At 40.9% G+C, this 144179-nt stretch overlaps 2 protein-coding genes, 1 non-coding gene and 2 pseudogenes across 3 annotated transcripts in view; 3 read left to right on the top strand and 2 right to left on the bottom strand.

The window, feature by feature from the left end:
- Nucleotides 1–35734, bottom strand: part of IL31RA (interleukin 31 receptor A) — a 57584-nt gene extending 21850 nt beyond the window's left edge. Inside the window, exons 1-7 of the mRNA XM_075543022.1 lie at nt 35680–35734; nt 31242–31359; nt 27728–27894; nt 26008–26159; nt 19414–19576; nt 10246–10325; nt 8855–9068 (exon numbers count right to left, since the gene is read on the bottom strand). Of these exons, the coding sequence (XP_075399137.1) occupies nt 8855–9068; nt 10246–10325; nt 19414–19576; nt 26008–26159; nt 27728–27894; nt 31242–31359; nt 35680–35734 (949 nt within the window). The remainder of the gene's footprint in view (nt 1–8854; nt 9069–10245; nt 10326–19413; nt 19577–26007; nt 26160–27727; nt 27895–31241; nt 31360–35679) is intronic.
- On the top strand, nt 17680–18678 carry LOC142438779 (serine-threonine kinase receptor-associated protein pseudogene; annotated as a pseudogene).
- An 8511-nt stretch (nt 35735–44245) lies between the features above and the next one.
- On the top strand, nt 44246–45214 carry LOC142438988 (small ribosomal subunit protein uS2 pseudogene; annotated as a pseudogene).
- A 12-nt stretch (nt 45215–45226) lies between these two features.
- On the top strand, nt 45227–45398 carry LOC142441727 (U1 spliceosomal RNA). The gene has a single exon (XR_012783078.1). It is a non-coding gene; the product is annotated as a U1 spliceosomal RNA (small nuclear RNA).
- Nucleotides 45399–74650: 29252 nt separating this feature from the next.
- DDX4 (DEAD-box helicase 4) lies at nt 74651–130139 on the bottom strand. Its single transcript, XM_075543021.1, has 22 exons — nt 129850–130139; nt 128412–128504; nt 118376–118436; nt 109405–109479; nt 104516–104593; nt 103396–103446; nt 100341–100397; nt 98658–98750; nt 97669–97749; nt 97146–97193; nt 96289–96336; nt 96148–96192; nt 95797–95939; nt 95107–95259; nt 88352–88506; nt 85458–85587; nt 84049–84215; nt 82030–82175; nt 78951–79050; nt 77901–78171; nt 76321–76431; nt 74651–75273 (listed from the first exon to the last, which is right to left on the bottom strand). The coding sequence occupies exons 2-22, from the start codon at nt 128481–128483 to the stop codon at nt 75187–75189; spliced, it is 2172 nt and encodes a 723-aa protein (XP_075399136.1). The 5' UTR covers nt 128484–128504; nt 129850–130139; the 3' UTR covers nt 74651–75186.
- Nucleotides 130140–144179: the final 14040 nt, after the last annotated feature.

The following is a 144179-nucleotide window of genomic DNA, read 5'->3' as shown; positions in this document are numbered from 1 at the left end:
GCAGGATTCCAAAAGAGGAGACTGTACCCCTCAAATAAGCCAAAAGGTTTGTGAAGCTGGAATGCTGGGCTATGTGTAGGGACTCAGGGAAGGGACTAGGGGTGGTGAGTAGTCCTCTTACTATGCAACAAGCCCCAGCAGGCTGTAAATATGTTTACACCGCTTGATTTTTGTAAACCACACTCTAGCTATCCTTTCCCCAAGCTTTCATGAGACCTTCTTTTTTTAAAAAATCATTTTATTGGGAACTTGCACAACTCTTATCACACTCCATCCATCCATCCATCCATCCATCCATCCACCCATCCATCCATCCATCCATCCATCCATTGTGTCAAGCGCATTGTACATATGTTGCCATCATTGTTTTCAAGGATTTTTTTCTACTTGAGCCCTTGGTATCAGCTCCTCATTTTTCCCCTCTCCCTCCCTCCCTCATGAACCCTTGATAATTTATAAATATTATTATTTTTTATGTCTCGTACTGTCTGATGTCTCCCTTTACCCCCTTGTCTGTTGTCCATCCCCCTGGTCATTGTGGTCAGTTCCTCCTTTCTCCTCCTACCTTCTCTTTATCCTCCTGGTATGGCTACTCTCAATATTGGTCCCAAGGAGTTTATCTGTCCTGTAGTCACTCATCTTAGAAGCAAGGTGTCATGGATTGAACTTTGTCATTTTGACTGGACCCTGATTGTCAGTGGTTTGGCAGTTATGTAACAATATAATCAGCCGCATGTTATGATCTGCTGTGATCAAGCAATCAGGTCTAGGGTTAGAGTGAGTTAAAACAAAATATCCAAACTCACAGTACAGGGTAGGATCTGTGACTTTCCAAGCCAATAACTTTTTACAAGAGTAGAAAGCCCCGTCTTTCTCAAATGGAGCAGCTGGTGGTTTAGAACTGCTGTCTTTCACTTAGAAGCCCAACAAGAAACCCCAACACTTCCAGGGTTCCTGAGGGATCCTTATTCAGATCACAGCCCTGGTCTTATGTAAGGGAGTTTCTCAGGGTATGCCTACATATCCTTTTATCTTGACGAGCTAAAAGGAGAAAGGACTAAGCCAAGATGAGAAGGATGTGAGAACTCCCAAGAAAGAAAAGTCAGAGAAAGATCATGTCCTTTGGACCCAAAGTCCTTGAGCTGAGAATCCCCTAGACCCAGGGAAAGATTGATGCCAACACGCATGGAGATCTCCAAGGGATAACAGGTCCATAGACACTGCAAGGGGACAAGAACCAGAGCCTAGAGCCTGAATTTGGACTACTAGCATCTTAAACTGTGAGAGAATAAATTTGTTGGTAAGGCCCTCCATTTGTAGTGCATCTGCTACAGCAGCACCAACCAGATAACGAAAGCAAGAGCCGAGTAATTTGACATCTGAAAGAAGATTCTATGGAAGGGCAAGTGAGGCATGAAGGAAATGTAGAGCTTAGTAGGAATAGGGACCAGGCACAAGATACCCCTCAAAACCAAACCAAATGGCCATCAAGTCAATTCTAACTCATCACAATCCCATATAGGGGTTCTGAGACTGTATGTCTTTACGGGAGCACACAGTCTCCTCTTACTCTCAACGGATAGCTGGTAGGTTTGAACGACTAACCTTGCAGTTAGCAGCCCAGTGCCTAACCCACAGCACCACCAGAGCTACAAGAGCCAGGACATGAAGCCTAGCTAATCCCTTTTGCTCCTACTTTACCCTCATGCCTGAGACCCCTCCCACCTGCTCAAAGCCTCCAAGAGTTCTCAGTTGCGAATTCAGTCCAGGGTGAAAGGTAGTGGCAGAGCCCTCCGAACTACCTAGCCTCTTGCAGAAGACAACATTGGTGTGCCAGCTGGGTTCTGCCAGAGTCCTTCTTATTGCTTGTTTGCTCGGCTTGGGTTGGCGTAACTTTGGGATGTAACTTAGGCTCCAGAGATCGCTGCAGGCTTAGGCTGCAGCCACCCTCTCCTGACGTACTTCTTCCTCTGCTTCCCAGACTCTTCCCCTCATTCCTTTTCTGGCCCCTCTGGAGGCACGGCCTCAGTAAACCACTAGCACACAAATCCTGACGGGAGACTGGAACCAGTTCAAGTACCTAACTCCCACTCCTCTGACCAATATTGCAACTGGGAGGAATCAGAGAAGTTCAATGTGGCGGGCCAAATGCCCTCCAGGGACTGAGGAAAACGAGTCCAGGCTCTGGCCTTCCCGGGATGTGGAAAAGTTTCCTCACACCATGAGTCATCCTTAAAGGGCTGGGCAACCCTGGTGAGAAAGAAGTTTCCAAAAGATCATTCTACTGAGTACAAACTAATTGCAGAATCTTTCCATCATTCAACAAGAGCCAAGGTGCAGGAGAAAGTACAAAAGGTAAGCAGGTCCTTCCTGGAAGAGGGAAGGTGGGGCGTTGAATGTGAACAGCAGTCGTCTCTTTTGACTTACCAGAAGGGTCTATCAGACACAGTTTGCAGGTGCTGTTGGGTGGTTTGCCTTTGCCAGTTCTCCCAGCCCCGCCCCTACCTCAGCGCACTCCCAAGCGTCTGCTCATTGGCTGTGCTGATCTAAGCCTTCCTTCCAACCCTCCACAGCTGCCTGATGGCTGAAGTCTCATAGAATGCAGAGAACATTCAGGTCAAAAGGATTCTAAGGGATTATCCCTTCCAACTCCTTCTTTTACAGAGAGGAAAATGGAGGCCTGCAGGGTGAAATCAGTAGGTCAGTGTGGAATCTGATAAGACCAAGTCCAAGGTTTTAGGTCAAGTATATTGTGCACGTTGGGAATCAAGGAGACCTGGGTTTGAATCCCACCTGCAAGACTAAGAGCAAACTACTCAGTTTCCTGAATTGCACGTACATCATCTATAAAGGGAATCTAGTAGAATGCACCTCGTTGAGTCAGTTTTAAGGTAAAGCTATGTCTGACCCTTATTAATGAGCAATACGATAGTTATGCTTATAGCTGTTATGACTATCACTACTCTCAAGTTAACATCATTCTATTCAACACATTTCTGTAGACCGTTATTATCTTTTATGTTCTGAACCCAATCAAAATCAAACTCACTGCCATCAAGTTGGTTCTGAAGTGGCCCTCTATAGGGTTTCCAAGACCGTGTAAATATTTACAACAAAAGCAAGCCCCGCCGATCTCTCTCAGAGAGGATGGTTAGTTCGAATTACGTTTTCGTTACTTGATTACTTGACAGCACCATCAGGCCTCCTTCAGGTCTAGAACCCACTGACATTGAGTCAACCCCGACTCATGGTGCCCCTACAGGACAGGGTAGAACTGCCCCTGTGGGTTTCTGAGATGAACTCTTTACAGGAAGAGGACGCCTCAGCTTTCTCCCATGGAGCAGCTGATGGAGGAATTGCCAGCCTCGAGGTTAGGAGCCCAAAGCATAATCACCATTCTACCAGGGTTCTTATGTCTGGAAGAGCTGTTTGCTTAGACATTTTCTGTAAAGGGCCAGATAGTATATACTTTAGGCTTTTGGGACCAGATGATATCTGTCCCAACTACAACTCTCCACTGCTGTGTGAAAGCAGGTACTGACAATCCATAAACAAATTAAATGACTGTGTTTCAATGGCACTTTATCTATACAAGTAGATGTCAAGGCAACTTTTACTCACAGACCACAGTCTACTGACCCCTGGGCTAGCACGGTTATGACTGATGATGGGACTGATACTTGTGACACAAAGCAAGTGCCTTTCTAATTGGAAGGGAAAAATACAACATGAACTTAGTATAACATTTAAAGTATATTATAGCTTAATATTAAAGTTGTTCATCCATTTATATTAGAAATTTAATTAATCATAATTTTATTATAAATAAAAATCATTCACAATGCTCAAAACATTTCCCATACACAATCTCATTTAATACTTCACAAAGTTCTAAGAGGGAGTCACTCACTGCCATCAAGTCAATGCTAACTCAAAGGGACCCTCTAGGGTGGGGTAGAACTACCCTGTGAGTTTCTGAGACTGTAACTGTTTATGGGAGTAGAAAGTCCTGTCTTTCTCCTGCAGAGGGGCTGGTGGTTTCAAACCTTTCAATTTGCAGGCCCACTCGTAACCACGATTCCACCAGGGCTCCTGCTCTGGTTAGGTGCTGCTCAATGTGTTCAGATTCATAGCAACTGTATGCACACAGAATGACACACTGCCTGGTTCTGTGCCATCCTCACAATCCCTGCTATGTTTGAGCCCATATGGCAGCCACTGTGCCAGTCCATCTTGTTAAGGATCTTCCTTTAGTCCCTGCCCGACTGCTGTCTCCCCATCCCACAGGCGTGGGCCTGCTCCCTGCTGCTAGAGACAATGGAGTAATGGTTTCTATCAGTTGAGCCAGGGAACAGGCCAAACCGATTTGTGGCATCCAAGGTTAGGTTGCCATCCTGTACCTAGGATCCACCCATCTTGTCACATGTATACCCCCAATCCCTCCTCTTCCTATTGCATATATTTCCCTAGACCACCCCATCATTACTGTATTACCTATAGCACAACCCCTTCCTGTGACTATGTCCTTACCTGTAATTACGAGGCTTGCATGTCCCCAGAGAAGATAAAAGCCTGGGCTAGCATTAAACTCTCCCCCTCCACGTGGACCACCAAGCGGGGTTGAGGTGAGCATGCTACCGTCAATTGTATCTGACTCCATTTATTTCAATACTTCGCTTCTATCTCTCATGCTCTCTATCACTTTACTATAATCTTTACTTGTCGCTGTACAATTGCGCCTACCGGACCCGTAATGATGTGATAGGAGCTGGTTTCCCCTGACACCCGACCCTCTACTTTACCAAGCATGATACCATTCTCTATGTATTGGTCCCTAATACCATGCCCAAAATAAGAGAGGTAAAGTCTTTCTATTCTCACTGCCAAGGACTATTCTGGCTGCACTTACTCCAAGACAGATTTGTTCGTTCTTCTGGCAGCCCATGGGACTTTCAATGTGCTTCACAAACACCTTAGTTCAAATGAATCACTTCTTTGGAGATCGCCCTTATTCGTTGTTCAGCTTTCACGTGCACATGACATGATTACTATGTCATGCTTGAATCAGAGCCTCACTAGTCTTCAAAGTGACATCACCGCTCTCCAACACTTTACAGTGGTCTGGTGACAGTAGATTTGCCCAGTGCACCAAGGTCCTTGACTTCTTGACTGCTGCTTACCTAGGTGCTGTTTGTGGATCCGAAATAAAATAAAAGCATTAGCAACATTCTGGTTATCATGCTGTTGGTCTACGGGTCCTGTTATGAGGATATTTGTTTTCTTTACATTGAGTTGCAATCCATACTGAAGACTGTCGTCTTTGATGGTCATCAACAAGTGCCTCCAGTCCTATTTGCAAGGGTGTGTGCTCTGCATATTGAAAGTGGATAAGGAGGCCCCCTGCAACCTTGCTGCCACATTGTTCTTCATACGGTCCAGCTTCGTAGGTTACTTGCCCAGCATACAGATTAAGGAACTGTGGAGAGTGGATGCAACCCTGATGCTCACCTTTCTGGATTTTAAGCCATGCAGCACCCCATGTTCTGTCCCACGGCCTGGCCCTTGGTCTGTGCACATGCACGCATGAGTACAATGAAGAGTTTTGGGATTCCCATTCTTTGACATGATAACCATTGTATGATACATACAGTTGAACGCCTTTACATAGTCAATAACACACAAGGAAGCATATTTCTGGTATTTTTGTGTTCAGTCAGGATCCATCTGGCATCAGCAATCATAGTCCTCATTTCGTGTCCTTTTCTAAATCCAGCTTGAATTTTTGTCAGCTCTCTGTTGATAGAGTACTACCGCCATTGTTTAACGACCTTCAGCACAATTTTACTTGCATATAATAATAAGGAGCTTGTTCAACAATTCTTGACTTCTGTTATGTTACCTCTTCTGGGAAAGGGACACATACCAAGCTCCTTTAGAAGATTGGCCAGGTAGCTGTTTTCCAGATTTGTGGGCATAGATGAGTCAGTGTGGTATCAGTTTAATATACTTTCAATTGGCATCTGTTTGTTATACATTCAATTGGCGTTCTGTAATTCCCGGGGTCTTGTTTATTGTTGATGCCTTGTATGCGACTTGGCTCCTCCTCCTTCAATGCCATTGGCTCTTGATCATATTCCGTTTTGAAGTGGTTGAGTATCAACACATTCTTTTTGATACAGTGTGTGTGGTAGTTAGAGATTATGGCCACTGGACACCACTGGCTAGCGGTGAAGTTAAACATGTCAATCAAGTCACAGTCTGATGTTGAGAGACTATGTATAGGAAAAATGCGAACAGAGACAACCTCTTTCTCTACCCCTTCAGCTTCCTCCTCACTGGGACTGCACTGGGACTCTGCCTGCCTCAAGGGGTAGCCCCATGCGAACTACCTGATGCTAAGACATATCCGGACCCACCATGTTTCCACAAAACTTGGACCCATGTAACTCTGCACCCACCAGGCTATGACTTTTTCTGCTTCCTGGATCATTCCTACACCAATGGCATGTGACTATATGAGCAGGAAGAGAAGCTTGGGGACTAGCATTGGACTAATGGACTTGTGGTGGATTAGCTGGGATGACTTCTTGATATATAAGTTCTTCTTTATATAAGGCGCTTTCTTTTTATTTTGGTAGATAGAGTTCTCATAGATTTATTTCTGTGTCATGTTATATATAGATATATGTATATATGCTTTTTTGTTTTTGTTTTATTTATTTTTTTAATACAACCTATTATCCCCTTTTCTTCCCCACCAAACTTACACAAAGAATCCGAAACCCTTGCAGGACTATTATCAGGCTTTCCAAGATAGCCAGGGCCAAGAAAGACCCACGTCTCCTCTCAAAGAACACCACCCTCTTCTTGGGCTCTGGGACATTGAAGCAGCAGCACTCCCAGGGCCCAGGGGGAGGGGAGAGGGCAGGGAACGCTTGTAGTGTGGAAGAATTCTAGGAGGACCATGTCCAAGGCCTCCTTGGCTGGCAGACTGGCCCCCAGCACTCTCGTGGTGAGACTACAGGTGAGGACCCTATGGCTCTTCAGATGCCGCCCCAACAGGCCAGGTGGGAGGAGGAACTGGGAAGCAGGCATGCAAGGAGAGGGCGGTAGGAGCAGCACACCTGCAGGTTATCCACTCAGGGCTACCACCTCCGAGGCAGGTGGGACAGACAGGGATGGAGGTTCTGCTCACAGAGGGAAGGGAATGGATAAGGCGCTTTCTTATACATGTATGTCACTGGAGTTTTTTGATGCTTCCTGTATCATCCAAAATTTTTCCCATAGAATCCTACCATTTTTTAACTCAATAATTTAATTTTTTTCAGTTATTTTTTGTTTATTTTGTTTTTGTTTTTTCTTCAGTTCCTTTAGAGATACACTGAGCATGTTTTTCCTTCTTTGCTTTCTAACTTTAGTTATTTGCACTTTAAAATTCTTTGTCTTCTCAAGTTGCCATTTGAAATTTTCTATTCAGCTTTTTCCCTTCATTTGCTTCTTTCATTACTGTTAGCTACTCTATATCCAAGAGCAAATTTCAGAGTCTCTTTCGACATCCACTTTGACCTTTCACTTCTATCCTATCATTTTAATCACTTTAAAACTTTTTAAATTAATCATTTTATTGGGAGCATTTACAGATATCATAACATTCCATTGTTTGATCACAACAAGCAGTATTGTACAATTGCTACCACAATCAGTTTCAAAACATTTTCTTTCTTCTTGAACTCCTTGACATCAGTTCCCCTCTATCCTCTCCTCCTCCACCCTACCCCCAAGGAACCCTCATTTATTCATCTATATATTTATCTATCTATCTATTTATTTATTTTTGCCATATCTTACACTATCCAATATATCCATTCACATACAATTCTGCTGTTTGATCCCACTGAGTAAGGTTATGCAGTCATCAATGCTGTCAGCTCCCTATTCCGCAGCCCCCTTCCTCCCCTCTCTTCAATACCCCTGTTACTATTACTCCTGTTACTGCCAGACCTTTCTCCCAGAGTGGGCTAACCCAGTGGCTTTTGGGTTAACAGCTGGGCACTGTACCACAGCATCATCACAGCAGACAGAGACACGTTGTTGACTGGACAATGTGTTCCCTAATGACAGTTAACTACAACAAATAGTTATTGAGGACTTGTTCTTTGCCAACTGCCTTCTGATAGTTCTGGGCATTTGAGATTAAATAAGTGAAATTGATGAAATCCCCTGTCCTCGTGGGACCTGTATCTTAATGAAGGCAAGATAGTGTGTAAAATGAGTTTGTGTGGGAACAGTAAAAATGTTAACAGTGACTTAGTCATAAGTAGAAGGAGCTTCTTTATTGACAAATATAGACATCAGAGTTTTTCTAATGTGGTAGGTGGGGGTAGAAATAGAAAAGGGGAAGAATCAGAAGGCTGAGCATTGAGTCAAGGTTGGCGATGTAGGAGAAGTTCCCAAAGAAAGACTGCAGCCACTACAGACAAGTTTGACAGCTCTAACTACTCTTTACACATATGGCACATTCAAGAAGACCAGAACAAACAGAAGCTGCACAAAGCACCTCTGAGCGTAAGACTTTGTGTTACGTGATTTACAGGGTCTCTGATTGCTGATACAGGTTTTATTCCAAAATAATTTTATCTCAAGGGGCTCAGTTGTTACCAACACTGGCCTTCAAGACCAACTGATTCTGTTCCCCCCTGCCTCCTCTCCCCCTGCCCATATCCTCACTGCAAAAGTACCCATTCCATTGCCATTTCAACCCAAGAGAAGCAGATACCCTTGAAGAAGTAAGGGCTGTTTATTCTCCAACTGGATGGGGTCAGGTATCTAAGTAAGAAGTTAAATGTCTACTTACATTTTTCATGAATAGCAGGAATCTTCAGGATGGCCTTTGGAGACTCCCCAATAGAATTGTAAGATACTGCACACACCCAATAGGTGTTGTTTCCCAGAAACACTTCAAGGTCCTGATTAGTTGTGTTTGTTGTCGTTGTGAGGTTTGTGCTGTTTTCTGGAAAGTACCTTATATTGTAGCCAAGTGTTTTCCCCAAGACTGGACCTCTTCTTGCCTCCAAAGGAAACACAGTTTATTGCCAACAATAAAAGAAAAAACATCGAGACAGAAATAAGTGCTGGTCGTGGTGCTGATGGCAGTGGTTATAGGTGGAGGTGATTAATACTAACTACCAAGAGTTAAACAACAATCAGGAAATTAGCCTCCATGGGTGGAAAATGTACCTTGTTAATACCCCAATTAAATGTCTCAGGTAAATAGAAGGGATTTATTAAATTATCCCTTGGTATCAACCTTTAACAAAAGTCCATATGTGGCCAAACTAGGGAATGATCCAAGGTAAACTAAGCAAATAACCCCCATTTCTTTTGGGATGTGCCTCTTCTCACCTGGCTCTTTTCCTCCTCTATCAGTATTTGAGGGTGCCCTAGTGGTGTAGTGGTTATGAGTTGGGCTGCTAACCTCAAGGTCAGCAGTTCAAGTTCACCAGCTGCTCCACAAGAGGAAGATGAGGCTTTCTACTCCTATAAACAATTACAGTCTCGGAAACCTACAGGGGCAGCTCTACCCTGTCCTATTTGGTCTGCCTGAGTCTGAATCAACTTGATTGCAGTGAGTTTGATTTTGACCAATACTTGCCCTTTCATTGCTTATTTATTACGTCTTACGCTTCCTGTTCCCTGTAATCTTCCTTATCTTCTTTTATCTCCTTTTCCCCCTGTTCTCCTTTGAGAACAAGGACCCACCTACCTTATTCTTTGTTCTTCATTCCAAGGCAATTGCCTTAGAAAGGAATATTGGGGTCTTCTTCTGCCTTTGCAATCTATATTGCTATGCTTGAACTCAGCAGACATTACACTGAAGACACACCAGCCAGCTGGCCCCAAGTCCAAGCTCTCCTCAGACTTGGGGTTGGAAGCTATGGAATTTTACATTGCCTCCTAGTGGACGCTAGCCAGATTGCCACAAGAAGGTAAAGGTGCTTCCTTCATCCTCTGTTGATGTTCCAGCCCAAAGTAGAAGCAGGCCGAGTTCTGTGATGCAAGGTTGGGGCTTCTGCAAGATGCCTGTGTGGCTATTTTAGGCTGGGCAATCTTTCAAAGGTTTGGGGCATTTTAATGGACCAAAAGAAATGAAATTCAAGTGGTGAACACTCAATTTCCTGGAAGTGTAAGAAATGAAAGGTTTTTCAAACCATATGAATGAATGAATAAAACTCAGAGAGAGGTCACCTTCCACAACAACTGCACTGGCCTTCCTCCATTTGCTTCCGGGGGTCCCAGGACTCTCCACAGATCCAGGCCAAGGGGAGCTGTAAGAAACAAGAATGAGATGCTCAACTTAGACATAGGGGCGTTGCAGTGGGAGATGGGGAAAGTTAGCTTGGCTGCCTTTAGGAAATGCAGATGGGAAGCAACTCAGTAGGGATAATATTGAAAATGAAAACCAGATTCACTATCATGCATTAAATGTCAACTCAGAGCGACCCCCTTGTGGGTTTCTGAGACTGTAACTGTTTGCGGGAACACTAAGTCCTGTGTTTTTCCCAAGGAGCAGCTAGCTGGCGGTTTCGAACTGCCGACCTTGTAGACTGGATCGCAATCCAATGCCTACCATCTACACCACCAGGGCTTGTCTAGCAATGTGGGAAGTGGGGGGGATAATCAAAGGACTAGGATCAACTAAACTGATTGTCATCAAGTTGATTCTGACTCATAGTGACCCTATAAGGCAGGGTAGAACTTCCCGTGTGTGCTTCAAGTAACTCTTTATTATTATTTATTAATTGAGAGTTAATGCATATATCATACTATAGTTCAATCACATCAAGCAGAATTGTACAATTGTTACCACAGTCAGTTTCCAAACATTCTTCTTCTTCCTGGACTCCTCGACATTATCTCCCTTTTACAGCCTCCCTCCCCCCCCACCCCCCCCCCGCCTCAATGTGTCACCGCGCCCACCCTCCACCCACCCACCCCAGCCCAAAGCCCGTATTCTACTTGCTGTCCATGGGTTCTTTAATCCTCTGTTTCATATACCAGAACACCAAAAAACATATAATGTAACTTCAAGGGGGTGATCTCCAGTGACATAACACCCTGAGATCCACCTTGATATGAGCAAACAAACATATGGAAAATGTTTAAAACCAAATCAGGTACAGCACACATCACTCTTTACAAGAGTAAAAAATCCCCGCCTTTATCCTGAGGGTTGGCTGTTGGTTTCAAACTGTTGACCTTGCAGCTAGCAGCCTACCTTGTAACCATGACACCTCCAGGGCTCTCTGGAATCAACCAAAGGTAAAAAGATGTTTTTTCTAGTGTGCTGCTATGCTACAAAAGGGAATAGTAGACCTTATTATAATATAATTTATCATATCAATCTAAATTTAAGTCGGACCCTTGCATGTCCTCTCATATAGATAGATGATAGATAGATAAATAGATAGATAGATAGATTAGATTAGATAGATAATAGATAGAGATTGTGTCCCCTGTGGTCACAATCATCCAGGAGAATGGGTTTTCTTTGTGATGCCAAGAGACCAGATCAGTACAGGGAGTACAAAAAGAGCATATTAGGCACAGAAGGAAGCAAGCAGAGCTGAAGAGAGATGACTCACCACACAAAGATCCCCAGAGCAGCAGAAGCTAACAAGAGAAAAGGATGTTCCCCAAGAACAGACAGAGCCTCCCCTAGAAGTGGATCCTGATTTCACACTTCGAGCTCTGAAACTGTGAAAAGCAAACCTTTGTCTGTAAAGCCACACACCTACGGTATTTCGGTTACAGCAGCTTGAAATAACTATGACACTTAAAACACACCCAACCATATGAGGGGACTTTTTTAAAACTTTGTGAAAAATGAATGGAAAATGATGGAATTTTCCCACAAACGTCATAAAGCCCCCCTCGTATGTTGTTGTCAGGTGGCTTCCAGTCGAGTCTGACTCATCGTGACGCTACGTACAGCAGAGTGAACTTCCACCACGTCCCGTGCCAGCCTCCTCATGTTGCAGGCACAGTGCCGATCGTTTCCTTGGGGTCTTCCGCTTTCTCAATGGCCCTCTACTTCACCAGGCATGCTGGACTGCTCCAGGGCTGGTTGCTCTGGATAACAGGTCCACAACACAAGGCAAAGTCTTGTGCTTCTTCCGAGGCAAATTTGTTCGTTCTTCTGGTTATCCACAGGATAGGTGATATCCTTCACCAGAATAGCATTCCAGGGAACCAATGGAGAGGTCTGAGGGGCCGGCCCCAATCCCAACTCCTTGGACACCTGCCACTCCCCCAGAAGAATGTGCTTCAGAGGACAGCACTGAAGCTGCAGCTCTGGGAGAGGGACATCTGTAGTCAGAGCACACGGGAGCAAATGAAGGAGGGAGAGAGAGTAGAGCACATCCTGGTCCACCAAGCCCTGAGGACAATATTCCCTCTCAGAGCAGCCAATCCACAGAGAAGACCACATGACTGGCCCCACTTCGAGACACGACATCCCTAACTAACCCACAGCCCTACAGGGGACAACACTGGAGACACAGTGTGGGAATTCCACCCGATCTGATCACACCACACCGGTGCAAAACACTAAGGGTGTGCCACAGAACAGCAAGGGGAACAGAGCAACGAAGTCACCAAAAATAGACTTTAGGGTCAGGGCTTGGTGTCCCAACAGACTCGACTGGAAAACATTCCTAAAGGCCAACAAACAGTCCTGGAACTAACCACAAGCTTTTCTTTCTTATGTTTTGTTTTGCTTTTGGGGCATTGGTTTGTTGTTGTTGTTTTGTTTTATTTTGTTGCTTGGTTTTGCTCTGTCTTGTTTTTGTGCATATTATTATCTCTCCAGGTCTGTCTAAATAAGATAGGCTGGATGAACAATATGGAGGAGAAAACAATGGGACCAACAGTTCTGAGGGGACATGGGAGAGAGGAAAGTGGGGAGAAAGGTAGTGGTGTTAACAAACCCAGGGACAAGGGAAGAGCAAGTGATCCAAATTGGTGGTGAGGAGGGTCTAGGAGGCCTGCTAGGACATGATCAAGAGCAATGTAACCAAGGGGAATTACTGAAACCCAAATGAAAACTGAACATGATAGTGGAACAAGAGGAAAGCCAAAGGAAATAGAGGAAAGAGCTAGGATGCAAAGGGCATTTATAGAGGTCTAAATAATGCATGTACATATGCAAATATATTTATATATGAAGATGGGGGAATAGATCTATGTACATATATTTATAGGTTTAGTTTTAAAGTAGCAGAAGGACCTTGGGCCTCCACTCAAGTACTCTCTTAATGCAAGAATACTTTGTTGTCAATTACACTGGCATTCTATGTTGCTCACCTTCCTGACACAATCGCTAAAGACAAAGCAAGTGAATAAGCAAATGTGGTGAAGAAATCTGATAGTGCCAGCTATCAAAAGACATAGCATCTGGGGTCTTAAAGACTTGAAGTAAACAAGCGGCCATCTAGCTGAGAAGCAACAAAGCCCACATGGAAGAAGCACACCAGCCTGTGTGATCAGGAAGTGCTGAAGGGATCAGTTATTAGGCATCAAAGAATGAAAAATCATATTATTGTGTGCTCACCTCCCTGATATGAATGCTGAAGACAAATGGGTGCATAAGCAAAAGTGGCAAAGAAAGCTAATGGTGCCTTGCTATCAAAAGATATAGCGTCTTGAGTCTTAAAGGCGTGAAGGTAAACAAGCAGCCATCTAATTCAGAAGCAACAAAGTCCACATGGAAGAAGCACACCAGCCTGTGTGATCATGAGGTGTCAAAGGGATCAGGTATCAGGCATCATCAGAACAAAAAATCATATCATTGTGAATGAGGGGGAGTGTGGAGTGGAGACCCAAAGTCCATTTGTAGGTAATTGGACATCCCCTTACGGAAGGGTCGCAGGGAGGAGATGAGCCAGTCAGGGTGCAATGTAGCAATAATGAAACATATAACTTTACTCTAGTTCCTAAATGCTTCCTCCCACCACCCACCACCACCCAATATCATGATCCCAATTCTACTTTACAAATTTGGCTAGACCAGAGGATGGACACTGGTACAGATAGGACATGGAAACACAGGGAATCCAGGGCAGATGATCCCTTCAGGACCAGTGGTGTGAGTGGCGATACCAGGAGGGTAGAAGGAGGGTGGGTTAGAAAGGGGGAACCGATTACAAGGATCGACATATAACCTCCTCCCTGAAGGAAGGACAACAGAAAAGTGGGCGAAGGGAGATGTCAAACAGTGTAAGATATGACAAAATAATAATTTATAAATTATCAAGGGTTCATGAGGGAGGGGGGTGCAGGGAGGGAGGGGAAAATGAGAAGCTGATGCCAGGGCTTAGATGGAGAGCAAATGTTTTGAGAATGATGAGCGCAACGAATGTACAAATGTGCTTTACACAATTGATTTATGTATGGATTGTGATAAAAGTTGTCTGATCCCCCAATAAAATGATTTTTTTAAGAATATAATTCAAAGGCATCAATTTTTGTTGTTTCCTTGTCCAGCTTTCCTATGCATATGGGGCCACAAATGCACCAAAGTCTTCAGAGTGAAATCTGTACTTTCTAACTTTCTTTTTCTTTAAAAAAAAAATCATCTTATTGGGGGCTTGTACAGCTCTTATCACAATACATACACACATTTTGTGTCAAGCACATTTGTACATTTTTTGCCATCATCATTTCAAAGCATTTTCTTTCTACTTGAGCTTTCTAACATTTTAAGGGGATCTTTGCCGCAGATTGTCCCCATGCAATACATTATTTGACTTCTTCGTCTATGTGTATTGACTGTGGATCCGAGTGAAATGAAATCCTTGACAAGGTCAATCTTTGGTCTGTTTATCATAGTCTTGCTTCTGGGTCCAGTGGTGAGCTTTTTTGTTTTCTTTACATCAAGGTGTTACCCAGATAGTCTTTGATGTTCCTCAGTAAGTGTTTCAAGGCTTTGCTTTCAAGTAATGTATGTCATCTGCATATTGTCTGTTGTTAATGACGCTCCCTCAATTCCTGCTGCTTTCTTCTTCAGACTGCATGGCATAGCACAGAACCTCAGGATGAGAAGGACACCAAGTAGTGCACCCCCCCCCCCCCCAATTCCTGGCCTTTTGAATGGATGCCTCTTTTGTAACCATGCCAATCAAGAAGTGATCAGACTAAACACAAACATCTCCAACCAAGAGGTTCAGGCAAGTCCCTGGAAATTCCTAAGGCAATGGACCATGCGAGACATCTTACTCCCATCAGTCAATACACCACAGCTCTCTTGATCATGCGCTGGTCTCCCAGAACACTCAACCAAGATCCAGAGAAATACCCTATGGCCACATGGACCAGGAATCCCAGCAGATGACCTCTACTATTACCTGAGGAGAACTTGACTGAGTGAATGAATAAGAAGGGCCTGAATCTTAATGAATTCGTGGTCTAAAATCCATTTCTCTTACAAACACTGTGAAAGCTGGAGAGGAAGGTCAGAAGGGTCAGCATTTTACTACTTTACTTACACATTTCAGAGGTTGTGTGAACATCACCAAGCATTCACTAATCAATCATTCATTCATCCATCATGTTAGGTTGAATGATGGCCCCAAAGACATCCGGGTCCTGATTTCTACAACCTCTGAAGGTTACTTTACATGACAAAGGGAACTTTAACAATGTGGCTAAGTGAAGGAACTTGAGTTGGCAAGAATACCTAGTGTTATCTGGGTGGACTCTAAAGGTATCCATAAGTCCTTAAAAGGGCAAGCCGGCGGGGTGGGGCGGGGGGGGGGGGGGGAGGCAGGCGGGGGAGGGATTTGACACTGAAGAGAAGAGGATGATGTGATAATGGAGGGAAAATTGGAGTAATGTGCTTTCAAGATAGAGGGAAACCAAGACTCACTGCTAGAGGGTCAATTTTGACACATAGGGGCCCTCCAGGACAGGGCAGAACTGCCCCTGTGGGTTCCTGAGACTGTAATTCATGGGAGTAGAAAACCCTATCTTTCTCCTTAGGAGCAGCTAGTAGTTTCGAACAGCTGGCCTTGCAGTTAGCAGCACAATTTGTAACTCACTATGCCACCAGGCCTCCCTGAAGATGGAGGAAGAGGCCACAACTCAAGGACTAGAAATCATTAGAAGAGCAAAAGGGTATGGAAGCAGGTGTCCCCTGAGAAATCTCTGAGGTAAACTGCCTTGCTGACACCTTTGACTTTAGGCCAATGAAATGAGGTTCAGATATCTGAGCTACAGACCTGTCAGGAAATAATTCTATGTTGCTTTAAACCACTCCGTTTTTGGTAATTCATGACAGCAGCCTTGGGGAATTAAGGCATTCATCAAACACACATTGATTGTCCACTGGGATCAGGCACTGGGTGAGGTTACAGGGAATGTGTCTGCCCACCTGGATGCCCTACCAACCAGGAGCCGCGCAGCATCCCTGGTGAGATGGCAAAGGCACAGATCTGATGCTGGTTAAGCTGGGGTTGAAATCAAAGAAATCTATGCCATCTATCACTAAGTAGCCCGGGGCCTATTTATTTAATATCTCTGAAAGGTATCTCTGAGTGGAGGGCTGTCATTTTACATATTTCATGGGGCTTTGGGGAGGGTTAATAATAACAAAAGTGCTGTGGAATTTATGGAATATTTACTATGGAGTGAACACTTAATTTTATTTAATCCTTACATTAATACCAAAAAAGTATGGATTACTGTGGACCCTATTGTACAAATAATTGTATTCCAGTGTGAGAAGGAAGAACAAATAGGAAATTAAGACTTAGAAATCTTGCCTTTCCATCTTACCTGAAATTGCTCAAGTCAGGTTGGGAATTACGCAAGTCCGCGTACTGTTCCTAATTATGACACAGTCATTCTTTTCTGCCCTTGCAGTCATTGCATAAATCTTTGGCCTCTAAGAGGCCCAGGTTTAGGTGGGCCTGGGCTGTTAATACACGAGCCTCAGTGGCAGAGTGGTTACAGTTAGGCTGAAAACTACAAGGTCAGCAGTTTGAAGCCACCAGCAACTTCTCAGGAGAAAGACGACCCTCTACTCCCATAAAGAGTTGCAGTCTCTGAAACCCACAGAGGTGGTCTACCCTGTCCTCTAGGGTCACTCTGAGTCAGAGTCCACTCAATGGACGTGAGCTTGGTGTTTTTATGGTTTGGGGAAGCTAACAGAACTAACTCTATCAGAAGTAGGGAGGTTTACACCCTGGGGGATAAAGTAGAGAGAGACCAAATAGACTCTCTAGGGATTCCATGATTTCTGAGTCTGACACTCAAAAAGCCCATAAAGGTTATGCCTAGGCACCCCCTACCCAGAGCTGGCAGAAAGTAATGTCAGACCATCACTTCCCAGTGTGGCCAGTGCGACTCGTGGCCAGGTCCACACTCCAAATTTCCCCCTCGCCTTTTCTCCTCCCTCCCTCCCTCCCTCCCTCCCTCCCTCCCTCCCTCCCTCCCTTTCCTTCCCTCCTCCCTGGCACCTCCTTAGTCCCCTTCTGACCTCAGTACCTTGGGTTTCGTCTTCTTTGTCAAGTTTCCAGCCCAGTCCCAGTGCCTGGGCGGTGCCGTCAAAGGGCCAGAGGCGCCACAGCGGAGCACAGACCATGACCCTCGGCTTCCCATCTGGATGGCTCCTCACCTGCCCACATGTTGCCCGTGGTGGATTTGACCTTCAGTGGCATCACGCCTTATGGCTATTTCTTAATCAGCGCCTGAAATGATCGCAAGCCTAGGCTATGCCGGGGAGATGCGGGCTACTGGATTGGAACCTTTTGGGTTCCTAAGGGAGCTGTCTGGGGAAGCAACATTGGCTACGGATGCCATCGAAACTGCGACAGCAGCTGCAGATTTCACAGCCAACGCGCGGGATGCTGTCTTAGGAGATGCACTGATGACCCTGATCCATCAGCACAGGGTCGAGGGGGTGGATTTTACTCGGCACAGTAGCTATGACTTGAACAAACAGAACCTAAGGAAAGCCTGGTCACACTTCCGGTCTTTAAAAGGCTCAGTGGCGCAGCGAGGATCAGCTGCTGATAAAATGGCTCGCCTTCGGGACTGCGCTGCTGTGACAGACGTAATGTCTCTAAACTCTAATGTGTCTGTTAGCAAGATGGACGGAGAGCTCCTGAGGGCGAGCTCTTGGTAATAACGTATGGATCATCTACGGCTTGGCTTTGCTTCTTTCAAATCCAGGTTATCTCCTGAGTCATTTCACTAAGTCCTACAATCCTTATAAGGAAAAATGAGCCTGGCTGATTATTTGAATGGGTCTAAAACTTAAGTTAAAATATTGAATCTGAGGGAACCATCTAAGCAACATTATCCTGAGACCCCAATTTTCCTTTCAATTCATTGATGCCAACTCGTAGCAACCCTATCGGACAGGGTAGAACTGCCCTTCTGAGTTTCCGAGACTGTAACTCTTTTTTGGTTTCAATTGCTTTTCATTGTGCAGTAAGTTTGGATCCAATGGACTCCTTTGGAGCTCCTGTAACCAACAATTCTACATCTCTGCGTCCTACGAAGGAATGCGTCGCTGCATGTGGGGAAGATGGTAGACTTTGTCAGTATGACTATTCTAGAGGAGAAGATTCTGAAGCCTGCAAAGGGCGCCTTGGTTCACTGGGTGAGATTTCGTGCTGATGGCGAGGCTCCCAAGATGGAACATTGCACTGTGACCACCATAAACTGTTGACCGCTGGAAAAGCAGATGGTCCTTGGAAGCGTGAGCTTCCTGAGGAAGCCGAAAATCAGCTTTCCAGAGACACAGAAGGGGGGCTAGAGGAAATAACTTCAGAGAATTCAGATTCCACCACCCAGATTTCAACCCTGAACTGAAAGCCTGACCTCAGACTTACATCATAGATAGGGAACACCCTATGGACCACGACAAGCCAGCAGAGAAAGGCCTCCGCTTTGCAGGGCTCCTTTCTGTGGAAGGCAGACATGCACAGAAAATCCAGGGGAATCTGAAGGAGCTCCAGCACTGGCGTGAACGTGGGGGTTCTTGTAAGTGAAACCCTGAGAGTCTCAAAAGGCTGGTGGGGTCACTCCTTCAGAACAAGGGAGCCTACTCTCCCTCCTCAGACTGTAATTGGATGTCTTGTAGCTGTTTATGTCATGATGGAGAAAAACACATATCATGGCCTGTTTCTCTGCCTTTTCCCTTAAAGCAGATACCCCTTTCATTTCAGTTGTAAAGAAGAGGGAAAGCATTATAATGTTTTTCTTATCATTTCGATTTCTCTGCTTTGTACACCGTTTGATTTCCTTTCCTTGAACACTGCTTCTGAACGTCATTGAATTATTTTTAGCTCTCTAAAGAAAATGTCTCTAAAACCAACAACACTGAAAAAGTATTTCAAAGGACCAGCCTGCCTTGTTCCCCGGTGGTTCCCTTTGCTTCTTGGCTCCAGTCACTCCAGAACCTTGACTCCTGGGCCGCACAGCGCAGAGCTAAGACATACTCCGTAAAGGCCTGCAGCCTCGTGAGGTTGTATATCTTCTCTGATAAGGGTTTCCTGGTGAAGTTGACTTCCTCCTGGAAAGCATAGACAACCCTGAGCTGAACCGGAGGTCACGTATGCTTTTGTTCCATTTCCCCTTCACCCTCCACCCCACTCTTACCTTGTAGGAAACAATAGAACTGTACCTCAAACTTAGCAAGATACTATTTTCTTTCTTTTTTTAAAAATTATTTTATTGGGGGCTCTTACAGCTCTTATCACAATCCATACATACATCTATTGTGTCAAGCACATTTGTACATTTGTTGCCATTATCATTTTCAAAATGTCTTATTTCTACTTGAGCCCTTGGTATCAGCTCATTTTCCCCTCCCCACCCTCTCTCATGAACCCTTGATAATTTATAAATTTTTTCCTGTCTTACACCAACCACTATATCCCTTCACCCTCTTTTCTGTTGTTGGTCCCCCCCGGGAGGGGGTTATATGTAGATCATTGTGATGAGTTCCCCTCCTGCCCCCACCCCTACACCTTTCCTTACCCTCCTGGTATCGCTACTCTCATTATTAGTCCTGAGGGGTTTATCAGTCCTGGATTCCCTGTGTTTCAAGCTCTTAACTGCACCCATGTACATGCTCCTGTCTAGCCAGATTTGTATTGTAGAATTGGGGTCATATTGATACTGGGTCTCCACTCTGCGCTCCCCCTCATTCACATCGATATGATTTTTTGTTCTGGGTCTTTGATGCGCAAGATACCATTTTCACAAATAAACCTCCAAGCATCCCTGAGGACAATTTACACCTAAATAGATGTGACTCGGACGTGGACTGGTACTTTCACTTCTCATTTCTTGTCTCTTAAGCATGGGCGGTGGGATCCAGGCCTCTGTCGGGGAGGGGGCTACATGAGCAGATCCTGCTGCTGGCTGTTCTGGGATTCAGGCCTCTGTTGGGGAGGGGGCTACATGAGCAGATCCTGCTGCTGGCTGTTCTGGAAGATATGAAGGGGATCCCTGTGACCTGAAGTAACCCTGGCTCAGATTTAAACACTGGAGGTGAGTCCCACATCTAGAAAAACAGCCTTATGGAGCAGTAGGTGACCAAGATCTTAATGGCATCCAGTCCAAACTTCATGTCCCCAAGGAATATAAAAGAATCAAGTGTCTGGAGACAACCTCGGCTTTTGTTAATGACAGAACTAGCAACAGAGCACACATGTCCTCGTTCCTGGACTCTGCACCTTTACCCAAGCCTGCCCTCTCCAACGTCTGGCCTTTGGGTGGCCATGGAAGCTGCTAAATGACTTGGGAGCCTGGAAGAATATATGCACTCCGACACTCTCTTGAGGACGAGGTGACAAGCACAGCACTTCTCTGTAGACCTGCATTTCCTCATTAGTCAAATGAGGATCTTGCACCAAGGGACCTCCAAAGTCCCTTCTGTATTCAGACCCCCAAGAAAAGTCCAAGCTTCAGCCAGTCCTGTCCAAGCATGGGTGCAGTTGCTGCACTATCAAGTTTAGGCCGTTGGTTTATATAAACAAGCTGAATTAATTAGTAAAATAAACTGCAGCCACAGGTATATGAATATATTTCTCCGTATAAACAAGGCAGCATTTCCTGGAACCCGGAAAGGGAAGTCCGGCTCTTTCTTATGTGTAGGGGCTATGCGCTCCAGGCAGAGCGGGACGACTGACCTCACTTAAAGATGGATGGCCTCAGAGACCCTGGGTCACTGTGTGTCAGAATCAACTGGATGGCAGTGGGTATATATATATATATATATATATATATATATATATATATATATATATATATATATATATATCTGTAAATAAGTTCATCATTATAGGTTTGGGGCTTCAAGGAAGTTGGGTCAACGAAGGAAGCATGTCTCTGGAAGAAGCTGAGCATCCCATCTGCAGAAGGACATGTCCAGTCTCTCAACCTAGTGAGAGGCCTCAGAGAAGGAGGTAGGATCCGCAGGCGATGGCAGAGGCACATTTAATCCTAGCACTTTCTTCCAAATGGCCCCTGGATATACTGTAGCCCCAGATGTGGGTTTAGGAGAGAGTGACTTGGGGCAATCCATGATTTCTAGGGCAGCATCCTCTGCAAGTTCCTTTGCTTAAAAGGGTCCAACTGGGATGGAATTAAGCCCTCTAGGAGAGGCTAACCCTCTGGTGACTTCTATAGGTGATTCAAAATAAAACAATACGAATGCGTGAAGATGTGTCTAGAAGTCGAAAAAGGTTGATTTCACTTCATATGCTTTTTTTCTTTTTAAAATCATGTTCTTTGTAAAACGTTTCTAATGTTTCCTCCTGCTGTGCTGGCACTCTCGGCCCATGCTCAGCCTCTCTGAGGGGGGGCTCAGAAAAGTCTGCCTAATGTCAACATTTAAGGCCATTCTTCCGAGTCCCAATCTTGGACGAAACAAAAATCTGCTTGCTATTTTAAACAATGTGCCTCTAACACCCAAACCAAACCTGTTCCTCTTGAGTCCGTTCCAACTTCGAGCCCCCCTCTCAGGACAGAGTGGAACTGCTACGTGGGCTTTCCAAGGAAGCAGAAAGCCACGCCTTGCCCCCCACGAGTGGCTGCTCCACTTTCAGTCGGCTGTCAAGTGCTGAACCAAGTGCGGCACAAGCACGCCTTTAAGGCTCCTTTGTCTTGGCTTTTTGCCCAGGCGGGTGCCTTTGGCCAAGGAGCCCTGGTGGCAGGGTGGGTTACAGCTGCTAACCACGTGGTCAGAAATTCCAGGTCACCAGTCACTGGGAGGAAAGACAAGACTTTCTGCTCCCAGAAAGATCCACAGCCTCGGAAAGCCACAGGGGACGATTCCACTAGGTCCTATAGGATCACCATGAACCAAATCCACTTGATGCCGTAGTTCTGTTCGTGTATTTGTTTGGGTAGCCACTTCGAGCCCTCACAGAGCCCAGGAACAATTGCCTTTCTGTACACGCAGCCATTGCCAATTCCACACAGACTGGGGAATCCTAACCGAACGTGTCTGCTTCATCCTGTTCCTTTAGGCGGAATCCTACCTCACCCAAAGCCTTTGAAGAAATGAGCCAGAAGTGTTGGTGTAAAGCCAACACAGACCCGTCAAAGCCTCGAGATCCCTGTTGTAGAACAGTCACGTGGCTCCCTGACATGCAGCTTTCTTTACGGGAAGGCTGCAGGAAGCCAGGCGCGCCTCGATTCCCTAAGTAACACGCCCGCTTTGCAACATTCTACAGAGGGCTGGAGCCGCCGATTTACCTCATTCACGATGTCTTTGATCCTTCGATGGCTGCTTCCAGGAGCATTGATTGTGAACCCAAGCAAGACAACATCCTCAACAACTTCAACCTTTTCTCTGTGTTTCATGAAAAGCTGTGGGGCTTTTGGTCTTCCTTCCATTGAGTTGAAATCCATCCTGAAGGCTATGACCTTTCTCTTCATCAGTAAGTACTTGAAGTCCTCCTCATTTTCAGCAAGCGAGGTTGTATCATCTGAGTGCTGCAGGTTGTTAATAAACCTCGCTCTACTCCTGCGGCCTCATTCTGCTTCATGTAATCCAGCTTCTCTGATTATTTGTTCAGCATATGGATATAACATGTATGAGCAGGGGTCGTCAAACTGCGGCCCACGGGCCACATGTGGCCCGCCGAGGACATTTATCCGACCCACTGGGTGTTTTTGCCCCATTTGGGTTTTTTACTTCAAAAAATGATATGTGCGTTGTGCATAGGAATTTGTTCATAGTTGTTTGTTTTTTTAGACCGTAGTTCGGCTCTCCAATGGTCTGAGGGACAGTGAACTGGCCGCCTGTTTAAAAAGTTTGAGGACCACTGAAGTATGGTGAAAGAAGACAATCCTAACTCATACCTCTCCTGACTTGAAGTCACGCAGTACGCCCTTGTTCTGTTTGCACACCTGCTTCTTGATCCATGAACACAATGAAGTGGTCTGGAATTCCCATTCTTCTCGAAGTTATCCATACAGTATTCCCCACAGTCGAATGCCTTTGCATAGTCAACGAAATACAAGTAAACACCTTTCTGGTCTACTTTACTTTGAGGCCCACATCCATCTGACATCAGCACTGATATCCCTTGTTCCATGTCCTCTTCTGAATTCAGCCTGAAACTGGCGGTTTCTTGTCAAGGTGCTGCTAATGACCATTGTTGTATGATCTTAAGTAAAATTTTATGTGAGTGTGATATCAATGATATCTTTCCATTTTTGAGCATTCTATTAGGTCAACTTTCTTTGGGATGGGCATAAATATGGATCTCTTCTAATCAGATGGCCAGGTAGCTGTCTTCCAAATTTCCTGGCATAGATGAGTGAGTGCTTCCAGGACTTCTTCAATTTTCTAAAACATTTCAGGGGGTACTCTGTCCATTCCTGGAGCCTTGTTTTTCACTAATGCATAAGCTTTTACCATGAAAATCAGGACAATCGTTTGCTGTAAGGGGAAGAGGAACTTATAATCAAGAAGGGATGCAGGCAGAAGGGATGAAAAATCCAGAGTGTGGTATAGCACTGATGAACCACATAACTACCCTCCAGTTCTTTACATCTCCTTCCCTTACTACTATAGTTTTTATTTGTTTTATCTCATTAATCATGTTAGATTTTCATATGTTCATTTATATGCTTAAGATCATGCAGTACATGAAAGCCAAGATAGATAACCTATCAGAAACAGTAACAGGAGTAATGGTTCCCTGGGGGTCCTAGAATAGAGGAGGGGAAGGGGGGAATCAGAAGCTGATAGCACTGATGACTATATAACCCCACTCAATGGGATTGAACAACAGAGTTGTACGTGAATGGATAAATTGGACCATAAGATACGGGGGAGAAAACAACCTATTGTAGGAACAAAAGGGGGGATTCCTGGAGAGTAGGATGGGGGAGCGAGGGGATAAAGGGGTGCTGATATCAAGGAGTTCAAGGAGAAATAAAATGTTTTCAAACTGATTGTGGTAGCAATTGTACAATACTGTTTGATGTGATTGAACTATGGAATGTTATGATATCTGTAAGAGCTCCCAATGAAATGATTAATTAAAATTTTTAATTTTTTCAAACAAAGTAATAGAAAAGGAAAGGCAGTGTAGAGTGTAGGGGCTTTGAGAAACGGGCAACATTCTACATTTTATCTTGGTGGCTGTTACATGCACATTAACTTAAAAATTATTTTTAACCTTAATATTAGCATAATGTTGCATCTCTAAATGTGTGCTCTTATTTAAATATTTCAAAAATTAAGAAGGAAATGATTGTGCCATGGGAGGTCTTCAGAGGTCAATGCAGCGAGAGACAAACTACAGTAAAACACAAAAATTAAAATTGCACTCATTAACATTTCTGTGCTGGAGGAGTGGATGCATGGCGAGAATAACTGAGACAAGGGGTTGTCGGGTGGGGTGGATGATGGGAGAGCTAGGGGATTTCCAGAGTGGGTGATGGTGATGATGCTGAGAGAGGGGACCCTAGAATGGACTGTGACTGCATGACTCATCTTGGAGACGATTTAACTATGGGAGGTGATGGTGCAATTCTCCTTATTGTGCCTGAATGGTCGAACTATTGGATAATACAATATATAAATTGCTTGTCAAGAAAACTGTTGGTTCAGGACCAGGGGTGTGGCGTGAGGGGTGATACTGGGAGGGTAGAGGGTGAGTGGGTTGGAAAGGGGGAACCAATTACAAGGAGCTACATGTGACCTCCTCCCTGGGCAACGGACAACAGAAAAGGGGGTGAAGGGAGATGCCAGATAGGGCAAGATATGACAAAATAATACTTTTTAAATTATCAAGGGCTCATGAGGGAGGAGGGATCGGGGAGGGAGGGGAAAAAAGAGGACTTGATGCAAAGGGCTTAAGTGGAGAGCAAATGCTTTGAAAATGATTAGGGCAAAGAATGTACGGATGTGCTTTATACAATTGATGTATGTACATGTATGGATTGTGATAAGAGTTGTATGAGTCCCTAATAAAATGTTTTTTTAAAAAAAGAAAACTGTTAGAAAAAAATATTTCTGTGCTCAGAATTTAAAATGTCTATAGACCCAAACCAACTCCACTCACTGCCAGATAGTCCATTCCAACTGAGTCACCCGTTTGGGGAAATCAAAGTCTCATATTTTTGAGACTGGGGGGCAGGGGGTTGAGTCCCAGTGGCCAGCAGCTCATGCAGAGGCTTCTACAACACCAAGGCTCCTTCAGGTTGTTGTGCCAGTTGAAGGATTTGAACCCACACCCCAAAGGGAGACTGTGGCCAGAACACAGTCCCTTAAACTGCTTGGCCATCTGAACATTGTCATTTGGCAGAATACTTACATATTAGAACAATTGGGGAACATGAGAAGAAACTTGTTCACTACTGTCTATCTGCTATTGTCAATCATCTATCAAAGAAGATGACCCCTCATCAATAAAAGATGTCAACGAGTCTCTTCCTTGGGCATCTTACTGGAAATATTGTAATGACACAACTTACCCACGTGTCACCATTCACTGTCTTGAATCGGAGTGTGTAGTTTAAAGTCGATGAAACAGGTGCCAAAGCAGGCTTTCTCCATTGTACTTGAACCATTTGGGGGACACCCGAAACTGGTTGTACATAGGAAATCTCAGGTGGTTCGGTTTTCACTGAAAATAAAAATCACATAGTTGTCATATTTTCCCACAAATGAGAATACCCTAATAAGATCCACCAATACAGAAAGAAAAAGCAGCTTACATATGAGTCAACAGTGCATCATTTGTGATCTACCACATGCAGATGGTTTTTGGGAGGCAGGGCAGAAAAAGAAATACACAGTGAAGACAAGACATGTTTCTGGTATTTTTCTGCAAACCAGCCTTTTCCTAATTAAATCAGATTCTAAGCTAAGGAGAAGGAAAAGATAGGAAACCACAGATTGCTGTTAGGTGCTATCAAGTTGGTTCCGACCCATAGCGACCCTATACACAACAGAAGAAAACCCTGCATTGTGCTGTGCCATCCTCACAACTGTTCCTGCGACTGAGCCCATTGATGGAGCCACTGTGTCACTCCATCTCGTCAAGGGCCTTCTTTTTAGCTGCCCTGCACTTTACCAAACAGGATGTCCTTCCCAGGAACTGGTCTCTCCTGGCAGTATGTCCAAAGATGTAAAATGAAGTCTTGCCATCCTTGTCTATAGGAAGCACTCTGGCCTTACTTCCAAGACAGATCAGTCTGTAGTCTCACTATTCTTCTCCAGCAACACAATTCAAATGCATCGATTCTTCTGTGGTCTTCTTATTCAATGTCCAACTTTCACATGCATATGATGCAATGGAGTGGAGAATACCAGGACTTGCACCAGGCGCACCTTAGTCCTCAAAATAATCTTCTTGCTCTTCAATACTCTAAAGAAATCTTGCAGCAGAATTACCTAATGCAATATGTCTTTTGAAGATTTGAAGCACTGAACACTAATGATTGAAACCCAATGAGCTGTGAGAGGACATCAAGACCATCATTCATGAAGAAAGCAAAAGGTCGTTAAAAAGACAGGCAAGATATACTTATGTGTGTGAGCTTCAAGTGACCCATCTAGAATATGAACAGAAAATCCACAGAAAGCCATATAGCTGATCAGGAACGTGTATTCAATATATATGACGAGTCCTTAGAATTCAACAATGAAAAGACAAATAGCCCAATTTTTAAATGTGAAAAGGATTTGAATAAATATTTATCCACACAAGACCTGCAAATGGCTAATAAGCACATGCAAAGATCCAAATCACAGAGCAATGAGGTATTAAAGTGTTGGCAAAGATGTTTTCTAAAAAAGGAACCTATTTTGTTGGTGGGAAATGTAAAATGATATAACAGCTTTGGGAAAGTTTGGTCATTTCTCAGCAAGTTAAGTGTAGAGTTGCTGTATGACCTGGCAATCTCACTCCCCGGTATATATCCACGAAATAGAAAGGTCTGTCTACACAATAACTTGTCCACAGTCAGAGACGAGTAAGATGTACTCAGCCTCTCATTCGGCCATTATGCCTTGTCCTCCCTTCCCTTCACTCCTTTCTTCTTTTGCTCGCTCTAAGAGTTTTTTGCTGACTGTCCATAAACACATACACACACATACACGCACACGCACACATCATAGCCTTCAGTTTGGTTTGAATCTACTTTTGTGATTATAAAAGGTAAAAGATTGAGGGTATGACATAATACTTACCTATGTTATCTAAACGCCAAAATGTCTTATCAGAGATCACCATCCCATTTGCATGTTTAGCTTCCACTTCAATGGTGCAATTATCTGGAAAAGTTGCTTCGGGATGGAGAAAAGAACACGAAGCCCGATTCTTACTTGGACAAGTATCACTTGCTTTTCCATAAAGGCTTTGAAGGAAAAAGTGATCCAACGTAAGTTTTGTAGAAAAGTTTTGAAACATGACCATATTCATATTTTAAGCATGCTGTCTGTTAGTTAGAGTTCAGGATTTTGGGCCCTCTCTCCAAATTCCTTCCACATTTCCAAGGAGAGTGGAAGTTTCCTGTTTCTTGCCAATTTGAGATGTTATGAGCCATGGAACCTCCAGTGAGTCTATCAAAGCTGTGCCAGCAAAGGCATTTCCTATCAGCAAGAAACCATGCACAGACCCCAGAGGATCCCAGAATTTATGCTTAAAAGAAAAAAAATCAAAGGGAATTTATGAAATAATTGTGACAAAGACATAAATACAATTTTAAATAATGATTTTTAATGTGTTGATGTTCATTGATATGGAAAGATGCCCATACTCTTTTACTGGTGAAAGAAGCAAGGTCCACATCACCTACCACACAGTCACTTTTCTATAAACTGAAGAAGATATCGATGGAACCAGGATTAGGAGTGGCAAGGTGCTCATCGAAATGTCTTCATCAAAGCTGTTCGCTTTGGTAGTGGAATTTGGGTGATTTTTCACATTCTCTATATCCTTGAGATTGAATTGGTTTTACCAGGAGGAGATATTATTTATGTAGGAAAACAGTATGAATGCATTCATCCAGTAAGTGGATGATAGAAGAGCCTGTGCGATCTGCTCTGAATGATAGGGAAGCAAAGGCAAATGGAAGAAATGATGAAGTCAAAGAACTGAACAGAAAGTGTCAAAGGGCAGCGTGGGAAGGCAAAGTCAAATATTATAACGAAATGTGCAAAGACCTAGAGTTAGCAGACCCCAAAGGAAGAACACACTCAGCATATCTCAAACTGAAAGTACTAAAGCAATAATTCAAGCTCTGAATTGCAATATTAAAATAAAAACATTGATTGATGCAGGAAACATTCAAAGAAGATGAAGAGAATAGTCGCTGTGCCAAAAAGAAGCCACATTCCACCCTTTCAAGAGGCAGCGTATGAGCGAGGGCCACGGCTACTGACGGAAGCTCAAGCCGAAAACCAGGCTCCAGGAATTGACGGGACACCAATGGAAATGTTTCAACAAGCTGATGAAGCACTGGAAGCACTCACTGGTCTATGCCAAGGAATTTGAAAGACAGCTCACAGGAAGAGATCCATATGTCTATCTATTCCAAACAAAAATGACTGAATAGAATGCACAAATAGTAGAATAATGTCACTGATATTGCATGGACGTAAACTTTTGCTGAAGATCATCTTACAAAGATGAAGCTATAAATTGGCAGGGACCTGCCAGAGGTTTAGGTTAGATTCAGAAGAGGACACAGAACAAGGAATCTCATTGCTGATGTCAGGTGGAACTTGGCTAAAAGCAGAGACTATCAGAAAGATGTTTCCTTGTGTTTTATTGACTATAACAACTATAGATAACCTCGAGAAAAAATGAGAATTCCAGAGTACTTCAAAACACTCATGTCGAACTCGTTCATGGGTCAAGAGGCAGTTGTGCAAACAAACAAGAGAATAGGGCGTGGTTTACAATCAGGGAAGGTGTGCATTGCTGTTATTCACCATAGTTATTCAACTGTATGCCGAGCAAATAAATAAAGAAGTTGGATTATATGAAGAAGAATGCAGCATCAGGATGGAAGATTAGCAGATAACACACGTTGGTTTGTTGAAAGTGAGGAGGACTCGAAACACTTGCTGATGAAGGTCAAGGATCGCAGCCTTCGGTGTGGATTGTGACTCAATGCAAAGAAAATACAATCCTCACAACTGGACCAATAAGTAACATCATGGTAAGAGGAGAAAAGATTGAAGTTGTTGAGGATTTTGTCTTGCTTTGATTCACAATCAAGTTCATGGAAGCAGCGGTTGAGGGATCATTGGGTAAATCTGCTGCATACAGCCTCCTTAAAGGGTTGAAAAGCAAGGTACACCTGACCCAAGCCATAGTATTTTCAATAGCCTCATACGCATGTGAAAGTTAAATAAAGAAAACCGAAGAAAAATCTATGCATTTGAACTATGGTGCTAGAGAAGAATATTGAAAGAAGTACGGTCATAGTGCTCCTTAAAGGCAAGTTTGGTGGGACTTTGTCATACACACTTTGGACATGTTGTTAGCAGAGACCAGTCCCTGGAGAAGGACCTCATGCTCGGTAAAGTGGAGGGGCCGTGACAAGAGGCAGGCCCTCAAGGTTGGATGGACACAGTGGCTGCAACAATGGGCTCAAACATAAGAACAACAACTCTTGTCGGGAGCAGAGTCTCTTCTTTCTCCCTGGGGCATCCAGTGGTTGGTTTTAAACTGCTGTCCTTTCTGTGAGCAGGCCAACACACCGCCACCATGTCCCTAGCATTCTCTCTTCTTCCCTAAGGCAATGTAAGTGTTTGTTTATAACACCAACCCACCTTAACATGTTCTCGAGGTTAGCGATGCACAGAGACATCCTATCATTCTCCCTGGAACAGATATTTTAGGTGATATATTCACAAAACTCCCAGCCAGTCCAGGAGGACCGGAAGTCTGGGCTGTCCTGGGGCCATCGAAGGGAGCTGGGTGGAGGGGTCCCAGGGTGTTCCACAAGACTAGCTGGCAATTATAATGACAAATCATAGAAAGAGATGGAGGAGGAAACAGAAAGGTGGCAGTGAACCAATTAATTTTTCAGGAGTTTTTTTCTGCTGCCATTTCTTCTTCACCATTAGACCCCAGACTAACACATCGTACAATGTCTTCCAAAACAGAGCCCTCACTCCTAAGGAACGTGAGGAAAGTGATGGGCTTTGTCAGCGATATTCAGAAGTTCAAAAATATCCCTGCACAAGTTCACTAGGAAACTGAGATTTATGCCAGAATGAAACTAAAAAGGGATCCTTTAGGTGGTGAAATTTTGGAAATCATTGACAAGGGTTACACAGCACAGTAAGGCTGTTTTGCTTCTTGAGACTGGGCATATCCTCCTTATATATTGGGATTGGTAAAGAATAAATTGTGCTGCCGCACATTCTATAAAGAAGAGGACTACAGTTGAATAAAACAAATAAACAGATTCATTCTGCTGTGCTTATAACTGATCACAGCCCATCAGGTACCCCTAAAAGCAGGGCCATAATGTGAGTCCATCTTCCTTCCCTCTGTGACCGCAGATGCTGTCAGGATGGTGACAAATAGCTAAGGTACCACCCTAGCCACCAGGGGAAGCATATAAGCCACCCAGAATATGTCAATGAAAAGACTTTACTTCCTAAGTGACTTGATTCCTGAAAGCACCAGAACCCTCTGCCTCTTCTCCTTACCCCAACTGGAAACACACAAGCTCCCCATACTCACTAAGTTCTCTTAACGGTGTACCAGGTGTCACTGACTTCTTTTTCTGGACTCCAAGTGCAAGTTAAATTGTGCTTATAGTAGAAAATGCAAGAAATGTTCTCAGGCTTATGTGGCAGAGCTATAAAAAAAAGTTACACAAACACAAATTATAGTACATGATAAACACTGTCACCATGAAATATTTTTTATGAAAGTAAGTGAACTGGATGCTAGATTTGTTGTTTACGTGTAAGCTATAGTGTGTGGCTGTTGCTTGGTGCCATTGACACCAAGTCACAATCATACTGGACAGAGTAGAATTACCCTATAGCTTCCTCGGGCTATAATCCTACTATCTTTACAGGAGCAGATTTCCAGATTTTTTTTCTCTCATAGAGCCTGTGATAGTTTGGTTTTTTGTGCCAACATGGCTCCCATAGGAACCATGTGGGCAGAGTTTAGCCTATCACTCAAGTCACAGCAATTGGAGGGCAACTGAGATCAATGACTCGCTGAAGGAGGGCCACTCTCTCTCTGTGCATTCACCTTCTTGTGACAGCTATGCAGAGACTGCACCAGCCCTGGAGATGCTTCTGCCTTCACTGGAGCCACAAGACTTGGTACCACTGGCCTGTGATCTTGCATTTTTGCATAACTGCATGTGCTGTATGAGTCTGAAGAGGGATTTATAGACTAGTGTCAGATTTGTGGGTGAGACAGTTAAGGTTTATTGTGCCAACCTAGCCATGTGGGATTAATTGAAGGGCAGAGATAAATGTCTCAGCGAGCCTCGTCTTTCTAGTTCTCACGACTCTTGTTTTCTGATGGTCGCACCAGGGTGCAGCTGCCTAAGGCAGTTCCCTGCTTCAGCTGGCGAGGCTCACTTCCTGCAAGACATCCCTGGGGAGAAGCCACATGGACCTACCCCGATGCAGCCCTGGGTGCTGGAGCAGCCGTGTGGAGACCCTTGCCAGCGCTGAGATGCTTACATGCTCACTGATTCAGCTTTCTTCCTACAGTTGGTGTCATTGTGTGTGTTCTGTGAGATGGAGGAGGACGTTGTGGATTGGTGTCAGATATATGAGCTAATGTTGGACTTATGGGCTTGGACAGCACTGGGTTGGGATGCTTTCCTTTATATAAAACTCATATGTATATATATATATATATATATATATATATATATATATATATATATATATATGGACTTATGGGCTTGGACAGCACTGGGTTGGGATGCTTTCCTTTATATAAAACTCATATGTATGTATATATATATATATATATATATATATATATATATATATGAGTTTCTGTGGATTTATTTACCTAGTTTACCCAGACTAGCACAATGAGCTAATAACAGACTTGTGGACTTGATCTGGACTGGGCTGGGATGTTTCCTTAATATACAATTACTCTTTGATATAAAGGTCTTTCTTCTTTTTTAAAAATTTTTTGTAAAGGTCTTTCTTACACACATGAGTGACTCTTGGCTTTTTCTCTAGTCATCCTGGTTTAACACAGAGCCATAATGGTTTTGAACCACCGACTTTTTAGTTCACAGCTGAGTTCTTTTCCTTATTCAGGTCTATGGAAGGAATCTAACCCTATTTATTCTTTATTCCCTTTGACAATTTAGGTTCCTACTTAAAAATAAAGTTTCTATATTTTGATTCAAAAGCAATATTTGAGACACCAAAATTAAATTAAATCACCAGGCAACTATAAAGTGTTAGTGAAATACAAAGGAAAGCATCAAATGGTAGAACCACTCTGGATAAATGGGTATTGAATGAAAGGGGAGCAGAGAGAAATACAAAATGCTGAACTATATCAGACTTAAAAACCATTTATTTTTCCCTAAAGGTGTGTATAATAGAAGAGATTTCTGAAACATCTTTAGCGACATCTTCTTACTTTGTAAATTGTATTCCTCTGGTTCTCCATTCAATCCATCTTGCACTTGCTGGTCTATGCCAAGAAATTTGAAAGATATCTGCTGTCAGAGGTCAAAGTATTAGGCTACAGAAATTTATGGAATACCCATTGAAATGTTTCAACAAGCTGATGAAGCACTGGTATTAGAAGAGAGCGTGACCCTGTAACTGTTCGTGTCTTTATGGTACTTCCTGGCATCTGGCAGAAGGAGTGATATTCTCACAAAGGCATTTGACACGGATATTACAGAAATTTGTAGAATGTTCAAAACAAGTACCCATCATTATTTCCAATCCTCATCAATATCGCCTTTTCCTGGACATATATGGAGATCTTATTTCCTTTTCCTTTCTAAAACAGTCTGAGTGGACTAGAGAAACATATCCATAGACGCTCATATTTGTATAAGAAAGAGATTTATATAAAAAAGCAATAATATATTAAGAAAACATCCCAGCCCAGTCCAGATCAACTCCATAAGTCTGATATTAGCCCATATGCTCAATACTAGTGCCTAAGTTCCTCTTTAGACTCACGCAGCTATGCAATGATGCTGAATTCAGGAAGGTCACAGGCCAGTGAGTGGGAAAGTCTTTTAGATCCAGTGGTGGGGTGGAAGCATCTCAGTGCTCGTGTGGGTCTCCACGTGGCTCCTCTGGCTCCACTAGCGTGTCTCCATGTGACGTGTCAACAATGTCTTGCAGGGAGAGAGTGTGTCCCGCTTCAAGAGAGGAAGACAGGAGTTCCCAGAATCCTCAGGAGAAGGCCATGCCCACACAGAGGCCTCATTGGCTCTGACCTGATTGACAGGCTAGACTCCACCCCTTCTCTCAAGTTGACAGTAGATTATGTAACTGCCACAACAGGCATGGCTGGGAGATTTGCCATGGCCATTGGCATGGGAGAGGAAGAAGGTGAATGCCACTGCACAGTCAGAAAACACACGGTGAAATGATGGTGTCTTAGGATGGTGCCACCTCCATCAGCTTGGATCTTGAGGTGATCATGATGAGTGAAGAAGGATAAGAAAGGGTAAGGTGATGGGACCCACAATGCACATATTGAGACATTAATGTGGGAGAAGCAGGAGCTGGGCTGAACAGGAGTGACTAGCTAGGGGCGATGCTGGCCTACCTACCTCTATTGTCTATAAAATGCTTGAGAGGCACAACTGTAACCCCAGGGGTCTGCATGACAAGCCTGCCGGGACTGGCCCTTGATTCACCCTCTTGTAGAAATCTGCAGCTGTGAATTGAAGAATGGGTTAATACTCTGCTTGCTGACCTCAAGGAGGGTGTCAAGCTGGATGGCCCAGACGGAAACAGTAGATTTATAAATTCCCTTAATTCAGGTGCATGTATATGTGCATTTGTGTGTGTATAGGTTTATGTCTGTGCATAGTTAGCAAGTTGGTTTATCATATTTTCCAAAGGTTGAAGAGTAACAGTAAATGCCTCATATAAAACACATACAGAAATACAAAAATATATCATTTTATGCTGTTTGTTCATAAATTCAATGATATAAAGGAGAACGAGGAAACAGCACATTTCTATAAGATCCGACTGAAGTCTATGGGCCTACTGTCTATATCATATCTTGCAGATCTAAGATCCATTATGTGTTAGTCCGGGTTGACTAGAGAAACAAATTCATAGATAGTCATATGTATATAAGAAAGAACTTTATATAAAAGAGCAATTGTATATTCAGAAAACATCCCAGCCCAGTCCAGATCAAGTCCATAAGTCCGATATCAGCCTATATGTCTGATATTAGTCCATAAATTCCTCTTTAGACTCACGCAGCACATGCAATGGTGACAAATGCAGGAACATCACAGGCCAGCGGGTGCAAAGTCTTGTGGATCCAGTGGCAGTGAAAGCATCTCAATGCTGGTGCGGGTCTCCACAAGTCTCCTCCAGTTCTCTGAGTGTCTTTGGAGGAGACTTGTGAAAAGGGGAGGCAGAGAAAATAGGTCTGGCCTGCAGTGAGCTATTTCTCTCCATTATACCTCCAAATGAAGTCATGAAGCTGCGACCTGGTTGACAGGCTAGACTCCACCCCTTTGCTCAAGTTGAAAGGAGATTATGTAACTGCCACACATTGGTTCAAACGCATCATATATCTATATGTATATATACTGATAAGTATATATAGAAGTACCACACACAAACATCTAATCCGCTCTTTTTACTTCATGTTTAATCCACCTTTTCAAAGTGGATACTTCACACTTTACATACTACATACAACTTTTTCTCTGGTATCATTTAAAATACATCTACATATGGACGTACATAGTGATCAAACTAATGGATCTCAGATATGCAAGATGTTGTATACATGCTAAGATGTTGTATACACACTAAGATGTTGTATACACGCTAAGTCCGGGAGTTTTTAGAAATGTGTTGTTGCATCATTTCTCCACGATTCTTTGTTCCAAAGTTAACCATTCTTGTCCAAAGAAGATACTAGGCATCAGGTAACCCATAAAAAACTCAAGCCATCCTACCTGCCAGGCTGAATCCGCAGAGAAGGAGCAGCCCCAGGGCCGAGGTCCACATCATAGCCGAATTACCACGGGCAGGTTGGGCCAAGAGCTGGAAACGTCACCAGTCAAGGGTCAGCTTGCTTCTGGTCACGCTCATGAACTCTATTTCTGGTTACATTAAGCAGCTTCTGGGACTTAGGAGCGGGAAAGGGTTATTGGTTCATTTGGTGTTTTTGATTTGTTCTTTACTTGTGATTTGAGTGAAAGTCTACAGAACAAATTGAAACATATCATATACATTTTGTTTGGTGGCGTCATTCTTGTCTTCTGAGAGTCATCCCTGAGAACATGCTGCTCTTTTGATTTCATGTGGCTGACTTTTCTCAGGAGGGCATCCCTTCCTAATGTTCATGCTATGACCAATTACAATGACCTTTCCTTTCATTCATAAACCACTCCACTCTTTGACTGCCGTCAGATGGATCTCAACTCCCAGGGACCCGATAGGGCAGGGTAGAACTGGCCCTGTGGGTTTCCAATATTCAATTCAAACTTCTGACCTTGCAGTCAACATCTCAGTGCATAACCCGCTACACCCACAGGGTCCTGCACTCCACTCTGCTGCAGAAAAGCACACCATTCGCCAAGAGGGTGATCCAGAAAAAAAGTCCAGTGTATTCTCTGGCCTCCACCGGGGTTCTGGAGCTAGCCAACCAAATGGCACAGTATCATGCTGTTATGTGTCTTGTCTTTGGCCGCTCAGTTCTCTCTGCCTAGAATGCCCTGTCCCACCTTTTCCTGGTAAATTAACTCATCCTTCCAGATGCATACCGAGCTTGCCCTTCTCTGAGAGGATAACGTCAACCAGTCAGTCCCTTCTTTGGGGCTGCCACAACTACACATCAGCTGTGCTCCCACTGCTGTCTCTGCCATCCGCGATGGCATCTCGCCACATACAGGGACGCCCTTCAAAGTGGCGCCTCTCGTCGATCTCTTGGAAGTCTGAGTTCTTAAGACATTTCCTGGCACATGGTTGTCAATTCGGACACAACAACCCCATAGGACAGAATGAATGACTCCATGGTGTATCACTTGGAAAACTTATCTGCCAGTAGCCATGGATTGCAGAGCCAAGTATAAACATGCTGTGCTTGAAAGAAACCCTTGCATGTATGAACTGTAACCCTCCTAGCAAGAGACCATGAAACCAAACTGACTGCCCTGGATCAATGCTGACCCACAGTGACCCCAGGGTAGAACTGTCCTGTATGTTTCCAGGACACTAACTAGTCATGGGAATATAAAGCCTCATCTTTCTGCTGAGAAGCAGCTGGTGGTTTCCAACTGCCAACCTTTCTGCTAGCAGCCCAATGTGTAACCACTACACCACCAGGGCTCCTGAAGCAATACTTTTTTAAAAATTACCTTTGTATAGAATTGTTTTTTTTTATAGGCTTGATAAAGAAGGAAGCATTACATCCTAGGACCAGCATTCTGGGCACCATGCTAAAGCTGGTGGAGGGGGAATTAAGCAGAAAGATGCCCAGCCTCCCTTGGTCACTCAGAATTTCTCACAGACCAGCAGCTGTGGATTGTCGTGTTACTTTTATTCGTCTGTGCTGATTCTCTTCTTAACATACATAGACTTGTAACCTACAGTGAGAATAACAGTAATAGTAATATAATTATGTCATGAGTTGGACTGCAATCCACAAGGTTTTCAATTCGAAACCACTAGCAGCTCCGAGAGAGAAAGAAAGGGCTTTCTACTCCCGCACAGTGTTACAGTCTCGGAAACTCAGAAGGGCAGTTCTACCGAGTCCCAGAGGGTGGCGCTATGAGTCAGCATCAACTTCATGCCGGTGAGCTGTTGGTTTTGTGGGGAGACTGTTTTCAAAGCATTTTCACATATTACCTCATTTGATACTTGTCACTTTTGGGGCAGTTATTTTAGGTCGAATTATAGGAAATTGCTACTCTCGTAAGTAAAAATAGTTATTTTCTGCCTAATAAACTAATAGGATCCTTCTCTCCTTTTTGGATGAGAAAAGCAAGAATCTTGCCCAAGATGAAGTGAAGAGTTGTCAGATCATTACAGTCTATTTCAAAGTCCATAAATCCGTTTGGGTGTGGCCTGCTTCCATACACAGAACATTCTGAAACGGCCAGCGGCAAGACTGGCACAAACAGCAACTGAGCAGGAGTAACCTGTTGTAAGCGACTCAATTCCAACCCTTAACATTCCTGCAGGATCCAGTAGAACTGCCCCTTAGGGATCCAAGGCTGTAAAATTTTTTTTTATAAATCATTTTATTGGGGCTCATACAACTCTTATCACAATCCATACATACATCAACTGAGTAAAAGCACCCTTATACATTCGTTGCCCTCATCATTCTCAAAATTCGCCTTCCACTTGGGTTCCTGGAATCAGCTCATTTTCCTTTTGTCCCTCCCCCTTCCTCCCCTCTCCCCCCTCCCTCACGAACTCTTAATAACTTATAAATTATTACTCTATCCTATCTTACACTGGACTGCATCTCCCCTCACCCACTTTCCTGTTGCCCATCCCAGAGGAGGTTACATGTAGATCCCCCGAGATGGTTCCCCGTTTCTACACCCCCTTCCCTCCCGGTGTCGCCACTCTCACCGCTGGTGTTGAGGGGTTCATCCGTCCTAGATTCCCTGTGTTTCCAGATCCCTACTGCACCGCTGTGCATCCTCTGGTCTAACCAGGATCCTCAAGGTAGAATTGGGATCATGATAATTGGCGGGGAGGAAGCTTCCAGTGTAGCAACAATGAAACTCAAGGCTGTAATCTTTACAAAAGCAGACGGTCTCAGCTTTCCCTTAGGAAGCAGCCCTAAGGGAACTGCCAACCACCTGGTTTACAGCCAAGCATTTAACCACTACATCGCCAGAGCCTCTTCCTGAGAGCTAGATATGAAAATTAACACTCGAGAGACAACACTAGCCAGCACACACTTTGGTGCCTTAACTGTTAGATGTGCTTCAGGGTCGGATTGACCTGCTGATTCCAAATATGCTACCAGTTTTCCCTCACCAGCTCTAATTTTTGAGATACATAAAATATGCTGTAAACCTCTCCACTCTGCTGGCACATCAAAAGTTAGCTATTTCAATGTAGTGTTCGCGAGGGTGAGCTGGAGGAAGTATATACGGACTTTACTTAAAGCAGTCTGTGTTGTACTAAATCTTTAGGGCAGGTTTTAATTCACATAGTGTCCTTGGATCCAAAGATCTATTTGAACAGCACAAATCACATAAACTTGGAATTTTACCCCAGTATCACTTCACCTTGATCAGGAACTGAATAGCAGGCAGTTCCAAGTTGTTATCTTTAAAGGGGGCCAGAAATAAGTTATTGTACAATAAATTAGAAACCCTGATGGCATGGTGGAATATGTGTTTGACTACTAACCACAAGGTCAGCTGTTCGAGCCCACCAATGCTCTGCAAGAGAAAGATGATCCATTCTGCTCCCATAAAGATCGGCAGCCTAAAAAACACACAGGAGAAGTTCTCTCTATCCTATAGGGTTAGTATGTCATAATCAACTGGCTAGTAGTGAGTTTGGTACAATAAATACAGATTAAAATGTTCTGAAGCCCAAAATGGGTCTGTCAGGATGCAAAGTCCTTGATTAAAATTTAAATGTTCCAGACTGCCTTTAAAATGGCACAACTTTTCCACCTGTGCACAAACTCTTAAAAGTTAAAATTTTTTCTAAAGAAGCTTACAGTCAACCTCATCTCTGAAACATTTAACATGATTGCCCATTGACTTCTCTATATTAAAATGTGTTCTGAAATATTTACTGCATATTTTGCAGTAAAGATTAAAGAAAAAATTAGATCTTCAAAATATATTTTTTAATTGCTATGAAGTCTAATTTTTTTGGATCTCTACATTGACCTAAGGAGCCCTGGTGGCGTGGTGATTACTCCTTGAGTTTTGATTGGCAGGCTCAGTCGTTCCAACCATCAGCCCACTACAAAGGAGTAAAGAGTCTTGAAGGTTCACAAGGGCAGCTCTACCTGTCCTGCAGGCCCGCTGTGAGTGGCGGTGAGTTCATTCCGTTTTCCATTTTGGAAATTAGCCTCACGTCTTCCAGAGATGTGCCTTTTCAATTTCCCTTTTTATTTTCCACTTCTCTCAAGCTGAGCACTCGCTTTGCAGTCTCCAACTTGTAGTCTCCATATATATTGCCCAGCTTCCCCTACCAAAAAGAAAAATCTACTGCCAACGAACCAATTCTAACTCATAGTGACCCCACAAGAGAGGACATGCCCCTTTGGTTTCCAGATCTGTAACTTTATTAAAGACCAGAATGATGGGTGGGTTGAACCACTGACCTTGTGATTGGCAGCTCAATGTGTAACCAACTAGCCACCATGGGTCTATGTACAGGTTCCCTTGGAAGTCTTTTAATACCTAATTATTTTTCAAATATGTCTTACCACTTTTATCTTATCCCATAATTTGTGGGTCTGAATTCTTTTCATATTTAAAAATAGGAAGACAATTAAATAGTATAACAGAAAAGATAGCGGAACAACATATCTGAGAAACTGGAACTAATTCCGGCTATCTTATGCAATTTTCTGAATCAGAAAATAACCCCAGGAACAGGTCGAAATACCAAGACACCAAGAAAAATATTTTGGGGGTTGAGCTGTGCATCAACCCAAATATTATGTAGTTTTAAAGTGGCATGGCCAAGATTTCAATCCTAGATTCTCTCCTATAAAATCCAACAGGAATGATTAGTAATCTACTCTCCTCCTCAGCCTTCCTGCCATGAATCACCAAGACACACAGGTTTTCTTTCTTAGTTTCCCAAGTCTAATGAGCTCTAGCCTAGATTTCCCTGAATGATAAATCTACTATGTTCAGATATTTGATCCAGCCCTTGGGCCCCATATATATGTGACTACCAATCCTATATCCAGTTGCTATGAGTCTGAGTCAACTGGGAAATGGAGTTTGGTTTGGGGACTACCAACAATAGAGTTCCTCTAAATGTTAACTCCCAACCTAACCAAGGAATAATTTCAGTGCCAATGTCTGCCTCAGACCTTCCCTGAAGGAACAGAATCCCTAATGTAGTAGAAAAAGAGGCTGAATTTGTCACCTTTTCAGTTATTAGACCCTTCTAAATGAATGTCACACTCACCTCCATGGAGGTCCCGCTGATTCAAAAGACTGTCCTCCTCACGACACGAGTCAGGCCAGGAGGGTGAGCTGGACCACATCAAGAGATGTGAATATTTCCTTTCTGGTCACCCCAGGGTTTTTCTTGTGCTTTTAAGCCCAGCCCACAGCAAGGTGGCACTTACTGATTAATAGGAGGAAGGGGAATGCATTACTGTGGCTTTAAAGAAACTCCAAATCATCCGATTCTGTTAGACCACTCAACTCTACCGGAATCTAAGAAATAAAGGGAATGACTAAATTTTGAGCTGGAATTTTCTATTGAGAACGTCCTTACAAATTGGGTAATGGGTAAATATTGAAAGTGCCTCTAGTCTGAAAAGAGGGATGTGCCATTGTGTAACTTTCCTCTGAAGTAGGAATTGAAGGAAAGGCAGCTAACTCTAAAAAGAAATTTTACTTATATCCAAAAAAAAGCACAGTGAATGAAGAATAAAAGGCTTAGGTGAATCATTAATAATAATAATAACATATGGGACTCTTATTTTATGTCAGGTACAGTGCCAGGCAGTTTAAATTACTTATCTCAATTAATCTTCACAAAATCCTATAACATGGGTAACATTTTCCTCCACTTACAGATGAGAAAACTGAGGCCCAGCAGTGGAGAAACTTGCCCAAAGAGATGGATCCAGGAGTTGGATCAAGGCAGACTGACCAGTGTCATGAAATCAAAGTTTTAACTGAATGGACCCTACAATTTCTGAAAATACTCTATGATCTTATCTTTTCCAACATTTTACAACTGGTTGACAAAATCATAAATAAATAAGCAGTGGAGGGACGATATTATGATACAAAATGAAAGAAATCCAATCTAGGCTTCAAAGCAAGGTAAGCTTTCCAGCCTTGTGTTGTTTTTATGCTAAACCATTCCTGATCTTCCGCAAGCTTTGGTCAACCAGCCAGGAGAATTTAGCAGGGAAAAAAGGAGAGAGAAAATGGGTAGTTCTTCTACCTAGTAGATTATGAGTATTAAAAATCCCATTATAGGGAATGATGTGGGATAGCTAAACTTCAACATGTGCTGATCAGAGGCGTGCAATGCAAGGAGTGGCATTCCTCTGTTTGACCAATCTTTAACCAACACCTTGTGATGGCTAAGTTTGTGTGTCACCTTGACTAGCCCTTGTGTTTCAGAACTCCAGCAGTTATGATGTAGTGTGGCAGTTATATAACGATATAGTTGAGCAGTTGTGAGATGTAGTCATCTTCCATTATGAGATCCTACCCTGTAATCATCTTCATGATGAGGTCTGCTATGAGCAGCCAATCAACTAAAAAGGAGCGCCCGCAGGGATGTGGCCTGTATCCAATGTGTCTGAAAAGCTCTCTGGCTTTTTTGTTCGCTCTGGAAATCTTGAAATCAGATGATGAAACAATATGTGTGTGTATACAATACATACATACATACACATATAAACTTTACTGGGTTTGCTTCTTTAGAGAATACAGCCTAATATACATCAATTATATGGACAGCACCCGACTAAAGGTTTTGCATATGAATTATCATTCTGGTTACTACATGGCTGGCTGAACAGATACATTTATCTTCATTCCTCAGGAAACAGCACTATGTAAGAAAGACTTTTTAAAATGGGATTAAAGAGAACTGCAAATATGATATGTCAACAAACTTTTGGAAATGGAAAGTGGATCACAGGATGACTGAAGTGATAAAGACAGGAAAGTTGAACCTTCAAAATATTCACAAAAGAGATACCAACAAGAAGCAAGCATAAAAGTACAATGCACTCCCACAAAGTCTCAAGACTTTGAGACATCAAGTAGCGACTTCTGGAAAATGAAAACATGAAGATTGATTGAAAATCTAAGGAGAGACAATGCCCACCCTCACCTCGACCGCAGCCCCTTCCAAGCCCACAAGGTTAGGTTGACTAAACTCTTCCATTCCAACATTGGAATGGGGGGGGGTGAGGGGTGGGGGTGGGAATTGTGGAAATGAGCATGACACAGAGCGGAATAAAAAGAAATTAAAATCCTATAAATTAAATCCTCAGAGAAAAAGAAGTAAAGTACTGTGCCCATAAAATATGAAGATGCTTTGAAAAAAGAATAATCAAAGAACAGTAAATAATTGTATGAGAGCTGAAATATAAAGGCCAGCAAATAAAATTGAGGAAGACTGGTGGGTGGGGTGGGGGTGGGAGGATAAAGAGATGAAGAATAATCAATATCTATCAATCAGCAGTTCAAAAAAAAAGGAGGATACATAAATGGAGGGGAAGCAATTATGAGAAAAATCGTATCAAAACATTTCCCCAACTGAAGAACTAATGCTTTGAGATTGAAAGATCCCACTATTACCATACTAAGTGAAAATAAATCCACACAGGGTACAAAATTGTGGAATATCGGAATACAAGAATAAAGAGGAAAATCTTCAATTCAGTGAGTGGCAGGGTGAAATCACATTAAAAAGACCAATTATGAGAATGGTCTTGGATTTCTCAATGACAAAACCAGAAATTACAGGCAATGAAACAATGCCTTTATAACTCTAATGGAAAATAGTTTCTCTCACCTAAGATTTTCTATGTAACCAATTAATTAACTTGGTGATGAGAGTAAAATAAGAATCATTTTCAGGTATGCAAAGTCTCAAAAAATGTATCTCCAAGCACCCATCTTCCAAGATGATATTGTGAAATATACATTACCAAAATTTTTTTTAAATATGAACTTAAAGGATAAAATAGGTTTCTGAAAACAGAAGATTTCAAATAAGAGGGAAGAAAGTCCAAGAATGATGACCGAGAGAAATCCCAAGTACATAGTCGACCTTATGATAATCTGACTCAACTGATCCATACCAGTCCATTTCATATCACTAAGCTTGTATTTATTTATTCAAAGAAAATTCAAGAATGGTTGCAGCAGGTCATTGACAGAAGGTTGTCAAAAATTTATGTCTGATTCAGAAGAGGTCATATAAAAGGAACATCATTGCTAATGTCAGATGAATCTTGGCTGGAAGCAGAGAATACCAGAAAAAAGTTTGCTTCTGCTTTATTGACAATGCAAAGAGGGTAGAGACTATGTGTATTATTACAAACTATGGATCACATTGAGAAGAATGGGAATTCTGGAACACTTCATTGTGCTCATGTGGAGTCTGTTCATAGGCCAAGAGACAGTCAGTGAACAGAACAAGAGGAGTCTGTCTGGTTACAAATCTGGAGAGGTTGAGTCCTTGCACCATACTTGCTCAATTTGTATGCTGAGCAAATAATCAGAGAAACTAGATTATATTAAGACTGTGGGTCCTTTCCGCGCTACCCAGAGCAGGGTCCATACGGTGTTGTCCTGGTTCCCGTCGTAACTTAAAGGGAAACTTTTAACAATGCCCGGAGCCCTTGACGTCCTGCAGATGAAGGAGGAGGATGTCCTCAAGTTCCTGGCTGCAGGAACCCATTTAGGTGGCACCAACCTTGACTTCCAGATGGAACAGTACATCTACAAAAGGAAAAGTGACGGCATCTACATCATAAACCTGAAGAGGACCTGGGAGAAGCTTCTGCTGGCTGCTCGCGCCATCGTTGCCACTGAAAACCCTGCCGACGTCAGCGTCCTATCTTCCAGGAATACCGGCCAGCGCGCCGTGCTGAAGTTTGCCGCCGCCACTGGAGCTACTCCAATCGCCGGGCGCTTCACTCCAGGAACCTTCACTAACCAGATCCAGGCAGCCTTCCGGGAGCCACGGCTCCTAGTGGTGACTGACCCCAGGGCTGACCACCAGCCCCTCACTGAGGCCTCTTACGTTAACTTGCCCACCATTGCTCTGTGTAACACAGATTCTCCTCTGCGCTACGTGGACACTGCCATCCCGTGTAACAACAAGGGCGCTCACTCGGTGGGCCTGATGTGGTGGATGCTGGCCCGGGAAGTTCTGCGCATGCGGGGCACCATCTCCCGCGAGCACCCGTGGGAGGTCATGCCTGACCTCTACTTCTACAGAGACCCAGAGGAGATTGAAAAGGAAGAGCAGGCGGCTGCTGAAAAGGCTGTGACCAAGGAGGAGTTTCAGGGCGAATGGACTGCGCCTGCTCCCGAGTTCACTGCGGCTCAGCCCGAGGTGACCGACTGGTCTGAGGGCGTGCAGGTGCCCTCCGTGCCCATCCAGCAGTTCCCCGCTGAAGACTGGAGCGCTCAGCCCGCAACTGAAGACTGGTCCGCAGCTCCCACCGCTCAGGCCACCGAGTGGGTAGGAACAACCACTGAGTGGTCCTAAACTGTTCTTCCATGGAAATTAGGTTGATGGGAAATAAAGACAAGTTTCTACAAAAAAAAAAAAAAAGAGAGACTGTGGATACTTACCTGGCAGGGGAGATACCATGCTCACCAAGGTGGTTTTCCCAGGGAGAGGCTCACCCATTGCACTCCGCCGCTCCGGATGTGCTGACCCCTGCGATTTCCCCAAATGTGGGAAGCGTGGCTGCATAATTTGTGGTAGTGGGGGACTGCGTTCATGCTTTCTCCTAATAAATAAGAAGGGGATGGGGGAAAGAATGCGGAATCGGGCTTGGAGGAAAGTTTATTAACAACTTACACATGCATCTTGCTGCTGAAAGGGAGGAGAACTTGATGAAATCAAAAACCTACAGCCTTCGTGTGGATGGCAACTCATTGTAAAGAAAACACAAATTATCACAAGTGGACCAGTAGAAGATGTCATGATAAACAGAGAAAAATTTGAAGTTGTCTAGGGTTTCATTTCACTTGGATCCACAGTTAATACATATCTAAGCAGCAATCAAGAAATAAAGACTTATGACCTTGGGCAATTCAGCTGCCCAAGACCTCTTCAAAGTGCTGAAAAGCAAGACCTCTTTACAGTGTTGAGAACTAAGTTGTGCCTGACCCAAGCCATGGTATTTTCAATCATGTCATATGCATGTGAAAGTTGGGCAACGAATAAGGAAGACCAAAGAAGAATCACTGTCTTTCAGGACAAATCTGTCCTGAAAGAAGTATGGCCAGCATGCTTCATAGAGGCAAGGGTGGCAAGACTTCATCTTACATACTTAGGACATGCTTTTAGGAAAGAAAAGTCCCTAAAAAAGGACACAATGCTTAGTAAAACACATGCGATCAGGACAGAGGAAGACCCGTGGTCAGATGGCTCAACAATGAGCTCTAACAACAATTGTGAGTGGGACACAGGATGCCCAATGTTTCCTTCTGGTATACCTTAGGTAGATTTGAGTCAGAATTGATTTGATGGTAGAGTGGTTATGCATTGGGCTGGATACCACGAGGTTAGCAGTTCAAAACCACAAGGCACTCTGTAGGAAAGACAAGGTTTTCTGGGCCTGTGAAGAGTTGCAGTCACAGAAAACCACCAGGGAAGTTCTAATCTGTCTTATAGGTTCATCATAAGTCAGAATTGACTCAATGGCAGTCAGGTTGTTTTTAGTTTTGAACAATCACACAACCGTGCCTAGGAAAAGAGTATGCAAAGATAAAAATAATAAATTTACAGTGAAGAAACTTGACATTGTTTTAACCAAATAATGATGGTTAACACCACCAACAAACATGGGTATTATTTAGTATGATGTTACAATGAAAGATTTAATCATTGTACTATACTTTCCAAAACTCACAATCCCAGTTTAATCATGAGAAAAACACCAGTTTAACCCAGATTTGAGCAATTGTACAGGATAATATCTATACAATACCAGTATCTGTCTTCTAGTTTAGGCAAATGTACAATGGTAATGTAAAAGATTAACAAAGAAAGAAACTGGGTTAGGGGTATATAGGAATTCCCTGTACTATCTTTGTGACTTTTAAAATAAATTTAAAATTATTCCAAAGTAAAGAGTTTATTATTTTTTTAATCTAGAAAGCACCTTAGGGCACCCGCTGGAGTAAGCAGGTTTATCCATAGTAAACTGCCATAAAAATGATGCTATAAATAAGCATTTAATAACACCCTGTTTCCCCGGAAATAAGACAGTGTCTTATATTAATTTTTGCTCCCAAAGATGCCCTAGGTCTTATTTTCAGGGGGTATCTTATTTTTCCATGAAGAAGAATACGGTACACATTTATGGTTTCTTGTTTTATTAAAAGAGACCTCGCACTTCCTGTCTGCTCCTGCTGTGCTGCGGCCAACAGTGAGCTGCGCTGCCGCTATGGTCCAGAGTCCAGAGTTACGGTGGCTTCAGGGGCCTTATTTTCAGGGGGATGCCTTATATTTCAGAGAGGGGCAAATCTCTTAAGTAGGTCTTATTTTCGGGGGATGTCTTACTTTCAGGGAAACATGGTAGGAAAATATACGTTTGTTGTCATGTGGGAAATAGAAAACTACAGAAGAGCTTGATATCATTTGGTTAAAAAATACCAGTGTTAATAGAGTATCTTTGGCAAGAAGCAACACCAGCAACTTATATTTCCTTGTACGTATGTGCCTATGATTTAAATTTTTGACAAGAGAAATGAATGGTTATAGTAATAAACAAAGGTCCAACAGCAGTTGCTCACTCTGGTGGGCTAAACAAAGATGATGCATATATCACCACTCTGAAATAGGAATTCAAAGGTCAAGGGTCAAAATGCCAGGGAACACTAATATTGGTTGTTCAGAATCAGTGACTATTTTGTAACATAATATAGGATTTTAAACATTTGTATAGTAGACCTCATAATTAGACATGGCCATGTGATAGGGAAGATTGATGTGGACTGAGAGATAGGGATGAGTTGAACATGTAGGGCCCTGTGAACTAGAACACAATAAACCAGGTGATAGCAGCACACAAGGAAAGATGGGGGCAGGTCTAAGCTTGTAACGAGAAACCAATATCATAGCATCAGACAAAACTGGTTGGAAAGAATGATTAACCCACACAAAGTGAATAAAGTCACACAGAGGTGGAGAGAGAGAACCTCAATGCGTATATTCCATTCTTTCAACTGCACACACATTCCTCGGTGCTTGTGTGACATTGTATATGTGACAATGTTGTGTGACAACCCTGTAGAAACAAAATGAAAAACCGTAGTCTTTCCCTTGGGAAAGTTCACAACTTGAGAGGGAAACATACTGTAAACAAAGTGATTTAAAAGAGAGTGGAAAGTGCTGTCCAAGAAGTATGTATAAAGTTCTAAGGAAATAGGAAAGGGGACCATTAATTACTCCCTGAAGAAAACAGAAAACGTTTCTAAGAAAAAGATACATTTTAACAGCACATTAGGAGGAAACATACAAAAAAAAAAAAACAAACAAGTATTCCTGGTAGAGGTGTGTAATAGCCAGGCATTGTTGTCACTTAGAAATGGGTCTAGAAGCCAGGCTGGAGCCCTGGACCAGCCTTCCTGGCCGTAATGGATCCCGATTATATCTGATTCACAAACCAAGCTAATCCACGAGTCCTCTCACCTCCGAATGTGAGACCCAGTCAGCTCAGTGGTGCCGGACAAAGAGGCAATCAGGCCAGTATTGTAGCAACCATGTTTTAGGTGTGCATGAAAGGGAAACCAATTGAGGATGGGGTTGGGGGATTAGAGTACACGTGACAACAGATCCTTCAGTACCCGACTTCCCAGCAGGTCATGGGAGGCACAAGAAGCTCTGATATATAAATCTCCTGCCTGTTATTTCATTGTTCCTTGCCTGCTACTTCATTGCAACAATCTGAAGCCTATTTTAGTTAGACTGGACCAGGTTTTTTTTTCTTTGCCAAATGATCCCTGGTTAAAATGATACATGAGAGGAATCGGTTTCTGTGGGGTTTTCTTTTAACTTTTTAATGGGACTTGTATGGAACTTTACAGAGTACATTGGTTTCCCATTCAGCAATTGACACACATTTCATTGGTGACATTGATTGTAATCCAAACAATGTAACAACAGTCTTGCCACTTCTATGTGTACTATTTCCATTCATCCTCCATTCCTGAGCTTTATCTCTGGAAAAATGGTCTCATGTGGTTGGTTATTGAGTGCACACCTTCCTGTGTTATTGTTGACCTTATAGAACTATTGTCTAACTGAAATTGAGCCATGGTGGGTGACTTAAATGGTTAATGAATGACTAAGGCCTATAATATCATGAACTCTCTCAAATCAGTAGGATTTTTTTTTATGACTTCGGGGTGTTTTCCCCCACATTTTTCTCCCACTCTGTCTAGGACCCTCTATTATGATACCTTTCGGAGCAATCAGCAATCAGGATTGTTGAGACTGGTGTTCTTGTGGCCCAGTAGTCCTTTTGGACTATTTGTTTCCTTGTGCCTTGGATTTTCTTCATTCTTCTTTGCTCCAAATGGCAAAAGACTAATAGTTATACAAGAGGTGGCTGCTCACAAGCTTTGAAGGCACCAGTTGCTAGTCACCATATTAGGATGTAGAATCTTGCCTATGTGGACTATCCTAAGCCAATTGACGTTAATGCCTCCCGAAAAGTATGGCCTTGAGCCCCCAGACTCATTCCATCAAGGTCTTCAGTTACAGCTAGACAGTGTTCATAACTTCATCCCCTGTGTCCACTACCATGTTCAAGGAACTATTTGTAACACACAGAAATAAAAAATATGCTCAGACCTCTCAGGGGACACCATGAAGAAGAGAGTGGAGTACCATATTCAGAAAGTTGAAAGAAAATAATGCAAACCCAAGAATACTCTACCCAGTCAACTTGCCTATCAAGATAGATGTAAAAGTAAGAGTCTTCTCAGACAATGAAGAACTCAAAAAATACATCAAAAGAAACCCATCTCTACAAAAAAAATTTTACTGACCCTGAACGGGCAAAAGAACAACACTCACCAAGCACAAATAAGGGAAGATCATATAGGGACACTCCACCCAGAGGTCAACACATTAAAAACAACTCCCAAGATGGCATTGACTCAATGGTTAAAGGAAGGCAAGAATGAACTATGCACAATGCACTGATTAGAAGGGAGGTAGGAAAACATTCAACACAAAAGACACAAGATGGCATTACAGTGTCCACAGATGGATGTAGTAACTCTGAGTTTCAATGGACTGAATTCAACTATTAAAAAATAGACTAGTGGACTGACTTAAAAAACACAACCCATTCATCTGTTGCTACAAGAGATACATTTTGAGTTTGCAGATAAAAATAGGCTGAGAATCACATAAAAATATACAAAGTAAATGGCAATTATAAAAAAAGCAAGGGTTGCAATTCTAATCTTTGACAAATTTGATCTCAAGGTGCAATCCATAACAAAAGATAAGGAGGGGCACTATATAATGCTCAAGGGAACAGGAGACCAAGAACTAGGAGCATAATAAATAAATAGGCACCCAATGAGAGACCTGTAAAATTGGTCCATCAGACACTCCAAAGGATGACAAAGAAATGGCATGCTGAACTATCATAATAGTCGACTTTAATATATCGCTCTCCAAAAAGACAGATCACAGAGAAAGAAGCTTAACAAGGAAGCTTTAGAACTAAACTCTACAATTAGGTGATAATCTGATAGACATTTTCAGAGCTCTCTACCCAAATGCAAAAAAAAACAAGAATGAGACTACAATGTACCGAAACCTCTGAGACACAGCAAAAGCAGTTATCAGAGCAACTTTGATAGCGATAAATGAACACATGAAAAAGGAAGAGAGACTTACAATAAATATGCTGCACAAAACATCAAGCAATTAGAGCAGAATCAACAGAACAATCCTATTAAAAATCAGGGCTGAGATACAGGAGAGGCAAAACAAGAAAACAATTTTAAAAAAAGAATGCACCTAAATGCTAGTTCATCAAAAGGATTAACATAATCAATAGACAGTTGGAAAACCTAATCAAAGAAAGGAAGGAACAAATTTCAATAGCCGGGATAAAGGATAAACAGGGGACATTACAACAGACCCTAATGAAATTAAAAGGCTAATTCAACAACTTGGAAGACATGAACAAATACTTGGGAAAATAATCCCTCCCTAGATTATCCCAGATGGACATTAAGAACCTCAACAGATCCAAAGAAATAGAATAAACAGACAAGGTTATCAAGGGATTACCAAGAAAAATATTCCCCAGGCCAGAAAGCTTCACAGGAAAATTCTATCAAGCCTTCCGGGAAGAAGTGGCACCACCTACGGGGTGGGCATTGTTTATGTCTCCACAGGAAAGGGAGAGAGGGACCTGACCTCAACCTGGTACACCAAGCATTGAGGACAACACACCAGCATGAAGCAGCAGAGCGGTCTGCAGGGCCGGTCCCGATCTCAGATACATCGACCCCTCCCCAGAAGATTGCACTGCAGAAGACAGCACTGAAGATACAGCCGGGGGAGAATGGCGCGTCTGCCGAGACCATACAGGAGCAAACTAAGAGGGAAAGAGAGAGAGACAGTGGACAGCATCCTGGCCCAAGCACCAAGGATGACACTTCTATTCTGAGCAGCCAAGCCACAGAGGACCATAGCACTGTCCCCACTGTGAGACACAACATCCTCTCACTGGCCTACAGGGATGAGGGGACAGCACTGGAGAAACTGCCCGATCTGATCCTCCCACACACCAGGGTAAAACACAGAAAGGAGTGCAACAGAGTAGCAAGGGGAACAAAACAATGAAGTTCTTGAGGAATCCCGTTAATAAGACTTCAGATTCAGAGGGCAGTGCTTGGCACCTCATCCAACTTGATTGGAAGAGTGTATGTAGGATTGGTGTTAATTCCTCCCTAAATTTTTTTTGTTGGTAATCTCAAGGAGAAAACAATGGGGCCAATGGTTCCAGGGGCACAGGGGAGAGGGGAGGTGGGAGAAATAGAGGGGGAGCCAAGGACCCAGGGACAAGGGAATAACAAGAGATGGGTATAGAACGCCTGGTGGGTTCGATCAAGTGCAGTGTCGTGGAGAAGTACAGAGAGCCGAATGAAGGCCAAACATGGCAGTGGGACAGGAAGAAAGTAAAAAGAAATCAAGGAAAGAACTAGGAGGCAAAAGACATGTATAGAGGTATAAATACAGGAATGTATATATGTAAATATATTAATATAGAGATATGCATTTATTTGTTAAGTATCAAGGTAGCAGATGGATACTGGACCTCCACACAAGTCCTCCCTTAAGACAACACTTTGTTCTAAAAACCTGGCATTCTGTGATGCTCGCCTTCCTGACATGATCTCTGAAGTCAAAATGGGTGCATAAGGAAATGTGAAGAAGACTGATGGTGCCCGGCTATTAGAAGATAATAGCATCTTGGGTTTTAAAGGTTTAAAATTAAACAAGCGGCCATGTAGCAGGGGAGCAACAAAGCCCACATGGAAGAAGCACAGCAGACTGTGTGATCACGAGGTGCTGACGGGATCAGGTATCCGGCATCAGAAGACCCAAAACAAACAATCATATCAATATGAACAAGGCAGGCAGAGTGGAGACCCCAAAGCCCACCTGTAGGCAATTGGACATTCCCTCACAGAAGGGTCACAAGGAAGAGATGAGTCAGCTAGGGTGCGTTATAGCACTGATGAAACACACAACATTCCTCTAGTTCTTTAATGCTCCCCCCTCCACACTATCATGAACCCAGTTTTACCTCACAAATTCATCTAGACTGGGGCATGTACACTGGTGCAGATAAGACCTCTTAAAACCCAGGGAATTCAGGACAGATAAATCCCTCAGGAACAATAATGGGAATAGCGGTAACAGGATGGTAGGAGGAAGGTGGAGGAGAAGGGAAAGAAAACGGGGAATTGATCACAATGATCTATGTATAAACCACATCACCCCACCTCCAAGGGAAACGAACAACAGAAATGTGGCTGAAGGGAGACAAGAAACAATGTAAGATATGAAAATAATAATTTATCATTTATCAAGGGGTCACGAGGGTGGGAGGGAAAAAAGAGAAGTTAATATCAATTAGAAAGAAAATGTTTTGAAAATGTTGGTAACATGTGTACAAATGTGCTTGATAGAATTGATTATGGATTGTTCTAAGAGCTGTAAGAGCCCCCAAATAAACATACCCACTGCCTTCAAGTTGATTCTGACTTATAGCAACCAACTTAGAAGGTGTGGAGACTGTGAAGTTTTATGGGAGCAAGCACACTCATCTTTCTTACAAGGGGCAGCTGCTGAGTTTGAAATCACTTCTGCTGTCCCATTACTGTTATGATCTCAAGGTTCGTAAGTTTGACTCCTGGTGTAAATGTAATACCTTGTCGCTATCTTGAATCTAAAATATAAGTATCAATAAATACTATTTATTATAATTACATCATCTTACATACAATCATTTTGTACCTACATAAGAAGAAATGTTATTCGTGACCCTCAAGCTTAGTGCTAAGAGAACGGAGCTGCAAGGACCAGATGGACCCTGGTGAGGACAGGGATGGCATAGGAGCATCCACGCTTCCTCTTCAGATGCTCACGGCTAAAAAATAGCCTCCTTCTGAAGCTCATCTGAAAGCTGCAGCTCTTTGGTAAAACTAGTAAGATAAAAGAACACTTTTCTGGCACGATCAAGTGGAGGTGCCACCTATAATTGTTTCTACTCAAAGGCAGTGAGTGAGAACAGTGTAGTAAGAGGTGTACGGTGGGAAAGAGAGCAAGTTATTCAGCAGGGGCATTGAGTTTCTGTTGAGGTGATGGAAATCCTTGGCAAAGGACAGTCGTGACAGTTGCACAATATGATGAAACTAATGTCACTAAAATGTACACAAACACCTCTGTATATGTATATTTACCACCACGAAGTATTACTCTCATATAGCCTCCCACAACAGGCATTGTATTGGCTTCTAATTTCTTTCTAAAATATGTATGGTTCTTGAATTGGCATTAACTAGGAACGTGGTTAGAAATATAGATTCTCAGCCTTGCCATCAGTCAATTATGGAAGATAGAGCTAGGTTTAAATGTAATTCCTAATTCTTTGATCTCCCTTTTGACCCCTTTGAATGTTGTTTTAAATTTTTATTTCAGTCGAGATTCAAAATAAATTTTCTAGTCATTGTCCCATTTGTATTTTGTAGAATGTTCTGTATGTAAAATCGAGGCTAGGTAAATCCAGATATTAACTGGATTAATAATTACCTGGGGGCATGTCAGGGGACAGGGGGGAAATGGAGTGCCAATGGGTATGAAAAGAAAATGTTGTAAAATTTTTTGTGCTGATGGGTACACAGTCTTTGTTCTTCTTTTTTTATTAAATACTTTTATTGTGGGTTTTTACATCTCTTATCACGGTCCATCCATTCATCCATTGGGTCAAGCACATTTGTACATATGTTGCCACCATCATTTTCAAAACAATTTCTTTTTACTTGAATCCTTGGTATCAGTTGAGTGCACAGTCTTAATATGATTATATAAACATACGAAGAAGAAACCAAAAATAACCGGAGCTGTACTGGACAGAATGGAGGTCGAGTAGTATACTTGTTTCCTGCTAGGAGAGCGTTGAGCAACTTGCTCTGAGTTAGTGCACCCAGTGGCGTAGACTGGGAAGGTTCTCTCTGGTCACATTGATTTTTTCGTGAAAGCAGTTTCGCTCGAACCCCGTTTTTTCATGATGGCCGATTTAAGAGAACAGCATGTGACTGTTAAATTTTATTCCTGCTTGAGAAAAATGCGACAGAAAAAGCTGTGATGTTGAACACAACTTACAAGGACAACGCTATGGGAAAAACTCAAGTGTATGAGTGGTTTTCTCGTTTCTTAAAAAGGGAAATGTCAATTGATGACAAATCTCATTCTGGACATTGTCAACTTCCTGAACTGATGAAAATGTCAACTTGTAGTGCAATTGGGGTTTGTTCCACCAGGTCAGACTGTCAATCAAGCTTTCTATGTATACTCTAAATTTTAGAGGTTCTGAAAAGATTGCATAACAGTGTGTGACAAACAAGGACTTATTTGTGGCAGATGGGGGATTGTTTTTCCCACCAAGACAATGCACCCGCAGTCATCTCAGTGCACCAGTTGTTTTTTTTTTTTTTTTTGGGTGGGGGGACTCAGCATGCCTCTCTTCCCCCATGCACATTACTCACCTGACCTCATTCAGTGACTTTTTGTTTGTTTCCACAAATGAAGAGGACATGAAAGGACAGTGATTTGATGATGTAGAAGAGGTGAAGAAAAACCAAGGGAGGCCTCACAGAGGGGCCTAGGGGAGGGGATGAGTCAGTCAGGGTGAATGCAGCTTTCCCCCAGATCCTGGATGTTTCCTCCCCCCCCAACTACCATGATCTGAATTCTACCTTGGAAGCCTGGATAGAGCAGAGGTTGTACACTGCTGCATATAGGAGCTGGAGGCACAGGGAATCCAGAGTGGATGATACCTTCAGGACCAAGGGTGTGAGGGGCGATGCTGGGAGAGTAGAGGGTGAGTGGTTTGGAAAGGGGGAACGGATTACAAGGATCTACATATGACCTCCTCCCTAGGGGACAGACAACAGAGAAGGGGGTGAAGGGCGATGCTGGATAGGGCAAGATATGACAAAATAACAATGTGTGGATTATCAAGGGCTCATGAGGGAAGGGGAGGGAGGGGAGAAATAAAAAGATGACCTGATGTAAAGGGCTTAAGTGGAGAGCAAATGCTTTGAGAATGATTGGGGCAGGGGATGTGCAGATGTGCTTTATACAATTGATGTATGTATATGCATGGACTGTGATAAGAGTTGTATGAGCCCCTAATAAAATGTTTAAAAAAGAAAAACCAAGGGAGGTGCTGTCAGCCATGCACACGGTATGCCAGTCATTTTTCAATGTTCTAAGAAAACCGAACGTTTCATTGGTGAGAAGAGGCCAGGTAATTTTCCCCCATCACAACAATGCACTTGCTCATTGTTCTAGGATGGCAAAGGCTGTCTCAGAAGTATTGTGTTGGGAAACGGAAACTCATCCCTAAGGTCCTGATCATGTGCCTTCACTTTGCTGTTGTTGCTACAGACATTCTAGGATTATTGAAAAAGCACATGCATGATATGAATCCCTCAAAGGTGCCCAAACGACCATTTGTTGTAAAGTGAAGCACAAACTACTTTGGGGAAGTATTAGGGAGATGGAAATACTTTCTTCAGACGTGTAGAGACCAAGATGGAGGATATGTTCATGAATAATAGCTTCCCATTTCACTATTTTTTATTTAATAAAGATTTCTATGATTTTTTTAGGGGAAAAAAAGATTCTCACTTTTTCAGGCCTGTACCTGATTCTTGCCTCTGCCTCATTCTGCTTCCAACCCTCCTTTCACATTTTGCCTGAAAAATAAAGAGACCAAAGGAAAATTTCAAGATACTAAGGAAAGCTTGCCATATTTTTGTGGTTTTGCATTTGGCAGTGTATTAGGACCTCTATATTTATTGAAAGGATGAATGAAATTATATTCTTGAAAGTTGAATATTAAATATGCATTGTTTGTTGTTTAATCCACCATCAGTAACTTAATTCTGAATTAGGTGGTGGGGGTTGGGGTTACATTGGCTGCCAGTTTTGTGGTCAGGTTTGTTGTCAAACACCCTCACCCCTGCCAGGCTAATGCTCCTCTCCGTTTTCTGATTTCTCTTCTCCATGCTGATTGCCCTGTCAACCTTCTAGTCTATGGCTTAATCTTCCTTCCCTTGGTAACCTCCCATGCCTGCCATGAAAATCTGTCTTCTTTTTTCCCCTTATGGTAGTGATCTCATACAGTACTTTTCCTTTTGTGATTGACTACCTTCTTGGCATTATGAACTTCAGCTCCATCCACGCCTCTAGGCACATCATGATTTCATTTTTCAGAGATGCATAATATTCCATCGTGTGCCTCCAGCTTCCATGTTTTTCATAGACAAATTATCTTGTTATATAGAAGATATTTTTCACTCTTCCATGTAATCCAGATTCAGTCTAATTTTACTTTCTGTTATTCACCTTGGGAAATAAGCATTCTGAAATTTAACTCTTAATAAATGAATTCGAGGCCAATTACTTTGTAACTTTGCATATTTAAAAAAAATAATTTTGGGGGGGGGGGCGCTCATACAGCTCCTATCACAATCCATTCATATATCCATTGTCACACACATGTGCATCTGCTACCTTAACACTAAAGCTAAAAATTTATGTATATAGATCTATTTCCTTATTGTTATGTATAAATATATGGACATATGGACATGCCTGCTTTTAGACATCTATAAATGTTCCTTGCCTGCTAGTTCTTTCCTCTATTTCCTTTTACTGTCCTCTTATCCCACTATCATGTTTGGCCTTTGTTCAGGTTTCAGTAATTCCTCTCTATTACATTCCCCTTGATCAAGCCCTACCAGGCATCCTATGCCCCCTTTGTTCCTTTGTCCCTGAGTTGTTAACCCCCACTTCCTTTCCCCGCTGCCCCTTCTCCTGTGTCACCTGGAACCTTGGTCTGTTGTTTTTCCCTCTGAATTGTTTATCCCACCTATCTTATCTAGATAGACATGCAGAGACAATAAGCACAAAAACAAGACAGAACAAAACAAAACAACTAAAGAAAACAAAACAAAAAATGATAAGGACAAAAAATCCCTATACATAGTTCCAGGTCTGTTTGTTGACCTTTTAGATGTGTTCTCTGGTCAAGTCTGATGGGGTGCCACACACTAGCCGCAAGTCTTTTTTTCGATCATTTCATTGGGGGCTTGTACAACTCTTATCACAATCCATACATACTTGTGTCAAGCACATTTGTTGCCATCATTCTCAAAACATTTGCTTTCTGTTTGAGCCCTTGGTATCAGCTCATTTTCCCCCTCCCTCCCCGCTCCCCCTTTCCTCACGAACCCTTGACAATTTACAAATTATTATTTTGACATATCTTGCACTGTCTGGCATCTCCCTTCACCTACTTTTCTGTTGTCCATACTCCAGGGAGGTTATATGTAGCTTCTGGTAATCAGTTCCCCCTTTTCCAGCCCACTCTCCCTCCACCCTCCTGGTATGGCCACTCTCACCACTGGTCCTGAAGGGATTATTTTTCCTTGATTTCCTGTGTTTCCAGTTGCTATCTGTACCAGTGTACAAAAAAAAAGCGAAGCCTATTTTTGGTATTCCCTGGGCACTTCATTGTTTTGCTCCCCTTGCTGCTCTATTGCTCCCCCTTAGCGCTTTGCCCTGGGGCGGTGTGGTCAGATGGTGCACCATTCCCACACTGCCTCCAATGTTGTCCCTCGAAGTGCTATGGTCAGTGAGAGACACTGTGTCTCGTGGTGGGGCCGGCCCTATCTCCCCCTGTGCATTGGCTAAATTTGCATCTCTTACCGTTCATCTTCTACAGACAAGATGTGCAACCTGTGCCATCGGAGGCCCGCACTCAGGTGATGCTGCTTTAGGTTTAATGCCTCACTGTCATTGTCGTAAGGAGCCCTAGTGGGGCTGAGTGTTAGGTAGCGGGCTGCCAACAACCTATCAGCTGCTGCACGAAAGACTGGGCTGTTTTCTACTATCAGCATTTAGTCTATTAAGAATCACATGTTTCCCTTTGCATTAAGGTCCATAAACAATGCAGCTGGTCCTGTTTTCAGCTGTGGTTCTTAATGACGGGTATACATATTCCCAAATACTCAGGGCAAGAAGTAGTTTGTGCATGTGTTATTTTTTAAAACATGCAGTTAGGAACCACTAAGACTTCTACTTCATGCTGCCTGAAATCATGCTTGCACCATGAAAACGAAGCCCTCAGTGGTTATTAAACAGAGGTGGAGATAAACTGCCTGTTTCTCACAGGAGGGCAAAGCTTCGTTTCCCTCCTGCAACTCCATTAAGCTAGCTTAAATCTCTATTAAGTCCGTTACAACTCCTACCTATTTCAATCATTTATTAAAATTTTATTTTTTTTCCAACTCCCAAATATTTTGTGAGCACTTTCTCAGTGCCAGGTAGCGATCCCTGCCCTCCTAGAGCTTGCAGTCTGGTCGACGCTGTAGCCTCTGTGACTAAGGAACACATGAAACATGGCTAGTCCTACTAAAGAACCGAATGTCTAATTTGCATCTAATCACACTTAACCTAGACACATTTACCAGCCAGGACTTAAGTCATCTACCAGAAAGCCTATGTATGGTAGGGAGCTTGGGTATATGCATTTATCTTAACTGTAAGTTTGTAAAATCTAAATACAGATCAAGTACTCCTAATGAAGATTTAATACCAAAATGGAGGTGTAAAGGCAAAATATACATGACTTCAAATATTTAGTATAGAAAAAAATGTACATTACCATTTTATGCTGATTAGATGTTGAAGTAATATGCAAAACACTGTTTATATATGGGCTCACATCACATTCCTATTATACATCACTGCTCTAAAGCAATGATTGTCTGTGTAAAGCTTGGTCAACACCAGCCAATTGAATAACAAAAGATTATTATTGAAGTTCTAGTGCATAATGCATACTAACTTTCTTCTGTTCCGCCATCTCCTGAGCCCTCCTCTAATATTGATGTGCACTGGATGCTGAAGAGCAAGGATTACCAACAATGCACTAAAGATTATCAAGGCAATTTGATTTTCACTGATAGAGGTTTTAGTTTAAAAAAAATTCAGTGCGAGACACAGTGTGGGAATTGCACCTGAACTGATCCCACCACACCGAGGCAAAGCACTGGGGGAGTGCAGCGGAACAGCAAGGGAATGGAGTGGCAAAGTCCCCAGGGAATGCTGAAAGTGGACTTTGGGGCCAGGGCGTGGCGCCCCAACAGACTGAACTGGAAAACGCTCCTAAGGGCCAGCAAATGATCCTTGAACGAACTACAAACTTTTCTTTTGTGAAGTGTTTTGTTTTCCTCTTTGTCAGTGGTTTGTCTTTGTTGTTTTGTTGTTTGGTTGTATACTGTTGCTTTGTTTTCCTCTGTCTTGTTTTCGCGCGTTAGTGTCTCCACAGGTCTGTCTGAATAGGACAGGCTGGATGAACTATCTGGAGGAAAAACAATGGGACCGACAGTTCCGGGGGGACTTGGGGTGGGGGAGGGGGGGTAAGGCAGTGGTGTTAACAAACACAGGGACAAGGGAACAATATGGGACCCAAAATGGTAGTGAGGGGGGAGTGGCAGGCCTGGTGGGGAATGATCAAGGGTAAGGTTGCGTAGAGAAGAGGTATAGCTGTAGCCCAGGTGGGGACGGAGCATGGTAGTGGGGCAGGAGGAAAGTCAAGGGAGATGGAGGAAGGAGCTGGGAGTCAAGGGGCATTTATGGAGGTCTAGACAAAGACATATACATGCAAATATATATATATGAGGATGGGGAAATAGATCTATGTGTCTATATTTATAGGTTTAGTATTAAGGTGCCAGAAGGACCTTGGCCTCTACTCAAGCACTCTCTCAATGCATGAATACTTTCTTTTATTAAATTTTCACTCTATGATGCTCACTCTCCCGACACAACTGCTGAAGCCAAAGTGGGTGAACAAGTAAATGTGGTGAAGAAAGCTGATGGTGCCCGGCTATCAAAAGAGATAGTGACTGGGGTCTTAAAGGCTTGAAGGTAAACAAGCGGCCATCTAGCTCAGAAGCAACAAAGCCCACATGGAAGAAAACACCAACCTGTGTGATCGCGTGGTCCCAAAGGGATCAATTACCAGGCATCAAAGAACAAAAAATCATATCATTGACTGCACACCTCCATGATAGGATCGCCGAAGACAAATGGGTGCATAAGCAAATGTGGTGAAGAAAGCTTATGGTGCCCGGCTATCGAAAGAGATAGTGTCTGGGGTCTTAAAGGCTTGAAGGTGAACAAGCAGCCATCTAGCTCAGAAGCAATAAAGCCCACATGGAAGAAGCACACCAGCCGGTGCCATCACGAGGTGGCAAAGGGACCAGGTATAAGACATCATGCAAAATATATATATATATATATATGTGTGTGTGTGTGTGTGTGTATGTATATATCTATATGTGTATGTGTGTGTGTGTGTGTGTGTGTGTATATACCATAGTGAATGAAGGGGGAAGTGCAGAGTGGAGACCCAGGGCCCAAGTGTCGGCCACTGGAGATCCCCTCATAGAGGGGTTTAGGAGAGGAGATAGGTCAGTCAGGGTGCGATGTAGTACCGATGAAGAACACAGCTTTCCCCCAGATCCTGGATGCTTCCTCCCCCCAACTACCATGATCTGAATTCTACCTTGCAGGACTAGATAGGGCAGAGATTGTACACTGGTGCATATGGGAGCTGGAGGCACAGGGAATCCAGGGTGAACGATACCTTCAGGACCAGGGGTGTGAGGGGCGAGGCTAGGAGAGTGGAGGGTGAGTGGGTTAGAAAGGGGGAACTGATTAAAATGATCCACATGTGACCTCCTCCCTGGGAGATGGACAGCAGAGAATGGGGGGGAAGGGAGACTCCGGATAGGGCAAGATATGACTAAATAACAATGTGTGGATTATCAAGGGCTCTTGAGGGAGGGGGGAGTGGGGAGGGAGGGGAAAAAAAGAGGACCTGATGCAGAGGGCTTAAGTGGAGAGCAAATGCTTTGAGAATGATTAGGGCAAAGACTGTACGGATGTACTTTATACCATTGATGTATGTATATGTGTGGATTGTGATAAGAGTTGTATGAGCCCCTAATAAAATGTAAAAAAAGAAAAAGACTGTACAGATGTGCTTTATACAATTGATGTATGTATATGAATGGATTGTGATAAGAGTTGTATGAGCCCCTAATAAAATGTTTAAATAAAAAAGAAAAAAAATCAGTGGAATGACTTGGCAATTATAATTTATAGGTATCTTATAAAAATTTTAAAAGGTGTCAGATTAACAGCTTTTCATTTCTCCAGTTGGGCTTTGATCCGCATGGTCAGCAGTTCAAAACCACAAACAGCTCCTTGAGACAAAGACTCTACTGCTGTAGAGATTCCCAGAAACCCACAGGGGGTTTGAGCCAGCACTGATTTGATGGCGGTGAATTTGGTTTTGGTTTGGGCAGTTTTACAAGGATTTTTCCATTGGTTCTATCAGCTGGGGTGATAGGCAGAGCTTCTCGAAAACTTTCAGTGTGCCACCATCCTCTGGCATCCAGCAAGCACCATCCTCAGAGACGAAATGCCCAGGGAAGGTCTGCTCTGTCTAAGGCAGATCCGAAACTTAAGAGCTCACCACACTAATTCAAGATTCCCAGAACTCTGAAAGGAAAGGTGATGGAGCTCATGAATTACCGCTAATCCCCAAACGGAAATACCACCAAACAGCTTAAATGTTTCTTTATGTAGAAGTATTGGGGGCATTTTTAATAGTATCCATTGTATGGAAGTAGCCACTTAAAAAAAAAAAACATTTGCCCCAGATGGTGCCCAGCTACCAGAATGATTAGTGCCTTGGGTCTTAAAAGGCGTATCTTAAAACAAGTAGCCATCTAAGTGAAGTAGTAAGTAAATCCACAAAGGGGAAAGACACCAGCTTGTGTGATCCAAGAATTGTACATTATAAAATCCGTATCCAAAGGAGGGAATGGTATCAGCAGTTCAAATGGGAACATCCTGTTTGCAGAAGGCTTTGACTGACAGAGGGAGACCCAAATCCATTTGCAGGATTCCCTCCAAATTAAGCCCCCAATAAATCCCCTCCAACCATAACGGAGGGTTGTGGACACCCTTGCTCTCAGAGAGCAAACATGGTAAAATGATTATAGCAGATGCAGTCGGGTTAAAATGTAATATCCTACCCTTCGATTTTCCCTTTGATCCATTTTAAATTGTTTTTATTATTTCCTGTTTTCTTTTCAATTGAGAGATTTTTGTCTAGTCAGCATTGAGGTTTTTGTTTTGCTTGCTGTTTGTGTTTTGTATTATTTCCTGTATATAAAACCCAGGGTAGGTAGATCTAAAGGGGCAGTAGCTACACTGAATATTGCCTAAGGGCATAGCAGGGGAGGAATAAGGGAAATGGGGGGCTAAGAATGAGTACAATAAGAAAATGTTCTGAAATGGGTTGTGGTAATGGGTGAACAAATCTTAATATGATTTAATGATGAAATTGTACTGTGCGAAGTATTACTCAATAAAACTAAAAGGAAAAAATAACTGTGTATAAATTGTTTATGTCTCTGTACTGAACTCAAAACCACTACCAGTTACCAAAAAAAAAAAGTCTTTGTCCATTAAATCTGAAAACTACTTGAGCACTTTAGAGTTTTTAAATTATAAAGTCTTGGGATATAAGGATATACAAGAAAGTAATTATATTAGCTTATTGGAAATTTCATGTATTTGATAAATAGCAAGTAGAGAACCATAATGGATGAAGAGTTTTCATGCAAGCATTGAAAGCCAGCACAGAAAGAATCCATTAAGTCATCATTAACTACTGTCACTCTCCTGCAGTGAGCAGAAAATAAAGTGATCCTGTTCAAGATTCTCTTAGCAGCTTACAGATTCCTTACTCTTTGAAGCACATTAGGAGGTAGTGGGTAAAGAATCCCATTGACCCCCCCCCCCCCCCCCAGAGAACTTCCCATTTCATCAGTATTGGCACAGACTGCTAGCTGGTTACAAAATTTATAATCCAGCTTCCTCCGCAGGTTACATTTCCCAACCTTGATGGTAGTTAATATAAGCATTGGGCTGCCAATAAAAAGGCCAGGGGTTCAAAGCCACTAGCTGCTATGTGGGATAAAGACAAGGCAATCTCCTGTTGGAAAGATGGCCAGCTCTGCTGGGAGTCATCATCGACTTGATGGCAGTGGGAAAACTCTGGGCAGTGGAATGTGTTGAGATGTTGATCATTTTCTTGTCTGATACACACAAATCTTCTACAAGTCCACCTCTTTGTACCCCTGTTCTTTCCCTTCTCTGGCTTGATAAAGATACACATGCTGATACCAAGGTTGTAAAGTTCCATGATGGAAGGAGCCTAGATTGCTAAGTCATTATGTACAAGAGTACTTACCTACCAGGAACACCTTCCTTGTACTGTCATGTAAGCAAAAAAAAACTATTATTCTTTTGTCACTGACATTTTAGAGTTTTCGACAAGAGCTCACGTTGCTGAAATGAATATAATCAGTGACTCAGTGGGGTGTAATTAGCCTAAGAACACACTAATGTCACAACTTTTGGCGTCACCACTGAGCAACAAGGCAGTATCTCCATTCCTTAATTCCCACCATCTCTTTTTACCACTCATAGGGGTAATTTCTGCAGATGGTAATGGCAGACATATGAACAGGTGAACAATGGCTAGCAGATATTTTAAAGGGGCTTGATATCACCAATCAAGGAAATATATTTGTATGAAAATCACAGAAAAGAGTTAAGAACTTAAAAGTCGGGCAATACCAAGTGCTGGTGTGGATACGGAGAAGATGGAACACTGATAATGCTAGGGGCTGTGCAAAGCATACCACACCAAGCCCACTGCAGTCAATTCCGACTCCGGGCCCTATAGGACAACATAGACCTCAACTTTAGGGCTTCTGAGGGAATAGATCTTAACAGGAAGAGACAGTCCTTCTCCTGAGGAACACCTGGTAAGTCTGAACTGCCAGCTTTGTGGGAGCAGCCCACCGCTTGACACACAGTGCTACCAGGGCCCCTCACCCAAGGGCATCGCCACTCGAAAAGGACTCTTTGGCTGTTTCTAAGAGTTAAACATATATTTAAGCTCAAACTAAAATCCAAACTCACTGCCAGAATTAATTGACTGAGTGAACCAACCAAACAAGAGTAAAACTGCCCCTTTGGGTTTCCAAGGCTCTGCTTAGAGGAGTAAAAAGCACCATCCATCTCCCACAGAGAAGATGGTATATTTGAACTACCAACCTCGTGTCAGCAGCCCACTCAGTAACCAATCCTATAATACAGCAATTCCACTTCTGGGTACTTCCCCAAGAACACTGAATGCTTGAAGGTCACCAAAAGCCTATTCACAATAGTTTATTTATAATAGTAAAAAACGGAGAAACTAAGTGGACGGCCAGCAGGCCGCACCACTCCAGGCTGGCACCTGCAGAAACCTGCTCTGGGTTAGGCTCCGGTCTGCCAGCCGTTGTCAGACTTTAGTAATTCAGTGCCTTGATAACTCCAGAAAGCCCATGTAAACGAAAAAGCGCCGTATTCGATACCCCTCTGCAAGGGGATCTCCAGTGGCCGACAAATGGGCTCTGGGTCTGCACTCCACACTCCCACTCTGATTCACGATGGCTCTTGAATGAGACTAAGACAAGTATTACTGAGAGAACTTATCAGCAGCCATCCACTAGTCACAGAGCTTCTCCAGGACTTACCTGTGCCTTAAGGGGAACACTATCCCACCTCTGTGGCCTGCTCTTTCTGAAGGGTATCACAGGAAATTTGCTTAATTCAATGTGTTCTCGGATCTAATTGGGCCATTCTGTTTCACATGCGGTTCTGTCTTCCCCAGGGTGTGTGGGGGTCACTAGAGAAAATGCCTCGGGAGTGGATTTGGTCTTGTCAACAGTGAAAGAACTATTCAATACTGAGGTGCTCACAGAACTAAACTGGTTGGTTCTGGTCTGAATCGGACTCCATATTGTCCTAGCCCTCTGCCTTTTGTCCAAAATAACTTGTTCTGTAACATTCTGAGGTGGCCCAGCCAGATTATTGGAGGAATAAGCTCTGGGGTTTAGGAAACTGAGAGTAAGGTTGAGTACCCCCAGTAGATTGAGTGCATGGGTCAGCTTGGCAGGACCACACTTCTCAGTGGCCTGGCAGTTCCGTAGCAATGTACATGTGGCAGTTATATGACGATGCCTCATGAAGTAACCTCATGTGATAAACCAGGTAGGGAATTATGCGTGGGATGCAGCATCCTCCTGCCTCTCACAGCCGGGATCTAATGTAAAGGGAAGGGAGTTTGTGGGAGGTATGCCTGCAACAGCTTACAGAACAGAGATCAAAGGGACCTACCACCACCAAGAAAGAAGAGCTGGTCGTGGAGTGTGGCTTTTGGACCTGGGGTCCCTGCACTGACAAACTAAGAACCAGGAGGATTGATGCCACACATGGAGATCTCCAAGGAAAGCCAGATCTACAGATACTGAGACAGACATTTCTGCAGAGTCAAAAAAACAGTAAGCCTTCTCTTTCAGCCCCTGCTTCTGGACTTCACCTACACAGTGAGAGTATTTGTGAAAACTATCCACTTGTGGCATTGGTGTTAAAGCAGCATGAGATGACTGATTGATGCCCAGCCAATAGAAATTCTTGGTAAATGATCATGTTGGTTATCAACCAATCAAATGTAACCCATACTCTTTCTCAACTCATTCATAATGAGTTCCATGTAGTTGAATCTAAAAAGCAAGTAAGTGCCCTTCTGCCCTGACTGCCAAATGCCACTCTGAACTCTCATGTTGGTGCTTATTGGTTTGCATATATTTGAATCTAAATAAAAGTTTTATTTTAACAACAGAAAAAGAATAGTAAAAAATGAAAATACCAACAAGGAAATAGAAAAAATGCATAGTATATTCACAATGGACAGACTACACAATAAAAAGGAATGAACTGATATAGATGAATCTCCAGATGTATTGTCCCAAAAATGTCAGACACAAGAGAGGCCATATTCTAAGATTCTATTTATAGAAGTTCAAGAATAGGCAAATATTACATACAATGAAAAAACTCAAAAGAGTGGATACCTTTGGATAGGGGACTTGATTAGAAACAGATAAAACAGTTTAGGATAAATGAAAATGCTCCTTATCTTAATCTAGGTGCTTATCAGAATATAGATAGAAGTAAAACTATAACTGCACACTTAAGATTTGGGCTTTTTATTGTATGTGAATTTAATTTCAAATTGTAAAAATCTTAATGACTTGTCCAAGATTACATAATTATTAGGTGGCTGACCTGAAGTCAAACTGAGTGTTTTCACTAGCGGTTCTGTACCATCAAACTGATGTCCACCCAACTCCAAAGAGCAGCACTAGGGTACGCAGTGGTCCTAGAGAAGGCTGCCAGGGCTTTTTCCCCCCACCCCCTCTGGGGAGTGAATTTGAACCCGTTGTACCACCGGGGTGCTTTGTTTCTTTTTTTTAATGGAAATAATGCATTTCCCTGTGGTATTCTACATGCAGATGAGAACACTTTAAGTCATCTTTGTTACTGTTTAGTTTAAATCATTAACATCAGTGAGTCTCTGTTTGGAAAAGTGAGAATGAATACACAACTTGAAAAATGTAATCAATCTCATTGAATTATACGGAAATGACTGAGCTGGTGTATGTATGCCGTGTATATTTTCAACATAAAATTTAATAACTTCAAGTAAAAAGTTAATAATATCACCCATATTTTCTTCATATAATAAAATGTACTTGTTTTTATATGTTTTAAATGTTACCTCTAAATTATGGTATTAATTGCGTGGCACTAGAGTAACTGAAACTGTTCACAGAAATGCAGTTGCTGAAGACAAACTTCCTACCATCCCAAATAACTGCTAAGCCAGTATAATATAGCTGAGAAACAAACATATGAAGATTAAATTATCAGAACTTATAACAATTAACTTACAAGAGTACATGATGGATGATTTTTAGCCCATTAGCATCCTTGGATTATCATGAATACATCTCCAGAATATCCTAAATTTGATTAAAGAATTGACAACTTAAGTATACAAGGAGGAGGAGCTGATACCAAGGGCTGAAGCAGAAAGCAAATGTTTTGAGAATGACGATGGCAACAAATGTACAAATGTGCTAGATACAATGGATGGATGGATGGATGGATGGATGGATGGATGGATGGATGGATGGATGGATGGTGAATTGTACGAGCCTCCCAATAAAATTATTTTTTTTAACTATACAAGGTGGCGCTAAAAGAGTCAATTAACAAATTCACTGATGCTCATTATTAATCATTCAATGTGATACCCTCAGGGATAACTCTTATTTATGATAGATTCAACTACTGTAGTTGGAAATGTGGTCTTTCGCTTGTTTATCAAGAATCAACTGTCCAAGTCTCTCACAAATACTGGTAGCAAGATGATGGTGCCCGGCTATTGAGAGATATAGCGCCTGGGGACTTAAAGGCTTGAAAGTAAACAAGCAGCCATCTAGCCCAGAAGCAACAAAGCCCACATGGAAGCAGCACACCAACATAGGTGATCCTGAAGGGCAGAGGAGACCAGGTCTCAAACAACAAAGGCAAGGTGGTGGTGAGAATCACATCAGCGTGAATGAGGGGGAGGGAGTGTGTGATGGGGACTCAATGCCCACCTGTAGACAGCTGGACATCCCTTGCAGAGGGTTAGTGGGGAAGAGATGAGTCACTCAGGGTTCAGTGTAGCAACAATGAAATTCAAACCTTCCTCTAGTTCTTGAATGCTTCCTCCCCTCCCAATTATCATGATCCCAATTCTACCTTGCGGACCTGGTTAGACCAGAGGACGCACAGCGGTGCAGTAGGGATCTGGAAAAACAGGGAATCTAGGACGGATGAACCCCTCAGGACCAGCGGTGAGAGTGGCGACACCGGGAGGGAGGGAAGTGGGTGTAGAAAGGGATAACGGATCTCGATCTCGGGGATCTATGTATAACCTCCTCTCTGGGGGGTGGGCAATGAGAAGGTGGGTGAGGGGAGACGCCAGGCAGTGTAAGATAAAATAATAATTTATAAACTATTAAGGGTTCAGGGGGGAGTGGGGAGGAGGGAGAGGGGTGCAGGGAGGGAGGAGGAGAAAAAAAGGAAAATGAGCAGATTCCAGGAACCCAAGTGGAAGGCAAATTTTGAGACTGACGAGGGCAACGAATGTATAAGGGTGCTTTACTCAATTGATGTATGCATGGATTGTGATAAGAGTTGTATGAACCCCAATAAAAAGATTTATTAAATGAAAAAAAATACTGGTAGCAGAATAGGACATCTACCTGCAAATCAGTGAAACAGGATCCATACTTCTCACCACACATAGAAATTAATTAAAAATGGATCAAAGAACTAAATGTTAAAGCTCTAAAGTTCATGGAAGATAACCCTTTGCCATAAATATAAATTAAATACACTGAAAATGCATGAAAATAGAAAATAAACTAGAAAACTGAGACCTATTAAAAGTACATATTTATGTTCACCAAAAACAATTAGGGAAGTCGGAGAACCTACACAATGGGATAAAAATTTAAGTGATATATCTGACAAGGGTGTAATATATCAAATATATTAAAAACTTATGTAATTAGGAAAAAGACAGTCCAATAAAAAATGGCCAAAGTGCAAGAACAAAGACTTCACCAAACATTCCTGCAGCTAACAAACATGTAAAGAGGGATCTGTGACCAGTGGCCATTAAGAACTCCAAACTCACTGCCATCGAGTTGATTCCAAATCACAGTAACCTATCCCTCTAAGACAGAAGAACTGCTATTTTGGATTTCTGAGGCTGTAAATCTTAATGGGAATAGAATCTCTTCTTCCAGACTGGCTGGTTTCAGATCTCTGACCTTGTGTTTAACACTCTTAACACGTAACCCATTCTGTCTCCGGGGCTGCTGACATTAGCCATTAGAGAGCCATGTAAACCAAAACTATGTTGATACCATTTCACCCCTACAAAAAATGGCATCGATTAAAAGAAAAAAACAAACAACGAATGCTGACACGGTCTGGGAGACTGGAACTCTTAGAGAAAGCTGTTGAGATTATAAAGTTATACAACCACTATGGAAAACGGTATGATTTGTTCTCAAAAGATAGAAATAAAAATATCTTATGACCTAGTAACCCTCCAAGCTATATAACATAGAGAAATAACAGCAGGAACACAAATAGACATATGCATGTGTACATATGCACATGTACAACTGAATTTACGTGAAGTTAAAACATGGGCAGATCTTATTTGTAGTGATAAAAATCAGAATAGTTGAATAGAAAATGAATTTGCTCTGTAAACTTTCACCTAAATCACAAGCCTAAGAAGAGAGAAAAGATCAGCATAGTGGTCATCTTTGAGCAAGTGAAGGAGCCTAGGTGGCATAGTGGGTTACGTGTTTGGCTGCTAACCTCAAGATCAGCAGTTCAAGTACATCAGTGGCTCTGCAGGAGAAAGATGAGGCAATCTGTTCTCATGAAGACTGTCAGCCTTGGAAACCCCATAAGGGCTGTTCTGGTGTGTCACTGGATCAGAGCTGACTCCACGGCAGCAAGGGTGGAACTTTTAAACTCCATCATCATGTACAGGGTTGGAAGGCAGAGTTTGAAGGCTCAGACACAACAGTGTTGTGGGGAAAGTAGGTCATTTGGTGTCACTTACTTCATAACGTTTCCCATCCTAGTTTGTTGAGCAGGGACAGGGAGGTCCTTAGCGTTTGCAAGGGCACCTAGGGCACAACTACTGTTCTCTTTCCTTCAGGAGCGAAGCGAAGCGACCCAAACTCCAGTCTGACAAGAGCCCACAGGACAAAGAGCCCACATGGCCGCTTTTTCGAAGCTTGAGGCCAGAAAGAACTAGATGGTGCTTGGCTACTACGACATAGCTCATATTCTGACCAGGGACACAACAGAGGAACGTTAGCCGGGTAAGACAATGTACAACCAAATTCAAAATCATAAAAAATAGACCTGACTTCCTAGTGAGAGTCTAGAGAAACCCCCACCACTATCACCCTAAGATACTTTTTAAACCTGGCACTGAAGCCATTCCCGGTGGGGGAGGTGCATGTGTCCCTTTTCAGCCAAATAATAGATTGCCCAATAAAATAAACAACACATGTGAAAGGAATGTGCCCCTTTACACGATCAGCTCTGACACCACACACCTGGCACTTACCACAGGCACGATGAGAAGTCAAGGAGGGACCGGGAAACCGCATGGATGGAAATGGGCACGTGGGTAGAACTCATGCGTGTGGACACATGACAGAGAACCAGTGGCATGAAAACACTTGGTGTAATGAGTCACTGAGCAGTATGCCAATCTGCTGTGCAAAATTCACATAAAACCTTCAGAAGAAAAACCAATCATCTGTTTCACACTGACAAGAAAGTTAATGCAATACCTGAAAAAGACAAGGGCATTCACCTGTGTGTGCCCAGCATTCGGCTATGACAACTTGCAGTTTGACACTAGCTTGTCTCTGGAAAAAATTTTATTGTAGCCATCTGCACTCTGGCAGTTTTAGGGCTTCTTCTCGAGAGATCAATGTGGAGAAATACCTAATTACTGTCCTTTTATACATAAGTAAACTGAGGCCTTGAGCAAGCTAGGCAAGTGTGTGGCAACAAGTGAGACTCACGTTAAGGCTACAACTACTTACTGTGAAACTCTTTGCTAGTTTCCCCTTCGCATGCAAAGTTTTGGATTTGTTAGTGTTTTTTCTTGACAGTTGTAAAATTAATCTCCCACATGGGTTACCTATTCCATCTGACCTCCCTGTTAAAAGCAAATTATATATACATATAACTTTTGAATTATTAATCAATCCATATATTCAAAAGGGGGGAAGCTGTTTTTCTTAAATAGTGGTTGGGGAAACACACACACACACACACACACATTCTATTTGGAAAACACCTGTTAGAGGCAACAAATTTACAAATAATTCTCACACAAAATCCCTATTAGAAAAGTAAATGCTATATGCCCTACTTTGTTTGCTAATCACCCCTAAACTATTGCAACCAATCAATGAATTGCTAAGGGGAAGGAATTAAGTTTATAAAAATTTTTTAAAGACCCACAAGCTCAGGAAACCTGTTTGCTTCGATTCCAGCCTGCAGTGTCCCAACACGCTAGCTTCCTTTCCGTCTGTTGTTAGGGAACCCTCACAGCACCATCACCTGTCTCTACGGCATGTATGGTTCTGGATTCCTTGGGTGGGTCTATAAATAGGCTTCAACTTGAAATTAAACTCCCTTGAAATTCCAGGTCTAAAAGGCACGTAAAGCGGGTCCACAACTCATTTAGCCCTGAAGGCTTAGGTAGTACAATTGGGATGACTGAGCAGGGAGTGGTTTCAGCCCAGGACTGCCAGTTACCCCACCCATGGCACCACTCACCTGGGGGCAGCCCACTGAACCAAGCTCCTCCTCAGCCCCTGGGAATTCTCGCTCACAGGTTCACACTTCCAACGCCCTTCCATCAGTGACTCTCATCTCTGCAGTAAGCACTGCCACATCCTGGGGGTTGGAACAACTCCCAGGTTGGGTCGCCTCTTGGGAGCCCTCTCTTTGAGCCCAGGACAAGTGTCTTCCCAGGATATGCAGCTTCCTTTGATGTGCCTGCAGCTGCCTGTCTGCCGAGGTTCAATTTTCTCTGAGAGAGCACCAGAGCGAGCCTGCCTTTCCTCTCGCCCTGAACTCATTTTCTACCAAAGAGGCACCAAGTGCACAATCCCAGGCAGGGTGCAGTGAGCACTAAGGTGAGAGAATATGAAACAGAGCTATTGCTGATCACTGTGGCATGCACCTAATCAAATCAGTAATATCCTAGTAAGTCCTTTGGAAAATACGAGTCCTCATATCATAGTGAGTTATATATTAGGCTGCTAATCTCTAGGTTGGTGGTGCAAACCCAGTAGGCATTCCCCCAACAGGAAGAATTATGAGGGAGGTTGATTCTCATCATTTAGTCTCGATTCTTTTTGATAGAGTCACTGTGGAACCCTGAAGTAGCAGGTTGTGTGCTAGGCTGCTAATATCAGGGTCAGCAGTTCAAATCTAATACGCACTCTTTACAGAGAAAAATGAGGCTATCTAAAGATTAACAACTCTGGAAATCCTAGAGTATTGTTTTGCTTTGTTTTACAGGATCATCAGAGATTTAGTAGGTACCTCATTTTCAGTACATTTGAAGTTATGGAGGTCTCGCAAACCAAACATAATACAGCGCTACCGTCATCCAAATTCAACAGCCGCTCAACAGACACCGACCGAGTCACTGCAGCCCCGTGTGTCAAAGTAGAAACAATATCAAAGCACTTTCAGGCTCAAAAAGAGTCACTCCCAATGCTTCCTGAAATAATCAAGATCATGATTTACAAAATCAGTACCTCTAGGATCCTTTAAAATGGCAAATTTCCTGAGAATATTACCTTTGCACTTTGAAAGGTAATCTAATGGTAAAAGTCAATGTTTCTTCTCCCAATAAGGAAAAAAGGAAGCTCCGGGGTGAACAAATTGCTTAAAAGTCTACAGCTCCAACTTTAAGCAAACACACACAGAGTAGATTGGAGGAATTTTCACTTGACAATTACACTTGTAATTCTCCTCTGAGAGAAGACACAAAGAAGTCCTAAAATTGAAAAGAAAAAAAAAAGGTACTAACAGAAAAGTAATCCGATCATATTGATTTATGCAACAGCCTGATAATCACCCTGTAGATGTGACAGAACACAAATGTCACTGTGAACTGTAAATGGACAGTTTACAGATGCTGAGTTGGAGAAAGCTGGAGTTCAAGGGTGCCTTTGTCGTCACAGAACTAGTTTATAAGTTTCTATAAGTTTGCTTCCTAATCATATGTATATATTTACTTTGATAATTTAAAAATAATTTAAATCTATACCTACAGATGAGGAAATTAATTGAAGGCATTTAGAATTGGTTTATAATGGTGATAAAATTGTGATATTTTCATTTTTATATTCGATTCATATGCTCTACTGCTAATTTGACAAGTTAAGGCGAGTGACACACTTTTTAAAGAGCAATGAGGCTCTTTTGCTGTGGTCTCTCTCTCAATCCTTTCTTTCCCCCTCCCCCCTTTTTCTCTTCTCTCTTCTCTATCACCTTCTTCTCTCAATAAAAACCCATTTGGATCACACACACACACACACACACAAAGAGCAATGAGAATTAGCTCTGACCAAGTAGCTCTTGGAAGAAATGGGTGTGTGTGTGTGTGTGTGAATAAGATAGTTTACAGATTCTCTTAAAGTGCAAAGAAAATGAACTAGAAAATTAAAACACAAATACCTCAAATAACAATATTAGCACCTTCATTCCTTCATTCATCCTCTCCCAGAAGTAAGGCTCCAGAGTACAAATTCAGCGTTTCCCATCTTTTCCTCACTGGTTCTTTTTTGTGTTGACTACTTTTCTACTAGAATCCCATATCCACATACAAGAACAGATAATCCACTGAGATCACAGTACTATTCAATGTCTGATGTTCACTCTTTTTATAGAACCTAGTCCTTTTGTGATAAAATCCTTTGATAGTTTTCCTCTGTGATTTCTGCCCTGACTTTAAAATCAACTCTAATTCCTAATTCAAAGGATGAATAATATTTAATTCTATTTTTGTTTTTTTTAACGATTCACACAAGATATTTTGCTTTGGATATTTTAGGTGAACACTAATACACACTAAAAAATTATCATTTTGTCTCCCAATATTTACTCTTTCCTGGTTTTATATATTAATATTTTGTTTCATTAAATGATTACCACATACTTTCTAGACATAGTAGGATCCTGATTTATAAAGATAGCTAAAAAGCACAGTACAGTGTTCCTTTGACAACCTTATATGGATTGAAAAAAAACTAATTGTAACAAGAGTAAACAGCTTTGTTGAAAAATAAGTTAAAGTTGTAAGAGTGATTTTGAATTTCACACTTGTGTATTACACAGAAGTGTTTTGTTCACTGCACTTCCATAAATGCAACAAAATTAAAATCTCAAAATATAAGAGTTGAAAGCGATTGTAAGTACAAAGAAAAACTGAAAGTGCTTTAGAAAACAAGGAAAAGTGTGTTTCAGCCTTTATTTTCAAGGGCAGGTTGTACATAATAAATACAAGCATTAGGTATTTTATTCAGTACAGAGCTCACATTGTAAACATTTAACCATTTTCGTCATATATCTGATGATCTAAAGTCAAAATCCCCTTGAACAGCTCAAGTCTTCCGCCGTTAGCTTCATGGAAATCAGGTTTCCACATTACAATGGCACAGTGTTGCTTGAAAGGCTTCTGCTAAGTGAAAATGAGACCCAGTCATTTCTAAACAAAGGTGCATCATATCCTATTGCGCTTGTTTCATAGGATCGATAAACACTATACAGTAAGACTTAGGGTTTAGACATGCAGTCTGTCTAAAACTCCTGAAGAATACACTAAGAATAAGCAAGACATTTAGAATGCTTTAATCTTCCCAGTCAACACCATTTGTATCAGCAACTGTAATGCTGTTATAACTTTCAGCACTTCACATTAACTAGTCAATACGAATTTCTTTTCAAAGGTGGGAATGAGAACAGAAGGACAGGAGATATGAGTGTCAGCTTTCACACTTCTGTTAAAAATTCAAAAATCAAAACTATTTTCTTGTCTGCATCAAAACTGTACCACAAACTTGAATGTTTTAGATTTAATCCCATGACTCGTCATCTACTGGATTGGGAGTTTGTGAAGAAGAAAATCCTGCTGTGTTCAAAGTGCTCTTTCCTTGGAAATTCTTTAAAAAAGAAAGAAAAATTAAATTTTAAAATACTTTAAAGTACCATCCTTTATATCTTATACTGAAATTGTACCAAGTCATCTTTCAGCTAAATAATGGATCAATTTATAATATAAACAAGCCATCCCCCCCTGTGAATACTATACCTTTTAAAAAATCATCACTGCAAACTAAAGCAGGGATGAGAAAGTAATGGGGGTAGAGGTCAAAGAAGCTAAATTAATGGAAGCACCAACCCCAGAAGGTAACTGAGACTGCTTCTACAATGTGGAAACTGTAACCAATGACACTGAGCACTAGGTATAGAAAATGTTCAACAGAATTTACTCTGTAAACTTCAACAAAACACAGTAAAATATAAACATGGCATAATTGTCCTATAATTACTATAATGCTGCTGCTATAATAATGAGGCTAATTATTAAAATTAAATTAATAAGACAGCTTAAAGTTAGTGTCCAGGTTGAATAGCCGGGCCTCATGCTCTCTATACTATGTCTCCTCAAAAGCATATTAAGAATTTAATTCTCACGAAATTAAGAAAGCCAGTATTAACCTGGAAGTCTAAATTGTACAGACAATGCCAGGAAAAGCATTTTAAGGCAATGCGTTGATACACAGGATGAGCACGAGTATTTAATGACTGTGCTGCTTCCTCCTGCGCAAACGCGGCACTGCCTATAAAACTGAAGCGTCAGAAAAGATGCCCAGTGACTCCTCTTTTTTCCAAAATGATTTTATTGGGAGCTAATACAATGATCTACGTTGTTATTTGATCAGCATTCCAGATATCATGGCTCCCAGCATAAAATTTGGAATATCCCCAAATTAGAATTTTAAATGTTACACAAATTAGGGAAAGGAGAATGTTCAATACATGTATCTCAAATTCATTAACCTTCAGAACCAAATATGCATGTGGACATAAACTTTAAAAAATATTAAAGAAGCTACCTTCTAGGCATCAAATTAGCTGCTTGACAGTCACTTTACATTTATATAAAGTAACTGGAAGCCCAGGTCTGACATCTCCCCTCAGCTTACCTTGCGGGTATCAACTGATGCAAAGACGTTTCCTCTTGTACTACCACTGAAGCCTGGAACAAATGTACTAAAAGCAATTTCTTCCAACCAAGCAGGAACATCCTGTTGTGCCTTTAAAAAATAGTAGTTTCATATTTAGCATGCATAGATATGCCGTGTATATACATGTGCTAAAATGTCTATTTTCTTTTTAAAAAAATCATTTTATCGGGGACTCATCCACCTCTTATCCAATCCATACATCAAATTGTGTCAAGCACATTTGTACATATGTTGTCATCATCTTCAAAACATTTTTTCTACTTAAGCCCTTGGTATCAGCTCTTTTCCCTCCCTAATGAACACTGGATAATTTATAAATTATTTTTCTATGTCTCATACTGACTGATGTCTCCCTTCACCCACTTTTCTGTTCAGTCCCCCTGAGAGGGGATTACATGTAGATCATTGTAATCAGTTCTCCCTTCCTTCCCCTTTTCCTCCTGGTATCGCTACTCTCATTATTGGTCCTAAGGGGCTTATCTGTCCTGGATTCCCTGTGTTTCCAGCTCTTATCTGTATCAGTGTACATGTTCTAGCTGGGCTTATGATAGTGAGGGGAGAGAAAGCATTAAAGAACAAGTGGACAGTTGTATGTTTCATCGGTGCTATACTGCACCCTGACTGGCTTGTCTCTTCCTTATGACCCTTCTGTAAGGGGATGTCCAGTTGTCTACAGATGGGCTTTGGGTCTTCACTCCACACACCCCCTCAGTCACACTGATAGGATTTTTTTTGTTTCAGGTCTTCGAAGCCTGATATCTGATCCCATGGTCACCTCATGATCACACGAGAATGGGCTTCTTCCATGTGGACTTTGTTGCTTCTCAGCTAGCTGGCCACTCCTTTATCTTCAAGCCTTTTAAGACCCCAGATGCTGTATCTTTTGACAGCCGGGCGCCATCAGCTTTCTTCACATTTGCTTATGCACCTATTCTGTCTTCAGTGGTCATGTTGGGAAGGTGAGCATTATGGAATTGCATTGAGGGAGTACTTGAGTAGAGGCCAAATGTCCATCTGCTACCTTAATACTTAACATATAAATATATGTACATGGCTCTATTTCCCTATCCTTATATTTACATATGCACATGCCTGTATTTAGACCTCTTTAAAAGATGTCCTTTTGCCTCTCAGTTCTTTATTTCCTTTTCCTCTTGTCCCACTATCATATCCAGACTTCATTTGGGTTTTAGTAATTCCTCTCAGCTACATTGCTCTTGATCAAGCCCCACCAGGCAACCTATACCCCACCCTTTGCCATCGATTTTAGATCACTTGTTGTTCCCTTGCCCTCAGGTTGGTTGATCCCCCCTCATTTCCCATGTACCCCACTAAATCATTGGTCACATTGCTTTCTCCTCCGGATTGTTTATCCTACCTACCTTATCTAGATAGACATACAGAAATAATAATAAGCACAAAAACAATACAGAGCAAAACAACAAAAGGAAAAAAACAACAAAGTAACAACAAAAATGCCTGTTTTCAATGATAAAGTAAGAACACTAGCTGTTTAGTTTTTTTAATTTTTAACTTACATCTGATAGTATTTTCACTAAGGGTTGTGCTATATGGCTATCTGATTCAGGATCAAAAAAGGAAACAGCTCTGCCAGTATTCCCACAACGACCAGTACGTCCAATTCGATGAACATATTCATCAATGGCAGAGGGAAGATCAAAATTGATAACATGTTGAACATTTTCTATATCCAGCCCTCTGGCAGCTACTGATGTAGCAACAAGAACTGGGCACTTTCCACAACGAAAATCTCCAAGAGCTTGCTCTCTCTCTCTCTGCTCCCGATCCCTTGAAGGAAAAGAAATCATTGAAGACAATTATTAATGTGTCCCATACAAGTTTTTAATAATAGTAAAAAGAGAGGCATTTATCATTAATGTCTATTTCTTTTTTTTTCATTAATGTCTATTTCTGACACACCAAATAGTATTCTATTTCCTTTCAGGCTAAAATTTTATTGCATCCTCATAATAATTTGAGGTTGGTACAATTATTCCCATTTATAAAAGAGGTAAGAGAATAGCTAAGTAGAGCAAGAATACAAATTCAAGTAAGGTAAACATTAACTCTCACCTAGTAATAATCTCTATATCAATATGTCTTGAGAAAAAAATTTAAAACACTTATTAAAATTATTTTCTCAAAAATACTTTTCAAAAATAATTTCAGAATTCTACAAGGTCAGGAATAATTTAGGTTGACTATTAAAGTGTCAAAAATGTTATTTTGATACGACATTTTTAAGCATGCCAAGTGAAAAACAGTGTATCAGAAAAACAGGATTCAGGAAGAGAAAGACTTGCATCTAAGGGCTAGAGGTTCTTAAGTCAGGGACCCTTCTATGAGGAGGAGTCGAGCAGGGCAAACCACTAAACGCCCTCTCCCTTGCCACATAGTACTTAAAAACCAAGAATGAAGATGCAGAATAACTAACAGTTTTGAATTTGAGAGAATGTGGATCTAATTCAAGGATTATGTAATATTAGTCTAATATACTGATACTTCTTAATAAATGCCAAATAGAGGTAGGTCACTTCTTCATAAGGAAATCATATGAATCTATTCACCCATGAATACTTGTAGTTGATATTTTTTCTTGACAAAGAAACGTCGCAATAAAATCTGCTTTTTTCTTAGTTTCAACAAAGACCATTGTTCTTTCATCACCTATGAAACAATAAAACAAATGAGTAAAATTCAAACTACAGAATTAGAAAAACAAGGGGCAGGCAGGAAATCTTGCCTGTATCCTTAGTACACTGAGAACAAGGCCTGGTTCTTAATAAGTCAAACATTTCCTGAATAATAAATAAATAAATATAAAGACCGTTTTCTTAGTTCAAGGACTAACAGAAGTTGCTTGATTTTCCTCTCCCTGGCCATACCAGGAAGTAGAAACTCAGGAAAAGGTAACTGAATCTACCTACCAACTCTAAGTTATTTCAAGTTTTTATCAGGTCCTCCTTCCTTCTATAAATGCCTTTGCTCTCTATCTCCTAGGACAATCCAATCCATTATTCTTTAATAGTGGAGCTCAATCAAGGCTGCCAACTCGACAATATTTCTTGTCCCTACATAACCTCAATAGAAACCCAACCATCTGCAAGTATCTTACTCAAAAACTCAAACTCACAGCAAACAAATTAATGCTGACTCATTGTGACCCTTATAGGACAGGGCAGAATTGCTCCTGTGAGTCTCCAAGGATATAACTGTTGACAGGAGTAGAAAGCTCCCTCTTTCTCCCACAGAATAGCTAGTGATTTCAAACTGCTGACATTGAGGATTGCATCTGAAAACTGCCACCATGCCAGTAGTATCTTATATATAAATAAAACTAAATGATAGCCTTAACCTCCCAGAGTCTTAGCTTAAGTAGTATTTCATAGTTTAAATAGTTAACTCTAGGCTTCCCTTTTAGTTTGTCTCCAGTTAAATATTTAGACTTTTATTTATACTCCTTAACAACCCTGGGAGGCTAAAGGCTATTATTTATATTTATTTATATATAAGACATAAGAGATAGTAAGATTTCAAATGCAATTTTTAAATACTCTATAGGCAAAATATTGAATGATGCATGAAGTGTCAAAAAAAGATGTAGAGAATACAAAAATCACAGCACCAAAAAAAAACTAGTCCACATTCCACCATTTCAGGAAGTATGAGCCAAACCAATGGTGCTGAAAGAAGTGTAAACAGCACTGAATGCATCAGGCACAAACAAGGCTCCAGAAGGTGATGGGATACCCACCGATATGTTTTAGCAAGCTCAGGAAGCACTCAAGCGTCTATGCCAGGAACTTTGGAAGACAGCAACCCAGCCAACTGACTAGAAGAGATTCATATTTGTGCCCATTCCAAAGAAGGGTGACCCAAAAGAATGCTCAAACTATAGAACAGTATCACTGATTTCACATGCGAGTAAAATACTGCTGAAAATGATCCAACAATGGTTGCAGCAGTACACTGACAGGGAACTTCTAGAAGTTCAGGCTGGATTCAGAAGAAGACATGCAACAGGACGATCACTGCTGATGTCATATGGATCTTGGCTGAAAGCAGAGAATACCAGAAACATGGTTATGTTTCCTTGGCTGTATGCAAAGGCATTTGCATTCGCCTGTGTGGATCATAGCAAACTACAGACAGCCTTGAAAAGAATGGGAATTCCAGAAAGCTGCATTGTGCTTATTTGGAACATGTACATGGAGCAAGAGGCCGTTGTGCAAACAGAAGCAGGGAACACTGGTGTAAAATCAGGCAAGCTGTCTGTCAGAGTTGTATCTTCTCACCATATCTGTTCAATCTCTATGTCGAGCAAAGACCCTGCATTATATGCAGAAGAGTGTGACAGCAAATAGGAGAAAAGTTCCTAAAACCTGCAATATACAGATGACACAACCTTGCCTGCTCGAAGTGTGGAGGACTTGAAGCACTTGTTGAAGAAGATCAAGGATTGTAGCCTTCAGTATGGATTATAACTCAATGTAAGGAAGACAAAAATCTCCATAACTGGATCAATAGGTAACATGATAAATGGAGAAAAGGTTGAAGTTGGTAAGGATTTTTTTCTTGCTTAGACCCATAATCAATGCTCATGGAAGCAGCAATCAAGAGATAAAAAGACAGACTGCAGTGGTCAACCTGCTGCACAAGACCTCTCTGGCACGCTGAAGAACAAAGATGTGACTTTGAGGACTAAGGTATGTATGACCCAAGCATCGGTGTTCTTCATTGCTTCACAGGCACGTCAGAGTTGGACACTGAGTAAGGCAGACCCCAGTAGAAGTTTCCATGCATTTGAATTGTGGTGCTGAAAACGGCTATTGAAAGCACCCTGGGCTGCTAGGGCACACTGGTCTGTATTGGAAGAAGTAAAATCAGAGTTCTCTTTAGAGGCAACGATGGCAAGACTTCATCTAACATACTTAAGACATATTGTCAAGAGACCAGTCCCTGGAGAAGGGCACGATGGTTGGCAAAGTGTCAGGGCAGCGAAAAAAAAGAAAGGCCCCCAATGAGGATTGACCCAGGCAATGGATCAATGGTCTCTGGCAGCGGAAAAATTGGGAGGATGGGCCCAGATCATGCAGTGCTTTGTCCTGCTATGCTGAAAATAGCTATGGGCTGGAGCCAAGGTGATGGCTTTGAAAGTATAAGACTTTGAAATGACAAATAAATAAGAGGTCTGTCCAAAGCACCCTTTGGGCTATCTGTGCTATTTATTATATTTCTTATTTTACAAGTAGTCAGAAACTGATAGCAATGCAAATAATTCTTTTCCATTGAAATGCAAAGAAGTTCTCTCTGAAACACGACTTGATCATTGCCCTGTGAACAGTGAACATTTTTGCAGTGATGTATAAATTAATTTTAGCATTAAGTTAGCATAAATTCATTGTAGCCTAGACATGTAAGTGTTCCTTGCATTCTCCTTTGAACTTATATTTTACCTTTTTCTTTATACCTGGAAGTTTTCAAAACAGTTTTAATTTACTGTTCTCCCTACAATGTTAAGAAATGCTTCACAATCAATTCATGCCACTGATTAAGGTTAACAAAACAGTAATATTAAAAATACAAAAAAATCATTTTAAAATATCAGAGTCGTAACAAGAAATAATCCAATCAAGATAACTATACCTATATTTCGTAGAATTTCAACAAGTTTCTCTCGTTTTGAATACTGGCCAACTTGGAGAACGGTCTGCTGAACATCTCTACATGCTCCACCCACTTGTCCAACAGCAACAAACAAATAATTTGACTTTAAAAACTCCGCAGCCAACCTTTAAAGACAAAAGATTATTCCTTAACTTCTCCTCCTCCATTAGTGTGCTTTCAATAATTAATTGGATAATGATTACAATGCCCTAATAAGGTTATTGTATCATCCAAGTGTTCTTTTTAGACAGTAAGTTTCACATGGGCTAAGTGTGCCAAGCTGTGTGTGCCCATTCCCAAGACTGGGTTACTGCATGCTCTGCATTACCACATATGCATGGGTAGTGCTAACACCACACATGCAGTAGCACAGTGCGTACACAATTCCGCGTGCGTATTATGAGCCCTAACACTGGCTGCTCTATGCAAGCCCAGTCAACACTGGGTCCAGACAGGGGTTAAGAATTAATAATAAAATATAGCAGACTAAGTACTGTAAATAAACGTACTGCATATCCAAGACCAGAGAAATACTGATACTTGTATTCAGCAACGCTTGGGTGGAGCAAGGGGGCGTGACCAGGCACAGGTAAGACTGTAAAGGCTACGTCATTGGTCACAGCCCTGGAGAAGAGCAGAAGCGCAGACGCACCCGACATACATCTGACAAGGATCCGGTGCGCCCCAGGTACCAGCACACAGAAGTGGGCAGGTTCTTGCCCAGTAGGCACGGACAACACAGAGGCTGCAGGCGTGCAGGAGCAAAGGTGAGTGGTGATATCGGCAGTCATTGGACCACGCACAGAGGCTGCAGGCACCCGCAGATGAGTGGGAGAGACCGGAGAACACCTGCACTGCACCAGAGTAAGTGGGGACCCTCACTTGAATATAAGCTGAGGGGCGCTTTTCAGCATTAAAAAAAATGTGCTGAAAAACTCAGCTTATACATGAGTATATACAATATTTGCATGGACCTCCCTTTCCATTCCCGGAAGCATTCACTGAGTGTGTTTGGTGTCGGGAACATAATACAGAAACAAGCATGACCGGTGTCTGACTTGCAGGCTCTCCCATCAGTAGATACAATTATAGTTGCAAACCCATTAAACTTTTTAGAGTCCCAGCAATGAACACTTACAGTAGTTCAAGAACTGTGAAAGTGGTTTTAGAGTTTCTTTCATAAGCTACAATGAAACAGATCCTATACATATAGAACAGTCTGCAAGTTTAACGGTTAGCCTAAGCAAGCTGGTCCATTATCATGGGCGCCCCCCACCCTGAGACTGACAGCCTGACAGAACACAGTAGCACCTGGCTGAGGGACAGGGCTAGCTTAGCCGTAACTTTTTATGAAGATCATCCACAGGCTGCAGTATGTTCGTTGAATCAGGATCTGGGAACTATGGGATATAAGGAAGAGTGCCCCACTATATACCCCTTGGCCCACTTAGGGAACCCACACTTCCCATCCTAGGATCTGAAGCTTGATTAGCAGTCCTCCCCACAGAGAGAGAACTGGTACAAGAAAGGAAACAGGACTTTTACTGTATAATATTCCGTACATCCTGTCTAGGCACTTAGGGCTTCCTTTGCCAAGGGCCCAGTAGGCAGGTAGAGAAGTCATCATCCTCAGAGGGATATATCATTCTATGAATTCACCAGACAACATGATATAGTATGACTTCTCAATTATCTCTCAACAGGTGGTTTATTTTCTACCTAAGACCCAATTCTCCTAACCTCTGTAAATTTAGGTTGGAAGAAGGGGCTTACAATAAAAAAAATTCATTTACTAAACATTTTATTAAATCATAGCTAAGTACTTGCTACAAAAATAAAAATATTTCCCCAAACCCAGAGAAACTCACCATGGCAAAAAAAATGTTTATATACACATATACTTTAAAAAATGTGTTAATAATGCAAACCAGAAATTAAAAAGAAATACAGACATTTAGGTATATATTAAAATTATGTTTAAAAAGGATAAAAACATACTTTTGAATTTCCTCTGGAAAAGTTGCGCTAAACATAAGGGTTTGACGCTGTTCCTTTGGTGGCATTCCTGGGCAAGAAATTAATTTCTTCATCTCTGGCCCAAAACCCATATCCAGCATACGATCAGCTTCATCCAAAACTAAGTATTTGACTTGACGCAGACCAATCTTCAGAAAAATTTTAAGGGTTATTAGAGAAAATGTCTGCTATTTATTAAACCCTTCTTCACAATTCTATCTATTAAAATATACATAAGGTTGAAAACTAGTATTCAATGTAAAATATGATAAGCACTGTTCTGGCTGGGTAGTGCTATTACTATTGATTTCCAATTCTCAATTTTCTCTAATGTCGTAAGACGTTTAAAAAAAGGCAATACTGTCAGTAACGCTCATTTACAAAGGCAGACCCATGCATCACAAAAAAGCAGAGCGTGTGAAAACAATCAGTATGTGCTGGTCCCATGGCGCTAATCGTTGGGCACCCTCCAAACAAGATGTCCAACACAAACTACAGTCCAACGGCCACCAATGCTCTAACCTTGCGATAGCACTCATCTGCTTTTTCTCCCACTCAGTTTGAAGTGCATGTAACCCTTTCACATTAGTAATAAAATTTCCATTTTCTAATCACTCAGGAACAACTTGGGAACATCTCTTACGTTTGCACAAACATTTGTGCTTATTAACAGCACACATTTGCAAAAAGAAAGTAAGTGACTTTGGAGCCATTATGGAAGACTTAGGTGAGAACAAGGGTGCCATTAGTGATTATCCTAAGAAAAATGTCTTACATCGAAAGAACATGTTTTCAGTAATTCCTTTGGAGAAGAACCTTTAAAAAATTAAGTGAGGTTCATTTAAAGTAAACTTGAAGTACAATTTAGAGGTGTAGTAATCTAGTATATCTAAATTAACAAGCCCACAATCTCTTCTTAAAAATAGAAAATTAACAAGTCTGGTTAACATCACACCCATCATAACACAAGAGACAAAATTACTTATAACACGAAACCATTTTTCTAAGAAAAGATTATATTCATCAGGATTTATGAATACATGTGTAGTGGTGCACCTGTCTCTCAGTGCTGGAGATGGGGGTGATGTGGACAAGAAGGGCTTAAGACACAGAATATAAACTCTGGAATCAGACATCCAGAATAGGACCTTAGTTCTTCTATGCCTTAACAGAGCTGAGAAAATGGAATAATCTGACTCAGTTTCCCCCTACCCCAAGAACAAAATGGAGCATACTATCTCCTATTCAGAGGCTCTGCATTGCCCTGATGAGTTTGTTTGGAACACATAGACGGTGCTCTAATAAGTAGGAATACTTTTCTTTCCCTCATTCTTCCCCTTCCCATAACAGTCCCCCCCCCCCCGCTATTTTGTTGTCACTATAGGGCCTACCTTTTCTTTACCTATGATATCCATCAGCCTCCCAGGTGTAGCACATAACACATTGCAGCCTTGTACTATCTGTCGAATCGAATGTCCCAACTGGGTTCCCCCATAGATAACAACAGCTCTTACGCAAGTCCTATTGACAAAGAAAATAAATATTATTTTCTAGTGATTTGAAATCAGGCACTTAGTTGTTTACAGTAAGATGAGAACTAAAATCCATTTTTAAAACACACATGGATATACTTAGAAGAGTATCCTTAAGAAAATTAAGTTCTGTACAGAAAGCAGTGGAAAAGTTATGTTGAAATCCACTAGCAGATGACTGCACGTCATCGATCTGCACCACACAAGAAAAAATCTGGAAGAGTCCAAATCAATAGGCCTCTTCGATCAACTTAGAGAACTGAAGTCACAAGGCAAACTTCTCCCCAAATTCAAACAAATAAGCTGACACAACTTACATGTAAAAGAAACTGTCACAACTAAATAATCCAGCATCAGACAGAAATGCTTAAGGGTAACTGCCTGAAGAGTTAGCAGGGATTGCACTAGGTAAAAAGTGCTGGTCTCACAGTGGTTTTACACTGGACTGCTAACCACAAGGTCAGTAGTTCAAAACCATCAGCCACTACTCAGGGAAAAAAAGGGGCTTTCTGTTCCTGTAATGAGTCTCAGAAACTCACCGGGGCAGTTGTACCCTGTCCTGAGGTGTTTGAGCTTTCTGTTTGTTGGAGATGAAGTGACGATAACTCCCCACGGGCCAGCCTTAAGGGGGATTCAAATTTTCCGGATATTTATCCCAGAAGCCCCTTCAGCTTCTCACTATGAAGCTCTAAGAAAAATCTGTGTGTTTCTATACTGCTTTCAAGAGAAGAAAAGCAAACACTTTGAAATAGTACTCAGCTCTCCTTTACCCTCGTGAAAATCTACTTTACTAGAAACAAAACAATATGGGTTTTATTGGAGTCTAACTGACAGAGAGGGATGGATTCAATTCTATCCACCTCTAGCTTCCATCTGCACAAGTCTGTTAGTTTGTCAGACGGTGGGGGCGTGTGTTGGTGGTGGACATATTTCAGAACAGCTTTCAGATTAAAGCAGGCTACTAAAACAGAACGAGTCGCTGAAACCCTTATGAACAGCAATGAAATGTGGTCTGATGAAGTGTCAGAAGATAAGCCGGCTGTGATGGCATTCAAAGTAGGACTGGCAACTGAGGGTTGCCTCCTCGGAATGTCGGCCTTAATGACATGGGTGGAGCAAAGCTTTCAGAAGTTTCATTTGCTGAACTCAAAATTGTACAACTCAAAAATGAGATGAATAGCTGTGAATATCCATTAATTGATGCATGTAATGTATGAAAAATAAATCTAGGAAAAATTGGAAGTTGTCAATAATGAAATGGTGCACCTAAAGACCAGTATGTCAGGCACTAGTTAGCTGAAATGGACTGGTATTGGCCATACTGAATTAAGACAGTCATAGGGTTTACTACCCTAGGACCGATAAATTCAAGAAGGTATTGCATTCATCAAAAAAGAACATTTCAAGAGCTATCTTGAAATGCACTGCTATCTGTGACAGGATAATTGATCTCACATGCAAGTTAGACTGCATTGATAATTAGTGGTGATTGAAAAGTGTAAGCTGGAAACAGGTTTAGAAGTTAGAAAATATTTTATGCTGGATATTGACAACAAAATTTTGGAAGACCAAGACTTTACACTTGATAAATATGGCCCTCTTAACCATAATTCCTTATGTGATACATAATAATTCTGGATTTCCTGTGTCTGTGGCTGTGGTCCCATCTTCGCGGCAATATCGGCTAACAAAGAGGTATGGATGAGACTGAGTTCTGACCTGAGTACAGGTATGTATCAGACCACATTGTTTGTTTAACGGTTCTCTTAATTACTATTTCTTGCAAGAGATGGACGTAATTGTGTGTTACATGTGAAAGGAGAAAGAAAACTTTCTGGAGTTGCCTGGGGAAAAGCCTGGCTGATTAGCATGAGTATGAGGCCAATACTTACTGGAAACATCTTGCCAAAGGTCCCAGGTCCTATGTGCATAAATAAAGTACAATCCAGGGGATCATTTGCATTTGGGTGAAATTTGATTGCACCAACTAACGCCCACCAATCTTTCCTTGCGCGCGTCTGGTAAGAAGGTGGGGAAGATACTGGTAGGATTCCCATGAGTAATTGTAAACAGGATTCCCTACAGTGCCATCCTGCTGCATATGTAGAGTTCTCTGAGAAGCAGGAGTGTGATCTCATCATCTATGAGAGCCATGAGTGGAGCACGTGTCCTCTGGCCCCAGCATCTGGCTTACCCTGCCTGATTATTAGACATCTTAAGGCATTTCCTCAAACTTTGAATTCTATGGAACACTGCAGCAATTCGCAGAACCTGGACACCTGAGGGAATATACTGGAGAGGAGCTGGGGTGGGGTGGGGTGGATGGAACAGACAATCACCTTGCAGTAGCTGGATTTTGGGGGGACTTTTTTACTCTCCTACTTCCTGGGACTGGTTGGGTATTAATTCTTACCACAATGGCAGATACTTTTGTTCAGTAGCATAAGCATGGACTTTACCAAATGGGATACACAGGAATCAAATCAGAAAATACAGTAATGAAATATACAAAGATCTACAGCTAGGGAAAATACATCACTTTTTTCATTACTATCGTTCTACCTCCATTATCTAATTTTAATGAATATATTTTAAAAGATAGTTATCGCCTTATAATATTAAAAGTACACTTTAATCAAGTTGTGCTACTTAGGTGAATATATTACTATAATCGTTCTTCTTTAACAAAATAGTTAAGAAAAGCCTCTCAAATAATTTTTCTTTCTTTTGAGTGGCAATCTAGAGGTACTTACCCAAAGGAAAATTTTCTGGCTTCCAAATAGATCTGGTTAATCAATTCTCGGGTTGGTGCTACAATGATACACTCTGGCTCCTGCAGCTCCTTGAAACGACTGGCAGTTACTCCATCGCGCATCATATGAGCCAAAATTGGCAAAAGAAAGGCAGCCTAGAGATTAAATTACATGATTCACACATCTTATAATGTGTCATCTTTTTCCTTTTGGAAAATGATTGCTTACAACCCACGGCCTTCAAATTCTTCTCCCATCTTGCTTGTAAACTTAAGATGATAAAGAAATACGGTGGGGGTAGAAAGGGAGAACTGATTGCAAGGAGCTATATATAACCTCCTCCCTGGGGGATGGACAACAGAAAAGTGGGTGAAGGGAGACGTCTGACAGTGTAAGACATGACATAGTAATTTATAACTTATCAAGGGTTCATGAGGGAGCGGGTGGAGGGAGGAAGGGGAAAAATAAGGAGCTGATACCAAGGGCTCAAGTAGAAAGCAAATGTTTTGAGAATGATGAGGGCAACAAATGTACAAATGTGCTTGACACAATGGATGTATGGATTGTGTTAAGTTGGATGAGTCCCCAATAATATGATGTTTTAAAAAGGAAATAATTTTCAATGCATTGAATCTTCAGCATTGAGGTCTTTATGGTCATACAATATAAAGTTTTATAAAATATTTCCAGTTTTTAAAAAATATGCTCATGGGTTCTAGATATATCAGTAAGATTAAATTATTAAAGAGGAGAATATACATGGAATAAAACAAATCACTGAATCTAGCAATTATTCTAAAAAATTCTTTGTAGTGTAGTAATGAAATTATCAGAATACACAACCAAAGTGGTCTACCACTAAACCCACTGTGATCCATTCGGATTCATAGTGCCCTGACAAGACAGAGGAGAACTGCCCCCAATGATTCCTGAGGCAGAAAGCCGTTACTCTAGCAGACAGCTTCATCTTTTCACAAGCAGCACCGGATGAGTTTCAACAAATGGCCTTGTGGGTAGTTGCCCAGTGCTTTACCCACAGCACAACCAGGGATCAAGTGGTCCACAAGCAGAGCAAAACTAGAAATTATTCGTTTAGTTTATTAAACATAATACCCTGATTAAAGTGAAATGTGAAAAGGGAAACTTTGTGCTGTAGTTTTCTCATTAAGCTACACGACACTGACATCTACCTTGAAGACCATGTCTGAAGTAACTCAGCAACATGTGTATCATTCAACTTGCCTATTTCCATTAAACTCAATCATGGCGGCTGAGTAAGATAAAACCACAGGTATGTATTGTACAATGCTTCCAGCATCACAGCAACACATAAGCCAACACAACACAATAAACTGACAAACAGTGGTGGATGCTGGAAGCTTTGTCACTGGTATTTTAAATACCAGCAGTCACCCAAATTCAACAGGTTTCAGTGGAGCTTCCGGACTAAAAACAATGACGAAGGAACTTGCTGTGCACTTCGGAGGAATCAGCCACAGAAAACGTAATGCATTACATCGAAACACATCAAGACACTGAAGGCCTAATGAATAGAAGCAGAACCATGTCCACGATGGTGCCGTAAGATGAGCCCCTCAGTTTAGAAGGATTAAACACTGGCTGAGGAACAGCTACCTTCTCAAAAGTCAAGTCAGCCAGAATGACATGAATGGAGTATAGCCTGTGAGAATAAAACTTCCTGGACCTTTATTTACTGGTGGGCATACATGACAAAAAACAGCTGTAAAAATCTAATAATCATAACTTGCAATGTACCAGATATTAATCTAGAAAAAATGGAAGTTCTGAAAAATTCAGTGGAACAAGGAGCTGACATAGGCGTATTCGTCATTGTGAATGAGGAAAATCACACGTGGTGGACTATTCTGGGTCTGACACAATCAACGGCAATGGCACTGCCTTCATCATCCAAAGGACAAGACCTGCCCTGAAGCACAGTGCTGACTGTGATAGGATTCTATCTATCCTTTTTCAAAAAGCGCCAATCAATACAACTATTATTCAAATGTATGAACCAACTGAAAAAGCTAGTGATGAAAGACTGGAGAATTCTACCAACATCTTCAGTCTAAAATTGATCATAACATGCAGTCAAGATGCACTTATAATTATTGGTGATTAGAATGCAAAAGTTAGAAACTAAATATGGTTGAAAAATATGGCTTTGGGGTTAAAGTTGGAGGTTTTAATAGAATTTTGCAAGACCAATGACTTGTTCATCACGAATACCTTTTTAAAATAAACAAATAGTGGCTATATACATGTATGTTTATATATGTGTATGTGTGTCTATGTATACATATATGGATCTCTCCATATGGAATACACAGAAATCAAATGGGCTGCATCTGTGGAAAAATATGATGGAAAAGTTCAATAACAGCAGCTAAAATCAGGCCAGGGGTTGACTATAGAACAGACCATCAATCTTTCATATGTAAGTTCAGGATAAAGCTTAAGAAAATGAAAACAAATCCATGAGAGCCAAAATACAACCTTGAGTCTATGCTAGCTGAATGTGAGAGCATCTCAAGCACAGGTTTGACGCACTAAGCACTAAAGACAGACCTAGAGAAGTTGTGAGAGGCTATCAAGAAGATCATTCAGGAAGAAAGCAAAAAAATTTTAAAGAGCAAAATGAATGTCAGAAGAGACTGAAACTTGCTTTTAATTGTAGAAAGCTAAGAAATGATGAAGTCAATTACCTGAATAGAAAATTTCAAAGGGTAGCTCGAGAAGACAATGCCAATACTATAATGAAATGTGCACAGCACCAGTTAGAAAACCAAAACGGAGCTCTCTGCTTCGACCCCCTGCCAGACATCCCTGTTGGCAAGCCACACAGAGACACACTGAAGGCAGCGAGAGCCCTGGGGAGCTGGAGGAGCCACATGGAGACCCCAGTCAGTGCTGAGATCCTTCCATCACCACTGGATCCACAAGACTTCCCACCCACCGGCCTGTGCTCTTCCTGCATTTGGCGTCCTCGCGTGGCTGCATGAGTCTGAAGAGGGATTTCTGGACTAGTATTGACATGGGGCAATATTGGACTTGAGAGATTTTATTTGGGCTGGGATGTTTCCTTAATGTACAATTGTTTTTTGATATAAATTTTTCTCTTATATACACACACACACACACAAAAATCAAAAAGAAAAAGACATTCATCATACCTTAAACTGAGTTATCTACAGAAAAAAATTCAAGCCTAGAGATGCAGTATTGAAAGATTCTATTAACAAAATAAAGGAACCCTGTAGCATAGTGGTTACTCATCTGGCTGCTAACCCCAAAGCCCGCTGTTTGAAGTCACCAGCCACGCCTCAGGAAACAATGAGACTTCTACTTCCATGAAGGGTTATAGTCTCAGAAACCCAGAGACAGTTTCCCCCTTATAGACATCAACTTCATGGCAGTGAGTTTGGTTTTTGGCTTACAGGCAAAATATGGAATGACATAGGAAGCATCAAAAGATGTTAAGAACACAGAGTCATGTGTGACCAAAAAGAACTGGTCAACATTTTACCATTTCAGGGGGTAGCATATGAGCAAGAACCAATGGTGCTGAAGAAAAATTCAAGCTACACTGAAAACATCAATCAAAAACAAGGCTCGAGGAATTGATGTGATACCAACTGAAATGCTTCAGCCAGCTGATGAAGCACTGGAACCACTCACTCAACTCTGCAAGGAAATTTGGAAGACAGCAATTTGACCGGTTGACTATAAGAGAGATCCATATTTGTACCCATTCCAAATAAAGATGACCCGATAGAATGCTCAAGTTATACAACAATATCTTTAATATCCTATGCAAATAAAATGTTGCTGAAGATCAGCCAACACTGGTGGCAGCAGTACACTGACGGAGTTGCAAGAGGTTCAGGCCAGATTCCGGCGAGGATGAGGAATAAAGAATATCACTGCCGATGTTAGATGCATCTTGACTCCAAGCACAGAATACAAGAAAGATATTCACTTGTGTTTTATTCACGATGCAAAGACATTGGACTGGTGGATCACAATAAATTATTTAATAATCTTGAGAAGAATGGGAATTCCAGAACATTACATTGTGCTCATGCAAAATTTGTACATGGCTCAAGAAACAGTTTTTAACAACAAAACAAGGGAATAGTGCATGGTTCAAAATAAGGAACGATGTGAGTCAGGGTATCCTCCTCTCACCATACTTATTCAATGTATATGCTGAGCAAATAATCAGAGAAGTTGGCTTATATGAAGAAGAATGTGTCTTCAAGATTAAAGGAAGGCTTATTAACAACCTGTAGGATGCAGACGGGCACAACTTTGCTAGCTAAAGTGAGGAGGGCTTGAAACACTTGCTGATAAAGATCAAGGTGTGCAGTCTTCAATATGGTTTATAACTCAATATAAAGACCAAAATCCCCACAACTCAACCAATAGGTAACATCATAATAAATTGGACCCACAATCAATGCTTTCAGTTAAGAGATTAAACAAAGTTATACATTCAGTAAATCTGCGGTCCAATGCCTCCTTTAAATATTGAGAAGCAAGGATGTTACTTTGAGAACTACAATGTACCTGAACCAAGTCATAGTATTCTCCATTGCTTCATATGCATGTGAGAATGGACAATGAATAAGGAAGACACAAGAGTCATCGATGCATCTGAATTATATTCAAAAGGACAAACAAATCTGTCCCAGAGAAGTACAGCCAGAATGTGCCTACAGGGCAGTGATGGTGAGGCTTCATCTCACATGCTTTGGACATGTTATCAGGAGAGATCAGTCCCTGGAGAAGGATATCATGTTTGGTAGTGGGTCATCAAAAGAGAAAGACCATCAACAAGATGGATTGACACAAGTGCTGCAACAACTGGCTTCAACGTAAGAACAACTGTGAGCAATGTGCATGTGTGGACAGTGTGTCAGTCTGCTGCTCACAGGGTCGCTACGAGTTGGAACCGACTCAATGGCATCTAGCAACAAGATGTTTTCATAATGACGACAATGTTTTCTGGGAAACAGAGTGGTGTGCAATTGGAATCTGTTTTGAACACCCTGTTATTCATAAGCAGTGTCCATATAATCTGTAGTTAAATCCTCATAAATCTTATTATATTAAAACCTCATGATGGGAGTTTGGGGGAAATGGGGAGCTAGTAATAATGATTATAAAGAAGAAGAAAACTGACTTATTGTGGTAATGATTACACAACCCTTCAATAAGGTTTAAGCACTGAATTGTATGCTATGTGAACTATGTCAATAAAACTGTTAAAAAAACACGTTTTAACCTTATGGGAGTCCACCAAGGAGCCCAGTGGTACGGTAGGTTAAGTGTTGGGCTGCTAACACAGAGGTCAGCATCTGACTCCACCAACCCCTCAGTGAGAGAAAGAGGAGACTATGGGCCCCTGTAAAAATGTGCAGCCTTAAAAACCCTAAAGGGGGGCAGTTCTACTTTCTCCTAGAGGGTTGCTTTGAGTTAGTATGTACTCAGTGGCAATGGGTTTTTTGCTTTGGGAGCCCAGTAGACAAAACTCAAGAGCGGTATCCACTGGATAGCTTTTCCAGGCAGGCAAGGCTTTTCGAGGACTGGGTCGGGGCTGAGCAGCTGGATTAGGACCTTGTGCAGGGGAAGGGCGGCAAAAATGGAAGGCTGCACATAAAGGTAACCACAGGGACCGCATGTGCAGGTATGAACATATGCTTACACGCAGCCACTGCACAGACACAGGAGGGGCAAGAGTCCAGCAGGCACTGACCTGCTCCTTAGTGAAAGGCAGCATGGCTACTGGGCAGGTGAGTGACTCAAGAGGAGAGGATGGAGGTGGCTCTCAGGGACTGGAAGGTGCACTAGAGTCCCACTGCTCTGACAACCTGGGGGGTTGGGGTCTTTAAAACCATTTCAAGAAAATAATAAACAAAAGGAGAACTGTTTTCCCTTTTTAAAAAATTCTTGAGTCCACAAATACATATTCTGTCAAGAATTGCCCAACAGGCATTAAATTCAACGCATATCTATAGTATGAACCAGGGCAGATGATCCATCTCCGAGAACTCTAACAATTGACAAGCCTTTACATTAGTCTTACGACTCTCCTGGTCTCACACAGCAGTTATTTAGAATTAGTAAAGCCTGAGGTCACTTCATGCAACATGTCAAGTCCAAGACACAGCTATTTCTCATTCTTTTAACTCCAAATGTGTTATCAGTTCTACTACAGATATTATTTTGTCCTTCTCTCAGTGTTTTATACACCTCTGTGCTCGGATCTTTAATCATCTTGTTTTAATACTACCATGTTCCAGAAGAAGGCACATTAAAAATGAATTAAGCATCTACAGACTACACTGCTACCCTAAAAAATATATCAAAACCTTTTCTTTAGAACAATCCAAAGCCCACTAAAATCAGAAATCAGAGAGCAAAAGCAAAAGAATGAGCATTTATGACAACTCATTGAAGCTATCGACACATCCATGCAGTGAGTTTCAAGTTGTCAAGTCAATTCTGACTCACAGCGAGCCTCAGTCCAGGCGCCCCTGGAGGCGTACTAGGCTGCACCTTTTCATGGGAGCAGAAAGCCTCATCTTTCCCCCAGGTCATTTTGTACCACTGACCTCGCTAAATTAGCAGCCCAACGCACACTCACTGTTCTCAAGCTGCTTGGGAGGAATCAACTTTCAAAACAACAAAAATCTGAATTTGGGGCAAGATACCTGAGAAAAATAACTTACAGTCTTTCCAGATCCCGTCTGGGCACAAGCCATCAAATCTCGTCCTGCTAGTATAATAGGAATACTGTATTTTTGCACTGGCGTAAGTTTTGTGTAACCAGCTTTCGCAATATTGTTATTCAGTGTCTGACAAAGATTAGCTTCTTCAAAAGTCTAACAAGAAAACAAAGGTGAGAGGTAGTGACTTAAGTCTACAAATGTTTCATTTAAACTCGTTTGCATTTTAATTAGTTCCACTTTATATGTTAATGTTACTTTACAATATGCCCCCACTTAAAAGTAAATATCGAGAGATCATCTATAAAACATGAAAAACTGATAAAGAGTGGCTCACTATGGGTACAAGTATCAGTAGAAAACATAGGGATCTCCTTGTAAAATCACTTCCCTAAAATACATTTTTTCCATATACTTAAGAGGCAAACATTTTACGTCCCTAAGAAAGGGATGCCATTTAGTAAATTTAAATAGAGTTTTCATTCTGGTTTGGGGGGGTAGAGATGAAATAGCAATTCTGACACAGCAATGAATTCTATGGTAAATGCAGACATGATTCTTAACTTTTGGCCTAATATACTACATACTAATGGTTAAATATTTGTTATTTAATAGCAGCTAAGAGAAACATACCATGTATTTAAAACACACAGTTTGCCACCCTGTCAATATATAGAAAATTTTTACACTAACCAGAATTGCTGGTGGTGCATCATGTCCCGAGACTTCCACGAGAATAGTATCGTATTTGTCAAAGTTGATGCCTGTCTGGTAATGTGCGAAAATGGAGTCCTCGTCTTCAGGCGGAGGAGGTGGTATATAGGTCACTTTGGGTCCTTGGAATTTAAACAGAAAACAGAGTTTTCATGACGAAGAGAAGTAAAGCAAAGGGGAAATAGAAGCATCACATTTGAAATAGTTGGTAACTTTCCAGTATTTACCATGAAAGTTTTCACTATTCAAAAAAAAGTAGATTTCTCTTGATTTAAATACTTTCCCTTATTACAATACACATGCATGGACAGCCAACAAGTGTTACTATACCTTGAGGGTCAGTACTTTCTCCTTCCGCTTCTGATTTCCAAGAATCTTACAAGAAATCAAACAAACAAAAAGGATATTTTTAAAATGCAAGGGTAAGAAAATTCTTATAGAAATCAAGTATTTATCAGGGCTTATACTTACTCTTTCCAGTGCCTGTTACTACTTCTTCATTTAAACCTTTATAGCCACCTATCACAGAAATGCAAGTGACAATCAGTCAAAATACAAAGCTGTGCAGACCTTGGTTTTCGTTCCTTAACTACACAGAAGGCAAGTTCTGAAGCCTCTCCTTTCAAATAATACTTGTAAAACTTCAAAGTCCAGCTAATACAGACTTTACATTTATGGTTTCTCTAGCTTTCATACAAGTCCCTGAGTGGTTCAGTTCCCCCATTTATTGCTAACCCTGAAGCAGCTCCAAATAAAGGCCTGGTGATCTACTTCTGAGAAGAAGCCACTGAATGCCCTATGGAAATTGTTCTACTCTGACAATCGAGAGGTTGCCAGGAGTCAGGATCCAGTCCACAGCATTGCTACATGTGATCTCATTTCCCTGAATATCATTGAAATCCTTCTTCATATAAGATGTGAGCATTTTAATTTCTATATAACACTTAAATATATATGATATAACCTTGATAAACATTTTCAGAATATAAACCATGTAGATACACATATATATATAAATATAATACTGTAGCTTACCTCATGACAAAGTATTCTTGTTTTAATATAAGAATCTATACATTTGAGTATATATCAATCTTTAACATAATATCTTATTTATGGCTATATCATTTATTAAGTTATTTATTGGTGAATTTTATATAATTTACTTTTATTGTAAACTTGAATTAACATCCTTACACATCATATTAAATTACTCTACAAAAATATGTGTAAAACATCATGTGTAAAAGCAGTAACAATTACCTTTAATTTCAAAAATTACATTTAGATTACAAATTTAGTCGACTGTAAGTAAACTAAGAACTCACCTCGTCCACTGCCATTGCCACTTCTACTTTGGTAAGTGTCACCGTTACCTGGAAGGCAATGATTTTCAGAATACAAAGACCATCCATGAGAACATAAACCACACAGCTAGTTCTACTCAATCTCTGCATTAGGAAGGACTCCTACTGTCACAGCCTCGCCATTTCTGAATTTAAATAGAAATATTTCCTTCATCCATACATTTTTCAAGAACAACTGTGTTCGCCGTGTTTCATTTTCTCCTTAAATCTTTCCCCTATCTCAAAATCCTTTCTTTGAAACCTTCATTTACTTTCTCCAATTAGAAATATACTTCACATCTCAATTTAACAGTGAATAACACAGAATTTACAATGTACTAATTTTATAGGGGAGGTAAATTTTATGCACATTTCTGTCTACATATCTAAAAACGGATAAATTCATGAGCTTAACTCATGTATTTAAGTATATGCTAATTTTACTATTCCTTGAGTTAAAGGCATATGTAATGATTAATATTCAGTTAACAACTCTATTTCTCACCTGCACCACTTAATGTTGGTCTTTTAGAACCAAAAGGGCCACCAGTGCGTTGTGTCCCTTCATCTTGCTCAAATTCATTACCTAGATTTGTAGATAATAAAATTGGATTATGTTGTTTTTATGAAGTTTTAAAATCATTCAATACAAAGAAATATTATAGCACTAGATGTAAACATGGGGGATAAATTAAAATATCGGGTTGAAATTTCACAAGAACACAAATAAGCACCTCTATAAGCATCACAAAAAGTCTTTTAGTTAAAATTACTTGCTTCATAATTTTTTCATTAAATTTTTTTTACAAACTGCATTTTACAAAAGTAGTTTGGGCCTATGTTATACCAAAATATTAAGAGCAGCTTAAATCACCTCCAAGGAGGAGAACTATTACTGCCCCTAAAACTTGACATTGGTGTCATCTCATTCCTTATTCTCCATAATAGCTCGGTTCTGACTAAAGCCAAATAGATCTCACCAGTCCAATCCAGGAGCCATTTAGATCGTTGTACTTTTTTAACTGAAAACTTCACTCATCTGAAATTTATTATTCTATTTTCTAAAACCACTCATCTGATCTCTGATAAGAGATTCCAGACTTGACTTCTGAAGACAGTATCTCACCCTCCCCACAAGGTGTGATGACTGAGGAGTTTAAAGTGGAAGCCACAATGGTAGAAGACATATTTTGGGAAGCAGAGTCATGAAGCAGTCCACTGACTTTTAAGGTCAGGCATCACTATGAGCGTCTAAGACTCTCATTAAACACTAGGTAATATTAAAGAACAAAACTTCTTAAAATTTTTCACATATTCCAACTTCACGGATATGCGATTACATGTGTATAAAAAAAACATTGTAAAGTGGGTACTTATTATGTGCCAAGTACTGTGCAAGGCTCTTCTCATGTAAATCTCGACTAACAACCTTCTGTGATCTAAGATTTTTATCATTTCTTCTAAGAAGCACGCCATTTGCAAATCATTACTAACTTGAACTTCCTAGGCCAAATCCTCCACGGCAACCTCGGAAACTACCTCTTCCACCTCTTCTGGGAGAGCATGAGTCACTTCCATCTTGAAATCCTAAGACATAAAAACACACGTAAAAAAAAGAGCAAAATGAGGCAAAAAAAAATTGGGGGACGTGGTATACAAATTAAGCCTTGCATAAGTCACTGACTTTAAATAAACAATTTATTTTAAGTCAGTAACTACTTACTAAAGAAAAAATGCTGTATTTTACCTATGAACAGTCAATTTTAGTAAACTAACTAGAGCAGCAATGGCGAAAGAACTCACTGTGGCTTTGGGAATCAAAACTAAGTACAACTAAAAGGGAAAAGTGTCACATGAATAAAACACTAAACATTTCCACATCTACAAGACTACCTGCACTTGGAAGGTACTAAGTATAAATCCAGGAAAATTGGAAGTCAAAAAAAATGAACTGGAACACATAAGGATTAACATCCTAGGCTTCAATAAACTGAAATGGGATGATCTATTAAAGTGTGAGAGGACATCAAGAACATCATTCAGGAAGAAAGCAAAAGGTCATTCAAAAGACAGGTAATAAAAAAATTAAAGTGAATATCAGAAGAGAATCTGAGCTTTCTCTTAATTACAGAGTAAAGCACATGGAAGAAATGATGGAAGTCAAAGAGCTGAATAGAAAATTTCAAAATCAATTTAATTAAAAAAAATTTTAGAGGAGCTGATACCAAGGGCTTCAATAGAAGGTAGAGGTTTAGAAAATGATGGCAACATATGAACAAATATGCTTGATACAATTGATGTATGGAATGTTATAAGAGCTGTAAGCGCCCCAATAAAATGATTTTTTTTAATGTGGAACAGAACTCAAATCATAAAAGGGAGGAGGCTTATTTGGATAGAAATTGCTGGGAGCCCCCTAACTGTGGCACTAAATTACCTTCAGATCTATAGCTAAATTTACCCTCATGTTAGAATGATCAACCGTTTAAAATAAAAGGGTAGCATTTACCCAGGGACAAAGTTCAGAAGGAGGAATGGACAAAAAAACCAGAGAGGAAGTAAGATAAATGATGGAAATAAATCCCTTATATATGAGATAGACCCAAATATAACTGTATTGTATTCTGTCTCATTAACACAACGATCACTAGTCCTGCCTGGTTAACATCAGAGATTTACAACACAGAATAACCATATCACAGCACAAAATAGATGGTAATTACATAACACTGAGAATTATGGCCTAGCTGACCAAAACTTGGGGGGATCACAATTTAATCTTTAACACCCTGGTACTACTCCAATTTCAGTAGAGTCAGGATTGACTCAGGATGACTGAGTACTGCTACACTCGAATAAAAAGCCAGTTACAAATTTCCTCCACATGAAATCTCCAACGATGCCATTCAGAGATAATGACATCTCAGCTCATCTACTGTAATGGTCCAAACCCACACAGTCCTCATCTGTCCGTTCTGGTGGGGAAAATCTAGTACTGTCATTAAAGAGGAGAAGCACCACCTACTCAAGAGTCAGGTATGAACGACAGAAAACATATTGCCCAAGTATTTCTCTCCAATTATTTTTACCACCAGAATTTTTTCATCTATTCAAAAATTTGTTTTACCAGCTTAGTATGTCTTAAACAAAAACTGTTCCAAAATCTGTGGTCCTTACCACCTCTCCTGGAAAAGCCTCTGTCCCGTGTTTGATTATCTTCATTGCCATTAGACTCTTAAATAAAAATGTAACATGTGAACAGCATCTTAGTAACAAACTTAAAAGATGCAATATCTAAATAAGACCACACTCAGAATACTAGTAAGTATATTCATTAAAGTGAAAATACAATTTAATTTTTAAAATAACTTTTACAATAAAAATATTTAGTCAATTCCATATACATATCTTCTAATGTATCTGAATATTAAATGTAAAATATATTAAGTGTAAAAATTGATAACCCACTATTTTACCAACTTAAACTTGGTACAAGTCAAGAAGTAAGAAGTTCATAAATTGGTGCTTTCTTAAATACATTCAAACTTTTGGCCATTCACGTTATATTACCAGAGTCCTTAAACAGTGGTATGAAGATCTTCACAACACAGAAGTATCTGGAGCTGGTTAAAAATATATTTCCAGGCCCCATCCCACAGATGCTTATTCTGAAAGCTTGAGCTGGAACCAATCATTCCAGTTTAATGCCCTGATGAAAATTTGCATTTCTACACTAGAAACACTGAAAGAGAAATCTTGTTAAAATGCAAAATGGAGGTACAAATTCTCAGCAGGGGCTGAAATTGAATGAACCCTGTCTGAAAGTAGAAACTGATAACAAGACATAGACTTTCAATAATTTAAAAATTGTTATTAATTAATATACTTCTTAGTCATACCTTTTAGCTTTCCAAAAATTTTAACAACTCCAATCATTGTTGGGAAACACAGAGATGGCTTTTGAATTTTTTTATACATGTCATAGTGTTTACTTTCTGAGAACTCTGACAGCTTGGAGGCTTAAATTCCTGTATAAATGTCTTAAGTCGGTTTAACATTCAATTTTGCTTTACAAAACATAAACACTGAAAATCAAGCTCCCACGGAAGCTGTTGCCAAGGTAAGACAAATACTCTTCTCTTGATGTGTATGACAAAGAGCCACCTAACATTGTGGTAACTTTCCTAGAAGCAGGATTGAAAACTACAAGGAGAATTTGATCTCTCCTCATACCGTATATACTCGAGTATAAGCAAAGTTTTTGCAGCACATTTTTATGGTAAAATTGGGTGCCTTGGAGGATATTTGGGTCAGCCTATACTCTGATACATATGGTAATAGGAGACATTTATCTTCTGGCAGTTCATGGTACTTTCTGCATTAATTCTTCTGGGGTCTTATTCACTGTCTAACCTTCTTCATGTGCATATTGGTATCTATTGCTCCAGGTGAGAGGATTTTTGTTTTCTTTTTTTCTTTTTGTTTTCTTTACAGTGGTTCTCAACCTCCCTAATGCTGCAACCCTTCAATACAGTTCATGTTGTGGTGACCCCCAACCATAAAATTATTTTTGTAGCTACTTCATAACTGTAATTTTGCTATTGTTATGAATTGGGCGACCCCTGTAAAAGGGTCCTTTAACCCCAAAGAGGTCGCGACCCACTGCTTTACAATGAGCTGGAACCTCTGGTGAAGTAGCGCAAGGTCAACAGTTCAAGCCCACCAGCTGCTCAGTGGGAGAAAGGTAAGGCTGTCTGCTCCTGTAAGTATTTACAGCTTCAGAAACACCTAGTGGGCAGAGTTCTACCCTCTCCTACTTATTATGGGTTGGAAATGACTTGATGGTACTGGGTTTCATATTGAGTTGTAATCCATCCTGAAAGTTGTAGTCTTTGACCTTCTCTGGTAAATGCTTCAAGCCCTCCTCATGTTCAGCATGCAAGGTTAGATCAGCATGCAAGGTTAGATCTAACAAGCATTCCTCCGATCCTAATGTCGAGTTCTTCTTCATCGAGTCCAGCTTCTGGAATTCTTTGCTCAGCATACAAGCTAATTAAGTTTGGTGAAAGAATACAAACCTGACGCACATCTTTCCTGATGTTCAATCACACAGTATTCCTCTCTTTGGTTCAAATGACTGTCTCTTGGTCTATGTCTATGTACAGGTTCTGCAGGAGCACTGTGAGGGTAGGTTCTGGGATTCCCATTCTTCATAATCTTACCCATAGTTTATGATCCATTCAATCTAATGTCTTTGCACAATCAATAAAGCACAAGAACGAATCTTTCTAGTCTTCTCTGCTTTCAGTTAAGATCCATCTGATGTTAGCAACAATATACCTCATGACACATCCTCTTCTGAATCCAGCTTGAATTTCTGGAAGCTCCCTGTGAGGTACAGCTACAACTAGCATTGACTTATCGTCACCAAAATTTAACTTTCAGGTGATATTGCTGATAGTGTGATAAAATTTTCAAATTCTGTTATCTTTCTTTGGAATTCTTTATCATATGCTCTCTCTTAAAAGGTAGAATGCTGAACAAGTCTTTTTGGTATAGTGTCCTGTGTGCTCCTTTAATCTTTTTATGCTTCCTGCATCATTAAATACAGGAAGATGAGGCTTTCTACTCCAGAAATAGTCTGAGAAATCCACAGGGGCAGTTCTGCTCTGATGTATAGAGTCACTATGTGTCGGAATTGACTTAATGGCAGCGAAACATTCTGCCTACAGAATTCTTCAATAATGCAACTTGAGGCTTGTATTTTGGTGACATTACTCCATTATGTTTTTATACTCTGTACTCCCCTAATCAAGGCTTTAGTATTTTTCATTACAATTTCAATGTCATTAATTTAAGCAATATTGTCATGACTTTGTTCCACTCTCATGTATTGATTTATTTTAGTCCAAATGAAGATCTGTGTCCCAAAGAATATTTATATGCATAAGTGGAGTTTAAATTGTTGTCTTACCATTATTTCTACTCTTCATTTTGCCTTAAGATAGTATAGCACTCAAAAATTATACCTAACAGATTAACTAGGGCAGAAGGCAACAGACTAAATTAGGATCTTGAATTGTAGATCAACAAACAGTACTATCTTTAATAAGATTCTAGCTATAAATCTTTCATGAAACTGCGATTAAATATAAAGGAATGGGATCCATTTCTCATTAGTATGTATTTATGGCTTAAAATTTAAAAGTCACAGCAAAAATATTGAGCTTACCTCTCCAAAGACCAGTGCTATCACCTTCTTCAAACTTGCTATTTAAAAAACCTATACAAAATATAAAATGAAATTTGCAAATTGCTGCAAACCATAATTATTTTGCCTCAATGGTTTAAAACATAAAATCCTTCAAAATGTAGGTCATTTTAAAATAAGAAAAACTGCTTATAACTACAAATATATAAATTTGGGGTGAAAACTCATATAAACTGTAATATAATTTTGGTCTTGTGTCAACTTATCAACCTCCATTCTCTTCATGTGTAAAAGCAACTTTCTTTTCAGTCAATTTTGTATTGTTTCAAATGTAATACTCTACATACACTGGGAAAATAGGGTTCTAAGTTAATATGAGCACTATATAATTTCTGTGGAAAAAATACTAAACTTTTACACATTAATTCATAATCTTCTCATCCGCCACAGTGTAATACAGCTAAAATGCAATGTGGTAATATTTTTTCCTCTTTCATTAACAAAAATTCCATCCGTGCCAAATTCTTGTTTACCAAATTAAAATCCTTTCAAGTCCTGCCTTCAAATTTTTCATCAAATTAACACCTATGCCTATATTTATGTCTAGAAAATGAAATGTACACACTTTCTGGTTTATTATAGGAAATCGGCAGAGAGGGGGGGAAGGGAGACTCCGGATAGGGCAAGATATGACAAAATAGCAATCTGTGGTTTATCAAGGGCTCATAAGGGAGGGGGGAGCGGGGAGGGAGGGGGAAAAAAAAGGAGGACCTGATGCGGAGGGCTTAAGTGGAGAGCAAATGCTTTGAGAGTGATTAGGGCAAAGAATGTACGGATGTGCTTTATAAATTGATGTACGTATATGTGTGGATTGTAATAAGAGTTGTATGAGCCCCTAATAAAATATAAAAAAAGAAAAGAAAAAAAAGAAAATGATTAGGGCAAAGAATGTACAGATGTGCTTTATACAATTGAGGTATGTATATGTATGGATTGTGATAAGAGTTGTATGAGCCCCTAATAAAATGTTTTTTTAAAAAAGATCTTTCTACAAATGCAAAACAAAAGCATGAACAAGAAAAAACCTAAAATTTTCAATCAGTCAAAATTTTACTGTAAAATATCATAAACAAGAACTTACCTCTGTTTCCAAAACCTTTTCCAACTCCAAAACTACCCACTGTGGGTGGATTCTCTCTTGAAGTAGACTCACCAGCATCTGAAACAATAAACTCTTCATCATATAAAATTAAGAGCATCATCAAACAAGAAATAAATCAATCTTGGAGAAATGGATTTTAAGGACAAGAGAGTGTTATAGAAACTAGCACTTTTTTCTCTCTTAAAGTTTACAGTTTTTAAGATTAATATTACAACAGGATTACAGTTAAAAGGTTAATCATGTTGGAGTTACATAGGTTCATTTGAATATTAAGATCATTGGATACATGAAAGCCAAGACAGAGAACTCTCAGAAACAATAACAGTAGTAATGGTTCCCTGAGAGTTTAGGAAGAGGGGGCGGAATTGGAAGCTGATAGCATTGATGACACTGTAACCCCATCCGACGGGATCAAACAATAGAACTGTATGTGAATGGATATATTTTATGGATAAGATATGGCAAAAATAAATAAATAAGGGTTCCTGGGGGTTTGGGTAAGAGTGGGAGGGAATAAAGGTGAGCTGATACCAAGGAGTTCAAGAAGAAAATATTTTGAAACCGGTTGTGGTAGCAATTGTACAATACTACTTTAGGTGATGGAACGATGGAATATTATGATTATCTGTCAGAGCTCCCAATGAAAGGATTTTTAAAAGGGGGTGGGGGTAATGAATACGACTCTTTCCCCCTTACCCACCTCTCCATAGTATTGCCCCATGCACACTTTATCTTAAACTATATAACTCTGAACACTACACATCTTAAAACCATGTAATTCTCCATACACCATTCTGCAAACTTCCAATTCTTTGAACTTTTGCATATGCTGTTCCTTCAGCTTAATTCATTGCTTTCCTATCTTCCTACTCAAACTCTTTCACTCCAACAGCCTTGTTCAAAGTCTTCCTTCAGCTCATCAGTCAGAATTAAATCCTTCCTTGAAATTCCAATAGTATACTATGAGTATCACTTCTCCTCTTTTTTTAGCCATTTTATTGGGGGCTCATACAACTCTTATCACAATCTATACATCTATTGTATAAAGCACATTTGTACATTCATTGCCCTCATCATTCTCAAAACATTTGCTCTCCACTTAAGCCCCTGGCCTCAACTCCTCATTCTTTCCCCCTCCCTCCCTGCTCCCCGCTCCCTCATGAGCCCTTTATAATTTATAAATTATCTTGTCCTATATTACACAGTATCTCTTCTCAGTAACATTCTTTGTTTTCAAATAATAATGTGAAGAATCATCAGGGCAGAGATGCTGCAGCAAGACTTCTTATTAAAAAGGGGTGAGGGGAGCAACCGGAGCAGCAGAGACATAACAAATAACCCTAACTGGCACTACATTGTCACTGGAGAAAATAAACACACGTGCCTTTGTGATACTCTTAAATTACATTAGCTCTCTCTGTAATATCCTAGCACAGAGGCATTAAAGGGATTTGTGAAGCCCTAAAATCATGTGCAAAACTGTGTGTTCAATTATGATGATTTCTACCAGGTAATTTCCACCCGATAATGAATGGTAAGAAGCAAAGGCTGTTTAGTACTCTATCACAGGCTATGTAGGGTTATCAGTGTTACAGAGCCGACCTCTAAAACACTCTAAGCCTCCAATGAATCCCTTCCGACCATCGCTGAGGGACGTGAACATCCCTGTTTTCAGAGAGCATAGTGAAATACATTAGGGCAGATGCACTGAGGTCAGAATGTGTTTTATTATTTGATCTTCCTTTTGACCCATTTTAAAGCTGTTTCTGCATATAATTTTTAAAAAGTAAAGGGGAAATACATGTGGATTAAGCCCCTGGGGAATCCCCTCTGACCAGGCACCAGGGATGTGAACAGCCTTGCTATCATGCAGAGTGCATCGGCATGTGGTTTGTTGCAGATGCAGTTAGGTTAAAATACAGCACCCTATCATTTAACCTCCCTTATGATCCGTTTAAATTTGATCTAATTTTTAGTATTTCTACTTTATTTTCTATTGGGTGTTTTATGTTTTACTTTGTTATTCTTGTTAGTTTTATTTGTTTAATGTTTTTCTGTATGTGAAACCCACGATAAGTAAATCTATAGAGGCAGTAACTAGATTCATGGTTCCTTGGGGTATGACAGGGGAGGTTGGGGGAAATGCGGAGCTAATAACAGTGAGTAAAATAATGAAGAAAATGTTCTAAAACTGATTTTGGTAAGGGATGTACAACTTTTCTTGATGTGACTGGACGATTGAATTCTGTGATGTGTAAATTTTATGCCAATAAAACTGTTGAAAGAAAACATTTTACTAGATATTTAAGTTCTACTGGGGAGAATTCAGAGATTAAAACAAATGAAAACATTATATGAATCATAAGGGAAAGAAGTTTTACTTATGAGTCCACAGTTTTCCAATTATATAGTTATAAAGTATTTTTAAGTATAGACAAATTCTTTTCATATATTTAATGTGAAGTTCTATCTAAAACATAGAGATAACAGCTTGTAATGAAGTCTATATTAGCGATAATTTTCTCAAGAAAAGCCTTGATACAACTAATGTTAAAAATATAGAAGTCTGCATCAAAATGTAGGATATAGATAAGATGGGGAGACATCTATGTCAACTGGCATATTATAGCCCACAAAAACAAACTCACTGCCATCAAGTCACTGCTGACTCAGAGCGACTCTTCAAGACAAGGTGGAACTACCCCTTTAGAGGCTCTGAGACTGTAACTCTTTACAGAAGAAAGCTTCATCCCTGCAGCAGAGAGGCAGGTAGTTTCAAGCTGTTGACCTTGTGGTTGGCAGCTCAAGGTGTCTCCACTATGTACCACCAGGGCTCTAGATAGTCCACAAAGACAATGACCTATAGATACCCAATTGTGGTGAGTTTTAAAAGATAGAGAGAACAAGATAGCTAAGATGCAACTATTGGCCTCCCCATCCAAAAGAAGTAAGGGGAATAAAATCAAAGACTCAAACAATTAGCCCAAAGAACTAATGAACTACATAAATTATAGCCAGCACTACTAGGAGAATTAGATGGTATCCAGCTAATAAACACTACTACTGACCTCTCTGATCAGTATCACAAAGTCTTCAATAAAATTGGAGAGGGGGTGGGGGGAAGAGAACAAATTTCAAAATCAGAAAAATAACCAGACTTCCTGATGTGCGAAGGACTGGTGTGGTGGAGCCCGAGATCGTCCTTTACGCACCATTTAAGCATGAAACTGAACCTACTCCTAGAGGATAACCTGTCAGTCTGACAACAGGCAGGTCTATTAAGTAAACAGTAACTAACACTCAAGAAAAACAGACTCCCCGGAACAATTATCCATATGAGCTCAGAAGAGCAACAGTATGTGTTGGACAAAGCACAACTCACAAGGTAGGGTGGGGCAGGAAATGAGGAAAAATGGATACAGGAAACCCAAGTAGGAAAGGCACCATGTTAAGAACGTTGAGGGACTAGTAACTAGTGTTGGGAAACAAAATGTATACAATTGTTTAATAGGAAATTAATTTGTACTATAAGTTTTCATCAGATAAGTTTAAGTACCATACAACCTACCTAAAATGAGATTTTAAATGTAAACATTAAATATTCTGAATGAAACATTAAAGTATATTCTATTTATAAAACTAGCAAGAAAAAAATCACAAAATCCAGATTTGAACTTAACAATTATATGATCCAAGTCATCAAAGTATCTTACTTAATGTTCATGCTTTAAATAAACAAACAAGCTAAATGTATATTTGAAAACTAAATTACTTCCACATTGAAATATAAAATTAAAATTTCTGTTAATTGTAGCTAAACCCGAAATTAAGTTTTCCAAATGTCAGATGAAACATTCTAACTCATAACAATCCTATAGGGCAGAATAGAACTGCCCCACAGGGTTTAAAAGTAGCAAAGAAATGTCCAAGTTTAGGAAAAAAAACCTCGTAAATGTAATACTCATGGGGTAACTGAGGTAACAGAAATGCTTCCCATTCTTTTTCTGAGAAATAAAAACTCTAAAGGGATCTTCTCGACCTCATTTCTGAAACCTTTTCATTCTATTTTAATTGCAAGAAATTAAAGACACATTTTAATGTAATGAATAGAAATTTATTTCCTCACACTTTAAAGTCACTCTTTGTAATATTTATAACAAATGCTTTCACTAAGGAGGTTACCCTCACTAGGAGATTAGGATTTGTGCACCTAGATGTGATCCAGTTGTGGAGATTTCTCAAGAGTAGGCAGGCTGCTGTTTTTGGAAAGTAAAATTTTCTTTAACAACCAGTGTAAGAAATATACTATACAAGGTACACAGCACATATATAAATATTCCCAGTATCTGTACCAATGGCATGGTGGGGCATCAAACCTCCACCTAAAATTCACAAGGTGGGTGGGGGGGGAGATTCCTATGAGACGGAGGCAGTGTCAATTACCCACTAATCCACAGTGAACAGTTTCACATCTTTTCACCACAATCAAAGTTCAAAATTGTGGTGATAATTGTGAAACTCTTCGCTGTAGATCAGTAAGCAAGCATAAGTAAGCCTGTGCTTACCTTGTTTAACGGGTAGTCCATTCGTTGTGAGGGAGTTATATTTGTTCAAAAACTCACTAAGAAGCACCTGTAAGACAACTTTTTTTAACCCAATCTATGTAATTAATCTGTTTAATCAATTTACTCCCGAATATCCCTAAAACAGGGAAAAAGAGTATCCACTGGTATTTGAAACAATCATGAACATACAATCCCAACAAAGTCTACTATACTCATCTTTATAACATATTTAGCTGTGCATCCTAAGGGGAAAAAAACTTCATTCTTTTACTCCAAAGATTGAAGAGAGACTGAGATACTTACCTCTGTTTCCTAAACTCCTCCCAGAGGCAAATCCACTTCTCATGAAATGATCGCGTTGAGATCCATCATTCATTTCTAAGCAAGTAAAATTTTGAAGGAAGACAGAAAACAAGAATTTCCTCAATGGTCTGACAGGAGATTGATGATACACCCCACTCCCACCCGATTATGAACCCTGTAATCCTGAAACTGAGATCACCAGCCTCCCAAACCCTCCTACGATTCAGTAATAGTTATTACATTCACCATAGTGTATAACCATCATAACATCCAGATACTTTTAACTTGTCTTAAATCACTGAGTAAAATCTATAGTTTAGTTAGTTACTAGTCACTATAAGGTTGATATGAGTCAGAATCAACCTGATTACGGTGGGATGAGTAGGATATTAGACTTTACAGTTCATTTTAATGAAGATGCTTTGGTGGTTCTGTCAGGTAAACATTCAACTACAAATCACAAGGTTAGCAGCTGAAACTCGCTGTACACCCTTGGGGAGAAAGATGACGTATGTGCTCCCATTTGCAAAGCCTATGAGTCACTATAATCAACTCCATGGCAGTGGGGGTTCACTTCAATGGGAAATACTCCAAAATAAAATAATATCTGATGTTTGCTGTTTCCTATATATTTTTACAAGGCAAATAAGGTACTTTGCAATTCTATTGAAATATTCGTTTTATTCATGAATGACAGTTGAATTACTAAATGTTTTTTGGAATTACTAATTTCTATGTCTCTATATTTATCAATCTATGACCATAGTGATGTGTTTTGTTTTTTGTGTTTTTAATAGTGAACTAGCTTTGTGTCCCTAGATTAAGCCCTACATGGCTATTTTATTTCAGTGTGGGTGAGATTCAATGTTTTATTTAGTATTTAACTTTTCTTTTCATGTACTTCCCTAATCTGATTTTAGTTTCAGGTTTTTATCTTTCATATTAAAAAGCTCTAAAACAGTGGAGAACAAATGTTTTGAGAATGATGAGGGCAATGTACAAATGAGTTTTACACAATTGATGTATGTATGGATTATGATGAGTTGCATGAGCCCCTAATAAAATTTTTTAAAATATAGCTCTACAACATGTAAATTATCTGTTTACAAATTTAGTAAACTGTGTCCACAGAATTGATTAGGCAAGGTTAGGTTATTCTTCATGTTAACCGTGTAAATTAAACATAGTGCACATACAGACTTCAGTATGCTAAGGAGTCCTGGCAGTATACTGGGTTACCAGCGGGGCTGCTACACCCACAGGAGCAATTCTATTCTTTCTTATAGGGTTGCCATGACTGGGAATGAGCTCCATGGCAGTAAATTTGGTTTAGAGATTTTTTATATATATGCAATAAATGTACAACTCACTGGATTTTCAAGAACTGAACACATCTTAATAAACAGCACCCTAATCACAAAACAAGAAGCCAAGAGCCCCTTCAATGTCTTCCATCCAGGCAGTACCCATCTTCCCATGGGTAGCTACTATTCTTATTTCTAATAGGATATAGATTCATTTTCCCTATAAATGGGAATCATATAAGTATACTCATATTTTATGTTCTTATTGTGCTTTTGGTCATGTTGCTAGTAGCTATAGATTATTAATAGATATATATTGTTTTTGTTGTTAGGTGCCATTGAGTTGGTTCTGACCCATAGTAACCCTATGCACAACAGAACCAAACTCTGTAGTCCTGCACCATCCTCACAATTGTTCCTATGCCTGAGCTCACTGTTACAGCCACTGTATCAATTCATGTTCTGGAGGATCCACCTCTTTTTAGCTGCCCTCCTCTTTACCAAGCATGATGTCTTTCTCTAGGGATTGGTCGCTCCAGACAGTATGTTCAAAACATGTACGATGAAGTCTTGCCATCCTTGTCTCTAAAGAATATTCTGGCCTTACTTCTTCCAAGACAGATGTTTGTCCTTTCAGCAGGTCGTAGTACTTTCAATATTCTTGTCCAGCACAATTCAAATGCATTGATTCTTCTTAAATCTTCCTTATTCGATGCCCAACTTTCACATGTTTATGAGGTAATAAAAAATACCATGCCTCCGATCAGACACACCTCTACCCTCAAAGTAACTACCCTGCTTTTCAGCACTCAACCTTCCTAATGCTGCAACCCTTCAATACAGTACCTCATGTCGTGGTGACCCCCAACCATAAAACTTATTTTCGTTGCTACTTCATAACTGTAATCTTGCTGTTATGAATTGGGCGACCCCTGTGAAAGGTTCATTCAACCCCCAAAGGGGTCGCGACACACGGGTTGAGAACTGCTGACTTAATGGAACATGTCTTTTGATCTGATTCCTGCTTCCATGAGTACAGCTTGTGGATCCAAGCAAGAAAAAATCCTTGACAACTTGAAACTTTTCTCCATTTATCATGATTTAACCAATTGGTGCAATGGTGAAGACTTGGTCTTCCTTTCATTGAGTTCTAATCCACACTGAAGGCTACGCTCCTGGATCTTCACCAGCAAGTGCTTCTATTCCTGCTCACTTTCAACAAGCAATGTGTGTCATCTGCATACCATAGGCTGTTAATCAGCCTTCTTACAATCTTGATGCCACACTTTTCTTCATATAATCCAGATCTCTGATGATTTGCTCAACTTGCAGATTGAACAATTATGGTAAGATAAAACCCTAACACAGCCCTTCTGGTTTTAAACTATTCAGTCTTCCCCTGTTCTGTCAGCACAACTGCTCCGTGATCTATGTACAAGTTCTACAGGCGCACAACGAATGAAGAATTCTGGAAGTCCCGTTTTTCGCAGTTTGATATGCACAGTTTGATATGGTCCACACAGTTGAATGCCTTGGTATAGTCAATAAAACACAAGTAAACATCTTTCTCTTCTTCTCTGCTTTGGACCAAGATCCATCTGACATCAGAAATTATATCCTTTGTTCCATATCCTCTTGTGAATCTGGCCAGAACTGTCAATGTACAACTGTCAATGTACTGCTGCAACCATTGGATGATTTTCAGAAAAATTTTACTTGCATGTGATTATCAATCTATAATAGTTTGAGCATTCTGTTGGGTCACCTTTCTTTAGAATGGGCACAAATACGGTTCTCTTACAGTCAGTTGGCAAAGTAACTGTCTTCCAAGTTTCCTGGCACAGAGAATGCTTCCAGTGCTTCATCAGTCTGTTGAAACATTTCAGCAGATATTCCATCAATTCCTGGGGCCTTGTTTTGAACCAATGCATTCAATGAATTTCAACCTCTTGCCTCAGCACTTGCTCCTATGCTACCCTTATGAAATGGTGAACTGTCTACTTGTTCACTTTTGTACAGCAACTGTGTGTTCTATCTTGTAATATTTTCTGCATCATTCAGTATTTTGCTCCGAGAATTTTTCGATCTTGCAACTCAAATCCTTAATTTTTTTCTTTAGTATTTTTTCAGTTTAAGACCTGCTGGATGTGTTTGTCCCTTTTGATTTCTAATTTGGGGTCTTTGCACATTTCAGTATCTGGCTTTTGTCTTCTCCAGCTGCCCTTTGAAATTTTCTGTTTAGCTCTTTGACATCATTTCTTCCACTTGCTTTCTGTACTCTATGATTACGTTTCTGAGTCTGTTCTGATATCCATGTTGATCTTTTTGCTTTCCTGTTGAATTAATGATCTTTTTTTCCCTTCATGAATGACAGTCTTGATGTCCTCCCACAACCCATTTAGTCCTGTTATTAGGGTTCAATGCATCAACTCTGTTCTTGAAATGTTCTCAAAATTCAGGTGGGATGCACTTAAGGTTGTTGTATTTTGTCTTTTGTGAACTTGTTCAAATTTTCTTCAGTGTTCTTAAGTTACTTATGAGCAACTGATGATCTATTAGCTACGGATATTGAGCTGTTAAGTGATTTGTGAGCAATTGATGATCTATTAGCTATGGATATTGGGCTGTTTCAATTTGATTTCTGTGGATTCCATCTGGAGAAGTCCATGCATTTAGTTGCCCTTTGTGTTGTCAAGAAAAAAGTATTTGCTATGAACAAGTCTTGGTTTTACAAAATTTTATCACGTGATCTCCAGCTTTTTTAAATAATCGTTTTATTGGGGGCTCGTACAACTCTTATCACAATCGATGCATACATAGTGTGTCAAGCACATTTGTACATTTGTTGCCATCATCATTCTCAAAACATTTGCTTTCTACTTGAGCCCTTGGTATCAGCTTATCTTTTCCCTTTCCTCCCCGCCACCGCCATCATGAACCCTTGATAATTTATAAATTATTATTTTGTCATGTCTTACACTGTCCAACGTCTCCCTTCACCCACTTTTCTGTTGTCCATGTCACAGGGAGGAGGTTATATGTAGATTTCTATCCCGTTTTCCAAAAACTGTTCTTTACTCTTCGTTTACAACTTGTACATTCTAATCATCAATAATTACCAATGCACCTGGATAACATGTTTGATCAATTTCCTACAGAACTTGTTGGTAGAATCCTTCAATGACTTCACTAGCTTTTGTAGTTACTGCATAAGGTAGTTTATTGTGCCAACTTGGCCGATAAACATATGTGGGGTTAATTGAAGGGTAGAGGGATAAATGGCTCCAGAAGCCTCGCCTTTCTAGTTCTCGGGTCCCTTGCTTTCTGATGGTCGGACCAGGGTGCAGCTGCCTTAGGCAGTTCCCTGATTTAGCTGGCAAGGCTCACTTCCTGCAAGACATCCCTGAGAAGCTACATGGACCTAGCCCGATGCAGCCCTGGGTGCTGGAGCAGCCGTGTGGAGACTCCTGCCAGTGCTGAGATGCTTATACATTCACTGACTCGGCTTTCCCTCTAGTCAGCATCATTGCATCTGTTTTGTGGGATGGAAGAGGACTCTGTGGATTGGTGTTGAACATATGGCTTAATGGGTTAATGGATGGACTTGTGGGCGTGGGCAGCACTGGGTTGGGGTGTTTTCTTGATGTGCACTTAACCTTTATATAAAACTCACTGTTCTATATGAGTTTCTGTGGATTTGTTCCTCTGACGTACCCAGACTAATACAGTGCGTAAATCTGAATAATATTTGTACTGATTGGATTTCCTTGAAGCAGATATATAATCCTATCACAGACAGCATGTTACTTCATGAATTTGCAATGTCCTTTTTGACAATGAATGCTTCACCATTCCTTTTTTAATTTTCATCTTTCTCAACTTCCAGGAATTTATTTATTATCATTCTTTTCAGCAATTACAACTTAGAAAACAAATTCTGAGGGAAATATTTCTCCCTATTGATTTTTTTCAATAGTGGACACTATTCCTCAATTGAGTCTTTCCCAGCAGAGTAAATCACGTGATTTCCTGATTCAAAATGTCCAATACCAGGTTTATTTCAGCCCATTAATGCATAGGAAAGCCACTGTTGTGTATTCCGTTTCTATTTTTAAACACTTTCATTAGGACACAATCCCCTTACCAAACAATTCAGTAGTTCTGATTTTCCTCGAGTCACACTTTGCACATTCCAAGTTCTGAGCATGAAAAGATTTTGGCAGCTGTTTCTCCTTAAGTCGCACCCATCAGCAAATGAAGATTGTTTAAGCTCCTCTCCCCTAAGGCTTTACCAGATTCATGGCACCACGGTCAACTCCACTCTGAGAAGTCAGTTCCTCTAAAGTCATGTTTCGAGTGTCCTCGGACCCAAGGGACCCATCCTCTGGCACTATTTCCAACAATGTTCTTTTTCCAATTACTAGGCCTTCAGTATTTGAAAACTCTTCGAAGCTCTGCCCAAGATTTCCAATGGCCCTTCCTCCCATGTGGGAAGCCCAGTCTTTCTTCATTGTCTGTTCTTAGTCTGGAAGCTCCGCTGAAACCTGCTCACTTTGGGTGACCCTGCTAGCATTTAAGTTATCAGTGACATAGCTCCAGTATCATAACAACACACAAGCCACCACAGTACGACAAACTGACAGTCTCTCTCCTTTGCCCACGGATATACAGTATTCCACTACATGACCGTATTATAAAGGTGTGTGTCTATTTATATCCACCCATGTAGGAGGGCTGAAAAAAGAGGAAGACCTTTGGTGAGATGGACTGACACAGTGGCTTCAACAATGGACTCAAACATAGCAACAACTGTGAGGGTAGCACAGGATCAAGCAATGTTCCACTTTATTCTACCCAAGGTCACTATGAATCAGAACTGACTTGATGGTACCTCATAAAAACAGTGCATATATATATGCACTATGTTTCTACTTTTGCTAAAAAAAATAATCAAGAAGAAATTGAAGTACTTGCTGATGAAAATCAAAGACTGCAGCCCTAAGTATTTAATACAATTCAGTGTAAAGAAAACCCAAATCACCACAACTTGACCAACAGACCTCAAGATAAAGGGAGGAATTTTGAGTTGGAAGGATTTCATCTTGCTTGGCTCCACAATGAATGCTTAGGGATGCACAGTTGGGAAGAAAGCAATGTGCTGCATTGAGAAAACCTACTGCAGAAGGCCTTCTTAGGGTGCTGAAGAGCAAAGATGAAGCTGGGAGAGCTAAGAAGCGCCTGGCTCAAGCCATGGTATTTTCAATGGCCTCGTACGCATGTGAGCATTGGATAACAAATAAGGACCACAGAAAAAATGGATACATTTGAGGATGCTAACGAAGAATATTGAAAGTACCGGAAACTACAAGAATAAGAAACAAATTTGTCTTGCAAGAAGTATGACTAGAAGGTTCTTTGAAAAAACATGATGGGACTTTGCTTCACATACTTGTTATCAAGAGAGACCAACCCCTTAAGAAGGACATCATGCTTGGAGGGGAGGGACAGCAAGAGAGAGGAAGACCTGTGAGGAGGACTGACATAGTGGCTGCAATAACAGACTCAAACAGAACAAAAAGAACTGGGCAGTATTTAGACTTTACAGGGGGTCACTATGAGTTGGGTCATACTGGCACTGAACACTCAGTGGCACCAACAACAAAAGTGTTCACACTGAAGTTTATAGCTCTTGGTTATTTTGCTTGATGGCTGAGTATGAAGACTTTTTATTTCTGTTTTTACACAAAATCTAGGTCTTCTCCTTCCTGGATTTGGTCAAAATTCAATTATAAGTAGAAAGCATCTTTGTGGTAAATTATTAGGGATTATGTATAGTAAGTAACCTAAGTTCATTTTAAAGTTATTTTCTATTTTTACTTCCTTTGATTTGTTTTGATGGGTTTCAGAGCCATCAAGAAAAGCAGCTGCTGAGGAGAAAGCAACAGGACCGACTTTCCCAGAGGGACTGGGAGGAGGCGGGGGGGAAAGGGAACGGTGAGCAAACAATGCCATAGGCCGGGAACAACTAAGGAATTAATTTCAACAACAAAGACGTAGAGATCCTGGGGATGTTGGAGCAGTAACAATCTAGCTGAAAGGAATTACTAAGAGGCAGAAGGTGAGCGTGATGTTGGGGTAGAAGGAAGGTGAAACAGGAATGACCTAGGAAGCAAAGATATGGATAGAGGTATAAACATAGGTGTGTACTTATGTTAATACATTAATTCATAAAAATAGTGGTATTGGCCCATGTACATATATTTATATGGCAATACACTGAGATTGTGGATGGACTTCAGGCCTCTGCTCATGGCCTCCCCTCAATGTAAGAATAGTTTGTTCTATTCAACTGGCATTCCATGATGCTCACCCTCACAACAGGATCACTGAAGACAAAGCGGGTACATAAACAAATGTGGTGAAGAAAGCTGATGGTGCCCAGCTATAAAAAGATATAGCATCTGGGGTATTAAAGGCTTGAAGTTAAACAAGCAGTCATCTAGCAGAGGACACCAGCCTGTGAGATCATGAGGTGTCACCGGGGACCGGGCAACAGGATCAGACCAAAACAAACAAACCATATTGTTGAGAATGAGGGGAGGTCGGAGAAGAGATCCAAAGCCCATCTGTAGACAATGGAACATCCCCTCACAGGTCACAGGGAAGGAATGAGTCAATCAGGGTGCAGTATAGCACCAAGGAACCACACAATACTACTCTGGTTCTTGAGGCTTCCTCACCATCACCACCCCTGCAATTATGACCCTAGTAATGCCTTTCACTGCATTCTAGACTCAACACATGCACAGGTAGAGATAAGACGTAAGAGCTCACACATGGAATCCAGGAACAGAAATGAGAGTAGTGATACCAGGAGGGCAGGAGAGAAGTGGGGGGATAAAGGGAAGAAGGGAAACTGATCATGATGACCACATATAACCGACCCACTACCCCAGGGGACAAACAATAGAAACTGTAGTGGTCAGTGTAAGATATGAAAATAATAATCATTTATCAAGGGGCCATTCGGGGAAGGGGAGCTAACACCAAGGGCAATCTGCTTTGCAAAAAGTCACAAAACCAAAAAATCACAGCCTCTCATTCATTTCTCACACACAGCAACCTCATAGGACAGAGTAGAATTGCTCCTTTGGGTTTCTAAAAGCTTTAAACCTTTACAAGAGTAAACAGTGTTAATGTTCTTCTGTGGAGCAAATGCTGGGTTCGAATGGCTTTCCTTGCTTACAGATAGCAGCTGCCCCTCTCCTCAGCCAAAGAATTTTAAAACACACTTCTATTAATACTAAAATACCTACTAGTCTTTATATTTGGGAAACAAATAGAATCAGAAAGGGCAGATGCAGTGCTTTAGGGAGGGATGGAGTAAGTTTTCCCAGATTCTCAAAGAACAGCCCTTGCTACACTGAAAAAAAATGAGCATTACATATTGTGATGAATAGCTAACGTCATATATCCCTATTACAAGGTCAGGAGCCAAAATAGTGCGGAAACTAAAACATCTTTACAGATCCAAAGGAAATATTCCAGTGACAGGCTGGCAAAAAAAAAATGTCCTGGTAACACTACCACCTCTATCACATTCAGGCGAAGAAATAAACGGGGGTGTAGAGGGGAGGGGCAGTTCCTACCTTTTGCTTAACACATACCTGATGATGAAGTAGGAGTCCTATTAAAAGTGTCTCCATTTGCTCCAGAAGGAAACCTATCCTGTAACAAGGAAGAAGACTCAATTTTACTTGGAATAATAAGTATGTGTCATCAGTTCCACAAATACTAAGAAAATAATAGCATGGCATTATTTGGAACAAAACAACGGTAGATTTGGACCACTGGATGGTTCTTTAAATATTCGAAGACACATTCTCCCACTGTGTGTATACAGTATTCATAGACTGCTTAAAATGGCATCGCCAAACTACAGCCATAGGCAAAATCTACTTGGCCATCATTTTTATAAACAACATTTTATTGAAACACAATTGAGTTCAATACTTATTTAGTGGTTGTGTTTGGCTGCTTTAGCACAACAGTAAAGTTGGTGAAAGAAACTTTACAGCTTGAATATCTAATGTATTTACTGCATATACTCGTTTATAAGCTGAGTTTTCAAGCACATTTTAATGACGTTTTTGTGGTAAAATTAGGTGCCTCGGCTGATACTTGAGTATATGCGGTACTATCTGGCCCTTTATAGTTTGCTGATTCACAACTTAAAAGTTTGGTCACTTAAGTCACTTAACTACATGAGGAGGGCTTCAGAAAGTTCACGGGAGGAAAAATTCCATTATCTTTTACTTCCACTATCCTATCAACTTTTTGAAGGTGACTTAATCTTAAAAGCATAATTTAACATTATTGTTGTCTGCTTTGGAGTTTATTCTGATGACTAATGAGTGGGCAGAACTGCCTCCGTTTTAAAGGCTATAATCTTTACAGATGTAGACTGTCGCCTATTTCTCCCTCAGAGTGGCTAGCGGATTCAAACTACTGGCCTTTCTGTGAGCAGCCAAGTGCACCCCAACCTACACTTGGTCAGTAGGTTCTATTCATAGGACAGAGAAGACATGTTGCTTAGGTTTTGAGACTATAATCTTTGTGGGAGCAGACCACCTCATCTTTCTTCCACAGACTGGGTGGTGGGTTTAAACTGCCCATATTGCAACCTAAAATTTACTCACTGCTTCTGAATCAAAAACTACTATTAGATACATTAAAGCTGACCCAGCATGCAATAAATTATGCTTGCCAATATGTAGTTTGCAAAGTTCAAAGTTTGTACATTTCAATATTTTATAATACTGCACAAAGTATGCCACAGAACATTAATGGGTAGCATAGTTTCTACAGTAAAGATACAAAATTTATTTTGAAAACTTCTAATGTGTTTCTGTATAGTGAAACGAATACATCTACATTTTTAAAAATAATTCACCCAACAAATAAAATTAACTTATTAATAACTTATTTATACACACACATTCTGCCACTGCATAAATTCAATCAAATGGTATTTTGAGTTATGTTGTAGTGTCAGAATACTCATGTTAAACTCAACCAAAATTGTCACAATATTAAAGATTGCCTCTGATACTTTCAAATACTGACTATCCCAATACTTCAGTATCAAAACCAAAACCACAATAAAACCTATCACTACTAAAGTGCAGGTATTACTTTTTTTAATTAATAAATCTTTTTATTGGGGCTCATACAGCTCTTTTCACAATCTGTACATACATCAATTGAGCAAAGCACCCTTATACATTCGTTGCACTCGTCATTCTCATAATTCACCTTCCACTTGGGTTCCTGGAATCAGCTCAGTTTCCCTTTTTTTCTCCCCTCCCCGCTCTCCCCCTGGTCCCTTGATAGTTTATAAATAATTATTGTATCTTATCTTACACTCCCCAGCGTCTCCCCTCACCCACCTCCCCATTGCCCATCTCCCAGATAGGAGGTTACACATAGATCTCCAAGATGGGTTCTCCCTTTCTACACCCCCTTCCCTCCTGGTGTCGCCACTCCTACCGCGGGTGTTGAGGGGTTCGTGTGTCCTAGATTCCCTGTGTTTCCAGATCCCTACTGCACCGCTGTATATCCTCTGGTATAACCAGGTCCCCAAAGTAGAAATGGGGTCATGATAATTGGGAGGGGAGGAAGCGTTCAGGAACTAGAAGAAGGTTTTGAGTTTCATTGTTGCTACACTGAACCCTGAGTGACGCATCTCCTCCCCACTACCCCTCTGAAAGGGATGTCCAGCTGTCTACAGATGGGCATTGGGTCCCCACCACGCACTCCCCCTCATTCACGGTGATGTGATTCTCAGCACCACCCCACCTTTGTTGTTTGAGACCTGGTCTCCTCTGCCCTTCACGATCACCTATGTTGGTGTGCTGCTTCCGTGTGGGCTTGGTTGCTTCTGGGCTAGATGGCCGCTTGTTTGCTTTCAAGCCTTTAAGTCCCCAGACGCTATATCTCTCAGTAGCCGGGCACCATCAGCCTTCTTCACCACACTTGCTTATGCACACTTTTGACTTCAGCGATTATTGAGGAAGGTGATCACACAATGATTGTTTTTGTTCCTTGGTGTCTGCTACATGGTCTATTCAACACCTTGTATTCACTTAGGCCGTGTGCTTCTTCTCTGTGGGCTTTGTTGCTTCTGAGCTAGATGGCCGCTTGTTTGCCTTCAAGCCTTTAAGACCCCAAACGCTATAGTTTTGATAGCCGGGCACCATCAGCTTTCTTCACCACGTTTGCTTACACACACGTCTGTCATCAGTGATCATGTTGGGAAGGTCGGTATCATGCACTGACCGTTTAGCAGGGTGAGGTGCTATTGTATTGGGGGAGTGCGTGTATTACTTTTATAGGAGTATGATCACTGGAGTAACACAATTCAACAAAGTTTGTTATAAATGATTAGGGCTAAGAATGTACAGATGTGCTTTATACAATTGATGTATGTATATGTATGGATTGTGATAAGAGTTGTATGAGCCCCTAATAAAATGTTTAAAAAAAAGTTTGTTATAAAACCAATAGTTTAACGCCAAATTAATCCTAGAATTTTTAGAGTATCTCTGGATTAATAACAACTTGAATTTTTCCTTCACTTCAGATTCTAATGGTGTCCTTTATTATCATTAATCTATGCCTTTAAGGAGACCTAGTCATACAATGGGTTAAACCTTAGGCGGCAAACTGCTAAGATTGGCTGTTGAAAGTGACTAGCCACCCCAAAGGGGAATGATGAGGTTGTCTGCTACCATAGAGATTCACAGTCTTGGAAACACTAAGGGAAAATTCTACTCTGTCCTAATTAATATTATGGCAGTGGATATGTTAATCCACTTATGTTCTCTCAGGTAGCTTCCTCTACTGAGGGCAAAACCCTCAGGGTTGAGCTCTGAAATTCCAGTGCATGACAGTAAGAATTTAATAATGAAAATGTATCTAAAACTTATGGCCTCCTACTCCACTGACTGAATTAGAGTGATCACAATAAATTTCTTTTATTTATTGTAGTGAAGCAGAAGGGAATATAAAAAGGTAAGTATCTTCAGGTAATACTTAATTTCTGAAAGTCCTTCCAAAAAATGCAAAATAACTTTAAGAACCATTTTTATACAGCTCCTTCTGTTGCACATGGGCCACTGCTCCCTCCACTCTCTATATCCCATTCTTCCCTTGTTGCTGAGTGCTGTGGGATTGATGCTGACTCCTAGCCACCCAATGGGACAGAGAACTGCTGCTCCACAGGATTGCAAGTGTTTTCCTTAAGGAGCAGCTGCATGGGTTTGAACTGGCCACATTTTGGTCAGCATCAGAGTGCTTAACATTGCACCACCAGGGCTATCCACATCTCTGTACCAAAAACGCTTTTGAAAAAAATAAATTAAATAATAAAGTTACTACTGTGATGTTTCATTCTACCAGATTTCCCAGCTGCACTTGAAATGGCAATTTCTCGGCTCTTTACATTCTTCTCTTGACACACAGGCCCCTGGGTTTTCTGCTTCTTCAATATCCTTTGCATGCATAGCTCCTCCTCAACTGGACCTCTAAAGGTTAGGAGTGCCCAGGGCTCACGGCTCGGCCTTCTATGTGTACGATGCTCTTTCCTCCACCTAGCAAAACCCAATGTTTTATACTCCAGTCATGTGCAGGTAATATCCAAATTTATATAACATACCATGACCCCTCTCTCTTCGAAGCAAGGAAGTCATATACTCTACTGATTGGCATTCTTATATGTCTGTCTTCATAAACAATTTTAATATAGCAAATTTATAACTACTATTCCCCTTCCAAACCTGTTCATCTTCCATAGTACCCATGTCAGTAAATGGCACCATCGCTCATCTAGTTAATTAAAATGTTTAAATCCAGCCATCAGTTTTACTCCTCTACCTTACTCATTTTCCAGTCCATCAAGTCCTATCAACTTCCAATCCAAATCACAGCTACTCCCACCCACAACTATTCCTGCTCTTCCCTTGCCCCTTTACCTGACTTCTTTTTCTACCATTCTTGTCCTACATTTTACTGCTCTTGAGTCATACTGGCTGTAGGAGGTTGAAAAAAAGTCACTCAAAGATAGCTACTCCTAAATATATGTTACCTTATTTGTAGAAAGGCTCACTGCATATAGATTTAACGATTTTTAAATGAGATGATTTTTAAATGCCTCACAAGTATTATAATAAGACAAAGGAAAAAGAAATTACAGACCGAGAGACAGAGAGAAAATAAAACTATGTAAAAAGAGTGCAGAGAGGTGGCAGCCACAGGCTAAGGAATGCCAACAGAATCTGGAAGAGGCAAAGATTCTCTTTTCCCCAACAGACTCCAGAAATATGCGGTCCTGCCAGCAACATGATTTCAATCAAACTTCGGGTCTGCAGTACTGTGAGAGAATAAATTTTGTTCTTCTTAAGTCACCCAGTTTGTGGTAATTAGGGATTTTTAGAGCCCTTCTCCCTTGTGCCCAATATCCAGCTTGTTCCCGCCTTAGCACCTCTGCACATGTGTTGTCATCTCAGGGAGACCTTCCCTGTCCACCTCACCTCAGTCACACAATACACATTTCCTGAACTGGCTTTCTTCAACCTATCACTCACTGTCATGACTTGGTTCTGAAAGGGATTTGTCTGTCTGCCCTCACTGAGTGCAACATCCACTACAGCAGCAGTTCTCAACCTGTGGGCCACAACCCCTTTGGGTGTCGAGTGACCCTTTCACAGGGGTCACCTGATTCACAACAGTAGTAAAATCACAGTTATGAAGTAGCAATGAAAATAATTTTATCGGCGGGGGGGTCACCACAACATGAACTGTATTAAAGGGTCATGGCATTAGGAAGGTTGAAAACCACTGCACCAAAGCACACCCTTTTATCATGTTTATTACCACCCTCTCTAATACCCTGTCCCATTGCCATTAATTCCACTCATAGTGACCCTCCATGGCAAAGCCCTGTTCCTCAGGGGTTCCAAGCTGTAAATCTTTCATCTTTCTCCCATGGAACAGCTGGTGGGTGCTTGCTCCAGTGAGCCACCAAGGATACCCTCTAGTGCCTTATAGGAGTCCTTCAATAAACTCCTTCAATAAATCATAGGTCCTTTCATTAGCTTACCTACACAACACTTAGCTGTAAAAATTACTACCTCTTAAACTATCAAATGAACTGATTTAGTAATTATAATGTTTCACACAGAGTTCTAACATGCAGCTGTAATTAATCCTTTTGCATTTTGATAAACACAATGTACTCTGGAATATCACATATATATGTTTACTTTTATCTAAATAATTATTCTTAACTTTGATATTATTTAGGAGCCCTGGTGGTATAGTGGTTTACAATGGGCTGGGCTGTTAATGGCAAGGTCAGCAATTTCAAATCACCAGCTACTTCATGGAATAAAGACAAGGTTTTCTACTCCTGTTAGAGTTACAGTTTTGGAAATTCGCAGGGGCAATTCTACCAGTTCTTATAAGGTCGCTGAATAGGCATCGACTCGATGGCTTGAGGTTTTTTGGTTTTTACTGATTGCAGGGCTTTCTTCTCCCACAGTTATGGTCTGGGAAACACATCAGAGGTTACTATGAGTCAGCACTGACTCGATGGTAGGGAATTTGGTTTGGGAATAAAACTGTGATCGTGGATAGGGTGATTATCTGAAGCTATTTCCACTTTATTTACAAGATTATTTGCCTTCTGCAATATGGCACCAAAGTGGCAAATAGATTAGACAGAAGTGGTGTCTATGTAGAGCTTTATTTCCATGGCCTGCTAACAAGAAACACTACAGCTAGTAAATAAATACAGTATCTTGATACTGTCATCATATCCATCCATTCTCATAACATTCATCCCAACAGACTCCTGTGTACTACCTAACTCCGTGGAGTTTCTTAGACTATCTAAGGGCTACATTATACATTCTTCTAAACCCAACATCTTTTATTGTTCTATATCCCCAGGTGGTATAACCAGTTAATCTATAATTCAAAGTTCTACAGAGGGCACTAAAAACAAACAAAACAATAATTTATAAATTATCAAGGGTTCATGATAGAGGGGGAACAGGGAAGGAGGGGAAAAATGAGGAGCTGATACCAAGAGCTCAAGTAGAAAGCAAATGTTTTGAGAATGATGAGGGCAACAAATGTACAAGTGTGCTTAACACAATGGATGTATATATGGATTGTGATAAGAGTTATACGAGCCCCTAATAAAATAATTTTTAAAAAGCAAACAAAACACTGTTCTACAAGTTCAAAAGTATACAAGCATTTCTAGACCATGACATAAGCTCAAAGAGACTGTCACATATTGTTTATGATACCAGTCCAAGATTGTCTTAGAGCTATTATAAATTCAAACCTACCAAGCATTCAGTGGAACAAAAATGAGGCCTTTCACTCCCATAAAGATTAAGATCCTCAGGAACCCCATCTAGGGTTGCTATGAGTCAAAATGCACTCAGTGGCAGTGGGTTTGGTTTTCAGGGGGGACCACAGATGTCTCCGACATAAAAATGCCACTCATTCATCCTCAGTGTCTGAACGTTTTAGTCAGTCAAGGAAGGAAAATCCCTTGATTGTACCATGCTCCTTCAAGTCAATTAAAGCAAAGTAATTGCATAGCCACTACCAGCTGTCAAGTCTGAAGGTTACTGTAAAGAGCTTACTACAAACAGTCCCACCAAAGCAGCCCTGGGGGTGCTGTCAGGTGTGTGGGGGACTGCTCATCTGCAAGGTGGGGAGTTGTTCCTTTGAAGAAAGATGAGACTACATGTTCCCATATAGATTCACAGCCTCAAAATGCTATGCAGGGCCACAAAGGTGGGAAATGACCCAATGGCAGTGTTATTGTATTTTGCCCGGGAGTGGCACAGCCAATTTAATCACGCCAAGTAAGGAAGAGGAACAGAACTTTTTACTAAAAGGTGAACACCAGTGATTAGACTGACAAAGTTTACAGACTGTCTTTCTGGTGTCCTGTTTAAAATCAGAATAGAGAACATGTACCCTTTTATTTTGTAATTTATACTTTGAGAAGTCATGTGCAGATATTTTACATTAACGCAGGCTTCAGGGTAATCGTGGGAAACGACTGCTGACTAGGAGCAAGCAAACAAAACAACATAGTTCTTTTAAGTCTTATGCCAATCTCAGGATATTGTTGCTGACTAGACAGCAGGGCACAGCCTTTAATCACTTATAGTTAAATAAATAAGAGAAGACTCTCAAAATTATCTGGTCCAGCTAGGTGACATCCACATCCAACCTATCTTTGAGCAATTTATAAAAACTCCATAGACTGCATTAAGTAGAAGGTGATCCCCCCCCCAACGACATTAAGTAAGAGTCATTTAGGTTACAATCCCCCCAAAACAAACTTACTGCCATCAAGTTGACGCAACTCACAACAACCCTATAGGACAGGGTAGAGTTCTTTTTTTTTTTTTTTTGAGACTGTAACTCTTTATGGGAGTAAAAAGCCCCATCGTTCTCCCACAGAGCAGCTGGTGGTTAGAACTGCTGACCTCACTGTTAGCAACCCAATGTGTACTCACTATGCAACTAGGGTTCACAAAAAATATATAAGTATCACGAAGGACAATTTTCAACATAAATATTTGAAATGACAAATTTCAAGGAACAAGGTTGGTTACTGAACAGCACAGAGTCCAAAAAGGTACACTTAAGAGATTCAACATGCAGCCAATTTCAGATACCCTGTGCAATAAATGCAAGCGATATGCACAGTACAACGCAAGATGGTATTAGAAAGGTACTTCAAGAAGACAAACTATCAAGACTAAAGAAAAAACTAGAAATTGAACAAGTAATTTTAAAGTCAAAGTGGAAGTGCATATCTAGAAAGTAAGCTTTGTTTTATAAAAACGGTCTTGAGAAACAAAGAAAAAATCTTATTATTTCCTTTGGCATATTAATGACTCCTAAATTGAAACAAATAAGCTGTATATATTCATAAAAGTACCATATAAGATGCAAACAATACCGAAAATTCCCACCAAAAAGAAATCATTTTTTTATTTATGCTATATTTGTTATCTCATTCCATTAAATGTTAAACAGCCTTAAGAAATTATTTCTAGGAAGTGAATAATATGGAATAGTTAGTCTGAAGAGGGAGGAGAAAGCTGTATTCAAAAAAATACTGACATTTTCTATTATTCAAACTATAAAATGTTTAGAAAAAAACAAAGGAGGTAAGTTTATGAAAAATTTAACAGAAAGGGTTATGCTTTTAGGTGATTTTTTTATTCTTTCCCTCAAACTATATTTGCAATATTTTATGATGTAAAAAGACTATGAAATGATAACAAAATCAATTATTTCTAAAATGATTATGCTCAAAGAAGCATGATGCTTTGGTTTAGTTTTATGATAAACTTGAACAGTTTAATAAAAATTCTACCAAAAGTTTTATTCCTCAAACCTAAATAGTGGTTTTAGTATCTATATAAAAGCGAAAAAAAGTAAAAGGAAAATTGAAATGAACTTGGAATATTTAGTGTCAAACAAATTTATCTCAAAATAAACAAAACAATAAAAACTACAAAGAGACCAAAAAATTAAATTAAAACATAGGATGGATAACATATTTGGGGGTGAAATAAGAACTTCTAAAGTCATAACTTGAAAATTTTTAAAAACTATCAGAATTGACTGCTTGCTACACACTCAAACTGGAAATTCTTTAAAAGAAAAAGTCAGCTGTTCACAGTATTTTCAAGACGTAACATTTATACACACAAAAAAAAATCACGTAAAATGTTATTTGCTAAAGTAACTTATCAAAGAAAAACATTGTCAATTTCTATGTTAGAACAAAATCCAAAAGTCAACCCAAGGACCCCTCTCCTGATTATTGATGCATTATAATTCTCCAAATGCAATTAAGAAAAAATGTTGATGATCTGCACAAAGATATATTGATGCTACCATAAGAATCATCCCAATATATCAGTCCTGAGAGCACTCCTTGCATAAGACCAATTTTCGAATTCAAACTCTCACCCAGAACCAAATTAGTTTCTAATTTTCCATATAATTGTCTCACAGAGACAGTTATCCTGCCACATTTGTACAAGCTTGCTTTCAACCCAAAGTTCTAAATCCTTGAGATTTAAATTATGTTTTAAGTACAGGTACTCCTTGCTTCACCTCATGGCCTTCAAAGAGATTTTGTTTCTTACTAACGGAATGTCTGTGGCAACCCTGCACTGAGCAAGTCTTATCAGCACCATTTTTACGACATAGGCTCACTTGGTCTTTAGTACATACTACTGCACATTTGATAGACTACAGGATACTGTAACAAATTGTGTGATGGGTTTGTGGTACACACTTTAATGTAATAGTCACCTTGGTGGTCTGGAACTGGACCTGCTTTATCTCCAAGGTATCCTGTGATATTAATACCTATATTTTAATTATTTATCACAGCATCTGAGATTAGTTTATACCAGTTGAGGCTAAGCAGGCCTCTTCATCAATCTCCATAAAACAGTTAATAATCACATGAAAATTAATATGGCAGACTAGAGCAGCCTGATTGATTCAGAACTTTATCATCACAGAGACTTTCCACTTACATTGAATTTGTAGCATAGTAATAGCTATAGGCTTTAATTTCATTACCTTCTCAAACACAGGAACATAGGATGACATATGGGGTTTGATGATTTCTGCCTCCCAATCTTCATCTCCCATGATGGCTTCAAAGTTCTAGTTCTAAAAGAAATAGAAACAGGCACATTTGGTCTCAGTGGTAACAGAATCATGCCCTAAAACATAAACCACCACTGTTTCACGCACAGCTCTTCAAACTACTGAACTAAGTACTTACCTCCAACTGTTTTTGCCAAAAAGTGCAGTGAAACTTACTATTTAGCCGTTCTATCTATCCTTTTTGTCTAAGAGAATTAGTTCCTCAATAAAATGATTTGAAAAAATTAGTTGAACCACTTAATCCCTCATGTAGTTACCACGCCTCTATTTGGTGCAAAACTTTGTTACCTAGAATTTATCTTCGTCCTTAGGATTCCCAAGTGACTTAATGGGTATTCAAGAGAGGGCAAATTTTCTGATCCTACTTAATGTTTGTCCCTTCGTCTAATCCCCTTCACAGGTGGACAGGTGTTGCTTGCTTCTGTTGGCTTATTGCCGAGGGGGGTGGGGGCGCGGGGTTCGTTTTATGAGGCAGTGTAAGAGGGGTGAGGGATAGCGGGAGGCCCGAGGGTTTGGTAGAGAGGAATTGGGGGCAGGGGGAGGCCTGATGATTCAGGGAGAGAAGTCAGTCCACCCAAAGCCCTCCAACAACGGGCACTGGGTTTCACCACGTCTGGGCAAAAGTAGCAGCACAGCCCATCTTCGGAGAAAAGTAGCACAAGGTTGGCCCCAAAGGCTCCGTCACCTCGCAGCAGGCCTGAACGGGGCTTCGGGCCGTGGAGTCTTAGCGCCCTCGGCCAGCGGCGAGAAGTCTCAGTCAGACTTCTAGCCCCTTCCTTGCCCACTCGAATCCTTCCTTCCTCCTCTGGACCAAAGTACACCTCTAAGGACGCCCAAGGCCCAGTGCGGGGCGGGCACCAGGCAGCCGACTCACCTCTCCACGGCGGCTCGCCCCGTCCTGGAAGAGGCGAACGCCACTTAAACGGCTGCACGTGCCTGACGCACACTGCGTCAGGTGCGTCCTCGCCAGCAACAAATGGCGCCAGGCTACCCGCGCCACCAGCCAATCAGCGCTCAGATCGCCGGCGTCATCCCGCCCCCGCCCCCGCCCCCGCCCGTGCGTTCCCGACTGGACCACGTTCGAGGCCATCACAGAAGGCCCTACTGGCTTCCTCACAGTGGCCCGTTCGAGGCCATCACAGCTGGACCTACTGGCTTCCTCACAGCGGCCCGTTGGGCCTGTGGGCCGAGGCCTGTCTCTACGTTCTCAGATGGGATCCTCTCTCGGAGGAGGCTCTAGATTTTCCTTCCGCGAGCGCTCTGAGCCAAAGAAGTCCCCCGCCCGCTCTCTAACGCCAAAAATAAATGTCCTCCCGTCCACCCTTCATATTATCTCCCCTTTACCTACCCCAGTCACTTGCAGTTGCTACGTCAGGCTCTTAGTTTCTGAGTCGCTCTACTCACATCCGGGAACTTGATGTGCTTCAACGTCCAGAGGCAAAGGGAGGCGGTGCATCATTCCTCCTTTTATCCTCAGCGAGCAAGAGAAAGGCACAGGGGAAGAAGGATGATGACACCTGAACGAAGTTGATCCGTTTTATTCAGTTTTGGATCCAGTTCTTTGGGTAGAGAGGGTCTCTTTATTAGAAGGAAGTAAGAAACCGGTGCTTGACGAGGTTCGTTGAAGCTTTGGTTTGTGGTCCTGTTAAGTGACCAAAGGTCGTTTTAGTACTTAGTGTTCACACCTACCAACAATTTGGTCTGCCGACGAAAAGACAAGGTGAAAAGCTCACTCTTCCTATCCAGAAAGCACGACAAAGGGCTGCTTAAACTACTCACATTTGATAGGATTTCTATCATTTTCCTTTCTATTGACAAAATCCCCACGCAGCCTGACTTAACAAACATGTTTGCTTCCTCTTTGAATCTTTCAAACCGTTATTATTCTCTCTTACACCAACAATGTCAGAATTTAGTCTAGTTAACACGACATCGTGTATTTTTTCTTTTTTTAAGCATTGTGTATTTTCCAGATGAATTTTTTTAATTGTATTTACTAAAAATCAGCCCCAAATATATTTCACCTATATTTTTAATAATGCATACTTAAAGAGCAAATTTGCACTAGTAGCCCTGGTAGTGTAGTGGATTCCATGTTGGACTGCCAGCCAACGTCAGCTGTTGGAACCTACCACAGCTCTGAACAAGAAGGATGAGGCTTTCTGCTTGTGTAAAAATTGACAGTGTTAGAAGTGCAACGGGGTAGTTTGACTCTGTCCTATAATTGATTCAATCGCAGTGGGTTTTGTTGTTGTTGTTGTTTTGTTTTGTGTTAAGACCCTTGCAGGGTCTCATGCCTTAAATCATCATTGTGTATGTAAAGGAAAGAGCCACCAATCTGCTCCTGGTGTGATCCAGGGCCCTCTGATGTGTTCTTACCTCGATTTGGAATGCCTGTTCTTTTAAAATTTTAATTCATGGGAAATATATGTTAAACAAGAAGAGCAGGATACAAAATTGTGTGGGTAGAATAATTTTTAAATGGTTTTTAAGTACGGAAAACAGGATATTTTCATGCTTCTCCAAACTTGACAAGTTCTCTAAAGATAGTTAAACGAGGTTTAAATGAGGTGTTTTGGGAAAAAGAAACATCCCTAAAACACTTAGCAGACAGTATCTGCCAATAGGTAGTTAGAAAGTTTTACAACTAAAAATGAGTCTGTCCAACAGAGCGAAGTCTGGTGCTTAGAGTTGTGGCAGCCACTCTTTGGCTCTACAGATTGAGATATAATAGTATATATGCAAATGTACACACACATATCAGAAAGTCAAATCAATGACTATCAAGTCAATTCCAATGGAAAACAACAAAACTCTGCCTATAGGTCAGTGAGGGTAAAAACCCAGTCTTTCTCCCAAGGAGCTGGTGGACCCAAACTGCCAGCCATGCAGATCCCAGCCCAACACATACCTACTACACCACCAGGGTTCCTGTGTAAGTTTCCAAAAGATCATGGGAAAATTCTATTAGTCGTTTTTCTTTAAAAATGAAGTGTGTGTTATGTGTATATAGTTACTTTCAGATATTACAATGAAATGGTTCTTTATGAAAAGAAATTCAATATCTGTAATTTATTACTAAGCAATCTTTGGCTAAGAAAATGTGAATTATGAGAATTCATGTTCAGTATTAAGAAAACGTAAATAATTAATGGGCAAAAGTAATGTAGTTTTAAAAGTTGAACATAAAGAATGAAAAAGGGACTGATATAATTCTGGAAACACATTTTCTTTTATATATATGACCCAAGAAAATAAAGTCAGTATATTATATTTTCAGCTGGTCTCTGGCCTTTTTTTTTTTTTTTAGGATTGTATTTCCTTTAATTTTTTTACCTGCAATCAATGTACTTTTTTCTGGAATATTGGTTTTTTTATTATTTTATTTAAAAAATCATTTTATTGGAGGCTCCTATAGCACTAATAATAATCCATACATCAATTGTACCAAGCACATTTGTACATATGTTGTCATCATCATTTCCAAAACTTTTTTTTTTTACTTGAGCCCTTGGAATTAGATCTTAATAGTGGTAAGACACTGTAAAATAGGGGGAAATAGGTAATTATTTAGTTGTTGATTTGGCTATAAATGAACACCTGCTATCTGTCAAGTACTTTGCTAAGTGCAGAAGTAAGATAAGATAAACCAAGTCTCAAAGAACTCAGTTTAAGGAATGATGGTGGTAAATGAAATTTTAAAACCTTGTCTCAAAAAATGATTCACTAGAAAGCTAACCCCTTTTTAATATATAGTTTCTCTATCTAAATCTCATACAATAAGAGCAAGATTTTTCTCAGCAGTGCTTCACACTTGCAAAATCAAATCAAAGGTTATAGTAGTAAAATTCTTCACACTTTGGAAAAGTTAGAGCAGATAAAACTATTTGTCTCTGTGTTTTCCACATTCCCTCCTAATTACTCCAATCATAATTACTTCATCATGAAGACTGTGCCTAGCACCAAGTCAAAACTGTCCAAACATGTTTTAATTCCACATTAGCCGTAAACTTGCCTCCCTCAAATGGGGGCGGTAGGTGATCATTTTTAGGTATGATAAATCTTTCAGAAGAGCTCTGGTAATGCCGTGGTTATGCATTGGGCAGTGAATCCACGAGGTCCACAATTCAAAGTCACCTGACCCTCATCTGGAGAAAGACTGAGCGTTCTGCTCCGGTAAAGAGTTAGTGCTGGAAACCCATAGGGGCAGTTCCACCCCTTCCTATACAGTCACCATGAGTCAGAATTGACACGATGGCAGTGACATTTTTGTTTGGTTTTTATAAATAAGTATTTGTGAATGTACTGTGCATATAACTACATACAAAATATGATCAAAGTTGCAGTTGCCTACGACAGGGACAAATAGAAAAGATTCAGTCACATAAAATCAACACCAAAAATGGCCAGGAAGTGGAGAAGGACAGAAGTGGGAACTGTTTCTTCAGGATACTATCCTGCTTGTTCAGGTCTGAAAATGAACACCACCCCCCTCCAGGGGCTCACATTTCAACCAAACAATAGCAAGTCTGTTAGGAGAGGTAAACACCCTTAGACTAATCCACCACCTGTGATCAGAAGAGAAGGCTATACCCAAAGGCAAAGCTCAGAAAGGGGGAGGAGAAAGAATAAGAGGAAACTGGGAAGAAATGGACTGTGATGTGACCGTGTGGAAATTGCAGTCACTGACCAAACAAAATATATATGGTTGTGGAGAACACCGATCTGCTCTGTAAACCTTCGTGCACTGACAATAAACTGTTTTACACGACCATGGTGCTGATACATCTCTAAGAGGAAAAGTCAGAAGAAGTAGGGTTCAGAATGGCAAATTGTTCATGGGCAATTTTCATTTAGATAGTTAAGTTAGTATTTCTCTTCAGTGCGTATTTTAATCTGCATCAGGAAATTATCACTAGCACATCAAATCTATGATTTTAGGGATATAATTGCTTAGGAGAATGAACGGAAATATCCCATTTTTTAAAGTTTTATTCACTTGAAGCAAATAAGTGCATATTGGTAAGCAGAATGCAAAAATCATAACGGTGGTTTTCAATAGATTGAAGTGTGAGGAATATTGGCCCCAAGGAAAAGGACATTAGCCCTAGGAGCGTGGTCAGGAGAGGTGGGTCTGTATTGTGAGGTAGAGCTGTACCTGTTCGGATCCCATGCTCACTTAGCACCTTCCTGGTTTCATGTTCCTAGCTATATGGACACAAGCAGAAGAGCTGGAGTGGGTAAGAGATGCATTACGTTCTCCCCATTGTGATCTACTACATGAGATTCTGTTGTAGAAATCAGTCTGTTGGGTGTTAGTATTTCTAAGAGGCCCAGCTTATAATCACTCGATTCAGTTGGCATAACATCTTAAGTATTCAAAATGTTTTGAAATGATGATGGCAACAAATGTATAAATGTGCTTGACACAATGGATGGATGTATGGATTGTGATAAGAGTTGTACGAACCCCCAATAAAATGATTTTTAAAATATATCTTAAGTAGCCATTAAACAACGACAAATGTATTTAAGGAGCGCTTACAGTGATGAAGGATAAAAGATAAACACAATGTCAAGAGTATCTTGGGCAACCATTGCTTAGGTTAAGAAGTCTTTCTGGCTATTTACCACCAGCCAATGCTTCATCAGTGATGTGTGAAGTGTAGGAAAGCACAGCACATCTAGTGCTGTTGTTGGTTTTTCCCGTTGAGTTGATTCCACTCATAGGGGCCCTGTAAGACAAAGTAGAACTGCCCCATGGGTTCCAAGGCTGTACATATGTTTTTTAATCATTTTATTGGAGCTCATACAACTCATGTGTAAAGCACATTTGTACATTCATTGCCCTCGTCATTCTCAAAACATTTGCTCTCCACTGACATCAGCTCCTCATTTTCCCCCTCCCTCCCTGCTCCTCCCTTCCTCATGAACCCTTGATAAGTTATAAATTATTATTATTTTATCATATCTTACACTGTCTGACGTGTCCCTTCACCCACTTTTCTGCTGTCCATCCCCCAGGGAGGCGATTATATGTAGATCATTGTAACTGGTTCCCCCCTTCCACCCCACCATTCCTCCACCCTACCAGTATCGCCGCTCTCATCACTGGTCCTGAAGGGATCATCTGTCCTAGATTCCCTGTGTTTCCTGTTCCTATTTGTACCAGTGTACATCCTCTGGTCTAGCCAGATTTTAGAACTGGGATCATGATAGTCGGGGGAGGGGGGGGTGAGGGAGGAAGCATTTAGGAACTAGAGGAAAGTTGTATGTTTCATTGTTACTACACTGCATCCTGACTGGCTCAACTCCTCCCCACAACCCATCCATAAGGGGATGTCCAGTTGCTTACAGATGGGCTTTGTGTTCCCACCCTGCACCCTCCCTCATTCACAGTGATATGATTTTTTGTTTTGATGATGCCTTATACCTGATCCCCTTTGACACCTCGTGATCACACAGGCTGGTGTGCTTCTTCCATGTGGGCTTTGTTGCTTCTGAGCTAAATGGTTGTTTACCTTCAAGCCTTTAAGACCCTCAATGCTATATCTTTTGATAGCTGGGCTCCATCAGCTTTCTTCACCACATTTGCTTATGCACCCACTTTGTCTTCAGCAATTGTGTCAGGGAGGTGAGCATCATGTAATGTCGGATTGTTAGAACAAAGTGTTCTTGTGTTGAGGGAATACTTGAGTGGCGGCCCAATGTCCATCTGTTACTTTAACACTAAACCTATAAATATAGGCACATAGATATATTTCCCCATTCACATAAATAAATATATTTACATATGTACATGCCTTTATTTAGACCTCTATAAATGTCCTTTGCCTCCTAGCTCTCTCCTCTATTTCCTTTTACTTTCCTCTTGTCCCACTATCATGCTCCCAAGGCTGTACATCCTTAGGAGAGCAGAGGAGCAAAATTATACCTCAAAATGGAAAGCAAAGCAAGCTCCCTGCCATGGAATCAATGGTGACTCATAGTGGCCCCCTGTGGATTTCTCTCAAGAATCAACTAGTGGGTTAAAACAGCTGACCTTTGAGTTAACAGCTAACTGCTTTAACCATTGCACCAGCAGGGCTAGCCCTTTCCATTACCACAAGGTCTTTGCTACATCTGAAAACAAAGAAAGCTGACCTCTGTGTCCTAAACAGCAAAGAGAAGAGATTTGTGAATTCCTCACTGTCCATTGTCCTGAGTACAAACCTCAGGGAAGTAGCTCACCTCAACAAGGCAAGTGACCAGGTTCTGTCCAGGAACCTTGACCGGGAATGAATTTTTGTCTACTCTTCCTCAAAAGGGAGTTAGATGGGGCATTCTACTTCCATATAGAGTCACAGCCTCAGCAGCCACAGGGGCGGCGCTACGCTGTCCTCTAGGGTTGCTATGATTCACCACTCACTTGATGGCCCTGAGTTTTGTTTTTTGCTTGTTTTTTCCTTCCTGAAATGGAAAGATTCCAGAACTTTCAGACCCTTGCTGTTATTGTTGGTGCTGTGGAGTCTGTTCAAACACACAGCAGGTGATCCTACATTCAACGGGAAGAAAACAGTATCCCATCCTGCTCCATCCTCATACTTGTGTCTATGCTTGAGTTCATTGTTGCAAACACGTAAAGAGGAGTAAACCAACGGCCATTTCTGAGAAATCAACAATGTTAATTTCTCATTTGTTAGCCATATGATCTTGAGCAAGTTATTTAAAGTCTCTCCATCTCTCTATCTGTAAAATGGGCTAACCAGGTTCACCTGATGTTGTTTGGGACGTTGGGTTCTACAGGAAGCCAAAAGCCCAGAGGGAGATAAACCGAACCTTCAATGAGGCCTGTGTTCCACCAAGTCATACGCCTGCAGAGCTGGCAGTGGCGTATTCTAGAACTATGAATAGGAAAAAGGATTGCTTATATGTATGTATATACTGCTGTGAAGTGTATACAGCATAATAATGTGCCCAATATGGTAGCTTATATTAAAAGAAAAGCTATATATTTGCATACACGTATATCTTTAAATGGGACGGATAAGCCAAAAATAAGTCAAATGACTACCTATAAGAGAAGAGAGGGAAAGACTGGGATGAGGCGCGACTTACCTGACCTGGATTAAGGAGTCAGTGACTATGGCACAAAATTATAACTCAACATGGAAAGCAAACCAAGGTCACTGCCATCTAGTCAGTGCTGACTCCTAGCGATCCCCCGTGGGTTTCCGAGAAGGTAACTGTTTAAGGGAGTAGAAATCTCAGTCTTTCTCACATGGAGCTGCTCGTAGTTTCAAACTGCTGATCATGCAGATCGCAGCCCAACTCGTAACCACTAGACCACCAGAGCTCCTCAAAATGGACAATGCAATCTTAACATTGAAAGCAAATGAAAAAAAAACTACATGAATTGAGCTGATGGCTTACCCACACAGAAGAATTATTCCAGTCAATTTAAAATAAAGCAATGCAACCATACATTCTAATGCAAAATAACTGCAGAATATAACAGTACGGTATTCCTAGAATCATTACGGATTATACTTCAACCTAAAGAAAACAAAATTCCTCACAATTTGACCAATAAGAAACATGATGAAAACAGAAACAATGGAAGCTGAAGGGCTCAAACCACTGACCTTCCAGTTAGCCGCTGAGTGCGTTCACAACTGTGTCACCAGGATCCCTCAGATCTAAATAAACCAGACCAAATCTATGAATTGTAATCCAACAAAGCTGCAGTACTGGATTTTCCTCCTCAGTTTCAGCAAGCAAGGTTGTATCATCTACATACTGCAGGTTGTTAATAAACCTTCCTCTGATGCCTGATGCCTCATTCTTCTTTATATAATCCAGCTTCTCTGATGAGTTGCTCAACATAAAGATTGAATAATTATGGTGACAGAATACAACACTGATGCACACCTTTTTTATTTTAAGCCATGCAGGATTCCCTTGTTCTGTTCTCATAACTGCCACTTAATTCATGTACAAGTTCCACATGAGCATGATCAGGTGTTCTGGAACTGGCATTCTCAAGGCTATCCAGAGTTTGTTGTGATCCACACAGTGGAATGCCTTGGCGCAGTCAGGAAGACACAAGTAAACATCTTTCTGGTATTCCCTGCTTTCAGCCAAAATTCATCTGACATCAGCAATGAGAGCCCATGTTCAAAGTCCACTTCTGAATCTGGCTTGAACTTCTGGCAGCTCCCTGACAGTGTATTGCTGCAACAGTTGTTGGATGATCTTAAGCAAAATTTTACTTGAGTATTCTTTTGGCTCACCTTTCTTTGGAATCTTTACAAATATAGATGTTTTCCAGTCAGTTAGCCAGGTAGCTGTCTTCTACATTTCCTAGCATACATAAGTAAGTGCTTCCAGTACTTCATCAGCCTATTGTAACATTTCAATGGGTATCCCATCAATTCCTGCAGCCTTGTTTTTGGCTAATGCTTTCAATGCAGCTTGAACTTCATTCTTCAGCATCATTGGCTCTTGCTCATATGCTACCTCTTGAAAGGGTGGAATGTTGACCCCTTCTCTTTGATACAGTGACAATGTGTGTTTTTTTTTCAATCTTCTTCTGATGCTTCCTGCATCATTCAATATTTTGCCCATAGACTCTTTCAATATCACAACTCGAGGCTTGAAATTTTTCTTGAGTTCTTTCCGTTTAAGTTATGGTGAGTGCGTTCTTGCCTTCTGGTTTTCTAATTCTACGGCTTTGTATATTTCATTATAGTATTTGGCTTTATCTTCTTGAGCTGCCCTTTGACATTTTCTTTTTTTGAAAACCATTTTATTGGGAGAAAATACAGATGTCATAGCATCCCTTAGTTCAATCACCTCAAGCAGTGTTGTACAATTGCTACCAGCTCTTAGACTTCATCATTTCGTCCATTTGCTTTAGCTAGTCTATGGTCTCTTCTTGTAAGATTCAGAAAATGGACTTGACTGAGGCACGAGACCAAGTGTTAGCAAAGAAAGAAATTTATTTAACATCTGGTTGCCAATGGGCTGAGGCTGAATAACACATCAGGGACTAGTGTCCTTACATACTAGACAGAAATGAGGAGTGGGATTGGCCCCTCTGGGGTGGAAAATACAGGCTAAGGTTTTCTTGACCAATCGGTGTCATAACCAGGTAGTCATTTTTGTTAGTCATCGTTAATGTTTCCCTGATTCCTTTGTGATCTTCACTGTCCTTGATTCACTGATTTCTGACACAGGCACATTCTTTCCTGTTTGTGCAGACCTTTCATAGGATCAGCTTTGCGGCAGAACTTTATAGGTTTTGCTCAGGGGCACGCATGGGAGAACTTTGCTTCTTAGCAGGCTCTATTAAGCCTTGCACTTCTGACATCTGCTTTTTTCTTTTGCTTTCTTCATGAATGATGGTCTTGATGTCCTCCCATGGCTCATCAGGTCTTCTGTCAGTGTTCAATGAAGCAAATCTATTCTTGAAATATTCTCAAAATTCAACTGGGAGAGACTCAAGGCCATATTTTAACTCTTTTTTTTCCTGTTAAACCATCCCTTTATTTATTTTTAAATCATTTTATTGGGGGCTCATATAACTCATCACAATCCAAAGATGCATCAGTTGTGTCAAGCACATTTGTACATTCGTTGCTCTCATCATTCACAAAACATTTGCTCTCCACTTAAGCCCTTGGCATCAGCTCCTCATTTTCCTCTTCCCTCCTCACTCCTCTTTCCCTCCTGAACCCTTGATAATTTTTAAGTTATTATTTTGTCATATCTTACACAGTCCGACGTCTCCTTTCACCCACTTTTCTGTTGTCTGTCCCCCAGGGAGGGGGTTTAACTCTTGTGGTCTTTTTAAAGTTTTCTTCATCTTCAACCTGAACTTACATATGAACAACTGATGATCTCTTCCACAGTCGATCCCTGGCCTGGGTTTATCTGCTGCTACTGATCTTTTCCATCATGTCTGCCCACAGAAGTCCATTTTTATTTCAGTCATTCCATCTGAGGAAGTCGATGTGTACAGTCTACATTTGTGTTGTTGAAAAAGGTATTTGCTATGAACAAGCTGTTGGCCTTGAAAAATTCTCTCATGCGATCTCCAGCTTCATTTCTATACCCAAGACCATATTTCCCAACTACTCTTCCTTCTGCTTTGCTTCCAACTTTTGCATTCCAATTACCAGTAATCATCAATGCATCTTGATTGCATATTTGATCAATTTCAAACTTCAAATGTTGGTAAAATTCTTAAATTTTCTCATCACTAGCTTTCATGGTTAGTACATAAATTTGAATAACAGACCCAAAACCTATCTGTAGACAATGGAACATCCCCCACAGAAGGGTCCTGAGGATGGTATGAGTCAACCACAGCAAAGTATGAAATCTATGAAACACACAATATTCCTCTGCTTCCTTGAGGCTTCCTCAACACCCCCCCGACACACACACACACACACACACACACACACACACACACACACTATTATGACCCTAATCCTGCCTGTCACTTGGGGCTAGACCAGAGCATGTATACTGGTACAGATAAGAGCTCACAACACAGAACTCCATGTCAGATAAACCCCTTAGGAACAGAAATGGGAGCAGTGATACTTGCGGGGTAGGGAGAATTGGGGGGAGGGAAGTGGGAAGGGGGAATTGATTGTAATGATCAACACATAACCACCACCACCCAAGGAGATGAGCAACAGAAACTGTTGGGGAAGGGAGACAGCAGTCAGTGTTAAGATACGAATATAATAATAATTTATAATTTATCAAGGGGTCACCAGGGTGGGAGTCAGGAGGGAGGGAAAAAAGAGGAACTGATATCAAGGGCTCCACAGAAAGTACATGTTTAGAAAATAATGACGGCAACATATGTACAAATATGCTTGATACAATCGATGTGTGAATTGTTATAAGACCTGTAGCAGCCCCTAATAAAATGATCTTTAAAAATGAATAATAATTGTATTGACTGAATTTCCTTGAAGGTGGATAGATATAATCCTATCACAGATAGCACTGTACTTCAGAATAGATTTTGAAATGTCCTTTCTGACAAAGAATGCACCACCATTCCTCTTGATAATGTCATTCCCAGTAGAGTTAACCATATGGTTTTTGGATCCAACATGGCCAATACCAGTTCAGTTCAGTTCACTCGTGCTTTGTATATTGATTTTTATGCATTCAATTTCATTGTGAAAACTTCCAATCACCCTAGTTTCATACTTCATAGATTACAAGTTCTTATTATTGGATTTTTTTCAGCTGTTTCTTCTTACCTTTAGTTATGCCCCATCAGCAAATGAAGCTCCTAAGGCTCCATTCCCACAGGCTTAATCCATTCATGTGACCCTGGTCAACTGTACTTTGAGAAAGCAGTCCCTCATCAGTCATATTTTGAGTGCCTTCCATCCTCCAGCACTATCTCTGACAATGTTCTGCCTCCATTCATTAGGCTTGCAGTAGGTGACAGTGTTTTGATTCGATGCATATGGTTTTTAGCAACTACTTCCTCCAAAGTAGGCAGCTGATTCCATCATCGTTTTCTGTTCTTATTCTGGAAGCTCTGTTGAAACCTGATCACTTCGGGTGATCCTGTTGGCATTTGAGACACCAGTGACAGCTTTCAGCTTCACAGCCACACACAGCCACCGCAGGCAAGGGGTGATGTAAGGATACCAGGGGCAAAATACTGAATGGTAGAGGAAACATCAGAAGAACAGAAGAAGAATACACAGAGTCACTGTACCAAAACGAACTAGTCAACCTTCAACCATTTCAAGAGGTACTCCATGATCAAGAAGTGGTGGTATGAAAAGAAGAAGTCCAGGCTGCACTGAAGATATTAGTGAAGAATTGGAAGTTGATGATATACCAATTGAACTATTTCAACAAAATAGATAAAGCACTGAAAGTGCTCAAGTCTATGCCAATAAATTTGTAAGACTGGCCAACTGGTGAAGAGATCTATATTTGTTCCCATGCTAAAGAGGGGTGATTCAGTTAAATGTGGAAATTATTGAAGAACATCATTATTATCACATGCAAGTAGGATTTTACTGTAAATAACTCAAAAGCAGTTGCAAGTGGACAATGCCAGGTAGCTGCCAAAAATTCAAGCCAGATTCAAAAGACATGGAATGAGGGATATCATTGCTAATGTCAAATGGATTTGGGCTGAAAGCAAAGAATACCAGAAAGATGTTTACTTGTGTTTCATTGACTGTGCAAAGGTAATTGACTGTATGGATCATAACAAACTGTGGGAAGCATTGCAAAGCATTGGAATTCCAGAACACTTCATTGTACTCATGTGGAACCTTTATATAGACCGACAGGTGGCTGCTCAGACAGAACAAGGGGGTGCTGCATGATTTAAAACCAGGATGATGTTCGAAATGCATGATCAAGAGTGCCAGCAGGGTTGTGTACTTTTACCACGCTCATTCAGTCTTAATCTGAGAAAATGAGCTATGAAGAAGAAAGTGACATCAGGCGGCATCTGTGCAAATGTGCTTGACACACTGGATGAATGTATGGACTGTGATAAGAGATATAAGAGCCCCCAATAAAAACATTTTAAAAAGAAAAAGTGACATCAGGAATGGGAGATGGCTCCTTAGCAACCTGCAATATGCAGATGATACAACCTTGCTTGCTAAAAGTGAAGAGGCTTTAAAACACTGATAATCAAAGTCTATAGCCTTTCGTATGGATTACACTTCAAGCTAAAGAAAACAAGCATCCTCACCACTGGCCTGATAAATAATATTACGATAAATGAAGAAAAGATTGAAGTGGCCACTGATTTCATTTTACTTAGATCATAGAAGCAGCAGTCATGAAGTCAAATGATGCTTTGCATTGTGTAAGTCTGTTGCAAAAGAAAGCTTTCAAGTATTAAGCAATGACATCACTTTGAGGATTAAATGCACCCAACCCAAGTCATGATATAAGCTATTGTCTCAGATGCCTGTAAAAATATGCATAAGGAAGACTTGGACAGTGTGCTAGTCTGGGTACTTTAGAGAAACAAATCCATAGAAACTCACGTAAAAGAGGGAGTTTTATGTAAAGGTTAAGTGCGCATCAAGAAAATATCCCAACCCAGTGCTGCCCAGACCCACAAGTCCAACATTAACGCATTGACCCATATGTCCGACACCAATCCACAAAGTCCTCCTCCATCTCACAAAACAGACACAACAATGCCGACTGCGGGAGGAAAGCCGAATCAGTGAATGTGTAAGCATCTTAGCGCTGGCAGGGGTCTCCACACGGGTGCTCCAGCGCCCAGGGCTGCATCGGGGTAGATCCATGTGGCTTCTCCTTGGGGATGTCTGGCAGGAAGTGAGCCTTGCCAGCTGAAGCAGGGAACTGACTAAGGCAGCTGCACCCTGGTGCGACCATAAGAAAGAAAGAGACCCAAGAACTAGAAAGGCGAGGCTCACTGAGCCTTTTATTCCTCTGCCCTTCTATTAATCCCACATGTGTTTCTTGGCCAGGTTTGTACAATAAACTAACTCAGACAGTATTGATGCAGTTGAATTATGGTCTTGGTGAAATAGATTGAAAATAATCATGGATTACCAGAAAAACAAATAACTAAGTAGAGCCAGAATATGCCTGGAAAGTGATGAGACGTGTTCTCAGGCAAGTCCGTGCCTGGAGAAAGATCTCGTGCTCAGAAGAGGATCTGAAGAAGTGCGACTACAGCAGTGAGCTCAGTCATACCACTGTGAGGAGGGTGCAGGATAAGGCAGTGTGTCTTGCTGTTGGGCACAGGATTACCATGAGTCGAAGCTGTCTCAGTGCCACCTACAACCAGCGACAGAATAGCACTACTTCATAGGGTTTCAAGACTGTGAACTTCTAGAAGCAAATTGCTAGACCTGTCTTCCAAGGTACCTATGGGTGGGATTGAACAGCCAACCTTTCTAGTAGTTGAGCACTTAAACTATTTACATCATCACCTATGACTCCTAGATGCCTTAAAAAAAAAAAACAACCTAAAACTAACTTTCCCACAGTTCTGGGGGCTAAAAATTCAAACTGGGGCCTCGGTTGTATTGATTTCTGCCTCAGACATTTTTGAGTTCTTGGCAATCCTCACAGGACTTCCCCCGCCGCCCCCCACTATGTGTTTCTCTTTTATATATGCTATTCTTCGTGTAACTCGGAATCATTAAGGTTAGGATACCACTATGTGACCTTAATAAATTAATTGCATATTAGATTACATTGTCTAAGACTGGTGCATTCACAGGACAGTAATACACAGATGTAGAGGTTAGCATTGCCATAAGTAGTCTTTGAGGATACAATTCAATGCAGGGAGTGAGAGCTGGGAAGTTCTTCCTCTGTCCGCGTTACCCAGGTCACTTTCTCAACCACTGCCTTTGTGATTCCCAGGCTTGCCCAACATTTGGACATCCGGGAAAGAAGAAAATTGTGTTATCACTGAAGCAATCAAATGGACGTAGGGCTGGTTTGAAGACACAGCAAGTCAAAAGTGGAGCTGCTAATGGTTTTGAACAAGGATAGCATCAGCCATGTTATCATTTATCAATTTTGCCTTTAAAAGGCAAAATTTATTATGCTACCTGGCTTTGTATTTGCTAACCCAGTGGTTCTCAACCTTCCTAATGCTATGACCCTTTAATACAGTTCCTCATGTTGTGGTGACCC

Source organism: Tenrec ecaudatus, chromosome 2, assembly GCF_050624435.1.
Source record: "Tenrec ecaudatus isolate mTenEca1 chromosome 2, mTenEca1.hap1, whole genome shotgun sequence".
Taxonomy (NCBI): Eukaryota; Metazoa; Chordata; class Mammalia; order Afrosoricida; family Tenrecidae; genus Tenrec; species Tenrec ecaudatus.
This window is presented reverse-complemented; position numbering and strand designations above follow the sequence as displayed.

Bases quoted from the DNA above. Each gene is read 5' to 3' on its own strand.
- DDX4 (XM_075543021.1), bottom strand. From the start codon at position 128,483: ATGGGAGATGAAGATTGGGAGGCAGAAATCATCAAACCCCATATGTCA. The intron at 96,337-97,145 runs GTGAGTTCTTAG...TTTCTGTGATAG, and splicing joins TGGCAATGGCAGTGGACGAG to GTGGCTATAAAGGTTTAAAT. The intron at 95,940-96,147 runs GTATAGTAACAC...TTAAATTCCAAG, and splicing joins AGAAAGTACTGACCCTCAAG to GACCCAAAGTGACCTATATA.